The 128192-nt window shown below is 48.6% G+C and overlaps 1 protein-coding gene across 4 annotated transcripts; it reads right to left on the reverse strand.

Annotated features, from left to right (window-relative positions):
* Positions 1-12372: 12372 nt before the first annotated feature.
* On the reverse strand, positions 12373-94509 carry LOC139748135 (tubulin alpha-1A chain-like). 4 transcript variants are annotated; one of them, XM_071660807.1, is made up of 8 exons: positions 94378-94509; positions 47166-47388; positions 35787-35959; positions 31302-31430; positions 26189-26388; positions 24035-24209; positions 14442-14594; positions 12373-14204 (listed from the first exon to the last, which is right to left on the reverse strand). In XM_071660807.1, exons 1-8 carry the CDS (start codon positions 94378-94380, stop codon positions 13905-13907), a joined length of 1356 nt encoding a protein of 451 aa, XP_071516908.1. In that variant the 5' UTR covers positions 94381-94509; the 3' UTR covers positions 12373-13904. The 4 variants fall into 4 exon arrangements, with proteins under 4 accessions (XP_071516908.1, XP_071516909.1, XP_071516910.1 ...); XM_071660808.1 differs by lacking the exon at positions 94378-94509 and adding an exon at positions 93390-93405 and having other exon boundaries at positions 13763-14204; XM_071660809.1 differs by lacking the exon at positions 94378-94509 and adding an exon at positions 93358-93373 and having other exon boundaries at positions 13763-14204.
* Positions 94510-128192: the final 33683 nt, after the last annotated feature.

The raw sequence follows: 128192 nt of genomic DNA on the forward strand, positions 1-128192 counted from the left end.
ACAGTGACACAGATTGTTGTTGGTGACAGCTGGAGGTCACAGTGGCACAGATTGTTGTAAATGACTGCTGGAGGTCACAGTGGCACAGATTGTTGTTGGTGACTGCTGGAGGTCACAGTGGCACAGATTGTTGTTGGTGACTGCTGGAGGTCACAGTGGCACAGATTGTTGTTGGAGACTGCTGGAGGTCACAGTGGCACAGATTGTTGTTGGTGACAGCTGGAGGTCACAGTGGCACAGATTGTTGTTGGAGACTGCTGGAGGTCACAGTGGCACAGATTGTTGTTGGTGACTGCTGGAGGTCACAGTGGCACAGACTGTTGTTGGTGACAGCTGGAGGTCACAGTGACACAGATTGTTGTTGGTGACTGCTGGAGGTCACAGTGGCACAGATTGTTGTTGGTGTCTGCTGGAGGTCACAGTGGCACAGATTGTTGTTGGTGTCTGCTGGAGGTCACAGTGGCACAGACTGTTGTTGGAGACTGCTGGAGGTCACAGTGGCACAGACTGTTGTTGGTGACTGCTGGAGGTCACAGTGACACAGATTGTTGTTGGTGACAGCTGGAGGTCACACATATAACAATCATTATCAAATGGTCTACAGAAGCAGGCCGTTACACATCGTCACTTCAGAATGATAAATATGTTCGCTTCACACACGTAACAGGTCCATAACAGATCTATTTGACCAGGTAGTCGCCCTCTCACTTGTTAGATCTATTGACCTTTACATCATATCATCTGTGTCTCCTTCTTTGTTTATTTCGTAGTGAAAGCCTATGACACTTACCATCTGTGTCGTCCATGTTTGCTGCACAAAACTGTTTCCCAAAAGTTGCGGCGCATGTTGAAGTTGTGTCAACTTCATCACAGTTGTTAATTATGACCTGCGTGAGCGTATGTTGTGGTGTTGGGGGAGTGGAGGAGGGTGAATGGCCCATGGGACAAGGGAGAGAGAGAGAGAGAGAGAGAGAGAGAGAGAGAGAGAGAGAGAGAGAGAGAGAGAGAGAGAGGAGTTTTCAGAGAGGCCGTGTCTTTAATGTGCACAAGTTCCCTCGCCTGGCCTTCATACTTCAACGTTACCAGACAACAACATTTTGAACAGCCTTGTTGTGTGTGTCTTTGTGTGTGTGTGGTTATTAAATATGGTTGTAGAATACTTCAATAACCTCAAGTTCAAGACAGAGTCGGGAATAAACTCCTCCTCGAAGAATGTATACATAGAAGGAAGTTTCCTCGATACTGTTTGTGTTTGACTTTCGACTCGAAGAGAAGCTGCCTCATCATAGAAAACGTACATGGTGCTGAGGAAAGAAAATTTGATTTTAACGGTAACTAAAATATTTGAAGCTCCCAAACCAATAGTCGTCTATGTCTGAGAAAACAGTTTGACAATAACAACAACAATAAACATATGCAAGTCATGAAGGGAAATGGTCAATATATCAGAAGTGCTGATGCGGGATGGTCAATATACTTGACCAAACTGATAACACTGCGTATAACATGCGCATGATAACTAGATAACACTATCTATCACCATGAAGGAAATGATAACAAATTGACGAAATATATAATCATATACCACAAGAAAAGACATCATGACCAACACAGAAATAATATTATAACCAACCAACCCACAATACGTGTTTATCTTAACCATGTGACGACTCGGGGAAAAGTCGAACTTCGTGTTTTCGTTTTCTTCACACCACGTAGGTGTGGCCCGCCCTGTTATGGAGTCATGTTTATTGATTTATTTTCTCGTGTGTGTTTCTGCCCCGCACCAACGCTGCTGTGTGAACCTCCTGCCAAAATGTTCACAAACAGACGCTACGTCTTCGTTCACAACGCCATCTACTGGGAAGTGTATCTATTTTTAGGGATAATCAGTTGGTTGTAAGAATAACTGTTCCTTTTATCTATTTTCCTTGAAAATCCCACATCGTCACAAGAAGAAAGAGATCAACGAAAAACAGCCAAGATGGGACGCACAAGAACAAAGTCACTACAGATCTGTACACCAGATGACCTTCCCTGTGTTGTGGTATAGTTCGTCTATGTATCAAACTACTGAGCCACAAAATCGTTCAGTTTCTTAAATCTTATATGAAGGAGGACATTGTAGGCAGACATCCAGCCGCCCACAACACAATAACAAACACAGAACAACATTTTGGGTCTTGTGGTGTGCGTGACGTAATTAGCAATACAGTAGTTAACTCGGTGTATACCTGATAATGAGGAGATTAAAGATATGATTGGCTCGCAAGATAATCTTCCGCCAGACACACGACACAAAGATGAGGATCAATACTGAGTGTGGCGGACGGTCGTGTTAACTGAGTATTGTACACACTGCCACCTGCTGACGCTGATCACAACTGCTGACGCTGATCATAACTACTGATGCTGATCATAACTGCTGACGCTGATCATAACTATTGATGCTGATCATAACTGCTGACGCTGATCACAACTGCTGACGCTGATCATAGCTACTGACGCTGATCACAACTGCTGACGCTGATCATAACTATTGATGCTGATCATAACTGCTGACGCTGATCACAACTGCTGATCACAACTGCTGACGCTGATCATAGCTACTGACGCTGATCATAGCTACTGAAGCTGATCATAACTACTGATGCTGATCATAACTACTGACGCCGATCACAACTGCTGACGTTGATCACAACTGCTGACGCTCATCACAACTACTGACTATGTCAACTACTGACGATCCGCTGATCATAGCTACTGACGCTGATCATAACTACTGACGCTGATCATAACTACTGACGCCGATCACAACTGCTGACGTTGATCACAACTGCTGACGCTCATCACAACTACTGACTATGTCAACTACTGACGATCACAACTGCTGACGCTGATCACAACTCCTGACGATGATCACAACTCCTGACGATGATCACAACTGCTGACTCTGATCACAACTGAAGACTGGACACGTGCTGGGGTCTGGAGTGAGAGACATACACAAGAATACACAAGAATATCCAGACAGCAACAGACCTTCGGGTGCTTTCCAGGATGTCTGTTGTGGCTGATGATATCATCAGACACAGATCAATGTGGCCAAAGTTCGTAGGTATATAGATAACTCTAAGAGAATAACTTGTAAATTATCATTGTGACTCTGGCGACGCAAAATGATGAAAGTCGTGGACTTGAAGCGACGTATTCATCAAGTTGATCTGGCGACGCAAAATGATGAAAGTCGTGGACTTGAAGCGACGTATTCATCAAGTTGATCTGGCGACGCAAAATGATGAAAGTCTTGGACTTGAAGCGACGTATTCATCAAGTTGATCTGGCGACGCAAAATGATGAAAGTCGTGGACTTGAAGCGACGTATTCATCAAGTTGATCTGGCGACGCAAATGATGAAAGTCGTGGACTTGAAGCGACGTATTCATCAAGTTGATCTGGCGACGCAAAATGATGAAAGTCGTGGACTTGAAGCCGTTTTCCCTTCAAGTTTGGATCTGGTCGACGCAAAAATGATGCAAAGTTCGTGGACTTGAAGCGAGTAATTCATCAAGTGATCTGGCGACGCAAAATGATGAAAGTCGTGGACTTGAAGCGACGTATTCATCAAGTTGATCTGGCGACGCAAAATGATGAAAGTCGTGGACTTGAAGCGACGTATTCATCAAGTTGATCTGGCGACGCAAAATGATGAAAGTCGTGGACTTGAAGCGACGTATTCATCAAGTTGATCTGGCGACGCAAATGATGAAAGTCGTGGACTTGAAGCGACGTATTCATCAAGTTGATCTGGCGACGCAAAATGATGAAAGTCGTGGACTTGAAGCGACGTATTCATCAAGTGGATTCTTCAACGTATCTCTATAAAGTCCTGCCTTCAATTGCTCTACGTGGGATATCGTTCCATATATCAACAACCTTGTTCCAGAAAATGTGTGTTTTTCTCAGAGTAAACCTGAGTTTATGAAATATTTGTCTAAATGACTATTGAAGTTATTCATAGTCTTAGCATTCACTATGTCTGACGGTAACTTATTCCAGTGGTCAACACATCTATAGGAAAAGAAGCTTTTTCCCACGTTCGTACTACATCTTGTAGCTTTAGATCTTATTCCATTTGTCCTGGTAATTTTATTTTCCTGTATTTCGAAAAAATGTTCGTGATTAACTTTATGGAACTTGTTCAAAATTTTGAACACTTGCATTAAGTCGTCGTGAAGTCTACGTTTTATTAAGGGAGAAGAGATCCAATCGTTTTAGACTCTCTTCGTATGTCAGTGATGGAATCAGTTTTGTCGCGCGTCTTTGTACTTACTCTAATTCTTCCTCGTCTTTATTATAGTTTGGTGACCAAAACTGGACTCCATATTCAAGGTTTGGTCTTACTAGAGAATTATAAAGTGTGAGAATTGTTTCTGGTGTCTTGTGTTCCTGGCTATGAAACCTAACATTTGGTTACCTTTTTTACTTGCTGCTTGACACTGTTTAGTGTATTTCAGATTGTCGTTAATGACAACTCAAAGGTCCTTTTCTTCATTTACTTTAGTTAGAGAGTTTCCGAATAGTTTGTAGTCGTAACGCATATTCTTGTCTCCAATGTGCATAACTTTACACTTGTCTACATTTAAACTTCATTTGCCATCTGTCTGACCACTCTGCTGGTAAGTTAAGATCTTTGAATCATTTCGCAGTCCCGCCTGTTTACATCTCTACCTCTTAGTTTAGTATCGTCAGCAAATTTGGAGATCTTAGATATGAGACCGAGTTCTAGGTCATTAATGTATATTATGAAAAGGATTGGACCTAGGACCGACCCCTGTGGCACACCACTCGTTACGTCGAGCCAATCTGAGGCTTCGCTGTGTACACGCTGCTTTCTTCCGGTAAGCCAGTCTCTGATCCATGTACACAGTTCTTCACCGATTCCTTGAGTTTATGTAAAAGTCTCTTGTGAGGTACTTTATCGAAAGCCTTTTGTAAATGTAAATATACTACATCAGATGGTAATTTTTCGTCCCAGTTCTGATAAATAACATTAGAAAATTCCATCAAATTCGTCAGGCAGGATCTTCTATAGCGGAAACCGTGTTGGTTGTTCGATATAATTTTGTGTTATAGAAACGTGACAATTTCATCTCGTATTATTTTTCCATCATTTTACCTAACACTGACGTAAGGCTAATTGGGCGGTAGTTCAAGGCACACTTTTTGTCTCCTTGTTTATATATAGGAGAAACATTTGCTAGTTTCCAGTCAGTTGGCACCTGATCATCTGATAGAGATTTGTTGAATATTTTTGTTATGGTGTATATCAGCTGTCTCCTGACCTCCTTTAAAAATCTTGGAGTTAAGTTATCTGGGCCGTGGGATTTGTTAGGATTTAATTGGTCCAGGTATTTAAGTACTTCAGAACTCTTTATTTCTCTAACCTTCAACTCTTCTTCATCAGATCCTTGAAACATTTTCATTGGTTGTGGTATTCGAGATGTTTCTTCAATTGTCAATACAGAGTTGAAAGAATAGTTTAGTATGGTAACCATTTCCTTGTCATCAGTAGTTAGTGTGTCATGTTCGTTTCGTAATGGTTCAATTCCTTCTTTTACTGTCTTCCTTTGTCTTAGACATTTTTTCTTCGTCGCGTTTACTCTGTCTTATGACCTTCTTACACTCTCTTTGGATTTTGATTAATTTCTGGTGATTTTCATCGGTTCCCATTAATTTAAATTTCTTATATGTTTTCATCTTTTGGTGAATTGGTCCTTCTATTCTCCTATTCATCCATGATGGTTTTGAAATATTACAAGTTTTCTTCGTAATTTGTGGAATCTGTTTCTTTTTAATCTTGAGTCTTGTGTTTGTAGAATTATTCCACATTTCCTCGACTGTGTGAACGTCAAGAGGTTTTGTTCAATTGGTAATGCGAATTACTTGTCTAATGTTTTCATAATTTGCTGGTCAGTTATCTGGGATCAAGAGTTTGTTGATATTATTTCATAACCTAAATTCATCTCTAATGTAATCAAAGTGTGATCGCTGTGTGACAACCTCTCGTCAACTTCACAAGAGTTGATTACGTTTGTGTCACAGGTGAGGACAAGATCAAGTATGTTTTGACCTCGAGTTGTGGTTTCTTAATTAACTGTTCCAGTAAAGTGTCTTCAATCAGTTCCGTTATGTCTCGTTCCCTCTCGGTCACCTGTTAACGTGATCCACTTTATATTTGGACTGAAGTCTACTACCATCATAACCTCTTTACTGTAGGTTTGATTTCATTGTACAATATCTTATCGTCTTATTCTTGCTTAGGTCTGTAAAATCCTGTAATGAAACCTTAAATCATTTCAGACTTAAAAACAAAAATTCCTGAGAATTCACTTCATATTCATTAAGTATACATCGACCAAAGAAAGTAATATGAAATATCTTATTTTACCATTTCAAAAAAAAAACATTCATGACATTACTAATCTGAAAAGGAAATATTTTTGGCCTAAAATGCATTTTTCCTATTTTTTCTCAGAAGTTCTATCTTCAAAACCTCAGTATAGGTTCAGTTTTAAATGGTAAATATAAATTTGAGGTTGCTGTATTGTTTATCTTAATTAAGTCATGTAATTAAGCATTTTAATGATTGTTTCAAGTATTCTATGATTATTCACTTCACAATTTCTCGGTACATCTCAGCCAGAAGCAAGATTATGAAATGTTGGATACTTTGATTATTTCATATTATAATTTTGAAAGTTTTTGGCGGGAAAAATACCTTTTTTTTCTATTTTTTCATGTGAATATTAATATCCTTATTGTTTGTGGGTCATTCAGTCTTGTAGCTAAACCTTTCAATAATCACAAGATTTAAAAATGACATGAGAATTCAATCTATGTGTGTGTGGTATCTGTCGACCAGAGCAAACATTACTATATCTCTCATGATCATTTTAACTATTAAAAACTTTTATGTTATCTACATCACATTAAGAACATGGCCAGAGAAATACCCTGAACTGTTCGCTGTAAATTTTGTTTTTCTGAGCAGAATAGGTTGCCCCAGCCTCATTATGTGGCCTATTGATATATTGTTAGTGGGTAATTAAGTCTTGTATATAATTAAATAGTTACGTGTTTAGAATATTTCCTGATTTTCTATATGATGATAATCCGGTATCTATCGCTCAGACGAAGCAATTTGAATTATTGTACATAATCATATGAGGTTACGAAGCATTTCGTTATATTATAGTGTTGATACGAAAGGTATTTACGTCTGGTATGTTACTTGGGAACTTTGTTTTGCATCATAACTTCATTATAGATCCAACCACGAGAGCTGGAGATGGCCTTGGTGTATTGCGTGAGGCCAGAGAACTCTTGGAATTAAACGATAAAATGATTACTTCAAATGTTTCATGATCAACTTTATTTCTATATATATATGTGTCGGCCAGAGGAAGTGTCATGAAATAGTTTACTCTCAGTTCATCATTGTTACATTTCAGTTTTAAAAGACTTTTTTTTTTTTTTGTTTGGGGATGGAAGAAATTATAATAAAGGAGGGGAGGCTTTCCAGCCAACACGACTTTTACAACAGAGATACGTGAACAGTGTTTGTTCATACCAAAGTTGTTACATCTACGGACATGAATGTGAAGAACTAATGTTATCTAAATATGAAGAACTAATGTTATCTTCATGAATGTGAAGAACTAATGTTATCTAAATATGAAGAACTAATGTTATCTTTATGAATGTGAAGAACTAATGTTATGTTCATGAATGTGAAGAACTAATGTTATGTTCATGAATGTGAAGAACTAATGTTATGTTCATGAATGTGAAGAACTAATGTTATGTTCATGAATGTGAAGAACTAATGTTATGTTCATGAATGTGAAGAACTAATGTTATCTTCATGAATGTGAAGAACTAATGTTATGTTCATGAATGTGAAGAACTAATGTTATGTTCATGAATGTGAAGAACTAATGTTATGTTCATGAATGTGAAGAACTAATGTTATGTTCATGAATGTGAAGAACTAATGTTATGTTCATGAATGTGAAGAACTAATGTTATGTTCATGAATGTGAAGAACTAATGTTATCTAAATATGTAGAACTAATGTTATCTTCATGAATGTGAAGAACTAATGTTATGTTCATGAATGTGAAGAACTAATGTTATCTTCATGAATGTGAAGAACTAATGTTATCTTCATGAATGTGAAGAACTAATGTTATCTTCATGAATGTGAAGAACTAATGTTATCTTCATGAATGTGAAGAACTAATGTTATCTTCATGAATGTGAAGAACTAATGTTATGTTCATGAATGTGAAGAACTAATGTTATCTTCATGAATGTGAAGAACTAATGTTATGTTCATGAATGTGAAGAACTAATGTTATCTTCATGAATGTGAAGAACTAATGTTATGTTCATGAATGTGAAGAACTAATGTTATCTTCATGAATGTGAAGAACTAATGTTATGTTCATGAATGTGAAGAACTAATGTTATCTTCATGAATGTGAAGAACTAATGTTATCTTCATGAATGTGAAGAACTAATGTTATGTTCATGAATGTGAAGAACTAATGTTATCTTTATGAATGTGAAGAACTAATGTTATGTTCATGAATGTGAAGAACTAATGTTATCTTTATGAATGTGAAGAACTAATGTTATGTTCATGAATGTGAAGAACTAATGTTATCTAAATATGTAGAACTAATGTTATCTTCATGAATGTGAAGAACTAATGTTATGTTCATGAATGTGAAGAACTAATGTTATCTTCATGAATGTGAAGAACTAATGTTATCTTCATGAATGTGAAGAACTAATGTTATCTTTATGAATGTGAAGAACTAATGTTATGTTCATGAATGTGAAGAACTAATGTTATCTAAATATGTAGAACTAATGTTATCTTCATGAATGTGAAGAACTAATGTTATGTTCATGAATGTGAAGAACTAATGTTATCTTCATGAATGTGAAGAACTAATGTTATCTTCATGAATGTGAAGAACTAATGTTATCTTCATGAATGTGAAGAACTAATGTTATCTTCATGAATGTGAAGAACTAATGTTATCTTCATGAATGTGAAGAACTAATGTTATCTTCATGAATGTGAAGAACTAATGTTATCTTCATGAATGTGAAGAACTAATGTTATCTTCATGAATGTGAAGAACTAATGTTATCTTCATGAATGTGAAGAACTAATGTTATGTTCATGAATGTGAAGAACTAATGTTATCTTCATGAATGTGAAGAACTAATGTTATGTTCATGAATGTGAAGAACTAATGTTATCTTCATGAATGTGAAGAACTAATGTTATGTTCATGAATGTGAAGAACTAATGTTATCTTCATGAATGTGAAGAACTAATGTTATCTTCATGAATGTGAAGAACTAATGTTATGTTCATGAATGTGAAGAACTAATGTTATCTTCATGAATGTGAAGAACTAATGTTATCTTCATGAATGTGAAGAACTAATGTTATCTTCATGAATGTGAAGAACTAATGTTATCTTCATGAATGTGAAGAACTAATGTTATCTTCATGAATGTGAAGAACTAATGTTATCTTCATGAATGTGAAGAACTAATGTTATGTTCATGAATGTGAAGAACTAATGTTATCTTCATGAATGTGAAGAACTAATGTTATCTTCATGAATGTGAAGAACTAATGTTATCTTCATGAATGTGAAGAACTAATGTTATGTTCATGAATGTGAAGAACTAATGTTATCTTTATGAATGTGAAGAACTAATGTTATGTTCATGAATGTGAAGAACTAATGTTATCTAAATATGTAGAACTAATGTTATCTTCATGAATGTGAAGAACTAATGTTATCTTTATGAATGTGAAGAACTAATGTTATGTTCATGAATGTGAAGAACTAATGTTATCTAAATATGTAGAACTAATGTTATCTTCATGAATGTGAAGAACTAATGTTATGTTCATGAATGTGAAGAACTAATGTTATGTTCATGAATGTGAAGAACTAATGTTATGTTCATGAATGTGAAGAACTAATGTTATCTTCATGAATGTGAAGAACTAATGTTATCTTCATGAATGTGAAGAACTAATGTTATGTTCATGAATGTGAAGAACTAATGTTATCTTCATGAATGTGAAGAACTAATGTTATGTTCATGAATGTGAAGAACTAATGTTATGTTCATGAATGTGAAGAACTAATGTTATGTTCATGAATGTGAAGAACTAATGTTATGTTCATGAATGTGAAGAACTAATGTTATGTTCATGAATGTGAAGAACTAATGTTATGTTCATGAATGTGAAGAACTAATGTTATCTAAATATGTAGAACTAATGTTATCTTCATGAATGTGAAGAACTAATGTTATCTTCATGAATGTGAAGAACTAATGTTATGTTCATGAATGTGAAGAACTAATGTTATCTTTATGAATGTGAAGAACTAATGTTATGTTCATGAATGTGAAGAACTAATGTTATCTAAATATGTAGAACTAATGTTATCTTCATGAATGTGAAGAACTAATGTTATCTTTATGAATGTGAAGAACTAATGTTATGTTCATGAATGTGAAGAACTAATGTTATCTAAATATGTAGAACTAATGTTATCTTCATGAATGTGAAGAACTAATGTTATCTTCATGAATGTGAAGAACTAATGTTATGTTCATGAATGTGAAGAACTAATGTTATCTTTATGAATGTGAAGAACTAATGTTATGTTCATGAATGTGAAGAACTAATGTTATCTTTATGAATGTGAAGAACTAATGTTATGTTCATGAATGTGAAGAACTAATGTTATGTTCATGAATGTGAAGAACTAATGTTATGTTCATGAATGTGAAGAACTAATGTTATGTTCATGAATGTGAAGAACTAATGTTATGTTCATGAATGTGAAGAACTAATGTTATGTTCATGAATGTGAAGAACTAATGTTATGTTCATGAATGTGAAGAACTAATGTTATGTTCATGAATGTGAAGAACTAATGTTATGTTCATGAATGTGAAGAACTAATGTTATGTTCATGAATGTGAAGAACTAATGTTATGTTCATGAATGTGAAGAACTAATGTTATGTTCATGAATGTGAAGAACTAATGTTATGTTCATGAATGTGAAGAACTAATGTTATGTTCATGAATGTGAAGAACTAATGTTATGTTCATGAATGTGAAGAACTAATGTTATGTTCATGAATGTGAAGAACTAATGTTATGTTCATGAATGTGAAGAACTAATGTTATCTTCATGAATGTGAAGAACTAATGTTATGTTCATGAATGTGAAGAACTAATGTTATGTTCATGAATGTGAAGAACTAATGTTATGTTCATGAATGTGAAGAACTAATGTTATGTTCATGAATGTGAAGAACTAATGTTATGTTCATGAATGTGAAGAACTAATGTTATGTTCATGAATGTGAAGAACTAATGTTATGTTCATGAATGTGAAGAACTAATGTTATGTTCATGAATGTGAAGAACTAATGTTATCTTCATGAATGTGAAGAACTAATGTTATCTTCATGAATGTGAAGAACTAATGTTATCTTCATGAATGTGAAGAACTAATGTTATGTTCATGAATGTGAAGAACTAATGTTATGTTCATGAATGTGAAGAACTAATGTTATGTTCATGAATGTGAAGAACTAATGTTATGTTCATGAATGTGAAGAACTAATGTTATGTTCATGAATGTGAAGAACTAATGTTATGTTCATGAATGTGAAGAACTAATGTTATCTAAATATGTAGAACTAATGTTATCTTCATGAATGTGAAGAACTAATGTTATGTTCATGAATGTGAAGAACTAATGTTATCTTCATGAATGTGAAGAACTAATGTTATGTTCATGAATGTGAAGAACTAATGTTATCTTCATGAATGTGAAGAACTAATGTTATCTTCATGAATGTGAAGAACTAATGTTATCTTCATGAATGTGAAGAACTAATGTTATGTTCATGAATGTGAAGAACTAATGTTATCTTCATGAATGTGAAGAACTAATGTTATGTTCATGAATGTGAAGAACTAATGTTATCTTCATGAATGTGAAGAACTAATGTTATGTTCATGAATGTGAAGAACTAATGTTATCTTCATGAATGTGAAGAACTAATGTTATGTTCATGAATGTGAAGAACTAATGTTATCTTCATGAATGTGAAGAACTAATGTTATCTTCATGAATGTGAAGAACTAATGTTATGTTCATGAATGTGAAGAACTAATGTTATCTTCATGAATGTGAAGAAGTTATCTTGATCAGGAAGTGTGTGAAGGATAGTGAAACACTAATTGTAAGTGCCTTATAAGTGCATTTATTGGCGTTCATCAGTGAGCCTTTTCCCTTTTCACTTTACAAAATGTAACAAAACGCGTAAACAGCCAACTTGAGGGACAAGCTTGTACAACTGAATGACAGTATTGTCGGAAGGTCGAACTGTTATCACCATCTGGCATTGTGTCAGCTGGCAGGGTAGTGTGTCCACCACTGGTGATAGTCTGGCACGGAAATGTGAGCCATCCTCACCAGTGGTGATGGTAAAACACAGTGTCAGCTGGCAGGGCAGTGTATCCACCACTGGTGATAGTCTGGCACGGAAATGTGAGCCATCCTCACCAGTGGTGATGGTAAAACAGAGTGTCAGCTGGTAGGGCAGTGTCTCCACCACTGGTGATAGTCTGGCACGGAAATGTGAGCCATCCTCACCAGTGGTGATGGTAAAACACAGTGTCAGCTGGCAGGGCAGTGTCTCCACCACTGGGGATAGTCTGACATGAACTGTGAAGATTCCCAGTGGTGAGAGTAGAGTAGTTAGGGGTCTGTCATAACCAGTGGGGATGACCACGGCCTTGTGTGGAGTGTGTCTCTGGCCACAGTGACCACTGAGCAGCACTGCACAGTAAGGCTAGGGATCCCACTGTGATGCTCAGCACCTACTAATGCTCAGCATCCACTGACACAGACCCTAGTAATGGTCAGCATCCACTGACACAGACCCCAGTAATGCTCAGCATCCACTGACACAGACCCCAGTAATGCTCAGCATCCACTGACACTCAGACCCCAGTAATGCTCAGCATCCACTGACACAGACCCCAGTAATGCTCAGCATCCACTGACACTCAGACCCCAGTAATGCTCAGCATCCACTGACACAGACCCCAGTAATGCTCAGCATCCACTGACACTCAGACCCCAGTAATGCTCAGCATAAACTGACACTCAGACCCCAGTAATGCTCAGCATCCACTGACACAGACCCCAGTAATGCTCAGCATCCACTGATACAGACCCCAGTAATGCTCAGCATCCACTGACACAGACCCCAGTAATGCTCAGCATCCACTGACACTCAGACCCCAGTAATGCTCAGCCTTCATTAATGGTCAGCCTCCAGTAATGCTCAGTCTCCAGTAATACTCGGCCTCCAGTGATGCTCAGTCTCCAGCATAGTTCAGCCTCCAGTAAGGGTCAACCTCCAACAAGGGTCACCCTCGAGTAAGAGTCATCTTCCAGGAATGTTCACCTTCCAGTAAGGCAGCTGGAACATCCAGGATCTTCATGGAACACACTGGGTTCCAGCAGTGGCGTTAGATTTACCTTGGTCGACACCCCTCCTGGCTGGCTGGCACGAGCCAGATGGATCAGACACCAGTTGCCCCGGCCTCGACCTGTCTCCACTGCCCCGAGAACGAGTGGGCGTCCGGCGAGCTACGAACCAAACACAAGCGACCGACCAGATACACCTTACACGTCAGCTGCTGTCATAATGAGTGCGTGCCTGAGGCAGTGAAGGTGGGACAGTCTGCAACTTTTCAACATTTTACATTTCCTCTTCGCCTTCGTCCTCGCCCTCGAGGATGCTGTCGATGGCCACTTCTTCGTAGTCCTTCTCCAGAGCAGCCAAGTCCTCGCGGGCCTCGGAGAACTCGCCCTCTTCCATCCCCTCTCCCACGTACCAGTGGACGAAAGCTCGCTTGGCGTACATGAGGTCGAACTTGTGATCTAGGCGACCCCAGGCCTCGGCGATGGCTGTGGTGTTGGAGAGCATGCAGACTGCGCGAGCCACCTTAGCTAGGTCTGCGCCAGGCACCACAGTGGGAGGCTGGTAGTTGATGCCCACCTGAAGCACATAATGAAGCTATTACACACGTACACCACCTCAATCAGGGACACAGGATATGAACCCACTTGCTCTTGTCTCAATATCGAAGTCTTAAACAAGAATATAACATACAGAAGATAATATATGACAATATAACTTATACACAAGATAATATATGACAACATGAACGTCACCAGACCAACATATATGGAAAGTTTTGTGCGCCAAACGAGACCATGTAGTGAGGTGGATCACCTTGAAGCCAGTGGGGCACCAGTCCACGAACTGGATGGAACGTTTCGTCTTGATGGAGGCGATGGCTGCGTTCACGTCTTTGGGCACGACGTCCCCACGATACAGGAGACAGCAAGCCATGTACTTCCCGTGACGGGGGTCACATTTCACCATCTGCCGGAGGAGCAACACCTGTCATAACACCTGTGGCCTTATAGTAGACCTGGAGACCTGTCATAACACCTGTGGCCTTATAGTAGACCTGGAGACCTGTCATAACACCTGTGGCCTTATAGTAGACCTGGAGACCTGTCATAACACCTGTGGCCTTACAGTAGACCTGAAGACCTGTCATAACACCTGTGTCCTTACAGTAGACCTGGAGACCTGTCATAACACTTGTGGCCTGAGACCTGTCATAACACCTGTGGCCTTAAAGTAGACCTGGAGACCTGTCATAACACCTGTGTCCTTACAGTACACCTGAAGACCTGTCATAACACCTGTGTCCTTACAGTAGACCTGGAGACCTGTCATAACACCTGTGTCCTTACAGTAGACCTGGAGACCTGTCATAACACCTGCTACGTCAGGTATCTGATCATGACAAGTAGGATGACACCCACCCCATCACTGGTGTGACACTGACACGCTTGACACTGACACGCTTGACACTGACACTTCTCCTGAGTCAGTGGTTGAGGGTAACGAAGTGGTCATGTAACAACTGACCTCCTCGTCAGCTCACATTGCTCTAACACCTGCCTTGTTACACGAGGTCAATACACTAACACCTGTCGTGTCATTCCTGAGGTCAGTACACCTGTCATAACACCTGTCGTGTCATTCTAGAGGTCATAAAACCTGTCATAACACCTGTCGTATCATTCTAGAGGTCATAACACCTCTCGTATCATTCTAGAGGTCATAACACCTGTCGTATCATTCTAGAGGTCATAACACCTGTCATGTCGTTCTATAGGTCAATAACCTGTCATAACACCTGTCGTGTCATTCTAGAGGTCATAACACCTGTCATGTCGTTCTATAGGTCAATAACCTGTCATAACACCTGTCGTGTCATTCTAGAGGTCGAAACACCTGTCATAACACCTGTCGTGTCATTCTAGAGGTCAATAACCTGTCATAACACCTGTCGTGTCATCCTAGAGGTCAATAACCTGTCATAACACCTGTCGTGTCATCCTAGAGGTCAATAACCTGTCATAACCCCTGTCATGTCATCCTAGAGGTCATAACACCTGTCATAACACCTGTCGTGTCATTCTAGAGGTCATAACACCTGTCATAACACCTGTCGTGTCATTCTAGAGGTCATAACACCTGTCATAACACCTGTCGTGTCATTCTAGAGGTCAAAACACCTGTCATAACACCTGTCGTGTCATTCTAGAGGTCATAACACCTGTCGTGTCATCCTAGAGGTCATAACACCTGTCATAACACCTGTCGTGTCATTCTAGAGGTCATAACACCTGTCATAACACCTGTCATGTCATTCTAGAGGTCAATACACCTGTCATAGCACCTGTCGTGTCATTCTAGAGGTCATAACACCTGTCATAACACCTGTCGTGTCATTCTAGAGGTCAATACACCTGTCATAGCACCTGTCGTGTCATTCTAGAGGTCATAACACCTGTCATAACACCTGTCGTGTCATTCTAGAGGTCATAACACCTGCCCCTTCTCCTGTTACGTACACAGTTGTTGTTGACGCCACACACGTATACCAACCAGTCTGTTCGTGTTGCTATGTATACATTACTACCACCGACACTACTTACTTACTTACACGCAACGTGAGAGAACAAATGTAGAAACATATACATACACATACACACACACACATACACACACACACACACACATACACACACACACACATACACATATACAAACACACACATACGCACTCACATATACACAGACATATACACGCACACATACACACTCACATACACACATACACACGCATATACATACGCACACACACACATACACACACACACACTCGTATACACACACACATATACACACATACGCACACACATACACACTCACACACACACACACACACACACACACACACACACACACACACACACACACACTCATACATACACACACACACATACACACACACACACACACACACACACACACACACACACACAAATACATACACACACACACACACACATACACTCACACACACACAGACACATACACACACACTCACACACACACAGACAAATACACACACACATACACATACACACACACACATACACACACACACACACACACACACATATACATACACAGACACACACACACACACACATATATATACACAAACACATACACACACATATACACATACACAAACGTACACACACATACACACATATGCACACACACATACACACACATACACACACACACACACACACACATATATATACACACGCGTATACACACACACATATACAAACACACACATACACACTCATATATACACAGACATATACACGCACACATACACACTCACATACACACACACACACTCACATACACACACACTCACATACACACACACACGCACATACATACACACACACATATACAAACACACACTCGTATACACACACACATATACACACATACGCACACATATACACACTCACATACACACACACACATACACACTCATACACACACACTCTCATACACACACACATACACATGCGCATACACACACATACACATACACACTTACACACGCATACACATACACATACATACACACATGCACACACATACACATAAACACACATACACATACACGCGCACACACACATACATACACACACACATACACGCACACATACACACTCACATACACACATACACACACACACACACACACACACACACACACACACACACACACATACACACACACAAATACATACACACACAAACACACACATACACACACATACACATACAAGCACACACATACACACAAACACACACACATACATACGCACGCACACACACACACACACACACACACACACACACACACACACACACGCATAAACACACAAATACACACACACGCGCACACACAAACACATATACACACACATACACACACACACATACACGCACATACATACACACACAAACACACACACACACACCCAAACACACACACACATATACATACACAAACACACAAACACACCCATACACACACACAAACACACACATACACACACAGACATACATACACAAACACACACACATACACATAAACATACACATACCAACACAAACACACACATACAAACATACACACAGAGACATACACACACGTACACACAAACGCACACATACACACACACACACATGCATACACACACGCGCACAAACACATACACACACACACACACAAACACATTCACACACACACACGCATACACACAAACATACATATATACACACACACAAACACACACATACACACACACACACGCAGAAACACACATATACACACACAAACACACACATACTCACACACATACACAACACATACACACACATGAACACACATACAAACACACACACACATGCATACATACACACACAAACACACACATACAAACACACACACACACACACATACCCACACACACACATACACAAACGCACACACACACCTACAAACACACACACACAAACACACACATACACACACATACATACAGACACATACACACACAAACACATACACACAGACATACACACACATATACACTTTCACACTCACATACATAAACACACATACACACACACATGCATACACACAAACATACATACACACACATAAACACACACATACACACAGAGGCACACACACACACATACATACATACACACACACGCATACACACAAACATACATACACACACATAAACACACACATACACACAGAGGCACACACACACATACATACATACACACACACACAAACATACACACACACACACACACACAGAGGCACACACACACACACACATACATACATACATACACACACACGCATACACACAAACATACAGACACACACACACACACACACACACACACACACACACACACACACACAGAGGCACACACACACACATACATACATACATACACACACACGCATACACACAAACATACAGACACACACACACACACACACACACACACACACACACAGTGCAAAACTCCCTCCACGTACAGTACAAATAGGTCATTACACACAAAACTTCAAGTTGCCCTGCTGCCAGACAGGCAGCCAGAAGTTGTACGGAAGATGAGAACAAAGAACGAGTGTAGCGAGATACGAAGGAAGGGAAAGAGACATTTTGAAAGGATTGTGTTGGGCCAATCAGAAGAAAACTCCCAAATTTACCATAAAATCATCATTAATAACTAGTCAGTTAAGCAGGTGATGGTGAGGGGCGAAGTGTAGAGGGTAACAGGAGGTTATGTGAGGAACTGAATAATGAGTTCAAGTGTTTTCACAGTGGGAGACACTGCTGCCACAACACCAGGGAGATGGAATGGGAAGCAGACGTCAGAATAATGCTGGAGTCTTGACCCACACAAGGTGTATGTGCTGGAGATGTGAGCAGGTATACTTGACACATCTGGACACACTTCTCAACGGGTCGTTGGTGACAGGCAAAGCGTCAGGGGAGTGGAAGGAGGCAAACGTCATCTGTACACACAAGGAAGTAAACCAGGACCTGACGATGAGCTACAGACCAGCCTCGCTGACGACTGTGGTCTGTATGGCTCTGGGGAAAAAAATAATCCAAGGGGAAATGGAGGATTTTCTACGAAAGAGAAATTACCTAAATGAGAGGCAATACGGTTCTAGGTTAAGGTGTTTACAAACCCCCGAGAGAGAGAGAGAGAGAGAGAGAGAGAGAGAGAGAGAGAGAGAGAGAGAGAGAGAGAGAGAGAGACTGTCTTACACAGTGGGGAAGACTCGATGCCTTGTTTGGTCAAAAGGAATTCAACACTGTGCCACATGTGAGGCTGGATCATCAGGCAGGAGCAAATGAAAGACTCCTTTAATGAGAGATTATCTTACTAGAAGGGATCATCGGATGCGTGTTTGAGGAGCGTTCTCGAGGGAGGTTAAGGTTACCAGCGGAGTGCCACAGGGGTCTGCTCTGGGACCATCACTCTTCTTGATCTACGTGGACGACTTGTCTGAAGGTGTAGACGCCTACCTGAGCGACTGTAGATGAAGCAGACGTCACGGGGTAGGTGTAGAGGGTGGAAGAGTGCATCAACTTACAGAGGGACCTAAACGAATTCCAAAGTTGGTCTGATGCATGATTGATGAAGTTCAACCCGAGGAGATGTAACACAAACGGGTCACAGTGAGAGAAGACCTGAATGTGATCATCATGTAGCAGGAGGTAAGCTGCAGGGTTTGTGTAGGAGTTAGAACTTCAGTAGACATTGTCCCTCACTGGTCGCCAGAATCCTTCATTACCAGCGTAACTGAAGAGACCAACTGTCTGGTTCAGTTCGAGCTGTTGCCATCCTATATAAAGTCAAAACTACAATATGCTTCTCAGATTTGGTCATCGCACCTTAAGAAACACAACGAGCTGATAGAGAAGGTGCAGAGGATAGCAACAAAGACAGAACCAGAATCAAAACAGCCTATCTACAGGGAAAGGCTAAAAGCCTTAATTATGCCCTTCTTAGAAGAACAAAGAGTGAGTGGTGACCTAATCTGACTTCCTTTTAAACGGATCGACGACTTGAATAGTGAACAGATCTCGAAGAGATGTGGGGGTAGAACAATCACAGGACAGGACGTGAAGTTGAGTTGGAGGTATAAACAAATATTTGTATAGTATAAGACTGGAATAGTAAAGGTCATGACAGGATAAGCGGGGACCATGACAGGATAAGCGAGGATTATGACAGGATAAGCGACGATCATGACAGGATAAGCGGGAACCATGACAGGATAAGCAAGGATTATGACAGAATAAGCGGGGACCATGACAGGATAAGCGGGGACCATGACAGGATAAGCGGGGACCATGACAGGATAAGCGAGGATCATGACAGGATAAGCGGAACCATGACAGGATAAGCGACGATAATGACAGGATAAGCGGGGACCATGACAGGATAAGCGGGAACCATGACAGGATAAGCTAGGATTATGACAGGATAAGCGGGGACCATGACAGGATAAGCGAGGATTATGACAGGATAAGCGACGATCATGACAGGATAAGCGGGAACCATGACAGGATAAGCGAGGATTATGACAGGATAAGCGGGAACCATGACAGGATAAGCGGGGACCATGACAGGATAAGCGGGAACCATGCCAGGATAAGCGGGACCATGACAGGATAAGCGACGATCATGACAGGATAAGCGGGGACCATGACAGGATAAGTGGGAACCATGACAGGATGAGCGACGATCATGACAGGATAAGCGGGAACCATGACAGGATAAGCGAGGATTATGACAGGATAAGCGGGGACCATGACAGGATAAGCGGGAACCATGACAGGATAAGCGGGACCATGACAGGATAAGCGGGGACCATGACAGGATAAGCGGGTACCATGGCAGGATAAGCGGGATCATGACAGGATAAGCGGGGACCATGACGGGATAAGCGACGATCATGACAGGATAAGCGGGGACCATGGCAGGATAAGCGGGATCATGACAGGATAAGCGGGGACCATGACGGGATAAGCGACGATCATGACAGGATAAGCGGGGACCATGGCAGGATAAGCGAGGATCATGACAGGATAAGCGGAACCATGACAGGATAAGCGACGATCATGACAGGATAAGCGGGGACCATGACAGGATAAGCGGGAACCATGACAGTATAAGCTAGGATTATGACAGGATAAGCGGGGACCATGACAGGATAAGCGAGGATTATGACAGGATAAGCGACGATCATGACAGGATAAGCGGGAACCATGACAGGATAAGCGAGGATTATGACAGGATAAGCGGGAACCATGACAGGATAAGCGGGGACCATGACAGGATAAGCGGGAACCATGCCAGGATAAGCGGGACCATGACAGGATAAGCGACGATCATGACAGGATAAGCGGGGACCATGACAGGATAAGCGGGAACCATGACAGGATGAGCGACGATCATGACAGGATAAGCGGGAACCATGACAGGATAAGCGAGGATTATGACAGGATAAGCGGGGACCATGACAGGATAAGCGGGAACCATGACAGGATAAGCGGGACCATGACAGGATAAGCGGGGACCATGACAGGATAAGCGGGTACCATGGTAGGATAAGCGGGGACCATGGCAGGATAAGCGGGATCATGACAGGATAAGCGGGGACCATGACGGGATAAGCGACGATCATGACAGGATAAGCGGGGACCATGGCAGGATAAGCGGGACCATGACAGGATAAGCGGGGACCATGACAAGATAAGCGAGGATCATGACAGCATAAGCGGAAACATGACAGGATAAGCGGGAACCATGACAGGATAAGCGGGAACCATGACAGGATAAGCGAGGATCATGACAGAATAAGCGGGGACCATGACAGGATAAGCGGGGACCATGACAGGATAAGCGGGGACCATGACAGGATAAGCGGGTACCATGGCAGGATAAGCGGGGACCATGACAGGATAAGCGGGGACCATGGCAGGATAAGCGGAGGTCATGACAGGATAAGCGGGGACCATGGCAGGATAAGCGGGGACCATGGCAGGATAAGCGGGTACCATGGCAGGATAAGCGGGGACCATGACAGGATAAGCGGGGACCATGACAGGATAAGCGGGAACCATGACAGGATAAGCGAGGATCATGACAGGATAAGCGGAACCATGACAGGATAAGCGAGACCATGACAGGATAAGCGGGGACCATGACAGGATAAGCGGGGACCATGACAGGATAAGCGGGGACCATGGCAGGATAAGCGGAGGTCATGACAGAACAAAAAGGGATGTGACAAAAAATCAAGCCAGCATCGTATCGGGAAAATATGTCGAGAGGCAACATTACAACAGAGTTAACCAATGAAACCGTGAACCTGACAGTATACAACAGCTGACAGTTTACAACCGCTGACAGTATACAACCGTTGATAGTAGACACACGCTGAGAGTATACAAGCCTTGATAGTATACACACGCTGAGAGTATACAACCCTTGATAGTATACACACGCTGACAGTATACAACCCTTGATAGTATACACACGCTGACAGTATACAACAGCTGACAGTTTACAACCGCTGACAGTATACAACCGTTGATAGTATACACACGCTGACAGTATACAACCCTTGATAGTATACACACGCTGACAGTATACAACCCTTGATAGTATACACACGCTGACAGTATACAACAGCTGACAGTTTACAACCGCTGACAATATACAACCGTTGATAGTATACACACGCTGACAGTATACAACCCTTGATAGTATACACACGCTGACAGTATACAACCCTTGATAGTATACACACGCTGACAGTATACAGAAGTATAAGAGATGTATAACAGTGAAGAGCAGAGGCCACATGAGTGTAGACGTTCCTGACTGTACTGTACTGTACTGTACTGTACTGTACTGTGCTGTACTGTACTGTACTGTACTGTACTGTGCTGTACTGTACTGTACTGTGCTGTACTGTGCTGTACTGTACTGTACTGTACTGTGCTGTACTGTGCTGTACTGTACTGTACTGTACTATACTGTACTGTGCTGTACTGTACTGTACTGTGCTGTACTGTACTGTACTGTGCTGTACTGTACTGTACTGTGCTGTACTGTACTGTACTGTGCTGTACTGTACTGTGCTGTACTGTACTGTACTGTACTGTGCTGTACTGTACTGTACTGTGCTGTACTGTACTGTGCTGTGCTGTACTGTGCTGTACTGTACTGTGCTGTACTGTACTGTACTGTGCTGTACTGTACTGTACTGCACTGCACTGTACTGTGCTGTACTGTACTGTACTGTACTGTACTGTGCTGTACTGTACTGTACTGTACTGTACTGTACTGTACTGTGCTGTACTGTACTGTACTGTACTGTACTGTGCTGTACTGTACTGTACTGTACTGTACTGTAATGTGTTGGGCACTGGTTGGCCGACTGTACGTACCTGGTTGGCCGGCTGTACGTACCTGGTTGGCCGACTGTACGTACCTGGTGGCCGGCTGTACGTACCTGGTTGGCCGGCTGTACGTACCTGGTTGGCCGACTGTACGTACCTGGTTGGCCGACTGTACGTACCTGGTTGGCCGGCTGTACGTACCTGGTTGGCCGACTGTACGTACCTGGTTGGCCGGCTGTACGTACCGGGTTGGCCGACTGTACGTACCTGGTTGACCGACTGTACGTACCGGGTTGGCCGACTGTACGTACCTGGTTGGCCGGCTGTACGTACCTGGTTGGCCGGCTGTACGTACCTGGTTGGCCGACTGTACGTACCTGGTTGGCCGGCTGTACGTACCTGGTTGGCCGGCTCGAAGCAGGCGTTGGTGATCTCAGCGACAGAGAGTTGCTCGTGGTAGGCCTTCTCGGCCGAGATGACGGGCGCGTAGGTCACCAGGGGGAAATGGATGCGCGGGTAGGGCACCAAGTTGGTCTGGAACTCCGTCAGATCCACGTTCAACGCACCGTCAAACCTGGTGACCAGCAGCGACGTAGACCAGGGTTAGGTGAGCGACCGGCCTGGTGAGGTGTGGTGGTGAAGGTGGTGGTGGTGAGGTGTGGTGGTGAGGTGTGGTGGTGAGGTGTGGTGGTGAGGGTGGTAGTGGTGGTGAGGTGTGGTGGTGAGGGGGGTAGTGGTAGTGGTGAGGTGTGGTGGTAGTGTGGGGGTAGTGGTGGTGGTGAGGTGTGGTGGTAGTGTGGTGGTGAGGTGTGGTGGTGAGGGTGGTAGTGGTGGTGGTGAGGTGTGGTGGTAGTGTGGTAGTGGCGGTGGTGAGGTGTGGTGGTAGTGTGGGAGTAGTGGTGGTGGTGAGGTGTGGCGGTGAGGGTGGTAGTGGTGGTGGTGAGGTGTGGTAGTGTGGGGGTAGTGGTGGTGGTGAGGTGTGGTGGTGAGGGTGGTAGTGGTGGTGGTGAGGTGTGGTGGTAGTGTGGGGGTAGTGGTGGTGGTGAGGTGTGGTGGTAGTGTGGGGGTAGTGGTGGTGGTGAGGTGTGGTGGTGAAGGTGGTAGTGGTGGTGGTGAGGTGTGGTGGTGAGGGTGGTAGTGGTGGTGGTGAGGTGTGGTAGTGTGGGGGTAGTGGTGGTGGTGAGGTGTGGTGGTGAGGGTGGTAGTGGTGGTGGTGAGGTGTGGTGGTAGTGTGGGGGTAGTGGTGGTGGTGAGGTGTGGTGGTGAGGGTGGTAGTGGTGGTGGTGAGGTGTGGTAGTGTGGGGGTAGTGGTGGTGGTGAGGTGTGGTGGTAGTGTGGGGGAGTAGATGACAGCTGGTGTGGTAGATGACAGCTGGTGTGGTAGATGACAGCTGGTGTGGTAGATGACAGCTGGTGTGGAGAGGGACAGCTGGTGTGGAGAGGGACAGCTGGTGTGGTAGATGACAGCTGGTGTGGTAGATGACAGCTGGTGTGGTAGATGACAGCTGGTATGGAGAGGGACAGGTGGTGGTGTTGGTGACACCATCACCTTAGTAACATAATTATTTACATTTATCTGTTGCGTCCATCTCTTTATCCCACTCAGCCCTCACCTGGGCATGACTGAGACAGTTATGAAGTAGATAACTTTCTCCATCTACCTATATTCCACCATTATAAAGCTCCTCCATCTACCTATATCCCCACCATAGTAAACCCCCTCCATCTACCTATATCTTCACCGTACTAAAGCTCCTCCATCTACCTATCTCCATACCATACTAAACCCCCTCCATCTACCTATATCCCCACCGTACTAAACCCCCTCCATCTACCTATATCCCCACCGTACTAAAGCCCCTCCATCTACCTATATCCCCACCGTACTAAAGCCCCTCCATCTACCTATATCCCCACCGTACTAAACCCCCTCCATCTACCTATATCCCCACCGTACTAAAGCCCCTCCATCTACCTATATCCCCACCGTACTAAACCCCCTCCATCTACCTATATCCCCACCGTACTAAAGCCCCTCCATCTACCTATATCCCCACCGTACTAAACCCCCTCCATCTACCTATATCCCCACCGTACTAAACCCCCTCCATCTACCTATATCCCCACCGTACTAAACCCCCTCCATCTACCTATATCCCCACCGTACTAAAGCCCCTCCATCTCCCTACATCCCCATCGTACTAAAGCTCCTCCATCTACCTACATCCCCGCCGTACTAAACCCCCTCCATCTACCTACATCCCCACCATACTAAAGCCCCTCCATCTACCTACATCCCCGCCGTACTAAACCCCCTCCATCTACCTACATCCCCACCGTACTAAACCCCCTCCATCTCCCTACATCCCCGCCGTACTAAAGCCCCTCCATCTACCTATATTCCACCATTATAAAGCTCCTCCATCTACCTATATCCCGACCATACTAAACCCCCTCCATCTACCTACATCCCCACCATACTAAACCCCCTCCATCTCCCTACATCCCCGCCGTTCGCGGGTGTCCCCCACCCCAGGTGGACAGTGGACGTACCTGAGGGAGGCGGTGATGGAGGAGACGATCTGACCAATGAGGCGGTTCAGGTTTGTATAAGTTGGTCTTTCGATGTTCATGTTTCTGCGGCAGATGTCGTAAATGGCTTCGTTATCCACCATGAAGGCGCACTCGGAGTGTTCCAGAGTCGTGTGTGTCGTCAAGATGGCGTTGTATGGCTCCACTACAGCTGTGGCTACCTGCGGGGAGGACCAGGTGTGTTAGGTATGGTGGGGGGAACCAGGTGTGGTGGGGGAACTAGGTGTGTCAGGTGTGGCGGGGGGGACCAGGTGTGTCAGGTGTGGCGGGGGGACCAGGTGTGTCAGAAGTGGCGGGGGAACCAGGTGTGTCAGGTGTGGCGGGGGGAACCAGGTGTGTCAGGTGTGGCGGGGAGGACCAGGTGTGGTGGGGAACCAGGTGTGGTGGGGAACCAGATGTGTCAGGTGTGGCGGGGACCAGGTGTGTCAGGTGTGGCGGGGGGACCAGGTGTGGTGGGGGAACTAGGTGTGTCAGGTGTGGCGGGGGGACCAGGTGTGGTGGGGGGAACCAGGTGTGTCAGGTGTGGCGGGGGGGACCAGGTGTGGTGGGGGAACTAGGTGTGTCAGGTGTGGCGGGGGGGACCAGGTGTGGTGGGGGAACCAGGTGTGTCAGGTGTGGCGGGGGAGCAGGTGTGTCAGGTGTGGCGGGGAGGTCCAGATGTATCAGGTGTGTTACATGTGGAATGTCAGAGGACAACACAACTGCTGCTGAAAATGAAGTGTGTCAGGTGTTGGAGGGCGTGGTGTCGTGTATTACATGGCCAGGTGTGTCAGGTGTTGGAGGAGCAGGTGTGGCAGGTGTTGGAGGAGCAGGTGTGTCAGGTGTTGGAGGAGCAGGTGTGGCAGGTGTTGGAGGAGCAGGTGTGGCAGGTGTTGCAGGAGCAGGTGTGTCAGGTGTTGGAGGAGCAGGTGTATCAGGTGTAGGAGGAGCAGGTGTGTCAGGTGTTGGAGGAGCAGGTGTGTCAGGTGTAGGAGGAGCAGGTGTGTCAGGTGTTGCAGGAGCAGGTGTGTCAGGTGTTGGAGGAGCAGGTGTATCAGGTGTAGGAGGAGCAGGTGTGTCAGGAGTTGGAGGAGCAGGTGTGTCAGGTGTTGGAGGAGCAGGTGTGGCAGGTGTTGGAGGAGCAGGTGTGGCAGGTGTTGGAGGAGCAGGTGTGTCAGGTGTTGGAGGAGCAGGTGTGGCAGGTGTTGGAGGAGCAGGTGTGGCAGGTGTTGCAGGAGCAGGTGTGTCAGGTGTTGGAGGAGCAGGTGTATCAGGTGTAGGAGGAGCAGGTGTTTCAGGTGTTGGAGGAGCAGGTGTGGCAGGTGTTGGAGGAGCAGGTGTGTCAGGTGTTGGAGGAGCAGGTGTGGCAGGTGTTGGAGGAGCAGGTGTGGCAGGTGTTGCAGGAGCAGGTGTGTCAGGTGTTGGAGGAGCAGGTGTATCAGGTGTAGGAGGAGCAGGTGTGTCAGGTGTTGGAGGAGCAGGTGTGTCAGGTGTAGGAGGAGCAGGTGTGGCAGGTGTTGCAGGAGCAGGTGTGTCAGGTGTTGGAGGAGCAGGTGCGTCAGGTGTAGGAGGAGCAGGTGTGTCAGGTGTAGGAGGAACAGGTGTGGCAGGTGTTGGAGGAGCAGGTGTGTCAGGTGTTGCAGGAGCAGGTGTGGCAGGTGTTGGAGGAGCAGGTGTGGCAGGTGTTGCAGGAGCAGGTGTGTCAGGTGTTGGAGGAGCAGGTGCGTCAGGTGTTGGAGGAGCAGGTGCGTCAGGTGTAGGAGGAGCAGGTGTGTCAGGTGTTGGAGGAGCAGGTGTGGCAGGTGTTGGAGGAGCAGGTGTGTCAGGTGTTGCAGGAGCAGGTGTGTCAGGTGTTGGAGGAGCAGGTGTGTCAGGTGTTGGAGGAGCAGGTGTGTCAGGTGTTGGAGGAGCAGGTGTGTCAGGTGTTGGAGGAGCAGGTGTGGCAGGTGTTGGAGGAGCAGGTGTGGCAGGTGTTGGGGGAGCAGGTGTGTCAGGTGTAGGAGGAGCAGGTGTGGCAGGTGTTGCAGGAGCAGGTGTGTCAGGTGTTGGACGAGCAGGTGTATCAGGTGTTGGAGGAGCAGGTGTGTCAGGTGTTGGAGGAGCAGGTGTGGCAGGTGTTGGACCTAAAGGTGCATCACTGTTGGAGGGCAGGATATGAGGCTTTTGAGGGCGAGGCGCACCAGGTGGTCGAGGGCCAAGTGTGTTACTGTTGGAGGACGAGGGTGTACCAGGTGTTGAGGAGCCAGGTGTACCAGGTGTTGAGGAGCCAGGTGTACCAGGTGTTCAAGAGCCAGGTGTACAAGGCACTGTAGGAACACGTGTGTGTGCAGTGTTGGAGAGTGGAAGTTGTGAGGTGTTTACTCATAATGTGAGAGGTTGGAGGGTACAAGGACTCATGGACGGTTGGGGGAATTTGGAAGAAATTATTGTAAAGAAAACGTGTTTCATGAGTCCCTTCCTCATAGTTTACGTCTTCATGAGTCCCTTCCTCACAGTTTACGTCTTCATGAGTCCCTTCCTCACAGTTTACGTCTTCATGAGTCCCTTCCTCATAGTTTACGTCTTCGTGAGTCCCTTCCTCACAGTTTATGTCTTCATGAGTCCCTTCCTCACAGTTTACGTCTTCATGAGTCCCTTCCTCACAGTTTGTCTTCATGAGTCCCTTCCTCACAGTTTGTCTTCATGAGTCCCTTCCTCACAGTTTACGTCTTCATGAGCCCCTTCCTCACAGTTTACGTCTTCATGAGTCCCTTCCTCACAGTTTACGTCTTCATGAGTCCCTTCCTCACAGTTTACGTCTTCATGAGTCCCTTCCTCACAGTTTACGTCTTCATGAGTCCCTTCCTCACAGTTTACGTCTTCATGAATCCCTTCCTCACAGTTTACGTCTTCATGAGTCCCTTCCTCATAGTTTACGTCTTCATGTGTCCCTTCCTCACAGTTTACGTCTTCATGAATCCCTCCCTCACAGTTTACGTCTTCATGAGTCCCTCCCTCACAGTTTACGTCTTCATGAGTCCCTTCCTCATAGTTTACGTCTTCATGAGTCCCTTTCTCACAGTTTACGTCTTCATGAGTCCCTTCCTCACAGTTTACGTCTTCATGAGTCCCTTCCTCACAGTTTACGTCTTCATGAGTCCCTTCCTCATAGTTTACGTCTTCATGAGTCCCTCCCTCACAGTTTACGTCTTCATGAGTCCCTTCCTCACAGTTTACGTCTTCATGAGTCCCTTTCTCATAGTTTACGTCTTCATGAGTCCCTCCCTCACAGTTTACGTCTTCGTGAGTCCCTTCCTCACAGTTTACGTCTTCATGAGTCCCTTCCTCATAGTTTACGTCTTCATGAGTCCCTTCCTCACAGTTTACGTCTTCATGAGTCCCTTCCTCACAGTTTACGTCTTCATGAGTCCCTTCCTCACAGTTTACGTCTTCATGAGTTCCTTCCTCACAGTTTACGTCTTCATGAGTCCCTTCCTCACAGTTTACGTCTTCATGAGTCCCTTCCTCACAGTTTACGTCTTCATGAGTTCCTTCCTCACAGTTTACGTCTTCATGAGTCCCTTCCTCACAGTTTACGTCTTCATGAGTCCCTTCCTCATAGTTTACGTCTTCATGAGTCCCTTCCTCACAGTTTACGTCTTCATGAGTCCCTTCCTCACAGTTTACGTCTTCATGAGTCCCTTCCTCATAGTTTGTCTTCATGAGGCCCTTCCTCACAGTTTACGTCTTCATGAGTCCCTTCCTCACAGTTTACGTCTTCATGAGTCCCTTCCTCACAGTTTACGTCTTCATGAGTCCCTTCCTCACAGTTTACGTCTTCATGAGTCCCTTCCTCACAGTTTACGTCTTCATGAGTCCTTTCTTCAGAGTTTACGTCTTCATGAGCCCCTTCCTCACAGTTTACGTCTTCATGAGTCCCTTCCTCACAGTTTACGTCTTCATGAGTCCCTTCCTCACAGTTTACGTCTTCGTGAGTCCCTTCCTCACAGTTTACGTCTTCATGAGTCCCTTCCTCATAGTTTACGTCTTCGTGAGTCCCTTCCTCACAGTTTACGTCTTCATGAGTCCCTTCCTCACAGTTTACGTCTTCATGAGTCCCTTCCTCACAGTTTACGTCTTCATAAGTCCCTTCCTCACAGTTTACGTCTTCATGAGTCCCTTCCTCATAGTTTACGTCTTCATGAGTCCCTTCCTCACAGTTTACGTCTTCATGAGTCCCTTCCTCACAGTTTACGTCTTCATGAGTCCCTTCCTCACAGTTTACGTCTTCGTGAGTCCCTTCCTCACAGTTTACGTCTTCATGAGTCCCTTCCTCATAGTTTACGTCTTCGTGAGTCCCTTCCTCACAGTTTACGTCTTCATGAGTCCCTTCCTCACAGTTTACGTCTTCATGAGTTCCTTCCTGACAGTTTACGTCTTCATGAGTCCCTTCCTCACAGTTTACGTCTTCATGAGTCCCTTCCTCACAGTTTACGTCTTCATGAGTCCCTTCCTCACAGTTTACGTCTTCATGAGTCCCTTCCTCACAGTTTACGTCTTCATGAGTCCCTTCCTCATAGTTTACGTCTTCATGAGTCCCTTCCTCATAGTTTACGTCTTCATGAGTCCCTTCCTCATAGTTTACGTCTTCATGAGTCCCTTCCTCACAGTTTACGTCTTCATGAGTCCCTTCCTCACAGTTTACGTCTTCATGAGTCCCTTCCTCACAGTTTACGTCTTCATGAGTCCCTTCCTCATAGTTTACGTCTTCATGAGTCCCTTCCTCACAGTTTACGTCTTCATGAGTCCCTTCCTCATAGTTTACGTCTTCATGAGTCCCTTCCTCACAGTTTACGTCTTCGAAAATCATCTTGTAAATGTATTGAAATATCTTGAAGACATGACGTGAGGGATTCTATACATGTGAAGCCATGCAATGACCACCTCCTACATGTGAAAACTGTTGATCTTGTATGTAAATGAGGATAAATACCATCGTAACGTCAAGAAAACCACAATTATATATGAGAACTTTACGTCCAGCATCTCATCATCATTCCAGGGGGCCTTCCAGGCGGACCTGGAACCTGGGTCATGACGTCAGCGGTGTCTCTACCTGTGGCGCGGGGTAGATGGCGAACTCCAGCTTGCTCTTCTTGCCGTAGTCGACTGAGAGGCGCTCCATGAGCAGGGAGGTGAAGCCAGAGCCAGTACCTCCACCGAAGGAATGGAACACCAAGAATCCCTGAAACACCAAACGTTCGTCACTTACAGTCTACTTGTGCACTTTATAAGTAGATCACAGGTCACTGATATAAGTATATCATAGGTCACTTATATAAGTAGATCACTAGGCCACTTATATAAATAGATCATAGGCCACTTATATAAGTAGATCACAGACCACTTATATAAGTAGATCACAGTACACTTATATAAGTAGATCACAGGCCACTTATATAAGTAGATCACAGTACACTTATATAAGTAGATCACAGTACACTTATATAAGTAGATCACAGACCACTTATATAAGTAGATCACAGACCACTTGTATAAGTAGATCACAGGTTACTTATATAAGTAGATCACAGACCACTAATATAAGTAGATCACAGGCCATTTATATAAGTAGATCACAGGCCACTTATATAAGTAGACCACAGGCCACTTATATAAGTAGATCACAGTACACTTATATAAGTAGATCACAGGCCACTTATATAAGTAGATCACAGGTCACTTATATAAGTAGATCACAGGCCACTTATATAAGTAGATCACAGTACACTCATAAGTAGAACACAGGCCACTTATATAAGTAGATCACAGGTCACTTATATAAGTAGATCACAGGCCACTTATATAAGTAGATCACAGGCCACTCTTATATAAGTAGATTACAGGCCAATTATACAAGCAGATCACGGTACACTTATATAAGTAGATCACAGACCACTTATACAAGTAGATCACAGGCCAATTATACAAGTAGATCACGGTACACTTATATAAGTAGATTACAGGTCACTAATATAAGTAGATCAAAGACCACTTATATAAGTAGATCACAGACCACTTATATGAATAGATCACAGGTCACTTATATGAGTAGATCACAGGTCACTTATATAAGTAGATCACAGTACACTTATATAAGTAGACAACAGTCTACTTATATAAGTAGATCACAGTACACTTATATAAGTAGACAACAGTCTACTTATATAAGTAGATCACAGACCACTTATATAAGTAGATCACAGTACACTTATATAAGTAGATCACAGACCACTTATATAAGTAGATCACAGTACACTTATATAAGTAGATCACAGACCACTTATATAAGTAGATCACAGACCACTTATATAAGTAGATCACAGTACACTTATATAAGTAGATCACAGGTCACTTATATAAGTAGATCACAGACCACTTATATAAGTAGATCACAGTACACTTATATAATTAGATCACAGGTCACTTATATAAGTAGATCACAGACCAATTATATAAGTAGATCACAGACCACTTATATAAGTAGATCAAAGTACACTTATATAAGTAGATCACAGGTCACTTATATAAGTAGATCACAGACCACTTATATAAGTAGATCACAGGTCACTTATATAAGTAGATCACAGACCACTTATATAAGTAGATCACAGACCACTTGTATAAGTAGATCACAGGTTACTTATATAAGTAGATCACAGACCACTAATATAAGTAGATCACAGGCCATTTATATAAGTAGATCACAGTACACTTATATAAGTAGATCACAGACCACTTATATAAGTAGATTACAGTACACTTATATAAGTAGATCACAGACCACTTATATAAGTAGATCACAGTCCACTTATGTAAGTAGATCACAGTCCACTTATATAAGTAGATCACAGTACACTTATATAAGTAGATCACAGGTCACTTATATAAGTAGATCATAGGCCACTTATATAAGTAGATCACAGACCACTTATATAAGTAGATCACAGACCACTTATATAAGTAGATCACAGTACACTTATATAAGTAGATCACAGTACACTTATATAAGTAGACAACAGTCTACTTATATAAGTAGATCACAGACCACTTATATAAGTAGATCACAGGTCACTTATATAAGTAGATCACAGACCACTTATATAAGTAGATCACAGTACACTTATATAAGTCGATATCTGATAACAGGTTTGTGATGATAGTATAATGTTGTGAGTCAACAAACCCAGTTTTATTTATCATGGTAGCTCCGGGTATGTGACGTCACCACGTCTTGCCACAACGCTGTCATGAACAGAAATAACTGATTTATGGAATAGTTTATTTGAGTATAAAAAATTAAATAATTTATTGCTCAAGTCTGAGCAGATGGACACATACAGCTGAGAGGATCAATATGTTCAAAGTAAATAGTAAAGTTTGCATTGGAAATTTGGGACTCGAACCCAGCCAGAGAAGATCATCGCCTCGAAGAGTCAGTCATGTGAGTTACGCTTTGCTGTCAACGTGACACTCCGTATGACAGCTTCTTCTTCTACACAATATAACCCAGCAGGTCCAGCCACCTGGAGCAGGGCAGGTCCAGACGCCTCCACTGGCGCTGGCCTGGAACTCTGGACCCAGCTGCTCGTCACACCTGACCCCAGACGACTTCTATGACCTAACTACACACGAGGAACACGTGTCGTGTTCCTGTACACGTTGTCACCCGTCTCACCCACGTACTCCATCATGCTAACACCCGTCTCACCCACGGACTCCATCATGCTAACACCCGTCTCACCCACGTACTCCATCATGCTAACACTCGTCTCACCCACGTACACCATCATGCTAACACCCGTCTCACCCACGTACTCCATCATGCTAACACTCGTCTCACCCACGTACTCCATCATGCTAACACTCTTCTTACCCACGTACTCCATCATGCTAACACCCGTCTCACCCACGTACACCATCATGCTAACACTCGTCTTACCCACGTACTCCATCATGCTATCACCCGTCTCACCCACGTACTCCATCATGCTAACACTCGTCTCATCAACATTCTAGTCATTATTGACAGGTTTGTCTTCTAAACAACGTTTAAATCATTTATATCTTGAGAACTGAGGAAATCTAATCCTTTTTCAACTTTCTCAAAAGATTTTTTGGGGATTTTTATCACCAGAACTTCAACAGTGTCATCAGTCGTCAATATTCTGGTCGCGCAATTTGCCAGAGGCATCACAAGTACAAGTGAAGCTTCGTAAACACACTTAAAGATTCACTGAAACCTGATTGCTTACAAAGACACGTCGAGATTCCAATTACACTTAAAACTTTGTTATTTCACTAAGAAGTTCACAATTAAACTTGAAAGTTTAGAACATTTGTAACAGGCTAACAGGGACAAATGGAAAGTTTATTAATGAATCTGAAAGTTGAGAAACACACGCTAAGATATTACAGTACCACATGAAGCTTCACGAAACATGAAAAGTTTCAGTACTGCAGTTCAGGGTTTACCTAGACATCAGGTGTTTGGCTGGGGAACTCCAGGATCCAAGACTGAACTGGAACATCTGCTGAGACGTATGATGATCTGAGACACTATCATAAAACTGAAGCCACACATGTGAACCTGGCAGTTCAAAGGTTCACTTTATAACTCGTGACCATATTGAGGTGTGTATGTACACACTTTGAAAACCTAAAACCGTACCCAGAGGTTCCACAAATTTGTAGGCAAAGATTTTGGTACGTCTTGAAGCTTCCAGCATAACCATGGGTGTTGTAGGTGGTTTGTGTGGCACCTGGAGTGTAGATAATGTCTCTCCTCGGTGGTCTCTGGTCGAACTGCAAGCTGAAGAGCCACAAATATACCCTCATGTCAGCAGTGGTGTCCAGAGGTTCACATATGTTGGGGCAAGAGTGTGTAATGTGCATTATGTGGTGACCTGATGTGTGTACGTGAGGATCAGTGAGTGTGCCAGGAGCAGGATCTTACAAGGTTACGTAAAGATCCATCAACTAAACTGATGACACAGATTTCTGTCCACTGTTTCATGATGGCCTTGTCATCCACTTCTGTCACCTCCAGATCTTCCTGTAACCTATTTTCTTCCTCTTTTATGACAGACATCGTCAGTAATACACTTATTCCCAACTCCAGTTTGAACAAACACTTAATGTTTGGATGAATCAAATTATCATTTGCTTCACTCTTGATACCATCTCCCTCACGGTTTGCCGTCAACAGTTCGTCGTGTCTGATCGCTAGTGTTAGCCTCAGTGCTCTCCTCCAACTGGTCAGCCTCGTCTTCCCTCAAGTGTACCTGAAGGTCTTCTAGCAGAAGTGGAAGTTTATGTATGGCAGTTGAACCCACGATGCTTCCCCAAGATAACCTGTAGATCTCCCAGCGTATCTTAGATTCCTGAACGCAGCTAGAGTTCTAAAACTCCATTTGTAAGTTCAAAAGTCATCTGCTGATCCAAATATACGCATAAGACACTTACACATCCCACCTGAGTGTTGCTAAGTGTACAGTGTCCTCATGTTTTAACACCAGGACACTTCGGTGCCTCGACTCACCTGGAGACCTGTGCACTGGTCGGCCAGTCTGCGGGTCCGGTCCAGTACAATGTCCACGATCTCTTTGCCGATGGTGTAGTGTCCTCGAGCATAGTTGTTGGCTGCGTCCTCCTTGCCGGTGATCAGCTGCTCAGGGTGGAACAGCTGGCGGTAGGCGCCCGTCCTCACCTCGTCTGTGGAAGTGACACGAAATGATAGGCATGTGTGAGGGCTGGAGTCTGGGGGTAACTGGGGTTATTCTGGGGGTTGTAACAGGCTAAGGTACGTTGCTCTCTGGGGTTAAGAAACAGGTCATGAGGTGTGTGAGGAGGAGGAGGGAAAAATGGATAGGATGAGGAAGAAAGGATCTCTTGGGTCATCGACAGTGAGGGGGAAGGAGTGGCCTGAAGGATAAGGTAATGAGAGAGATGAGGCATGTGAGGGTGTGAGGGAGGTCACGAAGGAGTGGCCTGAAGGATGAGGTAATGAGAGAGATGAGGCATGTGAGGGTGTGAGGGAGGGAGGGAGGTCGCGAAGGAGTGGCCTGAAGGATGAGGTAATGGGAGAGATGAGGCATGTGAGGGTGTGAGGGAGGGAGGGAGGTCACGAAGGAGTGGCATGAAAGATGAGGTTATGAGAGAGATGAGGCATGTGAGGGTGTGAGGGTGTGAGGGAGGGAGGGAGGTCACGAAGGAGTGGCCTGAAGGATGAGGTAATGAGAGAGATGAGGCATGGCGTCCACTGCACTAAACATTTCTCAGACTTACATTACCTGACCAACATCTTGAGTGATGATAACTGATAATAATTTACGATGTGCTCAACTCAAAAGATTAATTCAAAAGGAAAATTATTTGTCAATTTGAGGAAACAAAGTTAATTACTTCAATTAGGAGTAAGAGCAAGAAGATAAAGATAGAAAATATGAAAATAAGAAATAATTTCGTTTCCTTGGGTATGTCGTATATGTCCTCGTAGATCCAGACACTGCAATCAGTGGATGATAAACCATCAAATAACTACACTTCTATGCAAATCCAGTTCATGAAGGATGTTAGAAACAGTTACAAAATACAGAATGTGAAATTATCGTAAATAACACTGATGACTTCAAAACAAGTTTCATAAACCAACAATAAACATATATCGCATTTTTAAGCCACATTAGACAATTCATACAACAAAACACACAGCAAATATTCCTATCTAGGAACTGTAAGGTAATTACAAGATGGATTTGAAGATGTTCAACACAAAGAGAATTAAGGACACATAATCACCAGGACAGCAATTAAGGACACATAATCACCAGGACAGCAATTAAGGACACATAATCACCAGGACAGCAGTTGACAAGTGTTCAGCTAAACTGGCCTTAATTCCTGGTGCCGTCCTGTAACACACACTTGGGAAACCCGACCACCGGACGTGTTAACATATACTGGATCTCACATGTTGACACGACCACCGGACGTGTTAACATACACTGGATCTCACATGTTGACCACTGGACGTGTTAACATATACTGGATCTCACATGTTGACACGACCAACGGACGTGTTAACATATACTGGATCTCACATGTTGACCACTGGACGTGTTAACATATACTGGATCTCACATGTTGACACGACCACTGGACGTGTTAACATATACTGGATCTCACATGTTGACACGACCACTGGACGTGTTAACATATACTGGATCTCACATGTTGACACGACCACCGGACGTGTTAACATATACTGGATCTCACATGTTGACACGACCACCGGACGTGTTAACATATACTGGATCTCACATGTTGACACGACCACCGGACGTGTTAACACACACTGGTTCTTACATGTTGACACGACCAACGGACGTGTTAACATATACTGGATCTCACATGTTGACACGACCACCGGACGTGTTAACATATACTGGATCTCACATGTTGACACGACCACCGGACGTGTTAACATATACTGGATCTCACATGTTGACACGACCACCGGACGTGTTAACATATACTGGATCTCACATGTTGACACGACCAACGGACGTGTTAACATATACTGGATCTCACATGTTGACACGACCAACGGACGTGTTAACATATACTGGATCTCACATGTTGACACGACCACCGGACGTGTTAACATATACTGGATCTCACATGTTGACACGACCAACGGACGTGTTAACATATACTGGATCTCACATGTTGACACGACCACCGGACGTGTTAACATATACTGGATCTCACATGTTGACCACTGGACGTGTTAACATATACTGGATCTCACATGTTGACACGACCAACGGACGTGTTAACATATACTGGATCTCACATGTTGACACGACCACCGGACGTGTTAACATATACTGGATCTCACATGTTGACACGTCAAAATATATTCGTCATCAAACATCAACATGTTACAGGTCGGTACAGGAAGTTCACGTTTTCTTCGTCTGAATGTAATTTTCTTGAGCTTCTCAGCCAACGGCAACCCTCATCACGTTCTTAATTTCTCTGGGGGGGCGTGGCCAAGTCCCCCCCCTCCCCCCCCACACACACACATACACTCTTATGGAAAACTTGTATAACAATCATTCACTCTTGGCAAATACAGTGTTGTATTATTCACTTTGGTGGAATGTGTTGTATTGTAGGGGAAATACAACAGGTATTGTATTGTTTACATTGGAGGGATCCAGATGTTGTGGCTGATCATGTGTATGCTGAGGCCCAGACGTGGTGATGGATGCTGAGGCCAGACGTGGTGATGGATGCTGAGGCCCAGACGTGGTGATGGATGCTGAGGCCCAGACGTGGTGGTGGATGCTGAGGCCAGACGTGGTGATGGATGCTGAGGCCAGACGTGGTGATGGATGCTGAGGCCAGACGTGGTGGTGGATGCTGAGGCCCAGACGTGGTGATGGATGCTGAGGCCAGACGTGGTGGTGGATGCTGAGGCCAGACGTGGTGGTGGATGCTGAGGCCAGACGTGGTGATGGATGCTGAGGTCAGACGTGGTGATGGATGCTGAGGCCAGACGTGGTGATGGATGCTGAGGCCCAGACGTGGTGGTGGATGCTGAGGCCAGACGTGGTGATGGATGCTGAGGCCAGACGTGGTGATGGATGCTGAGGCCCAGACGTGGTGATGGATGCTGAGGCCAGACGTGGTGATGGATGCTGAGGTCAGACGTGGTGGTGGATGCTGAGGCCAGACGTGGTGGTGGATGCTGAGGCCAGACGTGGTGGTGGATGGATGGAGGAGTGAGACAACAGGAAGATGTGTTGATGATAACATGTGTGATGTAGGAGGAAAGACGCGTGTAGATGTTACGAGTTGAAACATCATAGTAACACGTAACATAAACATTACTGTGACACATAATGTTACGTAACATAAACATTACTGTGACACATAGTGTTACGTAACATAAACATTACTGTGACACATAATGTTACCAAACATAAACATTACTGTGACACATAGTGTTACGTAACATAAACATTACTGTGACACATAATGTTACCAAACATAAACATTACTGTGACACATAATGTTACGTAACATAAACATTACTGTGACACAATTTTACCAAACATAAACATTACTGTGACGCATAATGTTACGTAACATAAACATTACTGTGACACATAATGTTACGTAACATAAACATTACTGTGACACAATGTTACGTAACATAAACATTACTGTGACATAATGTTTCTGGTAACATCACTCAGACAGATGATCATTTCAACATTAATGATGTAAACTTTTACCGAGTTTCAACATTAATGTTGACTACGCTTCTATATAATTAGTACAGAAGAAGATATACAATATATAATGTATTTTCTCGTATCGTACTTGATGTATAATGGCTACAGTGACAGATACTACAGTGAGGTGAGACACAACCACAACATGAATGAGGATTATTCATAACTGTTCTTCCTGTGGGTGAAATGTGGTGACGACCTGGGAGGTGTCGCTACCACAGCTGATGACCTCACCACCACAGCTGATGACCTCACCACCACAGCTGATGACCTCACCACCACAGCTGATGACCTCACCACCACAGCTGATGACCTCACCACCACAGCTGATGACCTCACCACCACAGCTGATGACCTCACCACCACAGCTGATGACCTCACCACCACAGCTGATGACCTCACCACCACAGCTGATGGCCTCACCACCACAGCTGATGGCCTCACCACCACAGCTGATGACCTTACCACCACAGCTGATGACCTCACCACCACAGCTGATGGCCTCACCACCACACAGCATCAACACTCGTTCCTCAAGTATTATCTGGCAATCTCACAAACCCTCATACCTCACACTCTTCCTCACACACCCTCATACCTCACACTCTTCCTCACACACCCTCATACCTCACACTCTTCCTCACAAACCCTCATTACCTCACACTCTTCCTCACACACCCTCATTACCTTACACTCTTCCTCACAAGCCCTCATTACCTCACACTCTTCCTCACAAACCCTCATTACCTCACACTCTTCCTCACAAACCCTCATTACCTCACACTCTTCCTCACAAACCCTCATTACCTCACACTGTTCTTTTCATTCTCATTCTAATTATTTTCCCTTCACCTCACTACCACACATCTCGCACTCCTCATCTGCCACACATGTCCACAATGAGTCTCATCATCTCTCTCATCTCTTGATCTATCTCTCATTATCTACTTCATCATACTAGTTCTCTCTCTCTCTCTCTCTCTCTCTCTCTCTCTCTCTCTCTCTCTCTCTCTCTCTCTCTCTCTCTCTCTCTCTCTCTCTCTCTCTCTTTCTTGTTTGATTAAGGAAAACCGAGGCCTCAGCTCCATCCATAACACCTGCAACAAGTACACCATAACACCTGCAACAACTACACCATAACACCTGCAACAAGTACACCATAACACCTGCAACAAGTACACCATAACACCTGCAACAAGTACACCATAACACCTGCAACAAGTACACCATAACACCTGCAACAAGTACACTATAACACCTGCAACAAGTACACCGTAACACCTGCAACAAGTACACCATAACACCTGCAACAAGTACACCACAACACCTGCAACAAGTACACCATAACACCTGCAACAAGTACACCATAACACCTGCAACAAGTACACCACAACACCTGCAACAAGTACACCATAACACCTGCAACAAGTACACCATAACACCTGCAACAAGTACACCATAACACCTGCAACAAGTACACCATAACACCTGCAACAAGTACACCATAACACCTGCAACAAGTACACCATAACACCTGCAACAAGTACACCACAACACCTGCAACAAGTATACCATAACACCTGCAACAAGTACACCATAACACCTGCAACAAGTACACCATAACACCTGCAACAAGTACACCATAAGGCCTGCAACAAGTACACCATAAGGCCTGCAACAAGTACACCACAACACCTGCAACAAGTACACCATAACACCTGCAACAAGTACACCATAACACCTGCAACAAGTACACCACAACACCTGCAACAAGTACACCATAACACCTGCAACAAGTACACCATAACACCTGCAACAAGTACACCATAACACCTGCAACAAGTACACCATAACACCTGCAACAAGTACACCATAAGGCCTGCAACAAGTACACCATAACACCTGCAACAAGTACACCACAACACCTGCAACAAGTACACCATAACACCTGCAACAAGTACACCATAACACCTGCAACAAGTACACCATAACACCTGCAACAAGTACACCATAAGGCCTGCAACAAGTACACCATAAGGCCTGCAACAAGTACACCATAAGGCCTGCAACAAGTACACCATAAGGCCTGCAACAAGTACACCATAAGGCCTGCAACAAGTACACCATAACACCTGCAACAAGGACACCATAACACCTGCAACAAGTACACCACAACACCTGCAACAAGTACACCATAACACCTGCAACAAGTACACCATAAGGCCTGCAACAAGTACACCATAACACCTGCAACAAGGACACCATAACACCTGCAACAAGTACACCACAACACCTGCAACAAGTACACCATAACACCTGCAACAAGTACACACCTCATTTACTAAATCCTTCTAAGAAAGTCTTAACTTCCCCTCCTGTATTACACCTCGCCAGGTGTTCTGTCGTTCTCCAGCCATCATGCGTTCACGCTCGTCGTAAACAATGAAATTCACAAGTTTCCAATTCCTGCACGTCCAGGCTGGTCGACTCCCTCCCTCCGTCCCTCCCGCACGTCCAGGCTGGTCGACTCCCTCCCTCCCTCCCGCACGTCCAGGCTGGTCGACTCCCTCCCTCCCTCCTGCACGTCCAGACTGGTCGACTCCCTCCCTCCCTCCCTCCTGCACGTCCAGGCTGGTCGACTCCCTCCCTCCCTCCCTCCCGCACGTCCAGACTGGTCGACTCCCTCCCTCCCTCCCGCACGTCCAGGCTGGTCGACTCCCTCCCTCCCTCCCGCACGTCCAGGCTGGTCGACTCCCTCCCTCCCTCCTGCACGTCCAGGCTGGTCGACTCCCTCCCTCCCTCCCTCCCGCACGTCCAGGCTGGTCGACTCCCTCCCTCCCTCCTGCACGTCCAGACTGGTCGACTCCCTCCCTCCCTCCTGCACGTCCAGGCTGGTCGACTCCCTCCCTCCCTCCCGCACGTCCAGGCTGGTCGACTCCCTCCTTCCCTCCCTCCCGCACGTCCAGGCTGGTCGACTCCCTCCTTCCCTCCCGCACGTCCAGGCTGGTCGACTCCCTCCTTCCCTCTCTGTTCTACACCTGAGAATGTGATCTTATGTTTCCCCTAACCATCCTGCCTCTACACTCACCATCCTGCCTCTACACTCACCATCCTGCCTCTACACTCACCATCCTGCCTCTACACTCACCATCCTGCCTCTACACACACCATCCTGCCTCTACACACACCATCCTGCCTCTACACTCACCATCCTGCCTCTACACTCACCATCCTGCCTCTACACTCACCATCCTGCCTCTACACACACCATCCTGCCTCTACACTCACCATCCTGCCTCTACACTCACCATCCTGCCTCTACACTCACCATCCTGCCTCTACACTCACCATCCTGCCTCTACACTCACCATCCTGCCTCTACACTCACCATCTTGCCTCTACACTCACCATCCTGCCTCTACACTCACCATCCTGCCTCTACACTCACCATCCTTGCCTCTACACTCACCATCCTGCCTCTACACTCACCATCCTGCCTCTACACTCACCATCCTGCCTCTACACTCACCATCCTGCCTCTACACTCACCATCCTGCCTCTACACATCACCATCCTGCCTCTACACACACCATCCTGCCTCTACACTCACCATCTGCCTCTACACTCACCATCCTGCCTCTACACTCACCATCCTGCCTCTACACACACCATCCTGCCTCTACACACACCATCCTGCCTCTACACTCACCATCCTGCCTCTACACTCACCATCCTGCCTCTACACTCACCATCCTGCCTCTACACACACCATCCTGCCTCTACACACACCATCCTGCCTCTACACACACCATCCTGCCTCTACACTCACCATCCTGCCTCTACACGCACCATCCTGCCTCTACACACACCATCCTGCCTCTACACACACCATCCTGCCTCTACACACACCATCCTGCCTCTACACTCACCATCCTGCCTCTACACACATCATCCTGCCTCTACACACACCATCCTGCCTCTACACACACCATCCTGCCTCTACACACACCATCCTGCCTCTACACACACCATCCTGCCTCTACACACACCATCCTGCCTCTACACACACCATCCTGCCTCTACACGCACCATCCTGCCTCTACACACACCATCCTCCCTCTACACACACCATTCTCCCTCGACACGCACCATCCTGCCTCTACACGCACCATCCTGCCTCTACACACACCATCCTGCCTCTACACATACCATCCTGCCTCTACATTCACCATCCTGCCTCTACACACATCATCCTGCCTCTACACATACCATCCTGCCTCTACACACACCATCCTGCCTCTACACACACCATCCTGCCTCTACACATACCATCCTGCCTCTACACACACCATCCTGCCTCTACACACACCATCCTGCCTCTACACACACCATCCTGCCTCTACACACACCATCCTGCCTCTACACACACCATCCTGCCTCTACACACACCATCCTGCCTCTACACACACCATCCTGCCTCTACACACACCATCCTCCCTCTACACACACCATCCTCCCTCTACACACACCATCCTGCCTCTACACACACCATCCTGCCTCTACACATACCATCCTGCCTCTACACATACCATCCTGCCTCTACACTCACCATCCTGCCTCTACACACATCATCCTGCCTCTACACATACCAACCTGCCTCTACACACACCATCCTGCCTCTACACACACCATCCTGCCTCTACACATACCATCCTGCCTCTACACACACCATCCTGCCTCTACACACACCATCCTCCCTCTACACACACCATCCTGCCTCTACACACACCATCCTGCCTCTACACGCACCATCCTGCCTCTACACACACCATCCTCCCTCTACACACACCATCCTCCCTCTACACGCACCATCCTGCCTCTACACGCACCATCCTGCCTCTACACACACCATCCTGCCTCTACACACACCATCCTGCCTCTACACACACCATCCTGCCTCTACACACACCATCCTCCCTCTACACACATCATCCTGCCTCTACACACACCATCCTGCCTCTACACACACCATCCTGCCTCTACACGCACCATCCTGCCTCTACACACGCCATCCTGCCTCTACACACGCCATCCTGCCTCTACACACGCCATCCTGCCTCTACACACACCATCCTGCCTCTACACACACCATCCTGCCTCTACACACACCATCCTGCCTCTACACACACCATCCTGCCTCTACACACACCATCCTGCCTCTACACGCACCATCCTAACTCTACACACACCATCCTGCCTCTACACACACCATCCTGCCTCTACACACACCATCCTGCCTCTACACACACCATCCTGCCTCTACACTCACCATCCTGCCTCTACACACGCCATCCTGCCTCTACACACACCATCCTGCCTCTACACACACCATCCTGCCTCTGCACACACCATCCTGCCTCTACACACACCATCCTGCCTCTACACACACCATCCTGCCTCTACACACACCATCCTGCATCTACACACACCATCCTGCCTCTACACACACCATCCTGCCTCTACATACACCATCCTGCCTCTGCACACACCATCCTGCCTCTACACACGCCATCCTGCCTCACCACCAGCCACTCCTCATGTCTCTCATGCACAGCCTCCCTCCCACCTCACTCCCAACCTCCCTCTCACCTCACTCCCGCCAGCCCAGTCGTGTGAACCTCACGTGAACATAAGCCCACATCTGCCGTCATCCATTCACTCCACCACTGTGTCCCCATCACACACACACACACACACACACACACACACACACACACACACACACACACACACACACACCTCCTGCCTTCCCTCTGTATCATCCCTCCACCTTCCACTGCTGGAAGTGTCATGTTCCAGGAATGTTCTTCTCGGTAACAAGTTTCCAAACCTCTCCAGTGTTACCACTGTTACTCTGGTTCCAGCTGTCGGTAACAAGTTTCCAAACCTCTCCTGTGTTACCATGTTACTCTGGTTCCAGCTGTCGGTAACAAGTTTCCAAACCTCTCCTGTGTTACCACGTTACTCTGGTTCCAGCTGTGGGTAACAAGTTTCCAAACCTCTCCTGTGTTACCATGTTACTCTGGTTCCAGCTGTCGGTAACAAGTTTCCAAACCTCTCCTGTGTTACCACTGTTACTCTGGTTCCAGCTGTCGGTAACAAGTTTCCAAACCTCTCCTGTGTTACCACTGTTACTCTGGTTCCAGCTGTCGGTAACAAGTTTCCAAACCTCTCCTGCGTTACCATGTTACTCTGGTTCCAGCTGTCGGTAACAAGTTTCCAAACCTCTCCTGTGTTACCATGTCACTCTGGTTCAGCTGACACACTTCCTCATTCTTCATCTTCGTCAGATGTTGAAGACATAATCCATGACTTTGTTGCTGCCTCCCATCACTGGCCTGGTGACCACCTCCCATCACTGGCCTGGTGACCACCTCCCATCACTGGCCTGGTGACCACCTCCCATCACTGGCCTGGTGATCACCTCCCATCACTGGCCTGGTGATCACCTCCCATCACTGGCCTGGTGACCATCTCCCATCACTGGCCTGGTGACCACCTCCCATCACTGGCCTGGTGACCACTTCCCATCACTGGCCTGGTGACCATCTCCCATCACTAGCCTGGTGACCACCTCCCATCACTGGCCTGGTGACTACCTCCCATCACTGGCCTGGTGACTACCTCCCATCACTGGCCTGGTGATCACCTCCCATCACTGGCCTAGTGACTGCCTCCCCTCACTGGCCTGGTGATCACCTCCCATCACTGGCCTGGTGACCACCTCTCATCACTGGCCTAGTGACTGCCTCCCCTCACTGGCCTGGTGATCACCTCCCATCACTGGCCTGGTGACCACCTCCCATCACTGGCCTAGTGACTGCCTCCCCTCACTGGCCTGGTGACCACCTCCCATCACTGGCCTGGTGATCACCTCCCATCACTGGCCTAGTGACCACCTCCCATCACTGGCCTGGTGATCACCTCCCATCACTGGCCTGGTGACCATCTCCCATCACTGGCCTGGTGATCACCCCCCATCACTGGCCTGGTGACCACCTCCCATCACTGGCCTGGTGACCACCTCCCATCACTGGCCTGGTGACTACCTCCCATCACTGGCCTGGTGACCATCTCCCATCACTGGCCTGGTGACCACCTCCCATCACTGGCCTGATGACCACCTCCCATCACTGGCCTGGTAGCTACTGCCCTCGCCTGGCCTGGTGACCACCTCCCATCACTGGCCTGGTGACCATCTCCCATCACTGGCCTGGTGACTACCTCCCATCACTGGCCTGGTGACCACCTCCCCTCACTGGCCTGGTGATCACCTCCCATCACTGGCCTGGTGACCACCTCCCATCACTGGCCTGGTGACTACCTCCCATCACTGGCCTGGTGACCATCTCCCATCACTGGCCTGGTGACCACCTCCCATCACTGGCCTGATGACCACCTCCCATCACTGGCCTGGTAGCTACTGCCCTCGCCTGGCCTGGTGACCACCTCCCATCACTGGCCTGGTGACCACCTCCCATCACTGGCCTGGTAGCTACTGCCCTCGCCTGGCCTGGTGACCTGACCCCCCCTCCATCATCCTCTGTACGTACCAATAACGGAAGGTTCCAGGTCCACGAAGATGGCCCTGGGGACGTGCTTGCCCGACCCCGTCTCGCTGAAGAAGGTGGTGAAGGAGTCGTCACCATCGCCCACCGTCTTGTCTGAGGGAATAGTGCCGTCCGGAGCGATGCCGTGCTCAAGGCAGTACAACTCCCAGCAAGCGTTGCCCATCTGCACGCCAGCCTGACCCACATGGATGCTGATGCACTCGCGCTGTGGGAGAGACGAGGGCATGAGTGACATGCTGGTACTGGGTCATGTGGGTACTGGGTCATGTGGGTAGTGGCATGCTGGTACTGGGTCATGTGGGTACTGGGTCATGTGTGTACTGGGTCATGTGGGTAGTGACATGCTGGTACTGGGTCATGTGGGTAGTGGCATGCTGGTATTGGGTCATGTGGGTAGTGGCATGCTGGTACTGGGTCATGTGGGTACCGGGTCATGTGGGTAGTGGCATGCTGGTACTGGGTCATGTGGGTACTGGGTCATGTGGGTAGTGGGTCATGTAGGTACTGGGTCATGTGGGTAGTGGCATGCTGGTATTGGGTCATGTGGGTAGTGGCATGCTGGTACTGGGTCATGTGGGTACCGGGTCATGTGGGTAGTGGCATGCTGGTACTGGGTCATGTGGGTACTGGGTCATGTGGGTAGTGGCATGCTGGTATTGGGTCATGTGGGTAGTGGCATGCTGGTACTGGGTCATGTGGGTACCGGGTCATGTGGGTAGTGGCATGATGGTACTGGGTCATGTAGGTACTGGGTGGTGGGGGTATTGGGTCATGTGAGTAGTGGGTCATGCTGGTACTGGGTCATGTGGGTACTGGGTTATGTGGGTACTGGGTCATGTAGATACTGGGTCATGTAGGTACTGGATAATGTGGGTACTGGGTGGTGGGGGTATTGGGTTGTGTGGGTACTGGGTAGTGTGGGTACTGGGTAGTGTGGGTATTGGGTAGTGTGGGTACTGAGTAGTGTGGGTACTGAGTAGTGTGGGTACTGGGTCAATTAAACACATCAGAACATTGTAAATCATAATAATATTTCCTCTTGATCTTCTGCATTTACAGGAAGTTGTTTTCCTTTAATAAACTACCATCACAGCCCAGAGCTGCCTCACCAGTACACCTGTAGGTGACGTCTCTGTACAGGAGTACTTAGTATAAACATACACCATAATGACACGTAGTCTAGAACGTCTTAACACATGACTATGATCTTAGGACGGTCCTCAACACTTGATGACGGTGTTCAAGGTGTCTTGATTGGTCGATATATATCACTATTATAGATGCTCAAATGACCCTGGCAGTTGCTAGGTCTAAACCCAACAATTCGTTCACATGGACTTACCAGTGATTGATGAGTTGTTTTAACTCTTCATTATTTGTCTCATAAATGATAAATCATATTTATTGATACCCCAGTGTCTCTGTCATGACCTGATTCCTCTGGACTCTCTCTCTCTCCCTGGCTGACCCATCGTTCCACAGAGGTCTAACACATTCCTTCCTCGCTCTTAAGTACACCAGGTTCACATTGATCAAACCTCTTCATCATCCACTTAACGACCCACAACGCTAGAGTAACTACATCCTCTTGTGTTCCACAGTCTGCCACCTCACCGGTCTGGCCCACTATGTGTGTATCATCAGCAAACACACTAACCTACGTACCATCTTCTTCCCCAGGATTGGTCGATCATAACACAGAACAACACAGGTCCCAAGATTGGTCCTTGTGGCACTCCACAACTGACCTCCTCCCGTGATGAACACCCTGCCCTGATGAACACTCTCCCTTAATGTTCACCATCCCGTAATGAACACCGTCCTATTGAACACCTCCCCTAATGAACAACATCTCTTAATGAACACCATCCCCGTAATTAACACCCTCCCATAATCATTGTTGACCTCATCCATCCACTTCAGTACCACCCGGTCCACCTCACCTCCTCCACTCTGATGCTAGTGTGGTTTTCCACCTCACTCAGTAACAGATTATTAACCGATTTTGTAATAGTGAAATATATACAATTCACCAAACACTCACACCTTCACCTAACACTCACACAATTCACCTAACACTCACACCTTCACCTAACACTCGCACAATTCACCTAACGCTCACACCTTCACCTAACACTCGCACCTCCACCCAACACTCGCACAATTCACCTAACACTCACACCTTCACCCAACACTCGCACAATTCACCTAACGCTCACACCTTCACCTAACACTCGCACCTCCACCCAACACTCGCACAATTCACCTAACACTCACACCTTCACCCAACACTCGCACAATTCACTAAACACTCACACCTTCACCTAACACTCACACAATTCACCTAACACTCACACCTTCACCTAACACTCGCACAATTCACCTAACACTCACACCTTCACCCAACACTCGCACAATTCACCTAACGCTCGCACCTTCACCCAACACTCGCACAATTCACCTAACACTCACACCTTCACCTAACACTCACACAATTCACCTAACACTCACACCTTCACCCAACACTCGCACAATTCACCTAACACTCGCACATTCACCTAACACTCGCACAATTCACCTAACACTCGCACCTTCACCTAACACTCGCACAATTCACCTAACGCTCGCACCTTCACCCAACACTCGCACCTTCACCTAACACTCGCACCTTCACCTAACACTCGCACCTTCACCTAACACTCGCACCTTCACCTAACACTCGCACAATTCACCTAACACTCGCACCTTCACCTAACACTCGCACCTTCACCTAACACTCGCACCTTCACCTAACACTCGCACAATTCACCTAACACTCGCACCTTCACCTAACACTCGCACAATTCACCTAACACTCACACCTTCACCTAACACTCGCACCTTCACCTAACACTCACACCTTCACCTAACACTCGCACCTTCACCTAACACTCGCACCTTCACTTAACACTCGCATTCACACCTTCACCTAACACTCGCACCTTCACCTAACACTCACACCTTCACCTAACACTCGCACCTTCACCTAACACTCACACCTTCACCTAACACTCGCACCTTCACCTAACACTCGCACCTTCACCTAACACTCGCACAATTCACCTAACACTCGCACCTTCACCTAACACTCGCACAATTCACCTAACACTCACACCTTCACCTAACACTCGCACCTTCACCTAACACTCACACCTTCACCTAACACTCGCACCTTCACCTAACACTCGCACCTTCACCTAACACTCGCACAATTCACCTAACACTCACACCTTCACCTAACACTCGCACCTTCACCTAACACTCACACCTTCACCTAACACTCGCACCTTCACCTAACACTCACACCTTCACCTAACACTCGCACCTTCACCTAACGCTCACACCTTCACCTAACACTCGCACCTTCACCTAACACTCGCACAATTCACCTAACACTCACACCTTCACCTAACACTCGCACCTTCACCTAACACTCACACCTTCACCTAACACTCGCACCTTCACCTAACACTCGCACCTTCACCTAACACTCGCACCTTCACCTAACACTCGCACAATTCACCTAACACTCACACCTTCACCTAACACTCACACCTTCACCTAACACTCGCACCTTCACCTAACACTCGCACCTTCACCTAACACTCACACCTTCACCTAACACTCGCACCTTCACCTAACACTCACACCTTCACCTAACACTCACACCTTCACCTAACACTCGCACCTTCACCTAACACTCGCACAATTCACCTAACACTCACACCTTCACCTAACACTCGCACCTTCACCTAACACTCACACCTTCACCTAACACTCGCACCTTCACCTAATACTCACACCTTCACCTAACACTCGCACCTTCACCTAACACTCACACCTTCACCTAACACTCGCACCTTCACCTAACACTCGCACCTTCACCTAACACTCACACCTTCACCTAACACTCGCACCTTCACCTAACACTCGCACCTTCACCTAACACTCGCACAATTCCAATATCTTGGTGACTCCTTCATAGAAATCTGTCAAGATACATTAATACACATCATTTTCCTCCAAAAAATCCAATTTTTTGTTTCCACTTTGGAGGTTCCAGTCACGGACCAAAGTCCACACATTAAGGCCGGGCGTTAATGTAGAAATATAGAGAGGATTATGAGAGGGAAAAAGAGGCTATGGGGAAAAAAAATGTTAATTTCTTCACAGTAGCCGACATGACTCGGGTAAGAGTGTGTCCTGCTCATGGTCAGGTCAGGGTGAAGGTGAGTGACTGTTATGTGATGAACACAGGAAGAATGACGCGACCTTCCCTGGTGTAGTGGACTCAACTGAAAGATGAATAAGTTATGGAAGGAGAGACGCAAGATGATATCATAAATGTTGTTGAATAACTTGTCATAATGATGAACACGAGAGACATGTTATCAACATTATATTCTATGATGTTTTTATGATCATCTTGACAGACTAGCAATTATCAACATTACCATGCTGCTGAGAGGAGCGCCTCCACCAACCTTGCTATGTACAGCATCAATACACAGTTCCTACACTTGTCTTATCCTACCGAGATAAGTCCAGTGTGACCAACTCCTTCACCTTAACCTTTAAAAGATAAGTTAATTCCATCAACACTCCACAAGTACCCACAGATATATTCTACCTGGTCATGTACCTTGATTCTGTCCAGCTTTTTCAACAGTTTACCAATATATTCTCCTTTGTTTAACCTTATTACCTTGCTATTTATTTCATATTTCTCGTTAGTCTGTACCGTTTACCATCCAGTATAGAAAACGATCTATGGTTGCCTCGTCGTAATTATTGTGTTATTTAGTTTTGTTCTATTTCGTGTTATGTTTTGTTCTATTTCGTGTTATGTAATGTTTGGTTAATCTTGATCAAGAACATCATGTTCTTCCTTATTATCATCCAGCATCAAGTGACCTTCCTCATGCTCATGTAACACACAGCAGCCCTCCACCATCACCAACACCACCACCATCACCAACACCATCACCAACACCACCACCATCACCAACACCATCACCAACACCAACACCATCACCAACACCACCACCAACACCAACACCAACACCACCAACACCACCACCACCACCAACACCAACACCACCACCATCACCAACACCACCACCAACACCAACACCACCACCATCACCAACACCACCACCAACACCAACACCACCACCACCAACACCAGCACCACCACCACCACCAACACCACACCAACACCACCAACATCACCATCACCAACAACCACCACCAACACCACCACTAACACCACCACCACCACCAACACCACCAACACCACCAACATCACCATCACCAACACCACCACCAACACCACCATCATCACCAACACCAACACCATCACCAACACCACCAACACCATCACCAACACCACCACCATCACCAACACCACCACCATCACCAACACCACCACCATCACCAACACCACCACCACCACCATCACCACCACCACCACCATCACCAACACCACCAACACCATCACCAACACCACCACCACCACCAACACCATCACCAACACCAACACCAACACCACCACCATCACCAACACCACCACCATCACCAACACCACCACCATCACCAACACCACCACCATCACCAACACCACCACCACCAACACCATCACCACCACCACCACCACCAACACCACCACCAACACCAACACCACCATAATCACCACCACCAACACCAACACCAACACCAACACCAACACCACCACCACCATAATCACCACCACCAACACCAACACCAACACCAACACCACCATAATCACCACCACCAACACCAACACCAACACCAACACCACCATAATCACCACCACCAACACCAACACCAACACCAACACCAACACCACCACCAACACCACCATAATCACCACCACCAACACCAACACCAACACCAACACCAACACCACCACCAACACCACCATAATCACCACCACCAACACCAACACCAACACCAACACCAACACCACCACCAACACCACCATAATCACCACCACCAACACCAACACCAACATCAACACCACCACCAACACCACCACCAACACCACCATAATCACCACCACCAACACCAACACCACCACCAACACCACCATAATCACCACCACCAACACCAACACCAACATCAACACCAACACCAACACCACCACCAACACCACCATAATCACCACCACCAACACCAACACCAACACCAACACCAACACCACCACCAACACCACCATAATCACCACCACCAACACCAACACCAACATCAACACCAACACCAACACAATCGTCAATGACAGAACCATTATCAACACAACAATCATTACCACATTACTCCCGTCCACTGTGCCTCCACCATCATCCTCCACCACCACCATCCTCCACCACCACCATCCTCCACCACCACCATCCTCCACCACCATCATCCTCCACCCCAGTCCTCCATCCCCTTCCTCCTCCACCACCACCATCCTCCTCCACCATCATCCTCCACCACCACCATCCTCCACCCCCGTCCTCCATCCCCTTCCTCCTCCACCATCCTCCATCCCCGTCCTCCATCCTCCACCACCATCCTCCACCACCATCATCCTCCACCCCCGTCCTCCACCCCCGTCCTCCATCCCCTTCCTCCACCACCACCCTCCACCCCCGTCCTCCATCCCCGTCCTCCATCCCCTTCCTCCTCCACCACCATCATCCTCCACCACCATCATCCTCCACCCCCGTCCTCCATCCCCGTCCTCCACCACCATCCTCCACCACCACCATCCTCCACCACCATCATCCTCCACCCCCGTCCTCCTCCACCGTCCTCCACCATCTCCGTGTTGGTGTTGGCGGTCCAGGTGAGTCATCGCCCCACCATCAACACGTCTACACGAGACTCACTAATCAATAAGGCCGCTCAGAATACGAGGCTGGCAGGCCTGTGAGTGGTCCGGGCGGGAGGTCTGTGAGTGGTCTGGGCGGGAGGTCTGTGAGTGGTCCGGATGGGAGGTCTGTGAGTGGTCTGGGTGGCAGGCCTGTGAGGGGTCCGGGCGGGAGGTCTGTGAATGGTCTGGGCGGGAGGTCTGTGAGTGGTCCGGGCGGGAGGACTGTGAGTGGTCCGGATGGGAGGTCTGTGAGTGGTCTGGGCGGGAGGTCTGTGAGTGGTCCGGGCGGGAGGACTGTGAGTGGTCTGGATGGGAGGTCTGTGAGTGGTCCGGGCGGGAGGACTGTGAGTGGTCCGGGCGGGAGGTCTGTGAGTGGTCTGGGCGGGAGGACCTTTGTTGCCGTCTGTCCGTATGAATAAGCTAGAGGGAGGCAGGAGGGGCCGGAGAGGCATGATGGAAGGGTGGAGGGAGGCAGGGGGGGCCGGGGAGGCATGATGGAAGGGTAGAGGGAGGCAGGAGGGGCCGGAGAGGCATGATGGAAGGGTGGAGGGAGGCAGGAGGGGCCGGGGAGACATGATGAAGTGTGAGGGAGGCAGGAGGGGCCGGGGAGGCATGATGGAAGGGTGGAGGGAGGCAGGAGGGGGCCGGGGAGGCATGATGGAAGGGTAGAGGGAGGCAGGAGGGGCCGGGGAGGCATGATGGAAGTGTGAGGGAGGCAGAGGGGCCGGGGAGGCATGATGGAAGGGTGGAGGGAGGCAGGAGGGGCCGGGGAGACATGATGGAAGTGTGAGGGAGGCAGGAGGGGCCGGGGAGGCATGATGGAAGGGTGGAGGGAGGCAGGAGGGGGCCAGGGAGGCATGATGGAAGGGTGGAGGGAGGCAGGAGGGGCCGGGGAGGCATGATGGAAGGGTGGAGGGAGGCAGGAGGGGGCCGGGGAGGCATGATGGAAGGGTGGAGGAGGCAGGAGGGGCCGGGGAGGCATGATGGAAGGGTGGAGGGAGGCAGGAGGGGGCCGGGGAGGCATGATGGAAGGGTGGAGGGAGGCAGGAGGGGGCCGGGGAGGCATGATGGAAGGGTGGAGGGAGGCAGGAGGGGGCCGGGGAGGCATGATGGAAGGGTGGAGGGAGGCAGGAGGGGCCGGGGAGACATGATGGAAGTGTGAGGGAGGCAGGAGGGGCCGGGGAGGCATGATGGAAGGGTGGAGGGAGGCAGGAGGGGCCGGGGAGGCATGATGGAAGTGTGAGGGAGGCAGGAGGGGCCGGGGAGGCATGATGGAAGGGTGGAGGGAGGCAGGAGGGGGCCGGGGAGGCATGATGGAAGGGTGGAGGGAGGCAGGAGGGGCCGGGGAGGCATGATGGAAGGGTGGAGGGAGGCAGGAGGAGCCGGGGAGGCATGATGGAAGGGTGGAGGGAGGCAGGAGGGGCCGGGGAGGCCCTGATGGAAGGGTGGAGGGAGGCAGGAGGGGCCGGGGAGGCATGATGGAAGTGTGAGGGAGGCAGGAGGGGCCGGGGAGACATGATGGAAGGGTGGAGGGAGGCAGGAGGGGGCCGGGGAGACATGATGGAAGGGTGGAGGGAGGCAGGAGGGGCCGGGGAGGCATGATGGAAGGGTGGAGGGAGGCAGGAGGAGGCCGGGGAGGCATGATGGAAGGGTGGAGGGAGGCAGGAGGGGCCGGGAAGACATGATGGAAGTGTGAGGGAGGCAGGAGGGGGCCGGGGAGACATGATGGAAGGGTGGAGGGAGGCAGGAGGGGCCGGGGAGGCATGATGGAAGGGTGGAGGGAGGTGGAGTCTGGGGAGCTTAATGAGGCTGAGGACAGGGAGACCCCCCCCCACACACCCCACACAGGGAGACCCCCCACACACCCCACACAGGGAGGGTGTGTTGTCTCATTACCCTCCCTACATCCCTCCCTCCCAACATCCCTCCCTCCCTACATCCTTCCCTCCCTCCCTCCCTCCCTCCCTCCCTACCTCCCTCTCTCCCTCCCTCCCTCAGGGTCTAGAGCAAGACATCAGGGATTACCCATACACACTGCACTCTAGTCTCCTCTCACACACTCCCCTCTCCCACCTTCCCCTCTCATATACACACTCTCTCTCTCTCTCTCTCTCTCGCTCATCTCTATCATCTCTCTCATCTATCTCTCTCTCTCTCTCTCTCTATCTCTCTCTCTCAGGCACACACAATCTGTCGCCTCTTTCCCTCTCCCCACTCGTCTCCCGCAGCCTAAGCTTCTATCCCAAAACACCCTCGCCCCTCACACACTCTCGTTCCCTCGCACACTTGCCTCTCCCAAACACACACTCGCCCCTTCCACACACACTCGCCCCTCCCACACACTCGCCCCTCCCACACACACTCGCCCTCCCGGTCTCTTCCTCTCCCAGGGTCCTCCTCTACAATCTCTATTACTGCATCAGTTGTACTGTGGTTTTCCAGTGAAATCAGTTCATCCATCTCACGTCAGTCAATCAAGCAGTTAAACAGCTACACGATCACCCTAGTGAACCAAGTGAAGATCATTCAGCCTGGCAGACTAGCGATCAACCACCAGAACAATGAACAATAATCGACATCAACTTAATCGATCAAATAAGTACAAATTAATCACTCCAGAACTCAGTTCAATGATGAATTTATAACCAGTTCAGTCAGTCTGGTCCCATCAGTCAGGGATGGTGAGGGTTACATAAAACACATTCAGTCAGGAGATTACAGACAGTCTGTACTGGGCAATGAAACCCTCTGTAACATTGAGTACATGAGGACTACCAGGGTAATGCCTGGCCTACACCAACGTACACTCTGATACTACGAGAACTGAAAGTGGAAATTACATTCGTAGTTCTATTTTCATCTTACATGCAGGGGGGCAGCGGTGCTGTTTCCTGTGGGGCGTGGTAGCGACAGGAATGGATGAAGGCAAGTAAGTATGAATATATACATGTGTATATATGTATATGTCTGAGTATGTGTATGTATATGCTGATATGTATATGTATGTAGGTGGGTGTTTGTGTATATACATATGTATGTATACGAGTGGATGGGCCATTCTTCGTCTGTTTCCTGGCGCTACCTCGCTGACGCAGGAAACAGCAATTATGTATAACAAATGAATAATATATGTTTTGAAATGGTTTGGTCACATGGAGAGAATGAGTGAGGAAAGATTGACCAAGAGGATATATGTGTCGGAGGTGGAGGGAACGAGGAGAAGAGGGAGACCAAATTGGAGGTGGAAAGATGGAGTGAAAAAGATTTTGTGTGATCGGGGCCTGAACATGCAGGAGGGTGTAAGGAGGGCAAGGAATAGAGTGAATTGGAGCGATGTGGTATACAGGGGTTGACGTGCTGTCAGTGGAGTGAATCAAGGCATGTGAAGCGTCTGGGGTAAACCATGGAAAGCTGTGTAGGTATGTATATTTGCGTGTGTGGACGTGTGTATGTACATGTGTATGGGGGGGGGGGGGGTTGGGCCATTTCTTTCGTCTGTTTCCTTGCGCTACCTCGCAAACGCGGGAGACAGCGACAAAGTATAAAAAAAAAAAAAAAAAAATAAAAATATATATATTTTCCCTGGGGATAGGGGAGAAAGAATACTTCCCACGTATTCCCTGCGTGTCGTACAAGGCGACTAAAAGGGAAGGGAGCGGGGGGGCTGGAAATCCTCCCCTCTCGTTTTTTTTTTTTTTTTTTTTTTTTTTTTTAATTTTCCAAAAGAAGGAACAGAGAAGAGGTCCAGGTGAGGATATTCCCTCAAAGGCCCAGTCCTCTGTTCTTAACGCTACCTCGCTATCGCGGGAAATAGCGAATAGCATAAAAAAAAAAAAAAAAAAATATATACATATATATATATATATATATATATATATATATATATATATATATATATATATATATATATATATATATATATATATATATATGTGTGTGTGTGTGTGTGTGTGTGTGTGTGTGTGTGTGTGTGTGTGGCAAAGTTTTAATCAATAAATGGAAGCACATTCTCTTCTTGTGTGTTTACCCCAACGTCATTAAGATGTTGGATCTTTTTTTTTTTTTTTTTTTTGCTTTGTCGCTGTCTCCCGCGTTTGCGAGGTAGCGCAAGGAAACAGACGAAAGAAATGGCCCCACCCCCCCCCCCCCATACACATGTATATACATACGTCCACACACGCAAATATACATACCTACACAGTTTTCCATGGTTTACCCCAGACGCTTCACATGCCTTGATTCAATCCACTGACAGCACGTCAACCCCGGTATACCACATCGATCCAATTCACTCTATTCCTTGCCCTCCTTTCACCCTCCTCCATGTTCAGGCCCCGATCACACAAAATCTTTCTCACTCCATCTTTCCACCTCCAATTTGGTCTCCCTCTTCTCCTCGTTCCCTCCACCTCCGACACATATATCCTCTTGGTCAATCTTTCCTCACTCATTCTCTCCATGTGCCCGAACCATTTCAAAACACCCTCCTCTGCTCTCTCAACCACGCTCTTTTTATTTCCACACATCTCTCTTACCCTTACGTTACTTACTCGATCAAACCACCTCACACCACACATTGTCCTCAAACATCTCATTTCCAGCACATCCATCCTCCTGCGCACAACTCTCCATAGCCCACGCCTCGCAACCATACAACATTGTTGGAACCACTATTCCTTCAAACATACCCATTTTTGCTTTCCGAGATAATGTTCTCGACTTCCACACATTCTTCAAGGCTCCCAGAATTTTCGCCCGCTCCCCCACCCTATGATCCACTTCCGCTTCCATGGTTCCATCCGCTGCCAGATCCACTCCCAGATATCTAAAACACTTCACTTCCTCCAGTTTTTCTCCATTCAAACTCACCTCCCAATTGACTTGACCCTCAACCCTAATGTACCTAATAACCTTGCTCTTATTCACATTTACTCTTAACTTTCTTCTTCCACACATTTTACCAAACTCAGTCACCAGCTTCTGCAGTTTCTCACATGAATCAGCCACCAGCGCTGTATCATCAGCGAACAACAACTGACTCACTTCCCAAGCTCTCTCATCCCCAACAGACTTCATACTTGCCCCTCTTTCCAAAACTCTTGCATTCACCTCCCTAACAACCCCATCCATAAACAAATTAAACAACCATGGAGACATCACACACCCCTGCCGCAAACCGACATTCACTGAGAACCAATCACTTTCCTCTCTTCCTACACGTACACATGCCTTACATCCTCGATAAAAACTTTTCACTGCTTCTAACAACTTGCCTCCCACACCATATGTTCTTAATACCTTCCACAGAGCATCTCTATCAACTCTATCATATGCCTTCTCCAGATCCATAAATGCTACATACAAATCCATTTGCTTTTCTAAGTATTTCTCACATACATTCTTCAAAGCAAACACCTGATCCACACATCCTCTACCACTTCTGAAACCACACTGCTCTTCCCCAATCTGATGCTCTGTACATGCCTTCACCCTCTCAATCAATATCCTCCCATATAATTTACCAGGAATACTCAACAAACTTATACCTCTGTAATTTGAGCACTCACTCTTATGTTGGATCTGTTCTGAATTATTCAAACATACAAGTTTGATAACCTAACCATGAGTTCCTTGATGACCCAGAAGTCCTGCTCCATACTCAAGTGCTGTCTGCTGTGACACCAACTTCCAGGATATCATGATGTGTGAGGCGGGTGTGTACGGTGCTGGAAGTTGGTACACAAATACGTAAATACAAGGTTGTTGTATATATCACTTGCTCCGTCTTCAGTCCAGCACAGCTACTGAGAGGATCATACAATAGGTGGAAATATTGTATGAAAATATCAATAATATATACATCAAACTCCATGACCTAAGTGGAATTTTTCTCAAGTTATGAACCAGGTGAAGTTTTTGATTCCACCTTCGTATGTGGGAAGAACTTATGACCAAATCTAAACTGGATTACGAGCAGCCCAGTTCTTCAGAGGGTCAGACACATCTGTGTCAAGTTTCATGATCTGACTGAAACCTTCAGTACGACTTCCGACGACGGACGGATGACAGACGGGTGATGGACCACAGACGGACGGATGAGGGATGGGTGATGGACCACGGACAGACGGATGACGGACGGGTGATGGACCACAGACGGACGGATGACGGACGGGTGATGAACCACAGACGGACGGATGACGGTTGGGTGATGGACCACGGACGGACGGATGACGGACGGGGTGATGGACCACGGACGGACGGATGACGGACGGGTGATGGACCACGGACGGACGGATGAAGGACGGGTGATGAACCACGGACGGACGGATGACGGATGGGTGATGGACCACGGACGGACGGATGACGGACGGGTGATGGACCACGGACGGACGGATGACGGATGGGTGATGGACCACAGACGGACGGATGACGGACGGGTGATGGACCACGGACGGACGGACGAACGGCGGAACAGCCATGCCACGCGGGCCACACAAAATGGAATATAAGAAACACCTTCAAATCCCCAGCAAATGTACTTTACCTCGGTAATACGAACATGATGGATGTCAACATTAATGAGGATATTGCGACCGATGTGGAACCTAACGAAGAAAATACTTGTGCCTCGTGATGACAGATCCTGCCTCACCAACTCACTATCTTGTTTCAATTTTGTGGACAACAAACAGGAGTCACCAGCCTCATGTGGTATAGTTTACCGGGGCTAACACCTGTGTCACTGGCGATGAGTTATGTGAATGGATTCATGACTTGCTGACGGAGAGAAAACAATGGATTGCAGGAGCGTGGCTAGGAGTAGCAAGTGGGGTGCCCCAGGGATTGGCTCTAGAACCATTTTTCACAGGATCTAAGGACACAAGTCATGGCAAAAACCAATATGTTTTGTGACGACACAGAACTAGTGTGGAGAACCACAACGAAGAACAATTGTATTCTGATATACACAACAATGAAGTATCTTGTGAACTACTTTATATATATACATCTTAGGTTTATATTGGATTATCACTCTTGTCCTCATACCCAACTATACACATCTATATAAATCTATTTACAGAAGATATGTTAAGGGGGTTGTCCAGTGGCATTCCAAAATACCTAGACAGCACAGCTGGCCTGTTCACCAGCTGGTTGCCTGGTCAACAGCCTTGAGGGTCGACGTAGAACAGGAAAGGTCAACATCCATTAACCACATCTCGTGGCACCACAGGAAAGGTCACAGGTGGGGAGAGAGGAAGGGAAGGCACAGCTACAACATCTCATAACATCAACAACAACGGTGTCAGATCCTATATACAATGTGCCAACCGACAGGTTATTCACCAAACACAATCCAAATCTCATCTTTCTTTTCGAGAGAATTCCAAAATGACTTGAGATTATCGCACTGTACATGGTTGAAATGATGAAGTTTCCATTCTATGACTCTAACGATATGTTGACCTCTCAATGACCAGAATGAATAATGAAATCAATACGAATTGCTGAAGCTTTGCTATGGTCAAGATTGTGGCACCTGTGATCAATATTGTTGCACCTGTGGTCAATATTGTGGCATCTGTGATCAATATTGTGGCACCTGTGGTCAATATTGTGGCATCTGTGGTCAGGTACTGTAGTACCTGTGGTCAATGTTGTAGCACCTGTGGTCAATATTGTGGCACCTGTGGTCAATATCGTGGCACCTGTGGTCAATATTGTGGCACCTGTGGTCAATATCGTGGCACCTGTGGTCAATATCGTGGCACCTGTGGTCAGGTATTGTAGCACCTGTGGTCAATATTGTGGCACCTGTGGTCAATATTGCAGCACCTGTGGTCAATATTGTGGCACCTGTGGTCAGGTATTGTAGCACCTGTGGTCAATGTTGTAGCACCTGTGGTCAATATTGTGGCACCTGTGGTCAATATTGTGGCACCTGTGGTCAGGTATTGTAGCACCTGTGGTCAATGTTGTAGCACCTGTGGTCAATATTGTGGCACCTGTGGTCAATATTGTGGCACCTGTGGTCAGGTATTGTAGCACCTGTGGTCAATGTTGTAGCACCTGTGGTCAATATTGTGGCATCTGTGGTCAGGTATTGTAGCACCTGTGGTCAATGTTGTAGCACCTGTGGTCAATATTGTGGCATCTGTGGTCAGGTATTGTGTGTGGGTGTACCTGCACCTTCCCGTGTTGTGTGTGTGGGTGTACCTGCACCTTCCCGTGTTGTGTGTGTGGGTGTACCTAAACCTTCTCGTGTCGTGTGTGTGGGTGTACCTGCACCTTCCCGTGTTGTGTGTGTGGGTGTACCTGAACCTTCCCGTGTCGTGTGTGTGGGTGTACCTGCACCTTCCCGTGTCGTGTGTGTGGGTGTACCTAAACCTTCCCGTGTTGTGTGTGTGGGTGTACCTGTACCTTCCCGTGTTGTGTGTGTGGGTGTACCTGTACCTTCCCGTGTTGTGTGTGTGGGTGTACCTGAACCTTCCCGTGTTGTGTGTGTGGGTGTACCTGCACCTTCCCGTGTTGTGTGTGTGGGTGTACCTGAACCTTCCCGTGTTGTAGGTGTAGCTGTAGCTTCCCGTGTTGTGTGTACGGCAGCTGGTGTAGTGACTGCCAGCTGGTGGTGGTAGAGGCGTCATGTTTGTGACACATAACATTCTAGGTTAACTGTGGTGTTGCCAGGACGTGATGACCTGGACTGTGAGACACAGAGCCACAGCTTCATCCAGCAGACGATGCACAACACCTCCACAACACCTACACAACACCTACACAACACCACCTTCACAACTCCACCCACCTACACAACACCACCTTCACAACTCCACCCACCTACACAACACCACCTTCACAACTTCACCCACCTACACAACACCACCTTCACAACTCCACCCACCTACACAACACCACCTACACAACTCCACCCACCTACACAACACCACCTTCACAACTCCACCCACCTACACAACACCACCTTCACAACTCCACCCACCTACACAACACCACCTTCACAACTCCACCCACCTACACAACTACACCCACCTACACAACACCACCTTCACAACTCCACCCACCTACACAACACCACCTACACAACTACACCCACCTACACAACACCACCTTCACAACTCCACCCACCTACACAACACCACCTTCACAACTCCACCCACCTACACAACACCACCTTCACAACTCCACCCACCTCCACAACACCACCTTCACAACTCCACCCACCTCCACAACACCACCTACACAACTCCACCCACCTACACAACACCACCTTCACAACTCCACCCACCTACACAACACCACCTTCACAACTCCACCCACCTACACAACACCACCTTCACAACTCCACCCACCTCCACAACACCACCTTCACAACTCCACCCACGTCCACAACACCACCTTCACAACTCCACCCACCTACACAACACCACCTTCACAACTCCACCCACCTACACAACACCACCTTCACAACTCCACCCACCTACACAACACCACCTCCACAACACTGACCAAACACAACATGAGGAGCAACCTGGGGTACTGGGGGAGGGAGGTGCAGGGGAAGGTCTGGTGGTGAGGGAGGAGCAGGAGAAGGTCTGGTGGTGAGGGAGGAGCAGGGGAAGGTCTGGTGGTGAGGGAGGTGCAGGAGAAGGTCTGGTGGTGAGGGAGGAGCAGGAGAAGGTCTGGTGGTGAGGGACGAGCAGGAGAAGGTCTGGTGGTGAGGGAGGTGCAGGAGAAGGTCTGGTGGTGAGGGAGGTGCAGGGGAAGGTCTGGTGGTGAGGGAGGAGCAGGAGAAGGTCTGGTGGTGAGGGAGGAGCAGGGGAAGGTCTGGTGGTGAGGGAGGAGCAGGAGAAGGTCTGGTGGTGAGGGAGGAGCAGGAGAAGGTCTGGTGGTGAGGGAGGTGCAGGAGAAGGTCTGGTGGTGAGGGAGGAGCAGGAGAAGGTCTGGTGGTGAGGGAGGTGCAGGAGAAGGTCTGGTGGTGAGGGAGGAGCAGGGGAAGGTCTGGTGGTGAGGGAGGTGCAGGAGAAGGTCTGGTGGTGAGGGAGGAGCAGGAGAAGGTCTGGTGGTGAGGGAGGTGCAGGAGAAGGTCTGGTGGTGAGGGAGGAGCAGGGGAAGGTCTGGTGGTGAGGGAGGTGCAGGAGAAGGTCTGGTGGTGAGGGAGGAGCAGGAGAAGGTCTGGTGGTGAGGGAGGTGCAGGAGAAGGTCTGGTGGTGAGGGAGGAGCAGGAGAAGGTCTGGTGGTGAGGGAGGTGCAGGAGAAGGTCTGATGGTGAGGGAGGTGCAGGAGAAGGTCTGGTGGTGAGGGAGGAGCAGGAGAAGGTCTGGTGGTGAGGGAGGAGCAGGGGAAGGTCTGGTGGTGAGGGAGGTGCAGGAGAAGGTCTGGTGGTGAGGGAGGAGCAGGAGAAGGTCTGGTGGTGAGGGAGGTGCAGGAGAAGGTCTGGTGGTGAGGGAGGAGCAGGAGAAGGTCTGGTGGTGAGGGAGGAGCAGGGGAAGGTCTAGTGGTGAGGGAGGTGCAGGAGAAGGTCTGGTGGTGAGGGAGGAGCAGGGGAAGGTCTGGTGGTGAGGGAGGTGCAGGAGAAGGTCTGGTGGTGAGGGAGGTGCAGGAGAAGGTCTGGTGGTGAGGGAGGAGCAGGGGAAGGTCTGGTGGTGAGGGAGGTGCAGGAGAAGGTCTGGTGGTGAGGGAGGTGCAGGAGAAGGTCTGGTGGTGAGGGAGGAGCAGGAGAAGGTCTGGTGGTGAGGGAGGTGCAGGGGACAGTCAGGGGCTGAGTCCTAGTGGGTAAGGTCAGGGGCTAGGTCCTAGTGGGTAAGGTCAGGGGCAGAGCTCTAGCGGGTAAAGTCAGGAGCTGGGTCCTAGTGGGTAAGGTCAGGGGCTGGGCTCTAGTGAGTAAGGTCAGGGGCAGGGCTCTAGTGGGTAAGGTCAGGGGCAGGGCTCTAGTGGGTAAGGTCAGGGGCTGGGCTCTAGTGGGTAAGGTCAGGGGCAGGGCTCTAGTGGGTAAGGTCAGGGGCAGGGCTCTAGTGGGTAAGGTCAGGGGCTGGGTCCTAGCGGGTAAGATCAGGGGCTGGGTCCTAGTGGGTAAGGTCAGGGGCTGGGTCCTAGTGGGTAAGGTCAGGGGATGGGTCCTAGTGGGTAAGGTCAGGGGCTGGGCTCTAGTGAGTAAGGTCAGGGGCTGGGTCCTAGCGGGTAAGGTCAGGGGCTGGGTCCTAGTGGGTAAGGTCAGGGGCTGGGTCCTAGTGGGTAAGGTCAGGGGCTGGGCTCTAGTGAGTAAGGTCAGGGGCTGGGTACTAGCGGGTAAGGTCAGGGGCTGGGTCCTAGCGGGTAAGGTCAGGGGCTGGATCCTAGTGGGTAAGGTCAGGGGCTGGGTCCTAGTGGGTAAGGTCAGGGGCTGGGTTCTATCGGGTAAGGTCAGGGGCTGGGTACTAGCGGGTAAGGTCAGGGGCTGGGTACTAGTGGGTAAGGTCAGGGGCTGGGTCCTAGTGGGTAAGGTCAGGGGCTGGGTACTAGTGGGTAAGGTCAGGGGCAGGGCTCTAGTGGGTAAGGTCAGGGGCTGGGTCCTAGTGGGTAAGGTCAGGGGCTGGGTCCTAGTGGGTAAGGTCAGGGGCTGGATACTAGTGGGTAAGGTCAGGGGCTGGGTACTAGTGGGTAAGGTCAGGGGCTGGGTCCTAGTGGGTATGGTCAGGGGCTGGGTCCTAGCGGGTAAGGTCAGGGCTGGGTCCTAGCGGGTAAGGTCAGGGGCTGGGTCCTAGTGGGTAAGGTCAGGGGCTGGGTCCTAGTGGGTAAGGTCAGGGGCTGTGACAAGTCCACTGGTTACAATTAAGAACAAACAAAGCGAAGTGTCCAAGTGATGTTGTCCGTTTTCTATCATCGTAATGACCAGAGAAAAGGTCGAGGGTAATTAACCCCATCCAAACAGCACTCCACGTCATAATGGCTCATTAAACCCTGTCAAGGTCCCACACCCCAGCCCTGTACGTACACACCACTTATACAACCTCACTCCACCCCACCCTCCACCCCAGGTTCAGTCGCGCCTCTGTAGTGATGTACTGGACACTAGCGGTAATTATAGGGTTATTGTGCTGTGTAGCGGTGCATGATGATGATGATGGGGGAGGGGTGCATGATGATGATGATGATGGGGGAGGGGTGCATGATGATGATGGTGGGGAGGGGTGCATGATGATGATGATGGGGGAGGGGTGCATGATGATGATGATGATGGGGGAGGGGTGCATGATGATGATGATGATGGGGAGGGGTGCATGATGATGATGGTGGGGAGGGGTGCATGATGATGATGATGGGGAGGGGTGCATGATGATGATGATGAAGGGGAGGGGTGCATGATGATGATGATGGGGAGGGGTGCATGATGATGATGATGGGGAGGGTTGCATGATAATGATGATGGGGAGGGGTGCATGATGATGATGATGGGGAGGGGTGCATGATGATGATGATGGGGAGGGGTGCATGATGATGATGAAGGGGAGGGGTGCATGATGATGATGAAGGGGAGGGGTGCATCATGATGATGGGGAGGGTGCATGATGATGATGATGATGGGGAGGGGTGCATGATGATGATGATGGGGAGGGGTGCATGATGATGATGAAGGGGAGGGGTGCATCATGATGATGGGGAGGGTGCATGATGATGATGATGGGGAGGGTGCATGATGATGATGATGGGGAGGGGTGCATGATGATGATGGGGAGGGGTGCATGATGATGATGGGGAGGGGTGCATGATGATGATGATGGGGAGGGGTGCATGATGATGATGGGGAGGGGTGCATGATGATGATGGGGAGGGGTGCATGATGATGATGGGGAAGGGTGCATGATGATGATGGGGAAGGGTGCATGATGATGATGATGGGGAGGGGTGCATGATGATGATGGGGAAGGGTGCATGATGATGATGATGGGGAGGGGTGCATGATGATGATGATGGGGAGGGGTGCATGATGATGATGATGGGGAGGGGTGCATGATGATGATGGGGAGGGGTGCATGATGATGATGATGGGGAGGGGTGCATGATGATGATGGGGAGGGGTGCATGATGATGATGGGGAAGGGTGCATGATGATGATGATGGGGAGGGGTGCATGATGATGATGGGGGAGGGGTGCATGATGATGATGATGGGGAGGGGTGCATGATGATGATGATGGGGAGGGGTGCATGATGATGATGGGGAGGGGTGCATGATGATGATGATGGGGGAGGGGTGCATGATGATGATGATGGGGAGGGGTGCATGATGATGATGATGGGGGAGGGGTGCATGATGATGATGATGGGGGAGGGGTGCATGATGATGATGATGGGGAGGGGTGCATGATGATGATGATGGGGAGGGGTGCATGATGATGATGGGGAGGGGTGCATGATGATGATGAGGAGGGGTGCATGATGATGATGGGGAAGGGCGTGCATTTAACCAGCACGTCCGTGCACACTTCACCCTGCATGCCCAGCACTTATACCCCCTGCCCATACTACCCTGCCACAGCTCATACCCCCTGCCCATACTCCCCTGCCAGAGCTTATACCCTCTGCCCATACTCCCCTGCCAGAGCTTATACCCTCTGCCCATACTCCCCTGCCAGAGCTTATACCCTCTGCCCATACTCCCCTGCCAGAGCTTATACCCCCTGCCCATACTCCCCTGCCAGAGCTTATACCCCCTGCCCATACTCCCCTGCCAGAGCTTATACCCTCTGCCCATACTCCCCTGCCAGAGCTTATACCCCCTGCCCATACTCCCCTGCCAGAGCTTATACCCTCTGCCCATACTCCCCTGCCAGAGCTTATACCCCCTGCCCATACTCCCCTGCCAGCCAGGTAGCACGTTGGTAGGGTGCCTACCTGGCCTGCCACCCACAACCCAGCCACCCACCAGCCAGCCACTCACCCACAACCCAGCCACCCATCAGCCACCCACCCACCCACCAGCTACCCACCCACAACCAAGCCACCCACCAGCCAGCCACCCACAACCCAGCCACCCACCAGTCAGCCTCCCACAACCCAGCCATCCACAACACAGCCACCCACAACCCAGCCACCCACCAGTCAGCCACCCACCAGCCTGCCACCCACAACACAGCCACCCACCAGCCAGCCACCCACAACCCAGCCACCCACAACACAGCCACCCACAACCCAGCCACCCACAACCCAGCCACCCACCAGTCAGCCACCCACCAGCCAGCCACCCACAACACAGCCACCCACCAGCCAGCCACCCACAACCCAGCCACCCACCAGCCAGCCAGCCAGCCGACCTGTGGACCAGACACACTGTCGCCACCCGGTATTGAACGACCTCGCCCGCCCCGCCCACCACGCACACCACGCCCGCCCCGCCCACCACGCACACCACGCCCTCGTTTGTCCTACCAGCCTACTGACCTGATCACCAGTGCACCCTGCCAACCTACTGACCTGATCACCAGTACACCCTGCCAACCTACTGACCTGATCACCAGTACACCCTGCCAACCTACTGACCTGATCACCAGTACACCCTGCCAGCCTACTGACCTGATCACCAGTACACCCTGCCAGCCTACTGACCTGATCACCAGTACACTATGCCAACCTACTGACCTGATCACCAGTACACCTTGCCAACCTACTGACCTGATCACCAGTACACCCTGCCAACCTACTAACCTGATCACCAGTACACCTTGCCAACCTACTGACCTGATCACCAGTATACACACTGCCAACCTACTGACCTGATCACCAGTACACCCTACCAACCTACTGACCTGATCAGCAGTACACCCTGCCAACCTACTGACCTGATCATCAGTACACCTTGCCAACCTACTGACCTGATCACCAGTATACACACTGCCAACCTACTGACCTGATCACCAGTACACCCTACCAACCTACTGACCTGATCAGCAGTACACCCTGCCAACCTACTGACCTGATCACCAGTACACCTTGCCAACCTACTGACCTGATCACCAGTATACACCCTGCCAACCTACTGAGCTGATCACCAGTACACTCTGCCAACCTACTGACCTGATCACCAGTACACCCTGCCAACCTACTGACCTGATCACCAGTACACCCTGCCAACCTATTGACCTGATCACCAGTACACCCTGCCAACCTACTGACCTGATCACCAGTACACCCTGCCAACCTACTGACCTGATCACCAGTTCACCCTGCCAACCTACTGACCTGATCACCAGTACACCATGCCAACCTACTGACCTGATCACCAGTACACCCTGCCAACCTACTGACCTGATCACCAGTACACCCTGCCAATCTACTGACCTGATCACCAGTACACCCTGCCAACCTACTGACCTGATCACCAGTACACCCTGCCAACCTACTGACCTGATCACCAGTACACCCTGCCAACCTACTGACCTGATCACCAGTATACACCCTGCCAACCTATTGACCTGATTACCAGTACACACCCTGCCAACCTACTGACCTGATCACCAGTATACACCCTGCTAACCTACTGACCTGATCACCAGTACACCCTGCCAACCTACTGACCTGATCACCAGTACACCCTGCCAACCTACTGACCTGATCACCAGTACACCCTGCCAAGCTATTGACCTGATTACCACTTCACCCTGCCAACCTACTGACTTGATCATCAGTACATCCTGCCAACCTACTGACCTGATCCCCAGTACACTATGCCAACCTACTTACGTGATCCCCAGTACACCTTGCCAACCTACTGACCTGATCACCAGTACACCCTACCAACCTACTGACCTGATCACCAGTACACACTGCCAACCTACTGACCTGATCACCAGTGCACCCTGCCAACCTACTGACCTGATCACCTGTACACCCTGCCAACCTACGGACCTGATTACCAGTACACCCTGCCAACCTACTGACCTGATCACCAGTTCACTCTGCCAACCTACCGACCTGATTACCAGTACACCCTGCCAACCTACTGACTTGATCACCTGTACACCCTGCCAACCTACGGACCTGATTACCAGTACACCCTGCCAACCTACTGCCCTGATCATCAGTTCACCCTGCCAACCTACTGACCTGATTACCAGTACACCCTGCCAACCTACTGACCTGATCACCAGTACACCCTGCCATCCTACTGACCTGATCACCAGTACACCACGCCAACCTACTGACCTGATCACCAGTAGAGTACACTCTGCCAACCTACTGACATGATCGCCAGTATACCCTGCCAACCTACTGACCTGATCACCAATACACCCTGCAACCTCGTCACCTGATCACCAGTAAACCCTGCCAACCTACTGACCTGATCACCAGTACACCCTGCCAACCTACTGACCTGATCACCAGTACACCCTGCCAACCTACTGACCTGATCAGTACACCCTGCCAAGCTACTGACCTGATCACCAGTATACACCCTGCCAACCTACTGACCTGATCACCAGTATACACCCTGCCAAGCTACTGACCTGATCCCCAGTGCACCTTGCTACCTACTGACCTGATCCCCAGTGCACCTTGCTAACCTACTGAATTGATCACCAGTACACCTGCCAACCTACTAATCTATTTACCAGTACATCCTGCCAAGCTACTGACCTGATCACCAGTACACCCTGCCAACCTACTGACCTGATCACTAGTACACACTGCCAACCTACTGACCTGATCACCAGTACACCCTGCCAACCTACCGACCTGATCCCCAGTGCACCTTGCCAACCTACTGACGTGATCACCAGTACACCCTGCCAACCTACTGACCTGATCACCAATAAACCCTGCCAACCTACTAATCTATTTACCAGTACATCCTGCCAACCTACTGACCTGATCACCAGTACACCCTGCCAACCTACTGACCTGATCACCAGTACACCTTGCCAACCTACTGACCTGATCACCAGTATACACCCTGCCAACCTACTGACCTGATCACCAGTACACCCTGCCAACCTACTGACCTGATCACCAGTACACCCTGCCAACCTACTGACCTGATCACCAGTACACCCTGCCAACCTACTGACCTGATCACCAGTACACCTTGCCAACCTACTGACCTGATCACCAGTATACACCCTGCCAGCCTACTGACCTGATCACCAGTACACCCTACCAACCTACTGACCTGATCACCAGTACACCCTACCAACCTACTGACCTGATCACCAGTATACACCCTGCCAACCTATTGACCTGATTACCAGTACACACCCTGCCAACCTACTGACCTGATCACCAGTATACACCCTGCTAACCTACTGACCTGATCACCAGTACACCCTGCCAACCTACTGACCTGATCACCAGTACACCCTGCCAACCTACTGGCCTGATTCCCAGTACACCCTGCCAACCTAGTGACCTGATCACCAGTACACCTTGCCAACCTATTAACCTGATCCCCAGTGCACCTTGCCAACCTACTGACCTGATCACCAGTACACCCTTCCAACCTACTGACCTGATCACCAGTACACCCTGCCAACCTACTGACCTGATCACCAGTATACACCCTGCCAACCTACTGACCTGATCACCAGTACACCCTGCCAACCTACTGACCTGATCACCAGTACACCCTGCCAACCTACTGACCTGATCACCAGTATACACCCTGCCAACCTACTGACCTGATCACCAGTATACACCCTGCCAACCTACTGACCTGATCACCAGTACACCCTGCCAACCTACTGACCTGATCACCAGTACACCCTGCCAACCTACTGACCTGATCACCAGTACACCTTGCCAACCTACTGACCTGATCCCCAGTAAACCCAGCCAACCTGCTAACCTATTTACCAGTACACCCTGCCAACCTACTGACCTGATCACCAGTACACCCTGCCAACCTACTGACCTGATCACCAGTACACCTTGCCAACCTACTGACCTGATCACCAGTACACCCTGCCAACCTACTGACCTGATCACCAGTACACCTTGCCAACCTACTGACCTGATCACCAGTACACCCTGCCAACCTACTGACCTGATCACCAGTACACCTTGCCAACCTACTGACCTGATCACCAGTACACCTTGCCAACCTACTGACCTGATCACCAGTACACAGTGCCAACCTACTGACCTGATCACCAGTATACACCCTGCCAACCTACTGACCTGATCACCAGTACACCCTGTCAACCTACTGACCTGATTACCAGTACACCAATACTCTCTCTCTCTCTCTCTCTCTCTCTCTCTCTCTCTCTCTCTCTCTCTCTCTCTCTCTCTCTCTCTCTCTCTCTCTCTCTCTCTCTCTCTCTCTTCTATCCTGGGATAATTCCCAGAACATCCCTCCATCAACACTAGAGAGAGAGAGAGAGAGAGAGAGAGAGAGAGAGAGAGAGAGAGAGAGAGAATATTCTCACTCTTATTTCTGACGCATGAAAGAAAATGGGATGTCATGATAAACTTCGGTCATGGCATAACCTTTCCTCTCCTTTCTTATCACAGTCGCCATGTCCCTACCCCGCTCGCTCAGTGTTTCCAATCCTTCTTGCCTCCCTCACCCCTGCCCCTCACCCCTGCCCCTCACCCCTGCCCCTCAACCCTCACCCCTCTCCCCTGCCCCTCCCCCCTGCCCCTCACCCCTGCCCCTCACCCCTGCCCCTCACCCCTGCCCCTCACCCCTCACCCCTCACCCCTCACCCCTCTCCCCTGCCCCTCCCCCCTGCCCCTCCTCCCTGCCCCTCACCCCTCACCCCTCATCCCTCCCCCCTCACCCCTGCCCCTCACCCCTGCCCCTCCCCTGCACGCTCCAAATGTGGGTGGTGAGTGGGTGGTAGTTGTGGGTGGTGGGTGGGTGGGTTAGTAGTGGGCCAGGTGGGCTCACTCCCTGCTGGCCCTCGTGTCACCTCTGCCATGACTGGTCCAGCCGATCAATGTTGGCCCCACGACCGTCGCCACTCCCCGCTGACGGCCACTTCCCCGCCCACCACGACGGGTCCCCTGCCACTTCCCCGCCCACCACGACGGGTCCCCTGCCACTTCCCCGCCCAGGACGACGGGTCCCCAGTCACTTCCCCGCCCAGCACGACGGGTCCCCTGCCACTTCCCCGCCCAGCACGATGGGTCCCCTGCCACTTCCCCGCCCAGGACGACGTGTCCCCTGCCACTTCTCCGCCCAGGACGACGGATCCCCTGCCACGTCCCCGCCCAGAATGACGGGTCCCCTGCCTCTTCCCCGCCCAGGACGACGGATCCCCTGCCACGTCCCCGCCCAGAATGACGGGTCCCCTGCCACTTCCCCGCCCAGGACGACGGGTCCCCTGCCACTTCCCCGCCCAGGACGACGGATCCCCTGCCACGTCCCCACCCAGAATGACGGGTCCCCTGCCACTTCCCCGCCCAGCACGACGTATCCCCTGCCACGTCCCAGCCCAGAATGACGGGTCCCCTGCCACTTCCCCGCCCAGGACGACGGGTCCCCTGCCACTTCCCCGCCGAGGACGACGGGTCCCCTGCCACGTCCCCGCCCAGAATGACGGGTCCCCTGCCACTTCCCCGCCCAGGACGACGGGTCCCCTGCCACTTCCCCGCCCAGGACGACGGATCCCCTGCCACGTCCCCGCCCAGAATGACGGGTCCCCTGCCACTTCCCCGCCGAGGACGACGGGTCCCCTGCCACTTCCTCCCCTCGGACGATGGGTCTGGATAACTTTATTGTTGATAAAATTTGTAAACAATTCACCTTGTCTACATAATAAGGTTATGATACGCTCGTTGTCTGTCTTGGACAACCGCATGTTTACCAAATGGCGTCCTAGCTTCGTCTCTTCGATGTATATCAACTGACTGTTATGTTTTTTTCTCTCTTGTGTCTCCCCTGATGATAAGATTATTACACGAAAGTGCACTTGGGAATTCATCGTGTTCATTTGTCCCGTGGACTTAAAGGAATATACTTGATAACGCGCAAAATTGTGATCCTTTCCAATATATATATATATATATATATATATATATATATATATATATATATATATATATATATATATATATATATATATATATATATTCTGGGAGCGTTGAAGAATGTGTGGAAGGCGATAACTATCTCGGAAAGTAAAAATGGGTATGTTTGAAAGAATAGTGGTTCCAACAATGTTATACGGTTGCGAGGCGTGGGCTATGAATAGAGTTGTGCGGAGGAGAGTGGATGTGCTGGAAATGAGATGTTTGAGGACAATGTGTGGTGTGAGGTGGTTTGATCGAGTAAGTAATGTAAGGGTAAGAAAGATGTGTGGAAATTAAAAGAGTGTGGTTGAGAGAGCAGAAGAGGGTGTGTTGAAATGGTTTGGTCACATGGAGAGAATGAGTGAGGAAAGACTGACCAAGAGGATATATGTGTCATAGGTGGAGGGAACGAGGAGAAGTGGGAGACCAAATTGGAGGTGGAAAGATGGAGTGAAAAAGTGTTTGAGCGATCGTGACCTGAACTTACGGGAGGGTGAAAGGCGTGCAAGGAATAGAGTGAATTGGAACGATGTGGTATTCCAGGGTCGACGTGCTGTCAATGGATTGAACCAGGGTATGTGAAGAGTCTGGGGTAAACCATGGAAAGTTGTGTGGGGCCTGGATGTGGAAAGGGAGCTGTGGTTTCGGTGCATTATACATGACAGCAAGAGACTGAGTGTGAACGAATGTGGCCTTTGTTGTCTTTTCCTAGCGCTACTTCGCGCGCGTGCGGGGGAGGTGGGTGTCATTGCATGTGTGGCGGGGTGGCGACGGAAATGAATAAAGGCAACCAGTATGAATTATGTACACGCATATATATGTATATGTGTGTATGTACATACATGTATACGTTGAAATGTATAGGTATGTATATGTGCGTTGTGGACGTGTATGTGGGTGGGTTGGGCCATTCTTTCGTCTGTTTCCTTGCGCTACCTCGCTAACGCGGGAGACAGCGACAAGGTATAATAAATAAATAAATAATATGAGTAGTTAAATGATAACAACTTACAAAGTTTCAATTCATCTGAAACTTTGTCAATTGTTTACACCTGACGAGGCGTGAAACATATATGGTCTTGTGAGTTTCACTAAACTTAATCATCCCACCCATCCTCGAGGCTGACCTCTTCCACCCATCCTCGAGGCTGACCTCTTCCACTCATCCTCGAGGCTCACCTCTTCCACTCATCCTCGAGGCTCACCTATTCCACCCATCCTCGAGGCGCACTTCTTCCGCCCATCCTCAAGGCTCATCTGTTCCACACATCCTCGAGGCTCACCTCTTCCACCCATTCTAGAGGTTCAACTTTTCCACTCATCCCCGAGGCTCACCTCTTCCACCCATCCTCGAAGCTCACCTCTTCCACTCATCATCGAGGCTCACCTCATCCACCCATCCTCGAGGCTCACCTCTTCCACCCATCATCGAGGCTCACCTCTTCCACACATCCTCGAGGCTCATCTGTTACACACATCTTCGATGCTCACCTCTTCCACTTATCCTCGGGGCTCACCTCTTCCACCCATCCTCGAGGCTCACCTCTTCCACCCATCCCCGAGGCTCACCTCTTCCACTCATCCTCGAGGCTCACCTCTCCCCTCAACGCGGTCATCCACTTCATCCTCCACTCAAGCCTCACTACGTTATATGCGACCCTTCACCTTCTCCACTCACACCCAGGCCTCACACCTCATCATATTCCCCTCACCTCCACACATCCAATATTCCTCATCATGTCACACACACACACACACACACACACACACACACACACACACACACACACACACACCACCAACAGTGGGTAATGACGTCACCTTCATCAACAGTGGGTTATGACGTAACCTTCAACAACAGTGGGTAATGACGTAACTTTCATCAACAGTGGGTAATGACGTCACCATCAACAGTGGGTAATGACATCACCTTAATCAACAGTGGGTAATGACGTCACCATCAACAGTAGGTAAAATGACGTAACATTCATTAACAGTGGGTAATGACGTAACCTTCATCAACAGTGGGTAATGACGTAACTTTCATCAACAGTGGGTAATGACGTCACCATCAACAGTGGGTAATGACGTCTTCTTCATCAACAGTGGGTAATGACGTCACCTTCATCAACATTGGGTAATGACGTCACCTTCATCAACAGTGGGTAATGACGTAACTTTCATCAACAGTGGGTAATGACGTCACCATCAACAGTGGGTACTTCATCAACAGTGGGTAATGACGTCACCTTCATCAACAGTGGGTAATGACGTCTTCTTCATCAACAGTGGGTAATGACGTCACCATCAACAGTGGGTAAAATGACGAAACATTCATTAACAGTGGGTAATGACGTAACCTTCATCAACAGTGGGTAATGACGTAACTTTCATCAACAGTGGGTAATGACGTCACAATCAACAGTGGGTAATGACATCACCTTCATCAACAGTGGGTAATGACGTCACCATCAACAGTGGGTAAAATGACGTAACATTCATTAACAGTGGGCAATGACGTAACCTTAATCAACAATGGGTAATGACGTCACCTTCATCAACAGTGGGTAATGACGTCACCACCAACAGTGGGTAATGACGTCACCTTCATCAACAGTGGGTAATGACGTCACCTTCATCAACAGTGGGTAATGACGTCACCTTCATCAACAGTGGGTAATGACGTTACCTTCATCAACAGTGGGTAATGACGTCATCATCAACAGTGGGTAATGACGTCACCTTCATCAACAGTGGGTAATGACGTCACCTTCATCAACAGTGGGTAATGACATCACCTTCATCAACAGTGGGTAATGACGTCACCTTCATCAACAGTGGGTAATGACGTCACCTTCATCAACAGTGGGTAATGACGTCACCTTCATCAACAGTGGGTAATGACGTCACCTTCATCAACAGTGGGTAATGACGTCACCTTCATCAACAGTGGGTAATGACGTCACCTTCATCAACAGTGGGTAATGACGTCACCTTCATCAACAGTGGGTAATGACATCACCATCAACAGTGGGTAATGACGTCACCTTCATCAACAGTGGGTAATGACGTCACCTTCATCAACAGTGGGTAATGACGTCACCCCAGGCAGTGGAGGCAGGCCAGGGCTCCAGGTACATTACCATCACAACAACATCACAACCAGAGTGCCTCGCTCCACACGACGCTGTGTTGTGTTGTGAGGCCACAACAAAGTAGTGAGTGACCCATGACCTCGTCCAATTGACGTCAGTTGACGACCTCGTCAGTTGACGTGTGACTGTGAGGCGAGCCAACACGTCCGGCCATAACTTGAAGTTTGATGATGGCAGACTTAGCCCTGGAGGGAGACGCGGACCTCACCCGTGATGTGGGCGACAACGTTCCTCAAAAAGTCTTCAAACTTTGCTCTTATCAAGAGAAAAGTTTGAGGGAACCTCGAGGCTGGCCAGAGAAATGTGAGTCATGTCATGACGACCCGCCAGTAAACCTTAGCCAACACTGTCTACACCTGCGACAGAGGCTGCTTGCCTCACTCCCTCGCTGGTCGACAATGTTGGACGACTTGTACTGGCGTCCTGGACTACCTGATGTCCACTATTGTCTCCCTGTGTCTGGCGTTGCTCAGTCATATCCTGTAGTGTCTGATGGTGTCCATTGGTGTGTGGTAGTGTCTGCTGGTGTCCAGTGGTATATGGTAGTGTCTGATGGTGTCCAGTGGTGTGTGGTAGTGTCTGATGGTGTCCAGTGGTGTGTGGTAGTGTCTGATGGTGTCCAGTGGTGTGTGGTAGTGTCTGCTGGTGTCCAGTGGTGTGTGGTAGTGTCTGATGGTGTCCAGTGGTGTGTGGTAGTGTCTGATGGTGTCCAGTGGTGTGTGGTAGTGTCTGCTGGTGTCCAGTGGTGAGTGGTAGTGTCTGCTGGTGTCCAGTGGTGTGTGGTAGTGTCTGATGGTGTCCAGTGGTGTGTGGTAGTGTCTGATGGTGTCCAGTGGTGTGTGGTAGTGTCTGCTGGTGTCCAGTGGTGTGTGGTAGTGTCTGATGGTGTCCAGTGGTGTGTGGTAGTGTCTGATGTTGTCCAGTGGTGTGTGGTAGTGTCTGCTGGTGTCCAGTGGTGAGTGGTAGTGTCTGCTGGTGTCCAGTGGTGTGTGGTAGTGTCTGATGGTGTCCAGTGGTGTGTGGTAGCGTCTGATGGTGTCCAGTGGTGTGTGGTAGTGTCTGATGGTGTCCAGTGGTGTGTGGTAGTGTCTGATGGTGTCCAGTGGTGTGTGGTAGTGCCTGATGGTGTCCAGTGGTGTGTGGTAGTGTCTGATGGTGTCCATTGGTGTGTGGTAGTGTCTGATGGTGTCCATTGGTGTGTGGTAGTGTCTGATGGTGTCCAGTGGTGTGTGGTAGTGTCTGATGGTGTCCAGTGGTGTGTGGTAGTGTCTGATGGTGTCCAGTGGTGTGTGGTAGTGTCTGATGGTGTCCAGTGGTGTGTGGTAGAGTCTGATGGTGTCCAGTGGTGTGTGGTAGTGTCTGATGGTGTCCAGTGGTGTGTGGTAGTGTCTGCTGGTGTCCAGTGGTGTGTGGTAGTGCCTGATGGTGTCCATTGGTGTGTGGTAGTGTCTGATGGTGTCCAGTGGTGTGTGGTAGTGTCTGCTGGTGTCTAGTGGTGTGTGGTAGTGTCTGATGGTGTCCAGTGGTGTGTGGTAGTGTCTGATGGTGTCCAGTGGTGTGTGGTAGTGTCTGATGGTGTCCAGTGGTGTGTGGTAGTGTCTGCTGGTGTCCAGTGGTGTCTGGTGGTATTGTGTGGTATCTTGTGGTCGCTGCCGATGTCTGGTGTGACCTGGCGTCGCGCGAACCACCACCCGGCGGCGGTGGGTGTTATACAACCCTCATTTCCTCCGGCTGGCCGTGTGTGGTGAGGGAGGTCGTGGCTGCTGGCTAGGGAGGCTGCTACAGTGGCCAGGCAGGAGATGGGTATCGTGTGCAGGTCAGGTGAGTCTGTGTGGCGGGGCAGTGGTGGAGAAAACGATATCCTCCCTTCTGCCGCCACCTCTACTGTCCCTGAACCCTCACTGCTCCACGCCCTGCCCCTGACCCACTCCCTGCCCACTGACCTACTCCCTGGCCCTGACCCACACCCTGCCCCCTGACCCATTCCCTGCAGGGTGAACTAGAGGTGACAAATCCAGAATATTAGTAGAGTGGTCACAGCGGTCAGGTATATGGGTAGAGGGAAATGATTTGCTCTAAGTTATTGAGACGAGTACGTGAGGGCTTCAATCCCTCCACCATCCGTATGAGAGGAATTCAACCATTCCCTATGGTGAACGTTGAAATTCCCGAGGTAGAGGATCCCGGCTTGCGGGTGAGAGGATGTCACAGTCTCATGGCGGGAGTTTAGATAATCGAAGAAAGATATAAGATGTGTAGACATAGGAGAGCAGTAGGCGAAACTGAGGAAAAGTGTGGTAGGTGGGAGACGGACATTGACCCATATAACAAAGCTTGAGCGTGCTAGAGATAGAGCAAATTGGAGCGATATCTTTTACGAGGGACGACGTGCTGCAAATGGACTGAACTAGGACATGTACAGCCGTCAGGTGAAACCATGGAAAGGTTTGAGAGGCCTGGATGTGGAAGGGGAGCTGTGGTTTCGGTGCATTACACATGACAGCTAGACACTGAGTGTGAACGATGTGGCATTTTTGTCTGTTTTCCTGGCGCTACCTAGCTGAAGCAGGGGGTAGCGATGCTGTTTCCTGTGAGGCGTGGTCGAGCCAGGAAAGGATGAAGGCAAGCAAGTATGAATATGTTCATGTGTATATATGTATATGTCTGTGTATGTGTATGTATATATATGTACATGTGCGTGTATGGGAGTTTATATATCATTTATTGTTCTTTGTCGCTGTCTCCCGCGTTAGCGAGGTAGCGCAAGGAAACAGACGAAAGAATGGCCCAACCCACCCACAAACATATGTACATATACATACCCATACATTTCAACGTATACATATATATACATACACAGACATATACATATATACACATGTACATAATTCATATTTGATGCCTTTATTCATTCTCGTCGCCACCCCGCCACACATGAAATGACAACCCCTTCCCCTCGCGCTTGCGCGAAGTAGCGCTAGGAAAAGACAACAAAGGCCACATTCGTTCACACTCAGTCTCTAGCTATCATGTATAATGCACCGAAACCGCAGCTCCCTTTCCACATTCAGGCCCCACAAAATTTTCCATGGTTTACCCCAGACGCTTCACATTCCCTGGTTCAATCCACTGACAGCACGTCGACCCCGGTATACCACATCGTTCCAATTCACTCTATTCCCTGCACGCCTTTCACCCTCCAGCATGTTCAGGCCCCGATCGTTCAAAATCTTTTTCACTCCATCCTTCCACCTCCAATTTGGTTTCCCACTTCTCCTCATTCCCTCCACCTCTGACAAATATATCCTCACTCATTCTCTCCATGTGACCAAACCATTCTAATACATCCTCTTCTGCTCTCTCAATCACACTCTTTTTATTACCACACATCTCTCTTACCCTTTCATATATATATTGAACACATCACAATTGAGCGCGTGATCAAGTACATTCCTTCTAATCCACGGGGAAATGAAATATGATAAGTTCCCATGTGCACTTTCGTGTAATAATTACATCATCAGGGTGATGATTACATGAAAATGCACTTGGGAACTTAATTGTATTTCATTTCCCCGTGGATTACGAAGAATTCACTTGATCATGTGCTCAGTTGTGATCTTTTCCAACATGGATGCCACTTCTACTACTTTTCTACAAGCTGTCCTGGACTTTCTCCCCTTCGTTACTGCTTTCTCCAAATCGTTAATCAAGGCCCATAAACTGAAGTTATAATTTGTATTCCTTAAGAGATGCCTTGATGAACAAGTGACGCTTAGCCATTTGGGTAATCACATGTTTACCAAATGGTGTCCTAGCTACGTCTCCTCGTTGTATATCAACTGGCTGTGTTTTTTTTTTTTTTTCTTTTTTGCTGTATCTCCGCTAATGATATGATTATTACACGAAAGCGCACCGTTTTCCGCGTTAACAAGGCAGTGCCAGGAACCAGAAATAGACGAAAAAAAAAAAAAGCAAGACCGCATTCGCTCACATCCATTCTTTAGCTGTCATGTGCAATATACTAAAGCCACAGTCCCTTATCTACATCCAGGCCCCACAAACCTTTCCATGATGTCCCCCGGCCGTTTCACATACCCTGTTCAGTCCATCAACGGCATGTCGCCCTTTGTATACCACATCCTTCCAATTCATTCTATCCCGTGCACGCCTATCACCCTCCTGCAAGTTCAGGCCATGGTGGATAAAAATCATTTTCACTCCATCCTTCCACCTTCAATTTGGTGTTCCCCTTCTCCTTGTTTCCTTCACTTCTGACCCATATATCCCGTTTGTCAACCTTTCCTCACTCATTCTCTCAATGTGTCAAAACCATTCAAAACACCATCTTCTGCTCTCTCAACCACACTCATTTTATTACCACACATCTTTCTTACCCTTTCATTACTTACTCGATCAAACCACCTCACACCACATATTGTGACGACTGCAAACTTTTCGGGAACTCTCTAACAATAAAGAAAAGAACCTTGGATTTGTCATCAATACACTAAACAGTGTCAAGCAGCAAGCAAAAAAAGGTAACCAAATGTTAGGTTTCATAGCCAGGAACATAGATCACAAGACACCAGAAACAATCCTCACACTCTATAATTCTCTAGTAAGATCAAACCTTGAATATGTAGTCCAGTTTTGGTCACCAAACTATAAAAAAGACTAGTAAAAAATAGAGCAAGTACAAATACGCGCGACAAAACTGATCCCATCACTTAGAAATCTGGCATACGAAGAGAGGCTAAAACCAGGACGAATGGAATAAAACTCAAGGATAAAAGATGTAGTACAGACGTGGGAAAAAGCTTCTTTTCCATTAGGTGTGTTGAGCACTGGAATAAGTTACCGTTTTTACCAGACAACCCAGTCGTGGGCCAATCAGGCCTCCTGTTGTCTATCTTTTTTGCCCTTCAGATAACGACCTCTCTTTCCAAACATTCTTCAGCGCTCCCAGAACCTTCATCCCTTCACCTACTGTATGACACTTCCGCTTCAATGGTTCCATTCGCTGCCATGTCCACTCTCAGGTATCTAAAACACTTCATTTCTTCCAAATTTCTCTATCAAAACTCACACCACTGCCAACATATCCCTCAACCCAACTGAACCTAACAAACTTGATCTTATTCACATTTACTCTCAACTTTTACTCTCTTTTTACACACTCTCCCAACCTCTGTGACCAAATTCTGCAATTTTTCACTCAAATCAGCCTCAAGTACTGTCAGGTAATAACAAATGACTCACTTGCCAAGCCCCTTCCAACTTTCCACATACTCTCCCCTCTCTCCAGAACACTTGCATTTACCTCCTTCACCACCCCATCCATAAACTATTTAACCACCATGGTGACATCATACGCCTCCGCCGCAAACCGACCTTTACTAGGAACCAATCACTCTCCTCTCTTCCTACTCGTATAAATGCCTCATCCTTAGTAAAAACTTTTCACTGCTTCTAGCAACTTACCTTCCACATAGCATCTCCATCAACCCTATCATACGTCTTCAGGTCCATCCATAAATGCCACATACAAATCCATCCGCTTTTCTAAGTACTTCTCACATACATTCTTCAAAGCAAACACCTGATCCACACATCCTCTACCACTTCTGAAACCACACTGCTCCTCCCCAATCTGATGTTCTGTACACGGCTTCACCCTCTCAATCACCATTCTTACGTAGTTTATTCAACAAATTTATACATCTGTAGACTGAACACTTGTTCCCCTTTCCTTTATACAATGGCACCTCAGCATGATATACATTTAAGATCTTAACTAACCACTCAACAACACAGTCACCCACTTTCTTAGGATATTCAACCGCAGTACAATCCACTCCAGCCGCCTGACGCATTTCATCTTGTGGAAGGCTTTCAACACCTCTTCTCTCCTCACCAAACCACTTTCCATGACTTTCTCCCTTCACAATATCCCCTAAATTTGTCACCCTATCATTAAACACTTTCAACAGTCCTTCAAAATACTCACACCAACTCCTCCTCACTGCATTAATACCTGAAAATCTTCACCTCCTGTATGTCTTTCCAAATGGAGGAACAGAGAAAAGAGGCAAATCAATTTTTTTCTCTCTCTCTACGGTTCAGTCATCTGCGTTGGTCATCGACCAGCCTGCAGCAAAAGTTAGCATAACTGCAGTCCAAATTCCGCACCCAGAATACGAATCGAGCGAGCCCGTGCGTGACTCATGGTCAGCAATGCTAAGACTGAGGCCCGTAACATTACATCGTTACCAGCGGTGATAAACAACTGTGTAACAATAGTTTGCTACAGTGATTAAGAAGAGTATCTCAGGGAATTACCAGCCATCTTGTATGACGACTCTGGTTAACTTGCACTGCTCCGTCTGGGGAGAAATCTTATATCTATTTATTTTCTTGTTTTCCAGACGTCTCGTGACCTGCTGCTGGGAGAAATGGTGGTGACACACGTTCCCTAGACATACTTTGGTTGTCATAATAAAGTAGTCAACTGTCGAAATGTGTCGTGCAAGTAAACCCTGCAGTTACCTTTGTAAGCAGACTCGCTATGCTTTACTACTTATCATTTATCAGTATTTATCTTTACATTTATCAACTTGAAACGTTACTGAAGCAAGATATAGGAGGAAGCAGACGGACACATGCCAACATAGCTGTCACTGTCTATCTAAACTACAAATACTTCACCGACCTATCAATCAATATCTACGTAAACACATATCGATTTAGCTATCAATATCTGCCTAGATTTAGCACATCTTCTCAACATAGCCATCATAACTATATACAGATAACAATGCTCCAAACTGGCTATCATTATCGATATCTAGAATTAGCTGCTTCACTAATACTCATTACATAAGTTGTAATTAACAACATGGTAGACGACAACCTTGTGAGTTACTGGCGTCATGTCTGGCAAAATTATCTAGCGTCATGTCTGTTTGATTGGTTACATGTGACCATCTGGCCACGACGCATGTAACACCACCAAACGTAACGTGACACGACAGTAACAGCTACGTTACACAGCGCCAGGCTACCCACGATATAGTTGTGGTTTGATCTTTCTAATTAACAACATCAATTACCAGTCTTCCTGGGTCACCAGGAAGTTGGTGCCTTCTGGAATGCATTTCCTGGAAGTGTTTGGAGGTTCATCAGTCCAGCAGGAAGGAGGGAGCCATTCCAGCTGGAACAGAAGGGGGTTAACAACCTAACCTAACGATGAAGTAAAATGGCTCATGGTATCTTAATGGCCACACGCCAGCTATCAATACTGGAGCCGACGACCACTTGCACCACACAAGACTGTATTGATCCCTCACCTCCACCAGTACAGCCACACCTCACTACCACATCCATAATTCATGCCACCACCAACACCACTCACTCTACCACACCTCTGGTACCTACGCTCACTACCACACCTCTGGTACCTACGCTCACTACCACACCTCTGGTACCTACGCTCACTACCACACCTCTGGTACCTACGCTCACTACCACACCTCTGGTACCTACGCTCACTACCACACCTCTGGTACCTACGCTACCACACTGCCAGCACTTACCTACCCACGTACATTCTTCTGGACTCAAACTATCTACGTAAACCTACCATCTATCCCGTTATCTACCAACTCCCTAGCTATCTTACCCATTCTCTACTTAATTGGACTATACCTTCTCATCTACCCCTTCACTCCTATCTACTTGATGTTACCATATGTTGTCATCTACACCACCTACCAACTCCATATCTACCTTACACTTTCTACTCCTCGCTATCCCGTATCTACTTTTGCTACCGTACGCCCTTACATTAGATCTCTATACACCATGATCTACCATTCCTCACCATACATCTACCCCGCAACCAAGTGGTTCGACCCACTTCCATGTAACTTCATCCACTACAATCCACTCCACCTACCACCACACACATCCGCTACCATGAACTCCACCTACCACCACACGCATCCACTATCATGCACTCCACCTACCACCACACACATCCGCTCCATGCACTCCACCTACCACCACACGCATCCACTACCATGCACTCCACCAGTCACCATGGATGCCCATATACCACCAAGTGGGCCAACCACCCACTAACACCATGCACACCCATATACCAGTGGGTAGCCCATCCACCCACCACCATGGGGTTACCCCACCAACCACCCACTACCATGTACCCCATCAACCACCCACTACCATGTACCCCCACCAACCACCCACTACTATGTACCCCCACCAACCACCCACTACCATGTACCCCCACCAACCACCCACTACCACGTACCCCCACCAACCACCCACTACCATGTACCCCCACCAACCACCTACTACCATGTACCCCACCAACCACCCACTACCATGTACCCCCACCAACCACCCACTACCCTGTACCCCATCAACACCCACTACCATGTACCCCCATCAACCACCCACTACCATGTACCCCCACCAACCACCTACTACCCTGTACCCCATCAACCACCCACTACCATGTACCCACTACCACCCACTACCATGTACCCCCACCAACCACCCACTACCATGTACCCCCACCAACCACCCACTACCATGTACCCACTACCATGTACCCCACCAACCACCCACTACCCTGTACCCCATCAACCACCCACTACCATGTACCCACTACCACCACTACCATGTACCCACTACCACCCACTACCATGTACCCCACCCACCACCCACTACCATGTACCCCCACCAACCACCCACTACCATGTACCCCACCAACCACCCACTACCATGTACCCCACCAACCACCCACTACCATGTACCCCACCAACCACCCACTACCATGTACCCCACCAACCACCCACTACCATGTACCCCCACCAACCACCCACTACCATGTACCCCACCAACCACCCACTACCATGTACCCCCACCAACCACCCACTACCATGTACCCCCACCAACCACCCACTACCATGTACCCCCACCAACCACCCACTACCATGTACCCCACCAACCACCCACTACCATGTACCCCACCAACCACCCACTACCATGTACCCCACCAACCACCCACTACCATGTACCCCCACCAACCACCCACTACCATGTACCCCACCAACCACCCACTACCATGTACCCCCACCAACCACCCACTACCATGTACCCCCACCAACCACCCACTACCATGTACCCCACCAACCACCCACTACCATGTACCCCATCAACCACCCACTACCATGTACCCCATCAACCACCCACTACCATGTACCCATTACCACCCACTACCATGTACCCCCACCAACCACCCACTACCATGTACCCCATCAACCACCCACTACCATGTACCCCACCAACCACCCACTACCATGTACCCCCACCAACCACTACAAGGTAGGTCATACCATTACCATGAAGACACCCATAGTATCATGTGGAGACACACGCGCCATGAAGCCTCGCTCTCTACCATGATTCCCACACGAACATTTGTTGTCTTACATTACGACAGAACCGTGGACAGGTGTGCCCTGTGAGGATGAGACAGAACCGTGGACAGGTGTGCCCTGTGAGGCCGAGACAACCGTGGACAGGTGTGCCCTGTGAGGCCGAGACAACCGTGGACAGGTGTGCCCTGTGAGGCCGAGACAGAACCGTGGACAGGTGTGCCCTGTGAGGACGAGACAGAACTGTGGACAGGTGTGCCCTGTGAGGCCGAGACAGAACTGTGGACAGGTGTGCCCTGTGAGGCCGAGACAGAACCGTGGACAGGTGTGCCCTGTGAGGACGAGACAACCGTGGACAGGTGTGCCCTGTGAGGCCGAGACAGAACCGTGGACAGGTGTGCCCTGTGAGGACGAGACAGAACCGTGGACAGGTGTGCCCTGTGAGGCCGAGACAGAACCGTGGACAGGTGTGCCCTGTGAGGCCGAGACAGAACCGTGGACAGGTGTGCCCTGTGAGGCCGAGACAGAACCGTGGACAGGTGTGCCCTGTGAGGCCGAGACAGAACCGTGGACAGGTGTGCCCTGTGAGGCCGAGACAGAACCGTGGACAGGTGTGCCCTGTGAGGCCGAGACAGAACTGTGGACAGGTGTGCCCTGTGAGGTCGAGACAGAACCGTGGACAGGTGTGCCCTGTGAGGCCGAGACAGAACCGTGGACAGGTGTGCCCTGTGAGGTCGAGACAGAACTGTGGACAGGTGTGCCCTGAGGTCGAGACAGAACCGTGGACAGGTGTGCCCTGTGAGGCCGAGACAGAACCGTGGACAGGTGTGCCCTGTGAGGACGAGACAGAACCGTGGACAGGTGTGCCCTGTGAGGACGAGACAGAACCGTGGACAGGTGTGCCCTGTGAGGACGAGACAGAACCGTGGACAGGTGTGCCCTGTGAGGACGAGACAGAACCGTGGACAGGTGTGCCCTGTGAGGTCGAGACAGAACCGTGGACAGGTGTGCCCTGTGAGGCCGAGACAGAACCGTGGACAGGTGTGCCCTGTGAGGTCGAGAGAGAGAGAGAGAGAGAGAGAGAGAGAGAGAGAGAGAGAGAGAGAGAGAGAGAGAGAGAGAGAGAGAGACAGGGAAGTCCTGGAGTTTTCCAGAAATTTAAAATCTTGCCTTTAATAAAAGCGTCAGTTTTAGCAGTGGGTAAAGACATGACAAGGTAAATATTGGCACAGCTCACCTGTGTACGTACGTACTGACACGTGCATGACAACGTACCCCACAGCTCACCTGTGTACGTACGTACTGACACGTACATGACAACGTACCCCCTCAGCTCACCTGTGTACGTACGTACTGACACGTACATGACAACGTACCCCACAGCTCACCTGTGTATGTACGTACTGACACGTACATGGCAACGTACCCCCACACCACCCCCTTAGCTCACGTGTGGACATAGTGACACAAACATGACAATGGACGCCCCCCCCCACACACCCCCACCCCCCCCCCCCCACAGTTGCTAATGGCTACGCAGTATTTATTGGAGTGAGCCATGTACGTGTTGCTCACACACACATTTACGTGTTGCTCACACACACACATGTACGTGTTGCTCACACACACACACACACATGTACGTGTTGCTCACACACACATGAACGTGTTGCTCACACACACACATGTACGTGTTGCTCACACACACACATGTACGTGTTGCTCACACACACACACATGTACGTGTTGCTCACACACACATGAACGTGTTGCTCAGACACACACATGTACGTGTTGCTCACACACACATGTACGTGTTGCTCACACACACATGTACGTGTTGCTCACACACACATGTACGTGTTGCTCACACACACATGTACGTGTTGCTCACACACACATGTACGTGTTGCTCACACACACATGTACGTGTTGCTCACACACACATGTACGTGTTGCTCACACACACATGTACGTGTTGCTCACACACACCTGCAGCGGCGACGGCGGGAGTCGAACCCCACGACCAGTGATGGCTGGAGGGAGGCGAACCAGCCTTATGACGCGGGGCCACGACCTGAGGTCACACACACTTGAGGGGGGTAGAGCCAGGTGTGTGAACCCCCTAACCATACATACAGGGTCGTGCAGGTAGAGCCAGGTGTGTGAACCCCTCACCATACATACAGGGTCGTGCAGGTAGAGCCAGGTGTGTGTGACCCCCCTCACAATACATACAGGGTCGTGCAGGTAGAGCCAGGTGTGTGAACCCCTCACCATACATACAGGGTCGTGCAGGTAGAGCCAGGTGTGTAACCCCCTCACCATACATACAGGGTCGTGCAGGTAGAGCCAGGTGTGTAACCCCCCTCACCATACATACAGGGTCGTGCAGGTAGAGCCAGGTGTGTGTGACCCCCCTCACAATACATACAGGGTCGTGCAGGTAGAGCCAGGTGTGTGAACCCCTCACCATACATACAGGGTCGTGCAGGTAGAGCCAGGTGTGTAACCCCCTCACCATACATACAGGGTCGTGCAGGTAGAGCCAGGTGTGTAACCCCCCTCACCATACATACAGGGTCGTGCAGGTAGAGCCAGGTGTGTGACCCCCCTCACCATACATACAGGGTCGTGCAGTTAGAGCCAGGTGTGTGACCACCTCACCATACATACAGGGTCGTGCAGTTAGAGCCAGGTGTGTGGCCCCCCTCACCATACATACAGGGTCGTGCAGGTAAAGCCAGGTGTGTGGCCCCCTCACCATACATACAGGGTCGTGCAGGTAGAGCCAGGTGTGTGGCCCCCTCACCATACATACAGGGTCGTGCAGGTAGAGCCAGGTGTGTGAACCCCTCACTATACATACAGGGTCGTGCAGGTAGAGCCAGGTGTGTGACTCCCCCTCACCATACATACAGGGTCGTGCAGGTAGAGCCAGGTGTGTGAACCCCTCATCATACATACAGGGTCGTGCAGGTAGAGCCAGGTGTGTGTGACCCCCCTCACCATACATACAGGGTCGTGCAGTTAGAGCCAGGTGTGTGAGCCCCTCACCATACATAAAGGGTCGTGCAGATAGAGCCAGGTGTGTGACCCCCCTCACCATACATACAGGGTCGTGCAAGGAGAGCCAGGTGTGTGAACCCCTCACCATACATACAGGGTCGTGCAGGTAGAGCCAGGTGTGTGTGACCCCCCTCACCATACATACAGGGTCGTGCAGTTAGAGCCAGGTGTGTGAACCCCTCACCATACATACAGGGTCGTGCAGGTAGAGCCAGGTGTGTGAACCCCTCACCATACATACAGGGTCGTGCAGGTAGAGCCAGGTGTGTGTGACCCCCCTCATCATACATACAGGGTCGTGCAGTTAGAGCCAGGTGTGTGAACCCCTCACCATACATAAAGGGTCGTGCAGATAGAGCCAGGTGTGTGACCCCCCCTCACCATACATACAGGGTCGTGCAGGTAGAGCCAGGTGTGTGATCCCCTCATCATACATACAGGGTCGTGCAGGCAGAGCCAGGTGTGTGAACACTTCACCATACATTCAGGGTCGTGCAGGTAGAGCCAGGTGTGTGGCCCTCTGGAGGCAAACTTGGTGTGTTTGTTCAGTTCGTGCCACCTACAACTTCACTCACCTCTGCTACCATAAGCCTCTACCAGTCACTCATCTACCACCATGTACAGCTACCTAATACAGTCACTACTTCTGCCCACTCAGTACCATACATGAGTCTACCAGGCAGCTCCAGTCTACCAGGCAGCCCCAGTCTACCAGGCAGCCTCAGTCTACCATGCAGCCCCAGTCTACCAGGCAGCCCCAGTCTACCAGGCAGCCCCAGTCTACCAGGCAGCCCCAGTCTACCAGGCAGCCCCAGTCTACCAGGTAGCCCCAGTCTACCAGGCAGCCCCAGTCTACCATGCAGCCCCAGTCTACCAGGCAGCCCCAGTCTACCATGCAGCCCCAGTCTACCAGGCAGCCCCAGTTTACCAGGCAGCCCCAGTCTACCATGCAGCCCCAGTCTACCAGGCAGCCCCAGTCTACCAGGCAACCCCAGTCTACCATGCAGCCCCAGTCTACCAGGCAGCCCCAGTTTACCAGGCAGCCCCAGTCTACCATGCAGCCCCAGTCTACCAGGCAGCCCCAGTTTACCAGGCAGCCCCAGTCTACCATGCAGCCCCAGTCTACCAGGCAGCCCCAGTCTACCAGGCAACCCCAGTCTACCAGGCAGCCCCAGTTTACCAGGCAGCCCCAGTCTACCAGGCAGCCCCAGTCTACCAGGCAGCCCCAGTCTACCAGGCAGCCCCAGTCTACCAGGCAGCCCCAATCTACCTCTAGTTCATCCTAGTCTGAGAAGGTAATCTTGTTTTCATGCAAACCAAACCATTACCATGAAGTCTCTGAGATTATCATACGGAACCATGCATACCATACCACACCAGCCATGGAGAACCACCAGCTACCATGTACAACCATCTAGTACCACAACCATATATCTCACCCCACCACCACGTGCCCCCACCCACTACCATCATCAGCACGTACCCCCACCCACTACCATCATCACCACCCACTACCATCATCACCACGTACCCCCACCCACTACCATCATCAGCACGTACCCCCACCCACTACCATCACCACCACCCACTACCATCATCACCACGTACCCCCATCCACTACCATCATCACCACTACGTACCCCCACCCACTACCATCATCACCACGTACCCCCACCCACTACCATCATCACCACGTACTCCCACCCACTACCATCATCACCACGTACCCCCACCCACTACCATCATCACCACGTACCCCCACCCACTACCATCATCACCACGTACCCCCACCCACTACCATCATCACCACCACGTACTCCCACCCACTACCATCATCACTACGTACCCCCACCCACTACCATCATCACCACTACGTACCCCCACCCACTACCATCATCACCACGTACCCCCACCCACTACCATCATCACCACGTACCCCCACCCACTACCATCATCACCACGTACCCCCATCCACTACCATCATCACCACTACGTACCTCCACCCACTACCATCATCACCACGTACCCCCATCCACTACCATCATCACCACGTACTCCCACCCACTACCATCATCACCACTACGTACCCCCACCCACTACCATCATCACCACTACGTACCTCCACCCACTACCATCATCACCACGTACCCCCACCCACTACCATACACACCCATCACCAGGTAGGTTGATGTAGCCACACCCACTTCTTTGTTAACGCTCGCCTGCCTGACCATGTTGTTGTTATCGACCACGTGTGGCCACACCCCCTGCCACGTTCCACCACAGTCTGGAACCTGCACGTACTGCCACACTGGCACTGCCACCATGCAGACCCACGTACTGTCAAGTGTGGCCTGATGCATGACTATGTGGCCACCGTGTGGCCTAACACACAGTGCCATGCAGACCCACGTACTGTCATGTGTGGCCTGATGCATGACTATGTGGCCACCGTGTGGCCTAACACACAGTGCCATGCAGACCAACACACCGTGTGGTCTTTTGTCTCGTCATGCAACATCTTCCTCACACACTTACAACCTCATCATCACTATTGTCCCTCATATCCCCTCTCCCTCACACCTCATTCTTACACATACAACAATTTGTTGTTACTCCGGGTTGTGATGGAGACGTCCGTGCGTCCGTGTGTGCGTCGCCCAGCGCGTCCTTCCGTGCTTCACGCCCCTCACCAACCACCTCATCATCTGCCTAACCCCTCATCTCCCTCACCCCTCATCTCCCTCACCCCTCACCTGCCTCACCGCTCACCTCCCTCACCCCTCACCTGCCTCACCCCTCATCTGCCTCACCCCTCATCTCCCTCACCCCTCATCTCCCTCACCCCTCATCTCCCTCACCCCTCATCTGCCTCACCCCTCATCTGCCTCACCCCTCACCTGCATCACCCCTCATGCGCCTCACCCCTCACCTCCCTCACCCCTAATCTGACTCACCCCTCATCTCCCTCACCCCTCACCTGCGTCACACCTCACCTGCCTCAGCCCTCATCTCCCTCACCCCTCATCTGCCTCACCCCTCACCTGCCTCAGCCCTCATCTCCCTCACCCCTCATGCGCCCAGAACCTTGGCTCTTGCTGGAAGCCCTCACAAAGGGCCTCCATGTAACCTCATGTCTTCAGCGGATCAATACAGAATGATGTGTCTGGCTAAGTTGGTTACATACTCTGGTTATAACTGAATATTCTTCTAGTGAACAATATCAGTGATCATCAATATTTGGTGCGAATATCGAGTATTCATAAAAACAAGATGTGATGCCCCCGGACGGTTAGCGTGGTGTTGACCTGGCGTCTGTATTGACCCAGCAAACAGGTCATGACCCAACGTGTCAGTAATGAGTTACTCATGGGTCATGAGGCGCATGTGTGGCCCCCCCCCCCTGTACTGAAGGCGACCTGAAGCAGGCGCTGCTGCAGCTGTTGTGGTATGAAGTTCATCATGAAGTCTCGTCTGATCAATACCTCGTTACTCAGGGTAAACATGTCCCACAACCTCACCTCCTTCCTACAACTGACTCACCCAGGCTACAAGGTTGTTACTCACCATAACTGTGGTTGTATAATGTTGTTACTCACCATATCTGTGGTTGTATAATGTTTTTACTCATCATAACTGTGGTTGTATAATGTTGTTACTCATCATAACTGTGGTTGTATAATGTTGTTACTCACCATATCTGTGGTTGTATAATGTTGTTACTCATCATAACTGTGGTTGTATAATGTTGTTACTCATCATAACTGTGGTTGTATAATGTTGTTACTCACCATATCTGTGGTTGTATAATGTTGTTACTCACCATATCTGTGGTTGTATAATGTTGTTACTCATCATAACTGTGGTTGTATAATGTTGTTACTCATCATAACTGTGGTTGTATAATGTTGTTACTCATCATAACTGTGGTTGTATAATGTTGTTACTCATCATAACTGTGGTTGTATAATGTTGTTACTCATCATAACTGTGGTTGTATAATGTTGTTACTCACCATATCTGTGGTTGTATAATGTTGTTACTCACCATATCTGTGGTTGTATAATGTTGTTACTCACCATATCTGTGGTTGTATAATGTTGTTACTCATCATATCTGTGGTTGTATAATGTTGTTACTCACCATATCTGTGGTTGTATAATGTTGTTACTCACCATATCTGTGGTTGTATAATGTTGTTACTCATCATATCTGTGGTTGTATAATGTTGTTACTCATCATAACTGTGGTTGTATAATGTTGTTACTCATCATAACTGTGGTTGTATAATGTTGTTACTCACCATATCTGTGGTTGTATAATGTTGTTACTCATCATATCTGTGGTTGTATAATGTTGTTACTCACCATATCTGTGGTTGTATAATGTTGTTACTCACCATATCTGTGGTTGTATAATGTTGTTACTCATCATATCTGTGGTTGTATAATGTTGTTACTCACCATAACTGTGGTTGTATAATGTTGTTACCATATCTGTGGTTGTATAGTGTTGTTACTCACCATAACTGTGGTTGTATAGTGTTGTTACTCACCATAACTGTGGTTGTATAATGTTGTTACTCACCATATCTGTGGTTGTATAATGTCCAGGTAATCGAGAGAAGAATGAGTGAGTGCCAGAACTCAGCCCGGAGCTTGCAAGAACTGTAAGGTGTAGACCTCGCAACACACACGGCTTAACTGCTCGCTGGCCACAGGGCGGGGCCCTTATGACGCGCCGCCCGACCTGCGCGCGCACACTCACCCTCCCCCACCCTCACAACACCTCCCTCACACTTGTACTCACAAACTCACTATAAAGTCCTTTTAGAAAGATTTCTATTTGACGAAACTTCTACATTCTACCGTTTTCTACATGATGGTTAGGTTAGGTTAGGTTAGGTTAGGTTTGGTTAGGTGTTGGTTATAATATCCGATATTTCATGACACAGAAGATCAATATTTCAATTGTCTTCATTCTGTTGACCATCGACGTTGGAGGAAACCAGTTTCTGGTGATGAAACTCTGGTCTTACAAGTTTCCGAAACTCACAGGTTATCGGCCAGTACGTGAACACTTCCATGGTTACTCATGGTATCGGCGGGTCTCATGGTGGCCAACCAGTGATGGTATCGGGCGGGTCTTATGAGAGCCCACCAGTTAGTGACGGTATCGGGTGGGTCATACTGGAGCCCGCCAGTTAGTGACGGTATCGGGTGGGTCACACTGGAGCCCACCAGTTAGTGACGGTATCGGGTGGGTCACACTGGAGCCCACCATTTAGTGACGGTATCGGGTGGGTCATACTGGAGCCCGCCAGTTAGTGACGGTATCGGGTGGGTCACACTGGAGCCCACCAATTTGTGATGCTATCGGGTGGGTCACACTGGAACCCACCAGTTTGTGATGGTTTCGGGTGGGTCACATTGGAGCCCACCAGTCAATGACGGTATCGGGTGGGTCATACTGGAGCCCACCAGTCAATGACGGTATCGAGTGGGTCATACTGGAGCCCGCAAGTTAGTGACGGTATCGGGTGGGTCACACTGGAGCCCACCAGACAATGACGGTATCGGGTGGGTCATACTGGAGCCCGCCATTCAATGACGGTATCGGGTGGGTCATACTGGAGCCCGCCAGTTAGTGACGGTATCGGGTGGGTCACACTGGAGCCCACCAATTTGTGATGCTATCGGGTGGGTCACACTGGAACCCACCAATTTGTGATGCTATCGGGTGGGTCACACTGGAGCCCACCAGTTAGTGACGGTTTCGGGTGGGTCATACTGGAGCCCGCCAGTTAGTGACGGTATCGGGTGGGTCACACTGGAGGCCACCAATTTGTAATGGTATCGGGTGAGTCATACTGGAGCCCACCAATTTGTGATGGTATCGGGTGGGTCACACTGGAGCCCACCAGTTAGTGACGGTATCGGGTGGGTCACAATGGAGCCCAACAATTTGTGATGGTATCGGGTGGGTCACACTGGAACCCACCAATTTGTGATGGTATCGGGTGAGTCACACTGGAGCCCACTAATTTGTGATGGTATCGGGTGGGTCACACTGGAGCCCACCAGTCAGTAACGGTATCGGGTGGGTCACACTGGAGCCCACCATTTAGTGACGGTATCGGGTGGGTCATACTGGAGCCCGCCAGTTAGTGACGGTATCGGGTGAGTCACACTGGAGCCCACCAATTTGTGATGGTATCGGGTGGGTCACACTGGAGCCCACCATTTTGTGATGGTATCGAGTGGGTCATACTGGAGCCCACCAGTCAGTGACGGTATCGGGTGGGTCACACTGGAGCCCACCAATTTGTGATGGTATCGGGTGAGTCACACTGGAGCCCACCAATTTGTGATGGTATCGGGTGGGTCACACTGGAGCCCAACAATTTGTGATGGTATCGGGTGGGTCACACTGAAGCCCACCAGTCAGTGACGGTATCGGGTGGGTCACACTGGAGCCCACCATTTAGTGACGGTATCGGGTGGGTCATACTGGAGCCCGCCAGTTAGTGACGGTATCGGGTGAGTCACACTGGAGCCCACCAATTTGTGATGGTATCGGGTGGGTCACACTGGAACCCACCATTTTGTGATGGTATCGAGTGGGTCATACTGGAGCCCACCATTCAGTGACGGTATCGGGTGGGTCACAGCTGGAGCCCACCAGTTAGTGACGGTATCGGGTGAGTCACACTGGAGCCCACCAATTTGTGATGGTATCGGGTGGGTCACACTGGAACCCACCATTTTGTGATGGTATCGAGTGGGTCATACTGGAGCCCACCAGTCAGTGACGGTATCGGGTGGGTCACACTGGAGCCCACCAATTTGTGATGGTATCGGGTGAGTCACACTGGAGCCCACCAAGTTTGTGATGGTATCGGGTGGGTCACACTGGAGCCCAACAATTGTGATGGTATCGAGTGGGTCATACTGGAGCCCACCAGTCAGTGACGGTATCGGGTGGGTCACACTGGAGCCCACCAGTTTGTGATGGTATCGGGTGGGTCACACTGAGCCCACCAATTTGTGATGCTATCGGATGGGTAACACTGGAGCCCACCAGTTTGTGATGGTATCGGGTGGGTCACACTGGAGCCCACCAGTTAGTGACGGTATCGGGTGGGTCACACTGGAGCCCACCAGTTAGTGATGGTATCGGGTGGGTCACACTGGAGGCCACCAATTTGTAATGGTATCGGGTGAGTCATACTGGAGCCCACCAATTTGTGATGGTATCGGGTGGGTCACACTGGAGCCCACCAGTTAGTGACGGTATCGGGTGGGTCACAATGGAGCCCAACAATTTGTGATGGTATCGGGTGGGTCACACTGGAACCCACCAATTTGTGATGGTATCGGGTGAGTCACACTGGAGCCCACCAATTTGTGATGGTATCGGGTGGGTCACACTGGAGCCCACCAGTCAGTGACGGTATCGGGTGGGTCACACTGGAGCCCACCATTTAGTGACGGTATCGGGTGGGTCATACTGGAGCCCGCCAGTTAGTGACGGTATCGGGTGAGTCACACTGGAGCCCACCAATTTGTGATGGTATCGGGTGGGTCACACTGGAGCCCACCATTTTGTGATGGTATCGAGTGGGTCATACTGGAGCCCACCAGTCAGTGACGGTATCGGGTGGGTCACACTGGAGCCCACCAATTTGTGATGGTATCGGGTGAGTCACACTGAAGCCCACCAATTTGTGATGGTATCGGGTGGGTCACAGTGGAGCCCAACAATTTGTGATGGTATCGAGTGGGTCATACTGGAGCCCACCAGTCAGTGACGGTATCGGGTGGGTCACACTGGAGCCCACCAATTTGTGATGGTATCGGGTGGGTCACACTGAAGCCCACCAATTTGTGATGGTATCGGGTGGGTCACACTGGAGTCCACCAGTTTGTGATGGTATCGGGTGGGTCACACTGAAGCCCACCAATTTGTGATGGTATCGGGTGGGTCACACTGGAGCCCACCAGTTTGTGATGGTATCGGGTGGGTCACACTGGAGCCCACCAGTTAGTGACGGTATCGGGTGGGTCACACTGGAGCCCACCAGTTAGTGATGGTATCGGGTGGGTCACACTGGAGCCCACCAGTTAGTGACGGTATCGGGTGGGTCACACTAGAACCCACCAGTTCCATGAAGGAGGCAACATGTCGAACACAGTATGAGGGAGCTTCTCCCTGGCTGCTCCTGTGGTGCAGGTAACTCGCTGCTCTTGTGGTGCAGGTAACTCGCTGCTCCTGTGGTGCAGGTAACTCGCTGCTCCTGTGGTGCAGGTAACTCGCTGCTCCTCTGGTGCAGGTAACTCGCTGCTCCTGTGGTGCAGGTAACTCGCTGCTCCTGTGGTGCAGGTAACTCGCTGCTCCTGTGGTGCAGGTAACTCGCTGCTCTTGTGGTGCAGGTAACTCGCTGCTCCTGTGGTGCAGGTAACTCGCTGCTCCTGCAGTGAAGGTAACTCGCTTCTCCTGTGGTGCAGGTAAGTCGCTGTTCCTGTGGTGCAGGTAACTCGCTGCTCCTGCAGTGGAGGTCACTCTCTGCTCCTGTGGTGCAGGTAACTCGCTGCTCCTGCAGTGCAGGTAACTCGCTGCTCCTGTGGTGCAGGTAACTCGCTGCTCCTGCAGTGGAGGTCACTCTCTGCACCTGTGGTGCAGGTAACTCCCTGCTCCTGCAGTGCAGGTCACTCGCTGCTCCTGTGGTGCAGGTAACTCGCTACTCCTGCAGTGCAGGTAACTCGCTGTTCCTGTGGTGCAGGTAACTCGCTGCTCCTGTGGTGCAGGTAACTCGCTGCTCCTGTGGTGCAGGTTACTCGCTGCTCCTGTGGTGCAGGTAACTCGCTGCTCCTGTGGTGTAGGTAACTCGCTGCTCCTGTGGTGCAGGTAACTCGCTGCTCCTGTGGTGCAAGTAACTCGCTACTCCTGAAGTGCAGGTAACTCGCTGTTCCTGTGGTGCAGGTAACTCGCTGCTCCTGTGGTGCAGGTAACTCGCTGCTCCTGTGATGCAGGTAACTCGCTGTTCCTGTGGTGCAGATAACACGCTGCTCCTGTGGTGCAGGTAACTCGCTGCTCCTGTGGTGCAGGTAACTCGCTGCTCCTGTGGTGCATGTAACTCGCTGCTCCTGTGGTGCAGGTAACTCGCTGCTCCTGTGGTGCAGGTAACTCGCTGCTCCTGTGGTGCAGGTAACTCGCTGCTCCTGCAGTGGAGGTCACTCTCTGCTCCTGTGGTGCAGGTAACTCGCTGCTCCTGCAGTGCAGGTCACTCTCTGCTCCTGTGGCGCAGGTAACTCGCTGCTCCTGTGGTGCAGGTAACTCGCTGCTCCTGTGGTGCAGGTAACTCGCTGCTCCTGCAGTGCAGGTCACTCTCTGCTCCTGTGGTGCAGGTAACTCGCTGCTCCTGCAGTGCAGGTCACTCTCTGCTCCTGTGGTGCAGGTAACTCGCTGCTCCTGTGGTGCAGGTAACTCGCTGCTCCTGTGGTGCAGGTAACTCGCTGCTCCTGCAGTGCAGGTCACTCTCTGCTCCTGTGGTGCAGGTAACTCGCTGCTCCTGCAGTGCAGGTCACTCTCTGCTCCTGTGGTGCAGGTAACTCGCTGCTCCTGCAGTGCAGGTCACTCTCTGCTCCTGTGGTGCAGGTAACTCGCTGCTCCTGTGGTGCAGGTAACTCGCTAACCTGTGGTGCAGGTAACTCGCTGTTCCTGTGGCGCAGGTAACTCGCTGCTCCAGTGGTGCAGGTCACTCGCTGCTACTCTGGTGCAGGTAACTCGCTGCTCCTCTGGTGCAGGTAACTCGCTGTTCCTGTGGCGCAGGTAACTCGCTGCTCCAGTGGTGCAGGTCACTCGCTGCTCCTCTGGTGCAGGTAACTCGCTGCTCCTGCAGTGCAGGTCACTCTCAGCTCCTGCAGTGCAGGTCACTCTCTGCTCCTGTGGTGCAGGTAACTCGCTGCTCTTGTGGTGCAGGTAACTCGCTGTTCCTGTGGTGCAGGTAACTCGCTGCTTCTGTGGTGCAGGTAACTCGCTGCTCCTGTAGCGCAGGTAACTCGCTGCTCCTGTGGTGCAGGTAACTCGCTACTCCTGTGGTGCAGGTAACTCGCTGCTCTTGTGGTGCAGGTAACTCGCTGCTCCTCTGGTGCAGGTAACTCGCTGCTCCTGTGGTGTAGGTAACTCGCTGCTCTTGTGGTGCAGGTAACTCGCTGCTCCTCTGGTGCAGGTAACTCGCTGCTCTTGTGGTGCAGGTAACTCGCTGCTCCTGTGGTGTAGGTAACTCGCTGTTCCTGTGGTGCAGGTAACTCGCTGCTCCTGTGGTGCAGGTAACTCGCTGTTCCTGTGGTGCAGGTAACTCGCTGCTCCTGTGGTGTAGGTAACTCGCTGCTCCTGTGGTGCAGGTAACTCGCTGTTCCTGTGGTGCAGGTAACTCGCTGCTCCTGTGGTGTAGGTAACTCGCTGCTCCTGTGGTGTAGGTAACTCGCTGCTCCTGTGGTGCAGGTAACTCGCTGTTCCTGTGGTGCAGGTAACTCGCTGTTCCTGTGGTGCAGGTAACTCGCTGCTCCTGTGGTGTAGGTAACTCGCTGCTCTTGTGGTGCAGGTAACTCGCTGCTCCTCTGGTGCAGGTAACTCGCTGCTCCTGTGGTGTAGGTAACTCGCTGTTCCTGTGGTGCAGGTAACTCGCTGCTCCTGTGGTGCAGGTAACTCGCTGTTCCTGTGGTGCAGGTAACTCGCTGTTCCTATGTTGTAGGTAACTCGTCCTCACGATGGAGTTCCTTAATTATGTACGTAGTTCGGGGTCTTGTTTGTGCGTGCGTTCGTGCGTGCGTGCGTTAGTACGTGCGTTCGTGCGTGCGTGTGTGCGTGCGTTCGTGCGTTAGTACGTCGGTTGGGTTGTTTGGTCAAGTGTTGACCAGGGCGTTAGTGGCCTTATGGTTGGATGTTTACCTTCTCTCTCTCTCTCTCTCTCTCTCTCTCTCTCTCTCTCTCTCTCTCTCTCTCTCTCTCTCTCTCTCTCTCTCTCCCTTATAGCCATATGATCTTGTTGTTACGTGACCAACCACACCCCCTCCTCCACCACCACCCGTCCACACCACACTACCACTACCTCACTACCACACACTGGAGGTCCACACCACACTACCACTACCTCACTACCACACACTGGAGGTCCACACCACACTACCACTACCTCACTACCACACACTGGAGGTCCACACCACACTACCACTACCTCACTACCACACACTGGAGGTCCACACCACACTACCACTACCTCACTACCACACACTGAGGTCCACACCACACTACCACTACCTCACTACCACACACTGGAGGTCCACACCACACTACCACTACCTCACTACCACACACTGGAGGTCCACACCACACTACCACTACCTCACTACCACACACTGGAGGTCCACACCACACTACCACTACCTCACTACCACACACTGGAGGTCCACACCACACTACCACTACCTCACTACCACACACTGGAGGTCCACACCACACTACCACTACCTCACTACCACACACTGGAGGTCCACACCACACTACCACTACCTCACTACCACACACTGGAGGTCCACACCACACTACCACTACCTCACTACCACACACTGGAGGTCCACACCACACTACCACTACCTCACTACCACACACTGGAGGTCCACACCACACTACCACTACCTCACTACCACACACTGGAGGTCCACACCACACTACCACTACCTCACTACCACACGAGTCCACCACTACACTACCTCACTACCACACACTGGAGGTCCACACCACACTACCACTACCTCACTACCACACACTGGAGGTCCACACCACACTACCACTACCTCACTACCACACACTGGAGGTCCACACCACACTACCACTACCTCACTACCACACACTGGAGGTCCACACCACACTACCACTACCTCACTACCACACACTGGAGGTCCACACCACACTACCACTACCTCACTACCACACACTGGAGGTCCACACCACACTACCACTACCTCACTACCACACACTGGAGGTCCACACCACACTACCACTACCTCACTACCACACACTGGAGGTCCACACCACACTACCACTACCTCACTACCACACACTGGAGGTCCACACCACACTACCACTACCTCACTACCACACACTGGAGGTCCACACCACACTACCACTACCTCACTACCACACACTGGAGGTCCACACCACACTACCACTACCTCACTACCACACACTGGAGGTCCACACCACACTACCACTACCTCACTACCACACACTGGAGGTCCACACCACACTACCACTACCTCACTACCACACACTGGAGGTCCACACCACACTACCACTACCTCACTACCACACACTGGAGGTCCACACCACACTACCACTACCTCACTACCACACACTGGAGGTCCACACCACACTACCACTACCTCACTACCACACACTGGAGGTCCACACCACACTACCACTACCTCACTACCACACACTGGAGGTCCACACCACACTACCACTACCTCACTACCACACACTGGAGGTCCACACCACACTACCACTACCTCACTACCACACACTGGAGGTCCACACCACACTACCACTACCTCACTACCACACACTGGAGGTCCACACCACACTACCACTACCTCACTACCACACACTGGAGGTCCACACCACACTACCACCTCACTACCACACACTGGATCCACCACACTCACTACTTCACTACCACAGTACCCACTACACTCATACCTCTAGCAACCGAACCTATCCTTCCTATTCCTATGGTAGCTACCTCCTATCAAGGTAGCCTATCCTCCAGCTAAAGATACTCCTATCTTCCCATTACCTAATGAAGCCTATCCTCCCTATTTCCATTAAGAGTAGCCTATCCTTCCCTATACCTTAAGTGTAGCCTATCCTCCTATTCCTAATATTCCCTATTATAAGTGTAGCCTTTATCACTCCCTATTACCTTAAGTGTAGCCTATCCTCCCTATTTCCATTAAGAGTAGCCTATCCTCCCTATTCCCTTAAGTGTAGCCTATCCTTCCCTATTCCCTTAAGTGTAGCCTATCCTCCCTATTACCTTAAGTGTAGCCTATCCTCCCTATTACCTTAAGTGTAGCCCATCCTTCCTATTCCCTTAAGTGTAGCCTATCCTCCCTATTCCCTTAAGTGTAGCCTATCCTCCCTATTACCTTAAGTGTAGCCTATCCTCCCTATTACCTTAAGTGTAGCCTATCCTCCCTATTACCTTAAGTGTAGCCTATCCTTCCTATTCCCTTAAGTGTAGCCTATCCTCCCTATTACCTTAAGTGTAGCCTATCCTCCCTATTACCTTAAGTGTAGCCTATCCTCCCTATTACCTTAAGTGTAGCCTATCCTCCCTATTTCCATTAAGAGTAGCCTATCCTTCCCTATTCCCTTAACAACATCGTTTCCCAGTTCAACCATTTCTGTTCTAATGCCAGTTGGTCACGGAACCTGACACATTAGACACAAGACTTGGTGTCAGCTGGCATCCACTTCCCATCTTCTGTGGATGTCGCTGCAGTTATGTTACTGGTGAGGCAACAAGGCCCACCTGTGCGGTACGACAACCTTTCCTCCTCTCCCAGTGACCAACCGCACTGGCCCTCAGCCACAGGCACCTGGGCAGCAACTTCATCGTTCCATCGTACCGCCAACACTACAGCTGTCATACGTCATGACCAAACACTTATATCATGTTGAGCCTCATGTATCTCTCTTATCATCATCATTATCAGTTGCAGGATGCAGGTTGAGCCTCATGTATCTCTCTTATCATCATCATTATCAGTTGCAGGATGCAGGTTGAGCCTCATGTATCTCTCTTATCATTATCATTATCAGTTGCAGGATGCAGGATGAGCCTCATGTATCTCTCTTATCATCATCATTATCAGTTGCAGGTTGCAGGATGAGCCTCATGTATCTCTCTTATCATCATCATTATCAGTTGCAGGATGCAGGTTGAGCCTCATGTATCTCTCTTATCATCATCATTATCAGTTGCAGGATGCAGGTTGAGCCTCATGTATGTCTCTTATCATCATCATTATCAGTTGCAGGATGCAGGATGAGCCTCATGTATCTCTCTTATCATCATCATTATCAGTTGCAGGATGCAGGTTGAGCCTCATGTATTTCTCTTATCATCATCATTATCAGTTGCAGGATGCAGGTTGAGCCTCATGTATCTCTCTTATCATCATCATTATCAGTTGCAGGATGCAGGTTGAGCCTCATGTATCTCTCTTATCATCATTATCAGTTGCAGGATGCAGGATGAGCCTCATGTATCTCTCTTATCATCATCATTATCAGTTGCAGGATGCAGGATGAGCCTCATGTATCTCTCTTATCATCATCATTATCAGTTGCAGGATGCAGGTTGAGCCTCATGTATCTCTTATCATCATCATTATCAGTTGCAGGATGCAGGATGGGCCTCATATATCTCTCTTATCATCATTATCAGTTGCAGGATGCAGGTTGAGCCTCATGTATCTCTCTTATCATCATCATTATCAGTTGCAGGATACAGGTTGAGCCTCATGTATCTCTCTTATCATCATCATTATCAGTTGCAGGATGCAGGGTGAGCCTCATGTATCTCTCTTATCATCATCATTATCAGTTGCAGGATGCAGGATGAACCTCATGTATCTCTCTTATCATCATCATTATCAGTTGCAGGATGCAGGATGAGCCTCATGTATCTCTCTTATCATCATCATTATCAGTTGCAGGATGCAGGTTGAGCCTCATGTATCTCTCTTATCATCATTATCAGTTGCAGGATGCAGGTTGAGCCTCATGTATCTCTCTTATCATCATCATTATCAGTTGCAGGATGCAGGATGAGCCTCATGTATCTCTCTTATCATCATCATTATCAGTTGCAGGATGCAGGATGAGCCTCATGTATCTCTCTTATCATCATCATTATCAGTTGTAGGATGCAGGTTGAGCCTCATGTATCTCTCATATCATCATCATTATCAGTTGCAGGATGCAGGTTGAGCCTCATGTATCTCTCTTATCATCATCATTATCAGTTGCAGGATGCAGGTTGAGCCTCATGTATCTCTCTTATCATCATCATTATCAGTTGCAGGATGCAGGTTGAGCCTCATGTATCTCTCTTATCATCATCATTATCAGTTGCAGGATGCAGGTTGAGCCTCATGTATCTCTCTTATCATCATCATTATCAGTTGCAGGATGCAGGTTGAGCCTCATGTATCTCTCTTATCATCATCATTATCAGTTGCAGGATGCAGGTTGAGCCTCATGTATCTCTCTTATCATCATCATTATCAGTTGCAGGATGCAGGTGAGCCTCATGTATCTCTCTTATCATCATTATCAGTTGCAGGATGCAGGTTGAGCCTCATGTATCTCTCTTATCATCATCATTATCAGTTGCAGGATGCAGGTTGAGCCTCATGTATCTCTCTTATCATCATCATTATCAGTTGCAGGATGCAGGTTGAGCCTCATGTATCTCTCTTATCATCATCATTATCAGTTGCAGGATGCAGGTTGAGCCTCATGTATCTCTCTTATCATCATCATTATCAGTTGCAGGATGCAGGATGAGCCTCATGTATCTCTCTTATCATCATCATTATCAGTTGCAGGATGCAGGTTGAGCCTCATGTATCTCTCTTATCATCATCATTATCAGTTGCAGGATGCAGGTTGAGCCTCATGTATCTCTCTTATCATCATCATTATCAGTTGCAGGATGCAGGTTGAGCCTCATGTATCTCTCTTATCATCATCTTATCAGTTGCAGGATGCAGGATGAGCCTCATGTATCTCTCTTATCATCATCATTATCAGTTGCAGGATGCAGGTTGAGCCTCATGTATCTCTCTTATCATCATCATTATCAGTTGCAGGATGCAGGTTGAGCCTCATGTATCTCTCTTATCATCATCATTATCAGTTGCAGGATGCAGGTTGAGCCTCATGTATCTCTCTTATCATCATCATTATCAGTTGCAGGATGCAGGTTGAGCCTCATGTATCTCTCTTATCATCATCATTATCAGTTGCAGGATGCAGGTTGAGCCTCATGTATCTCTCTTATCATCATCATTATCAGTTGCAGGATGCAGGTTGAGCCTCATGTATCTCTCTTATCATCATCATTATCAGTTGCAGGATGCAGGTTGAGCCTCATGTATCTCTCTTATCATCATCATTATCAGTTGCAGGATGCAGGTTGAGCCTCATGTATCTCTCTTATCATCATCATTATCAGTTGCAGGATGCAGGTTGAGCCTCATGTATCTCTCTTATCATCATCATTATCAGTTGCAGGATGCAGGTTGAGCCTCATGTATCTCTCTTATCATCATCATTATCAGTTGCAGGATGCAGGTTGAGCCTCATGTATCTCTCTTATCATCATCATTATCAGTTGCAGGATGCAGGTTGAGCCTCATGTATCTCTCTTATCATCATCATTATCAGTTGCAGGATGCAGGTTGAGCCTCATGTATCTCTCTTATCATCATCATTATCAGTTGCAGGATGCAGGTTGAGCCTCATGTATCTCTCTTATCATCATCATTATCAGTTGCAGGATGCAGGTTGAGCCTCATGTATCTCTCTTATCATCATCATTATCAGTTGCAGGATGCAGGTTGAGCCTCATGTATCTCTCTTATCATCATTATCAGTTGCAGGATGCAGGTTGAGCCTCATGTATCTCTCTTATCATCATCATTATCAGTTGCAGGATGCAGGTTGAGCCTCATGTATCTCTCTTATCATCATCATTATCAGTTGCAGGATGCAGGTTGAGCCTCATGTATCTCTCTTATCATCATCATTATCAGTTGCAGGATGCAGGTTGAGCCTCATGTATCTCTCTTATCATCATCATTATCAGTTGCAGGATGCAGGTTGAGCCTCATGTATCTCTCTTATCATCATCATTATCAGTTGCAGGATGCAGGATGAGCCTCATGTATCTCTCTTATCATCATCATTATCAGTTGCAGGATGCAGGTTGAGCCTCATGTATCTCTCTTATCATCATCATTATCAGTTGCAGGATGCAGGTTGAGCCTCATGTATCTCTCTTATCATCATCATTATCAGTTGCAGGATGCAGGTTGAGCCTCATGTATCTCTCTTATCATCATCATTATCAGTTGCAGGATGCAGGTTGAGCCTCATGTATCTCTCTTATCATCATCATTATCAGTTGCAGGATGCAGGATGAGCCTCATGTATCTCTCTTATCATCATCATTATCAGTTGCAGGATGCAGGTTGAGCCTCATGTATCTCTCTTATCATCATCATTATCAGTTGCAGGATGCAGGTTGAGCCTCATGTATCTCTCTTATCATCATTATCAGTTGCAGGATGCAGGTTGAGCCTCATGTATCTCTCTTATCATCATCATTATCAGTTGCAGGATGCAGGTTGAGCCTCATGTATCTCTCTTATCATCATCATTATCAGTTGCAGGATGCAGGTTGAGCCTCATGTATCTCTCTTATCATCATCATTATCAGTTGCAGGATGCAGGTTGAGCCTCATGTATCTCTCTTATCATCATCATTATCAGTTGCAGGATGCAGGTTGAGCCTCATGTATCTCTCTTATCATCATCATTATCAGTTGCAGGATGCAGGTTGAGCCTCATGTATCTCTCTTATCATCATCATCATCAGTTGCAGGATGCAGGTTGAGCCTCATGTATCTCTCTTATCATCATCATTATCAGTTGCAGGATGCAGGATGAGCCTCATGTATCTCTCTTATCATCATCATTATCAGTTGCAGGATGCAGGATGAGCCTCATGTATCTCTCTTATCATCATCATTATCAGTTGCAGGATGCAGGTTGAGCCTCATGTATCTCTCTTATCATCATCATTATCAGTTGCAGGATGCAGGTTGAGCCTCATGTATCTCTCTTATCATCATCATTATCAGTTGCAGGATGCAGGTTGAGCCTCATGTATCTATCTTATCATCATTATCAGTTGCAGGATGCAGGTTGAGCCTCATGTATCTCTCTTATCATCATCATTATCAGTTGCAGGATGCAGGATGAGCCTCATGTATCTCTCTTATCATCATCATTATCAGTTGCAGGATGCAGGTTGAGCCTCATGTATCTCTCTTATCATCATCATTATCAGTTGCAGGATGCAGGTTGAGCCTCATGTATCTCTCTTATCATCATCATTATCAGTTGCAGGATGCAGGTTGAGCCTCATGTATCTCTCTTATCATCATCATTATCAGTTGCAGGATGCAGGTTGAGCCTCATGTATCTCTCTTATCATCATCATTATCAGTTGCAGGATGCAGGTTGAGCCTCATGTATCTCTCTTATCATCATCATTATCAGTTGCAGGATGCAGGATCTGCTTACTGATGATATCCTTCCGTATGTTGTCAATGTCTGCTCATCCTATCTGGGACACTTGTGGAACGTAGTATTGTAGTCCGTGATAACGAAACCTTTTCAAGGGGTGTGGTGTTGGGGGTGTGGTGTTGGAGGTGTGGTGTTGGGGGTGTGGTGTTGGAGGTGTGGTGTTGGAGGTGTGGTGTTGGGGGTGTGGTGTTAGGGGTGTGGTGTTGGAGATGTGGTGTTGGGGGTGTGGTCTTGGGGGTGTGGTGTAGGGGGCGTGGTGTTGGGGGCGTGGTGGTGGGGGCGTGGTGTTGAAGGTGTGGTGTTGGGGGTGTGGTGTTGGGGGTGTGGTGTTAGGGGTGTGGTGTTGGAGATGTGGTGTTGGGGGTGTGGTCTTGGGGGTGTGGTGTAGGGGGCGTGGTGTTGGGGGCGTGGTGTTGGGGGTGTGGTGTTGAAGGTGTGGTGTTGGGGGTGTGGTGTTGGGGGTGTGGTGTTAGGGGTGTGGTGTTGGAGATGTGGTGTTGGGGGTGTGGTCTTGGGGGTGTGGTGTAGGGGGCGTGGTGTTGGGGGCGTGGTGGTGGGGGTGTGGTGTTGAAGGTGTGGTGTTGGGGGTGTGGTGTTGGGGGTGTGGTGTTAGGGGTGTGGTGTTGGAGATGTGGTGTTGGGGGTGTGGTGTTGGAGATGTGGTGTTGGAGGTGTGGTGTTGGACGTGTGGTGTTGGAGGTGTGGTGTTGGAGGTGTGGTGTTGGGGGTGTGGTGTTGGAGATGTGGTGTTGGGAATGTGGGGTTGGAGATGTGGTGTTGGAGGTGTGGTGTTGGAGGTGTGGTGTTGGGGGTGTGGTGTTGGCGGTGTGGTGTTGGAGATGTGGTGTTGGAGGTGTGGTGTTGGAGGTGTGGTGTTGGAGGTGTGGTGTTGGGGGTGTGGTGTTGGAGATGTGGTGTTGGGGGTGTGTTGTTGGGGGCGTGGTGTTGGGGGTGTGGTGTTGGAGGTGTGTTGTTGGGGGTGTGATGTTGGAGGTGTGGTGTTGGGGGTGTGGTGCTGGGGGTGTGGTGTTGGGGGTGTGGTGTTGGGGTGTGGTGCTGGAGGTGTGGTGTTGGAGGTGTGGTGTTGGAGGTGTGGTGTTGGGGGTGTGGTGTTGGAGGTGTGGTGTTGGGGGTGTGGTGTTGGAGATGTGGTGTTGGGAATGTGGGGTTGGAGATGTGGTGTTGGAGGTGTGGTGTTGGAGGTGTGGTGTTGGGGGTGTGGTGTTGGAGATGTGGTGTTGAGAATGTGGGGTTGGAGGTGTGGTGTTGGAGGTGTGGTGTTGGAGGTGTGGTGTTGGGGGTGTGGTGTTGGAGATGTGGTGTTGGGAATGTGGGGTTGGAGATGTGGTGTTGGAGGTGTGGTGTTGGAGGTGTGGTGTTGGGGGTGTGGTGTTGGAGATGTGGTGTTGGGAATGTGGGGTTGGAGGTGTGGTGTTGGAGGTGTGGTGTTGGAGGTGTGGTGTTGGGGGTGTGGTGTTGGAGATGTGGTGTTGGGAATGTGGGGTTGGAGATGTGGTGTTGGAGGTGTGGTGTTGGAGGTGTGGTGTTGGGGGTGTGGTGTTGGGGGTGTGGTGTTAGGGGTGTGGTGTTGGAGATGTGGTGTTGGGGGTGTGGTCTTGGGGGTGTGGTGTAGGGGGCGTGGTGTTGGGGGCGTGGTGGTGGGGGTGTGGTGTTGAAGGTGTGGTGTTGGGGGTGTGGTGTTGGGGGTGTGGTGTTGGGGGTGTGGTGTTGGGGGTGTGGTGTTGGAGATGTGGTGTTGGGGGTGTGGTGTTGGAGATGTGGTGTTGGAGGTGTGGTGTTGGACGTGTGGTGTTGGAGGTGTGGTGTTGGAGGTGTGGTGTTGGGGGTGTGGTGTTGGAGATGTGGTGTTGGGAATGTGGGGTTGGAGATGTGGTGTTGGAGGTGTGGTGTTGGAGGTGTGGTGTTGGGGGTGTGGTGTTGGCGGTGTGGTGTTGGAGATGTGGTGTTGGAGGTGTGGTGTTGGAGGTGTGGTGTTGGAGGTGTGGTGTTGGGGGTGTGGTGTTGGAGATGTGGTGTTGGGGGTGTGTTGTTGGGGGCGTGGTGTTGGGGGTTTGGTGTTGGAGGTGTGTTGTTGGGGGAGTGATGTTGGAGGTGTGGTGTTGGGGGTGTGGTGTTGGGGGTGTGGTGTTGGGGGTGTGGTGTTGGGGTGTGGTGCTGGAGGTGTGGTGTTGGAGGTGTGGTGTTGGAGGTGTGGTGTTGGGGGTGTGGTGTTGGAGGTGTGGTGTTGGGGGTGTGGTGTTGGAGATGTGGTGTTGGGAATGTGGGGTTGGAGATGTGGTGTTGGAGGTGTGGTGTTGGAGGTGTGGTGTTGGGGGTGTGGTGTTGGAGATGTGGTGTTGGGAATGTGGGGTTGGAGGTGTGGTGTTGGAGGTGTGGTGTTGGAGGTGTGGTGTTGGGGGTGTGGTGTTGGAGATGTGGTGTTGGGAATGTGGGGTTGGAGATGTGGTGTTGGAGGTGTGGTGTTGGAGGTGTGGTGTTGGGGGTGTGGTGTTGGCGGTGTGGTGTTGGAGATGTGGTGTTGGAGGTGTGGTGTTGGAGGTGTGGTGTTGGAGGTGTGGTGTTGGGGGTGTGGTGTTGGCGGTGTGGTGTTGGAGATGTGGTGTTGGAGGTGTGGTGTTGGAGGTGTGGTGTTGGAGGTGTGGTGTTGGGGGTGTGGTGTTGGAGATGTGGTGTTGGGGGTGTGTTGTTGGGGGCGTGGTGTTGGGGGTGTGGTGTTGGAGGTGTGTTGTTGGGGGTGTGATGTTGGAGGTGTGGTGTTGGGGGTGTGGTGCTGGGGGTGTGGTGTTGGGGGTGTGGTGTTGGGGTGTGGTGCTGGAGGTGTGGTGTTGGAGGTGTGGTGTTGGAGGTGTGGTGGTCCCCCTCTTGGCTTTCTTCCCTCACTATATTCCCTCGTGTCGGTCTGTCTCGTTGGTTGTCCATGAAGCAACCTTCTCCTCCTCTGCGGCGTACGTGATATATATATATATTTTTTTTTTTTTTTTTTTTTTTTTTTATACTTTGTCGCTGTCTCCCGCGTTTGCGAGGTAGCGCAAGGAAACAGACGAAAGAAATGGCCCAACCCCCCCCCCCCCCCCCATACACATGTACATACACACGTCCACACACGCAAATATACATACCTACACAGCTTTCCATGGTTTACCCCAGACGCTTCACATGCCTTGCTTCAATCCACTGACAGCACGTCAACCCCTGTATACCACATGACTCCAATTCACTCTATTTCTTGCCCTCCTTTCACCCTCCTGCACGTTCAGGCCCCGATCACTCAAAATCTTTTTCACTCCATCTTTCCACCTCCAATTTGGTCTCCCACTTCTCGTTCCCTCTACCTCTGACACATATATCCTCTTGGTCAATCTTTCCTCACTCATTCTCTCCATGTGCCCAAACCATTTCAAAACACCCTCTTCTGCTCTCTCAACCACGCTCTTTTTATTTCCACACATCTCTCTTACCCTTACATTACTTACTCGATCAAACCACCTCACACCACATATTGTCCTCAAACATCTCATCTCCAGCACATCCATCCTCCTGCGCACAACTCTATCCATAGCCCACGCCTCGCAACCATACAACATTGTTGGAATCACTATTCCTTCAAACATAGCCATTTTTGCTATGTGTGAAAGAAGAAAGTTAAGAGTAAATGTGAATAAGAGCAAGGTTATTAGGTACAGTAGGGTTGAGGGTCAAGTCAATTGGGAGGTAAGTTTGAATGGAGAAAAACTGGAGGAAGTAAAGTGTTTTAGATATCTGGGAGTGGATCTGGCAGCGGATGGAACCATGGAAGCGGAAGTGAATCATAGGGTGGGGGAGGGGGCGAAAATTCTGGGAGCCTTGAAGAATGTTTGGAAGTCGAGAACATTATCTCCGAAAGCAAAAATGGGTATGTTTGAAGGAATACTGGTTCCAACAATATTGTATGGTTGCGAGGCGTGGGCTATGGATAGAGTTGTGCGCAGGAGGATGGATGTGCTGGAGATGAGATGTTTGAGGACAATATGTGGTGTGAGGTGGTTTGATCGAGTAAGTAATAATAGGGTAAGAGAGATGTGTGGAAATAAAAAGAGTGTGGTTGAGAGAGCAGAAGAGGGTGTTTTGAAATGGTTTAGTCACATGGAGAGAATGAGTGAGGAAAGAGTGACCAAGAGGATATATGTGTCAGAGGTGGAGGGAACAAGAAGTGGGAGACCAAATTGGAGGTGGAAAGATGGAGTGAAAAAGATTTTGAGTGATCGCGGCCTGAACATGCAGGAGGGTGAAAGGCGTGCAAGGAATAGAGTGAATTGGAACGATGTGGTATACCGGGGTGGACGTGCTGTCAGTGGATTGAACCAGGGCATGTGAAGCGTCTGGGGTAAACCATGGAAAGTTCTGTGGGGCCTGGATGTGGAAAGGGAGCTGTGGTTTCGGTGCATTATTACATGACAGCTAGAGACTTAGTGTGAACGAATGTGGCTTTTGTTGTCTTTTCCTAGCGCTACCTCGCACACATGAGGGGGGAGGGGGTTGTTATTCCATGTGTGGCGAGGTGGCGCTGGGAGTAAATGAAGGCAGACAGTGTACATGTGTATGTATGTATATGTCTGTGTGTGTATATATATGTATACATTGAGATGTATAGATATGTATATTTGCGTGTGTGGACATGTATGTATATACATGTGTATATGGGTGGGTTGGGCCATTCTTTCGTCTGTTTCCTTGCGCTACCTCGCTAACGCGGGAGACAGCGACAAAGCAAGATAAACAAATAAAAACATATATCAGCAATAGATCCGTTGCTTGAAGAACGCAGTCCTAATAGAAAAAGAACTCCCAGTGTTGAGATGATCATCTTCAGTTTACTGGTTCATGTTTCAGTAAAGACATACCATCATCACAGTCTTATATAAAGACAGGATAACATGCTTGTAATGTATATATTATGAGTTCTGTGTGTGTGTGTGTGTGTGTGTGTGTGTGTGTGTGTGTGTGTGTGTGTGTCTGTGTGTGTGTCTGTGCGGGTGAAGTAGAATTATGGTAATACATTTAACATAAGAACAGTTTTCTTGTAAACATCATTAATGTGTATATGGGAAGAACACTGAACAAATTACACAGTAGACCTTCCACTGTTCCTGGTCTGGTTACATATTGTCTAGTCTTGTTCACAGGGGATTGTGGGAAGACACTTCGTAGGAAACTGGTCATATTATTACGTGGGTTTTATCCACAAATCAACATCAGAGTAGATTTTACAATAAGAAATACAATCATTTTTTATGTTCAAGAATGTAATTTCTACGGAGTTGTAGTCGTCAGTTGTGTACCAGTATAAGTACAACAGTTGTAATGTTTTGTATGTTGGCCAGACGAAGTGGCAACTCAGGACACGATTTCATGATGAACACCTAGGGCGGTCAGTAGGAGCGAACTGCCTCATTACCCAACTGCCTTCCTCACCAGTACGACCCTACACTCACGACCAGTCAGTGTGGGTGGAGGCAGCTGGCCAATACCTTATCTAACATCAGGTATCAATAAAGTTATTGTGTTGTAACATAATGGTTATAAGAATGGAGAACAACTTGCTTATCACATTTATATCTTAACATTACCATATCTGATCCTAAACTGAAATATTCTAATCTCGACTCAGAAATACTGCCTCTGTTAAATGTTTTATACAAGTCACGTTTTAATGTATTTTACGTAAGATAGTTGTGTTAGTCATTATCTTAGATAAGATAGTTTTGTTAGTTATTATTTTAGATAAGATAGTTTTGTTAGTTATTATCTTAGATAAGATAGTTTTGTTAGTCATTACCTTAGATAAGATAGTTTTGTTAGTTATTATCTTAGATAAGATAGTTTTGTTAGTTATTATTTTCAATAAGATAGTTTTGTTAGTTATTATTTTAGATAAGATAGTTTTGTTAGTTATTATTTTAGATAAGATAGTTTTGTTAGTTATTATTTTAGATAAGATAGTTTTGTTAGTTATTATTTTAGATAAGATAGTTTTGTTGGTTATCATTTTACATAAGACAGTTTCGTTGGTCATTAATAATGTTTTTTTATTCTTTCTCGATTGTGTTCACGTTTGGTTTTGTGATATTTATATTTCTAGAAAGCATTCTAGATTTTCTGATTTTAACAGATTCTCATAATGTATACATTACATGTACATCAAACCATCTATCTTATGATTTTAACACTCATAATGTATATATTACATGTATATTATACTATCTATATATAAGACTCCGATGATGGTATATGGAACCCAACCCAGGGTCGAGAGCATAGGTTCGAGTCCTACATATATATACAATGTTGATGTTTGGTTTGTGCCTCGGGTGTTGCTGATGCCGTCTTCTGTGCGAGTGTCCAGTCATGTCACTCACTGGTCATCACAACTGTGTTGTCCTTCCGTTCCTCTGGACAGCCAACCAGTGATGGTAGTTTGTTCCAGTTCATGTCACCAGTGGCGAGCCATCTTAGGTTTGTATCACTTCAACAGATCGTATTATTACCTCACCTTATCCTCCCTAGGACCAGCAGAAGCCTCGCTACCGGGTCCAGTCCGCCTGGCGACTGTGTCCTGGACGAACTCCAAATGTGTTGGAGGTCGTCCAAGTACGTGAGACGACATGGACTCAACACACTCACTCAGACGTTGCCTTCCCCAGGATCAACCTTTGCTTACGTAAGACAGACACAAGGAAGGAGACGAACACAAGCTCAGCCAGGGTGGGGACACAAGCTCAGCCAGGGTGGGGACACAAGCTCAGCCAGGGTGGGGACACAAGCTCAGCCAGGGTGGGGACACAAGCTCAGCCAGGGTGGGAACACAAGCTCAGCCAGGGTGGGGACACAAGTTCAGCCAGGGTGGGGACACAAGTTCAGCCAGGGTGGGAACACAAGCTCAGCCAGGGTGGGGACACAAGCTCAGCCAGGGGGGGAACACAAGCTCAGCCAGGGTGGGGACACAAGCTCAGCCAGGGTGGGGACACAAGCCCAGCCAGGGTGGGGACACAAGCTCAGCCAGGGTGGGGACACAAGCTCAGCCAGGGTGGGGACACAAGCTCAGCCAGGGTGGGGACACAAGCTCAGCCAGGGTGAGGGATACAAGCTCAGCCAGGGTGGGGACACAAGCTCAGCCAGGGTGAGGGACACAAGCTCAGCCAGGGTGGGGACACAAGCTCAGCCAGGGTGGGGACACAAGCTCAGCCAGGGTGGGGACACAAGCTCAGCCAGGGTGAGGGACACAAGCTCAGCCAGGGTGGGGACACAAGCTCAGCCAGGGTGAGGGACACAAGCTCAGCCAGGGTGGGGACACAAGCTCAGCCAGGGTGGGGACACAAGCTCAGCCAGGGTGGGGACACAAGCTCAGCCAGGGTGGGGACACAAGCTCAGCCAGGGTGGGGACACAAGCTCAGCCAGGGTGGGGACACAAGCTCAGCCAGGGTGGGGACACAAGCTCAGCCAGGGTGGGGACACAAGCTCAGCCAGGGTGGGACACAAGCTCAGCCAGGGTGGGGACACAAGATCAGCCAGGGTGGGGACACAAGCTCAGCCAGGGTGGGGACACAAGCTCAGCCAGGGTGGGGACACAAGCTCAGCCAGGGTGGGGGACACAAGCTCAGCCAGGGTGGGGACACAAGCTCAGCCAGGGTGGGGACACAAGCTCAGCCAGGGTGGGGACACAAGCTCAGCCAGGGTGGGGACACAAGCTCAGCCAGGGTGGGGACACAAGCTCAGCCAGGGTGGGGACACAAGCTCAGCCAGGGTGAGGGACACAAGCTCAGCCAGGGTGGGGACACAAGCTCAGCCAGGGTGAGGGACACAAGCTCAGCCAGGGTGGGGACACAAGCTCAGCCAGGGTGGGGACACAAGCTCAGCCAGGGTGGGAACACAAGCTCAGCCAGGGTGGGGACACAAGCTCAGCCAGGGTGGGGACACAAGCTCAGCCAGGGTGGGGACACAAGCTCAGCCAGGGTGGGGACACAAGCTCAGCCAGGGTGGGGACACAAGTCAGCCAGGGTGGGAACACAAGCTCAGCCAGGGTGGGGACACAAGCTCAGCCAGGGGGGGAACACAAGCTCAGCCAGGGTGGGGACACAAGCTCAGCCAGGGTGGGGACACAAGCCCAGCCAGGGTGGGGACACAAGCTCAGCCAGGGTGGGGACACAAGCTCAGCCAGGGTGGGGACACAAGCTCAGCCAGGGTGGGGACACAAGCTCAGCCAGGGTGAGGGATACAAGCTCAGCCAGGGTGGGGACACAAGCTCAGCCAGGGTGAGGGACACAAGCTCAGCCAGGGTGGGGACACAAGCTCAGCCAGGGTGGGGACACAAGCTCAGCCAGGGTGGGGACACAAGCTCAGCCAGGGTGAGGGACACAAGCTCAGCCAGGGTGGGGACACAAGCTCAGCCAGGGTGAGGGACACAAGCTCAGCCAGGGTGGGGACACAAGCTCAGCCAGGGTGGGGACACAAGCTCAGCCAGGGTGGGGACACAAGCTCAGCCAGGGTGGGGACACAAGCTCAGCCAGGGTGGGGACACAAGCTCAGCCAGGGTGGGGACACAAGCTCAGCCAGGGTGGAGACACAAGCTCAGCCAGGGTGGGGACACAAGCTCAGCCAGGGTGGGGACACAAGCTCAGCCAGGGTGGGGACACAAGCTCAGCCAGGGTGGGAACACAAGCTCAGCCAGGGTGGGGACACAAGATCAGCCAGGGTGGGGACACAAGCTCAGCCAGGGTGGCGGACACAAGCTCAGCCAGGGTGGGGACACAAGCTCAGCCAGGGTGGGGACACAAGCCCAGCCAGGGTGGGGACACAAGCTCAGCCAGGGTGGGGACACAAGCTCAGCCAGGGTGGGGACACAAGCTCAGCCAGGGTGAGGGACACAAGCTCAGCCAGGGTGGGGACACAAGCTCAGCCAGGGTGGGGGACACAAGCTCAGCCAGGGTGGGGACACAAGCTCAGCCAGGGTGGGGACACAAGCTCAGCCAGGGTGGGAACACAAGCTCAGCCAGGGTGGGGACACAAGCTCAGCCAGGGTGGGGACACAAGCTCAGTCAGGGTGGGGACACAAGCTCAGCCAGGGTGGGGACACAAGCTCAGCCAGGGTGAGGGACACAAGCTCAGCCAGGGTGGGGACACAAGCTCAGCCAGGGTGGGGACACAAGCTCAGCCAGGGTGGGGACACACGGTGGCTGAGGGAAGGTACTTACTGAGGAGGATGGAGGGCAATGTTGACCCTGGCCATGTGGTCCATGCTGGACCGCCCACACCCACCAGCACGTGGTCCACGCTGGACCGCCCACACCCACCAACACGTGGTCCACGCTGGACCGCCCACACCCACCAACACGTGGTCCACGCTGGACCGCCCACCAGCACGTGGTCCACGCTGGACCGCCCACCAGCACGTGGCCCACGCTGGACCGCCCACACCGAAAATCCCGTTATTTCATACCCCTCTGTTGATTATACCACACGTAACGTCATTGAATCTGTCTTAATTGCAATACTAAGAACTTTAATTTGTCCCCAGGCAATTTTAAACCCCATGCTCGTATTAAGCAAATTATTATGAGAGAATTGACAAAACACGAAAACATATAAAGGTTGTTCAAGACACCTAGTAATCCAGGTCAACCCTCGCCACCTGACCCACCTTAATCACTCCCCATCACAATAGTTGTTGTCGGTCAGGCCAGTGTGTTGTCCATGTTGGTAGACGATGGAGGGCGGTACTCCAGTGTAATCTGGATATTTAAATAACGTTGTTAAGTACTGACACCTGATGATGAGGTGGATTGTCTCCACGAAACATGTCGTGCCACATGTATAGAAAAATTACATGTTAAATAGAATTGTATGAACTCCTACTGAACTGCAATTTCACCTTCACACACACACACACACACACACACACACACACATATATATATATATATATATATATATATATATATATATATATATATATATATATATATATATATATATATATATATATATATATATATATATATGGGGATGAGAGAGCTTGGGAAGTGAGTCAGTTGTTGTTCGCTGATGATACAGCGCTGGTGGCTGATTCATGTGAGAAACTGCAGAAGCTGGTGACTGAGTTTGGTAAAGTGTGTGGAAGAAGAAAGTTAAGAGTAAATGTGAATAAGAGCAAGGTTATTAGGTACAGTAGGGTTGAGGGTCAAGTCAATTGGGAGGTAAGTTTGAATGGAGAAAAACTGGAGGAAGTGAAGTGTTTTAGATATCTGGGAGTGGATCTGGCAGCGGATGGAACCATGGAAGCGGAAGTGAATCATAGGGTGGGGAAGGGGTCGAAAGTTCTGGGAGCCTTGAAGAATGTGTGGAAGTCGAGAACATCATCTGGGAAAGCAAAAATGGGCATGTTTGAAGGAATAGTGGTTCCAACAATGTTGCATGGTTGCGAGGCGTGGGCTATAGATAGAATTGTGCGCTGGAGGGTGGATGTGCTGGAAATGAGATGTTTGAAGACAATATGTGGTGTGAGGTGGTTTGATCGAGTAAGTAACAATAGGGTAAGAAAGATGTGTGCTAATAAAAAGAGTGTGGTTGAGAGAGCAGAAGAGGGTGTTTTGAAATGGTTTGGTCACATGGAGAGAATGAGTGAGGAAAGATTGACCAAGAAGATATATGTGTCAGAGGTGGAGGGAACGAGGAGAAATGGGAGACCAAATTGGAAGCGGAAAGATGGAGTGAAAAAGAGTTTGAGTGATCGGGGCCTGAACATGCAGGAGGGTGAACGGCGTGCAAGGAATAGAGTAAATTGGAACGATGTGGTATACCGAGGTCGACGTGCTGTCAATGGATTGAATCAGGGAACGTGAAGAGTCTAGGGTAAACCATGGAAAGTTTTGTGGGGTCTGGATGTGAAAAGGAAGCTGTGGTTTCGGTGCATTATACATGACAGCTAGAGCCTGAGTGTGAACGAATGTGGCCTTTGTCGTCTTTTCCTAGCGCTACCTCGCGCACATGCGGGGGGAGGGGGTTGTCATTTCATGTGTAGTGGGGTGGCGACGAAAATTAATAAGGGTAGACAGTATGAATCATGTACATGTGTATATATGTATATGTCTGTGTGTGTGTATATATATGTATACGTTGAGATGGATAAGTATATATATGTGCGTGTGTGGACATGTATGTATATACATGTGTATGTGGGTGGGTTGGGCCATTCTTTCGTCTGTTTCCTTGCGCTACCTCGCTGACGTGGGAGACAGTGACAAAGCATAAAAAATTAATAAATATATATATATATATATATATAGATAGATAGATAGATAGATAGATAGATAGATAGATCGATATATACATACATACATACATACAAGATAGAAAGATAGATAAATAGATAGATATCACGTAATGCACTCGAACAGCAAGAACTAAAAACCCGAGACCTTAGCGTGGTAGTTATGAACGTCACAGCTCGGCTATGATCAACTCTAATAGGGAAATGACTATTCGATTACAAGTAATGGAATATCCTTCCTCTCACATCCATTGGTCAAATCTCATGAGGCTCACATTACCAGCAGCTAGCATTCTACAGAACCTTACTGTACAAACGTGGAGGTACAGTAATATGAATGAAGTGCATATCATAGGCGATCATAGCCGAGCAGTTAGCGTTCCTAATTACCAAGCTCAGGTCCTGGGTTCGAGTCCTTGCTGTTCCAGGGCATTATATGTTATATGTAAGTGGGCGTTCATATGCACTGTATTCGTATATACATATACATGTTTTTGGAAGAAGAGATCAAGTTTCTTGGTGTCGATCAAGTTGGGCAAACTTGGATGAACTTAGAAACAAAAAATGTGTCGAGAAACAGACAAGAAAAACATGGTTTATATGACAAGAAAATAATAAGTTGAGTGAAATAAAGACACAGTGAGGGAATGGCCAGTACTGTGCTGCCACCTACCATGTTGTTCATCATCGTCATCACACAAGGTAGTTCACGAAGGAAGTAATTATGGATGACCTCATCCATGATGACCACAATAACATAATCATTTCTGAAAATAAACAAGATTTTATTTTCTATTTTTTTTCTAAATTCTGTGAAACTTCACATCACCAGCACAGTGTAACCCGCTCCCACCTTGCCCCCCTTCCCCCCCCCCAGCCTCCACCCCCCACCGCCGCGTCCCCCCCCCACTCCCGGGATGACGTCATCAGTGTCTCCTCCCACCGCCTTTAAGTCCGCTGAGTCACGTGACCTGGACACCGCTGAGTCACGTGACCTGGACAACGCCAGACACAATCCACCTCACGACCGGGCCTCATCTCCCTCTCAGTACCTTATCTCCCTCTCAGTACCTTATCTCCCTCTCAGTTCCTTATCTCCCTCACAGTTCCTTATCTCCCTCTCAGTTCCTTATCTCCCTCACAGTTCCTTATCTCCCTCTCAGTTCCTTATCTCCCTCACAGTTCCTTATCTCCCTCACAGTTCCTTATCTCCCTCTCAGTACCTTATCTCCCTCACAGTTCCTTATCTCCCTCTCAGTTCCTTATCTCCCTCACAGTTACTTATCTCCCTCACAGTTCCTTATCTCCCTCTCAGTTCCTTATCTCCCTCACAGCTCCTTATCTCCCTCTCAGTTCCTTATCTTCCTCACAGTACCTTATCTCCCTCTCAGTTCCTTATCTCCCTCTCAGTTCCTTATCTCCCTCTCAGTACCTTATCTCCCTCTCAGTTCCTTATCTCCCTCTCAGTACCTTATCTCCCTCACAGTTCCTTATCTCCCTCTCAGTTCCTTATCTCCCTCACAGCTCCTTATCTCCCTCACAGCTCCTTATCTCCCTCACAGCTCCTTATCTCCCTCTCAGTTCCTTATCTTCCTCACAGTACCTTATCTCCCTCTCAGTTCCTTATCTCCCTCTCAGTTCCTTATCTCCCTCTCAGTACCTTATCTCCCTCTCAGTTCCTTATCTCCCTCTCAGTACCTTATCTCCCTCACAGTTCCTTATCTCCCTCTCAGTTCCTTATCTCCCTCACAGCTCCTTATCTCCCTCACAGCTCCTTATCTCCCTCTCAGTTCCTTATCTTCCTCACAGTACCTTATCTCCCTCTCAGTTCCTTATCTCCCTCTCAGTTCCTTATCTCCCTCTCAGTACCTTATCTCCCTCTCAGTTCCTTATCTCCCTCTCAGTTCCTTATCTCCCTCTCAGTTCCTTATCTCCCTCTCAGTTCCTTATCTCCCTCTCAGTTCCTTATCTCCCTCTCAGTACCTTATCTCCTCTCAGTTCCTTATCTCCCTCTCAGTTCCTTATCTCCCTCTCAGTTCCTTATCTCCCTCTCAGTTCCTTATCTCCCTCTCAGTTCCTTATCTCCCTCTCAGTTCCTTATCTCCCTCTCAGTTCCTTATCTCCCTCTCAGTTCCTTATCTCCCTCTCAGTTCCTTATCTCCCTCTCAGTACCTTATCTCCCTCTCAGTTCCTTATCTCCCTCTCAGTTCCTTATCTCCCTCTCAGTTCCTTATCTCCCTCTCAGTTACCTTATCTCCCTCTCAGTACCTTATCTCCCTCTCAGTTCCTTATCTCCCTCTCAGTTACTTATCTCCCTCTCAGTACCTTATCTCCCTCTCAGTTCCTTATCTCCCTCTCAGTTCCTTATCTCCCTCTCAGTTCCTTATCTCCCTCTCAGTTACTTATCTCCCTCTCAGTTCCTTATCTCCCTCTCAGTACCTTATCTCCCTCTCAGTTACTTATCTCCCTCTCAGTTCCTTATCTCCCTCTCATTTACTTATCTCCCTCTCAGTTCCTTATCTCCCTCTCAGTTCCTTATCTCCCTCTCAGTTCCTTATCTCCCTCTCAGTTCCTTATCTCCCTCTCAGTTCCTTATCTCCCTCTCAGTTCCTTATCTCCCTCTCAGTGCCTTATCTCCCTCTCAGTTACTTATCTCCCTCTCAGTTCCTTATCTCCCTCTCAGTTACTTATCTCCCTCTCAGTTCCTTATCTCCCTCTCAGTTACTTATCTCCCTCTCAGTTCCTTATCTCCCTCTCAGTTCCTTATCTCCCTCTCAGTACCTTATCTCCCTCTCAGTTCCTTATCTCCCTCTCAGTTCCTTATCTCCCTCTCAGTTCCTTATCTCCCTCTCAGTTCCTTATCTCCCTCTCAGTTACTTATCTCCCTCTCAGTACCTTATCTCCCTCTCAGTTCCTTATCTCCCTCTCAGTTCCTTATCTCCCTCTCAGTTCCTTATCTCCCTCTCAGTTCCTTATCTCCCTCTCAGTTCCTTATCTCCCTCTCAGTTCCTTATCTCCCTCTCAGTTCCTTATCTCCCTCTCAGTTCCTTATCTCCCTCTCAGTTCCTTATCTCCCTCTCAGTTCCTTATCTCCCTCTCAGTTACTTATCTCCCTCTCAGTTACTTATCTCCCTCTCAGTACCTTATCTCCCTCTCAGTACCTTATCTCCCTCTCAGTACCTTATCTCCCTCTCAGTTCCTTATCTCCCTTTCAGTTCCTTATCTCCCTCTCAGTACCTTATCTCCCTCTCAGTTCCTTATCTCCCTCTCAGTTCCTTATCTCCCTCTCAGTTCCTTATCTCCCTCTCAGTTCCTTATCTCCCTCTCAGTTCCTTATCTCCCTCTCAGTACCTTATCTCCCTCTCAGTTACTTATCTCCCTCTCAGTTCCTTATCTCCCTCTCAGTTCCTTATCTCCCTCTCAGTTCCTTATCTCCCTCTCAGTTCCTTATCTCCTCTCAGTTCCTTATCTCCCTCTCAGTTCCTTATCTCCCTCTCAGTTCCTTATCTCCCTCTCAGTTCCTTATCTCCCTCTCAGTTCCTTATCTCCCTCTCAGTTCCTTATCTCCCTCTCAGTTCCTTATCTCCCTCTCAGTTCCTTATCTCCCTCTCAGTTCCTTATCTCCCTCTCAGTTCCTTATCTCCCTCTCAGTTCCTTATCTCCCTCTCAGTTCCTTATCTCCCTCTCAGTTCCTTATCTCCCTCTCAGTTCCTTATCTCCCTCTCAGTTCCTTATCTCCCTCTCAGTTCCTTATCTCCCTCTCAGTTCCTTATCTCCCTCTCAGTTCCTTATCTCCCTCTCAGTTACTTATCTCCCTCTCAGTTCCTTATCTCCCTCTCAGTTACTTATCTCCCTCTCAGTTCCTTATCTCCCTCTCAGTACCTTATCTCCCTCTCAGTTCCTTATCTCCCTCTCAGTTCCTTATCTCCCTCTCAGTTCCTTATCTCCCTCTCAGTTACTTATCTCCCTCTCAGTTCCTTATCTCCCTCTCAGCTCCTTATCTCCCTCTCAGTTCCTTATCTCCCTCTCAGTTACTTATCTCCCTCTCAGTACCTTATCTCCCTCTCAGTTACTATCTCCCTCTCAGGACCTTATCTCCCTCTCAGTTCCTTATCTCCATCTCAGTTACTTTTCTCCCTCTCAGCTCCTTATCTCCCTCTCAGTTCCTTATCTCCCTCTCAGTTACTTATCTCCCTCTCAGTTACTTATCTCCCTCTCAGTACCTTATCTCCCTCTCAGTTACTTATCTCCCTCTCAGTACCTTATCTCCCTCTCAGTTCCTTATCTCCCTCTCAGTTACTTATCTCCCTCTCAGTTCCTTATCTCCCTCTCAGTTACTTATCTCCCTCTCAGTACCTTATCTCCCTCTCAGTTCCTTATCTCCCTCTCAGTTACTTATCTCCCTCTCAGTACCTTATCTCACTCTCAGTTCCTTATCTCCCTCTTAGTACCTTATCTCACTCTCAGTTCCTTATCTCCCTCTCAGTTACTTATCTCCCTCTCAGTACCTTATCTCCCTCTCAGTTCCTTATCTCCCTCTCAGTTACTTATCTCCCTCTCAGTTACTTATCTCCCTCTCAGTACCTTATCTCCCTCTCAGTTACTTATCTCCCTCTCAGTACCTTATCTCCCTCTCAGTTCCTTATCTCCCTCTCAGTTACTTATCTCCCTCTCAGTACCTTATCTCCCTCTCAGTTACTTATCTCCCTCTCAGTTCCTTATCTCCCTCTCAGCTCCTTATCTCCCTCTCAGTTCCTTATCTCCCTCTCAGTTACTTATCTCCCTCTCAGTACCTTATCTCCCTCTCAGTTACTATCTCCCTCTCAGGACCTTATCTCCCTCTCAGTTCCTTATCTCCATCTCAGTTACTTTTCTCCCTCTCAGCTCCTTATCTCCCTCTCAGTTCCTTATCTCCCTCTGAGTACCTTATCTCCCTCTCAGTTACTTATCTCCCTCTCAGCTCCTTATCTCCCTCTCAGTTCCTTATCTCCCTCTCAGTTACTTATCTCCCTCTCAGTACCTTATCTCCCTCTCAGTTACTTATCTCCCTCTCAGTACCTTATCTCACTCTCAGTTCCTTATCTCCCTCTCAGTAACTTCAGTATTGGGTCTTACTCGTGGTGGAGACAGCCCCCGGCCGCCCAGATCAATACTATTCTCCTGAGTTGTGTTGACCCTCACCAATACGTCAGCTGTGGTGACTGTAACCATGCGTCACCAGTGTCATGGTGCACACCCCGTATATATATATATATATATATATATATATATATATATATATATATATATATATATATATATATATATATATATATATATATAGGTACAGTAGGGTTGAGGGTCAAGTCAATTGGGAGGTGAGTTTGAATGGAGAAAAACTGGAGGAAGTGAAGTGTTTTAGATATCTGGGAGTGGATCTGTCAGCGGATGGAACCATGGAAGCGGAAGTGGATCATAGGGTGGGGGAGGGGGCGAAAATTTTGGGAGCCTTGAAAAATGTGTGGAAGTCGAGAACATTATCTCGGAAAGCAAAAATGGGTATGTTTGAAGGAATAGTGGTTCCAACAATGTTGTATGGTTGCGAGGCGTGGGCTATGGATAGAGTTGTGCGCAGGAGGATGGATGTGCTGGAAATGAGATGTTTGAGGACAATGTGTGGTGTGAGGTGGTTTGATCGAGTAAGTAACGTAAGGGTAAGAGAGATGTGTGGAAATAAAAAGAGCGTGGTTGAGAGAGCAGAAGAGGGTGTTTTGAAATGGTTTGGGCACATGGAGAGAATGAGTGAGGAGAGATTGACCAAGAGGATATATGTGTCGGAGGTGGAGGGAACGAGGAGAAGAGGGAGACCAAATTGGAGGTGGAAAGATGGAGTGAAAAAGATTTTGTGTGATCGGGGCCTGAACATGCAGGAGGGTGAAAGGAGGGCAAGGAATAGAGTGAATTGGAGCGATGTGGTATACAGGGTTTGACGTGCTGTCAGTGGATTGAATCAAGGCATGTGAAGCGTCTGGGGTAAACCATGGAAAGCTGTGTAGGTATGTATATTTGCGTGTGTGGACGTGTGTATGTACATGTGTATGGGGGGGGGGGGGTTGGGCCATTTCTTTCGTCTGTTTCCTTGCGCTACCTCGCAAACGCGGGAGACAGCGACAAAGTATAAAAAAAAAAAAAAAAAAAAAAAAAAAAAAAAAAAAAAAAAAATATATATATATATATATATATATATATATATATATATATAAATATATATTTCTTTTTCTTTCAAACTATTCGCCATTTCCCGCATCAGCGAGGTAGCGTTAAGAACAGAGGACTGGGCCTTTGAGGGAATATCCTCACCTGGCCCCCTTCTCTGTTCCTTCTTTTGGAAAATTGAAAAAAAAAAAAAAAAAAAGGGGTGGATTTACAGCCCCCCGCTTCCTCCCCTTTAAGTCGCCTTCTACGACACGCAGGGAATACGTGGGAAGTATTCTTTCTCCCCTATCCCCAGGGATAATAAATATATATATTTTTTATTCTTTATTTTATTCATTTTGCTTTGTCGCTGTCTCCCACGTTAGCGAGGTAGCGCAAGGAAACAGACAAAAGAATGGCCCAACCCACCCACATACACATGTATATACATACACGTCCACACACGCAAATATACATACACATACATCTCAATGTACACATATATATACACACACAGACATATACATATATACACATGTACATAATTCATACTGTCTGCCTTTATTTATTCCCATCGCCACCCCGCCACACATGGAATAACAACCCCCTCCCCCCTCATGTGTGAAAGGTAGCGATAGGAAAAGACAACAAAGGCCCCATTCGTTCACACTCAGTCTCTAGCTGTCATGTAATAATGCACCGAAACCACAGCTCCTTTTCCACATCCAGGCCTCACACAACTTTCCATGGTTTACCCTAGACGCTTCACATGCCCTGGTTCAACCCATTGACAGCACGTCGACCTCGGTATACCACATTGTTCAATTCACTCTATTCCTTGCCCTCCTTTCACCCTCCTGCATGTTCAGACCCCGATCACTCAAAATCTTTTTCACTCCATCTTTCCACCTCCAATTTGGTCTTCCACTCCTCCTCGTTCCCTCCACCTCTGACACATATATCCTCTTGGTCAATCTTTCCTCACTCATTCTCTCCATGTGACCAAACCATTTCAAAACCCCTCTTCTGCTCTCTCAACCACACTTTTTATTTCCACACAGCTCTCTTACCCTTACATTACTTACTCGATCAAACCACCTCACACCACACATTGTCCTCAAACATCTCATTTCCAGCACATCCACCCTCCTGCGCACAACTCTATCCATAGCCCACGCCTCGCAACCATACAACATTGTTGGAACCACTATTCCTTCAAACATACCCATTTTTGCTTTCCGAGATAATGATCTCGACTTCCAAACATTCTTCAAAGCTCCCAGAATTTTCGCCCCCTCCCACACCCTATGATTCACTTCCGCTTCCATAGTTCCATCCGCTGCCAGATCCACTCCCAGATGTCTAAAACACTTCACTTCCTCCAGTTTTTCTCCATTCAAACTTACCTCCCAATTGACTTGACCCTCAACCCTACTGTACCTAATAACCTTGCTCTTATTCACATTTACTCTTAAATTTCTTCTTTCACACACTTTACCAAACTCAGTCACCAGCTTCTGCAGTTTCTCACATGAATCAGCCACCAGCGCTGTATCATCAGCGAACAACAACTGACTCACTTCCCAAGCTCTCTCATCCACAACAAACTGCATACTTGCCCCTCTTTCCAAAACGCTTGCATTTACCTCCCTAACAACCCCATCCATAAACAAATTAAACAACCATGGAGACATCACACACCTCTGCCGCAAACCTACATTCACTGAGAACCAATCACTTTCCTCTCTTCCTACACGTACACATGCCTTACATCCTCGATAAAAACTTTTCACTGCTTCTAACAACTTGCCTCCCACACCATATGTTCTTAATACCTTCCACAGAGCATCTCTATCAACTCTATCATATGCCTTCTCCAGATCCATAAATGCTACATACAAATCCATTTGCTTTTCTAAGTATTTCTCACATACATTCCTCAAAGCAAACACCTGATCCACACATCCTCTACCACTTCTGAAACCACACTGCTCTTCCCCAATCTGATGCTCTGTACATGCCTTCACCCTCTCAATCAATACCCTCCCATATAATTTACCAGGAATACTCAACAAACTTATACCTCTGTAATTTGAGCACTCACTCTTATCCCCTTTGCCTTTGTACAATGGCACTATGCAAGCATTCCGCCAATCATCAGGCACCTCACCATGAGTCATACATACATTAAATAACCTTACCAACCAGTCAACAATACAGTCACCCCCTTTTTTTGATAAATTCCACTGCAATACCATCCAAACCTGCTGCCTTGCCGGCTTTCATCTTCCGCAAAGCTTTTACTACCTCTTCTCTGTTTACCAAATAATTTTCCCTAACCCTCTCACTTTGCAAAATATATATATATATATATATATATATATATATATTTCTTTTCTTTCATACTATTCGCCATTTCCCGCATTAGCGAGGTAGCGTTGAGAACAGAGGACTGGGC

This window comes from Panulirus ornatus, chromosome 72 (assembly GCF_036320965.1).
Source record: "Panulirus ornatus isolate Po-2019 chromosome 72, ASM3632096v1, whole genome shotgun sequence".
Taxonomy (NCBI): Eukaryota; Metazoa; Arthropoda; class Malacostraca; order Decapoda; family Palinuridae; genus Panulirus; species Panulirus ornatus.

Coding starts and splice junctions, on each gene's coding strand:
- LOC139748135 (XM_071660806.1), bottom strand. CDS start 47,409: ATGCCCTCGTCTCTCCCACAGCGCGAGTGCATCAGCATCCATGTGGGT. Junction 14,595..24,034: donor GCTTCGAGCCGGCCAACCAG/GTACGTACAGCC, acceptor CTCCTCCGGCAG/ATGGTGAAATGTGACCCCCG. Junction 14,205..14,441: donor GGTGCCCCACTGGCTTCAAG/GTGATCCACCTC, acceptor TATGTGCTTCAG/GTGGGCATCAACTACCAGCC.